The sequence below is a fragment of the Amblyomma mixtum genome, chromosome 2, assembly GCF_055824585.1.
Source record: "Amblyomma mixtum isolate Tamu chromosome 2, ASM5582458v1, whole genome shotgun sequence".
Classification (NCBI taxonomy): domain Eukaryota; kingdom Metazoa; phylum Arthropoda; class Arachnida; order Ixodida; family Ixodidae; genus Amblyomma; species Amblyomma mixtum.
This window is the reverse complement of record NC_143013.1, coordinates 235,436,357-235,580,535: the sequence shown is the minus strand read 5'-3', so window position 1 is coordinate 235,580,535 and position 144,179 is coordinate 235,436,357. Positions and strand designations below refer to the sequence as shown.

Here is a 144,179-nt window from a genome sequence, read left to right as displayed (position 1 = left end):
AGGAAAGGGGAAAGCTGTAGACGACACACGTGCGGCAGTTGACAAACGGATCCGTGTGCGCGACACCGCAACCTTTTTTCTTTTTCGACACTTTCTTCCTTTCTATCGCAGCACACACTTGTTTAAGCTTGACAGGAGCAGACAGCAATGCATCGACGTTGAACCTTCTTCCTACATTTTTCAGTCCGTGGGAGACCTGGTGCAAATATGGCACAACTGAGGTGCTTTTCTTTTCTTTTTCCGGACTGTTGAGTGGTGCATTCAGGGCCATCTGTCGCTTGAAGCACTTAAGTAATCTTGAGCAAGCCTCGTTCACCATTGCATCTTGGTAGCCGGCATTCCTTATCCTCATGAGTTGTGATTGGAAACTGTCAGCAACACTGTGGTGGCAGGATTTTATCAATGCATACCTCAGGCAAGAACTTACAATGCAGTTCTTCACCAATTTTGAGTGCCCCGATTGAGAACTCAGCAACGGCTTTACAGACCTTGGGTTGTATTTCCAGCAGACATGCTCACGGGCGAACCGCAGTTGCAAATCTAAATACTGTAGTTCATCGCTTACGGGCAACTCGAAAGTGAAGAGCAATCCAGACCCGCACTCTTTAAACACTTTGACGATGTCAACCACACTCGCATCGAAGCGATCGCGTTCAGTGAAAACCAGATAATCGTCCACATACCTAACGGTGGTGTGATGCAGTCCTGTCAAGTTCTTTTCAAGGTCCCTGTCCACATACATCAGGAAAATTTCACTCAACACGGGAGCAACGCTGGACCCAATAGCTTTCTGCGAGTAGAACTTGCCCTCCCAGCCTACGAAGGTGGAACGTAGGTAAAACCGCAAAAGCTCAAGGAAACTTTCGACGTTCAGTCCTGTGTTGTTGCAGAAAACCATTTCGTCATTCTCTTCTGTGATGAACATCTTCACCCGCTTAAGCAGGGTGTCGTGAGGAAGGCTGTAGTAAAGGTCGGTGACGTCGATGCTGAAGGCAACACAGTTGCGGGGGTTGACGAAATGGTTTTCTGCAACACAGGACTGAACGTCGAAAGTTTCCTTGAGCTTTTGCGGTTTTACCTACGTTCCACCTTCGTAGGCTGGGAGGGCAAGTTCTACTCGCAGAAAGCTATTGGGTCCAGCGTTGCTCCCGTGTTGAGTGAAATTTTCCTGATGTATGTGGACAGGGACCTTGAAAAGAACTTGACAGGACTGCATCACACCACCGTTAGGTATGTGGACGATTATCTGGTTTTCACTGAACGTGATCGCTTCGATGCGAGTGTGGTTGACATCGTCAAAGTGTTTAAAGAGTGCGGGTCTGGATTGCTCTTCACTTTCGAGTTGCCCGTAAGCGATGAACTACAGTATTTAGATTTGCAACTGCGGTTCGCCCGTGAGCATGTCTGCTGGAAATACAACCCAAGGTCTGTAAAGCCGTTGCTGAGTTCTCAATCGGGGCACTCAAAATTGGTGGAGAACTGCATTGTAAGTTCTTGCCTGAGGTATGCATTGATAAAATCCTGCCACCACAGTGTTGCTGACAGTTTCCAATCACAACTCATGAGGATAAGGAATGCCGGCTACCAAGATGCAATGATGAACGAGGCTTGCTCAAGATTACTTAAGTGCTTCAAGCGACAGATGGCCCTGAATGCACCACTCAACAGTCCGGAAAAAGAAAAGAAAAGCACCTCAGTTGTGCCATATTTGCACCAGGTCTCCCACGGACTGAAAAATGTAGGAAGAAGGTTCAACGTCGATGTATTGCTGTCTGCTCCTGTCAAGCTTAAACAAGTGTGTGCTGTGATAGAAAGGAAGAAAGTGTCGAAAAAGAAAAAAGGTTGCGGTGTCGCGCACACGGATCCGTTTGTCAACTGCCGCACGGGTGTCGTCTACAGCTTTCCCCTTTCCTGCGGAGCCCGCTGCATCGGACAGACCGGCCGTTGCTTGAATAAGCGTTTGCAAGAACACAACAACAATTTAGATAAAGGCAATGACCAATCTTATCTTGTTACCCACTGTAAGGGGTGCGCAGTGATGAAAAGCAAGAAGAAAAAGTGCACTGCTTTGTTAAGCCAAGCAAAGGTGTTGTATTCTCACAGAGATCAAACCACGCGGGAAGTAGCAGAAGCATACTTCATCGCAACGGAGCAACGGGGCTGCGTTAGCAAACCTTCGGTTGCTTTAAGTGATAACGAGATCACGTTTCTTGGCAGATTGTGGGCTTCGGGCGCACACTAGTTTTATCATTGTCATAGTTTTGTTTGTTCAATTTTGTTTTCATGATTATGCCTTCCTTATATACCCAGGTTTTCGCAATAAAGCCTTAGTTGTGAGATCAGCGCTTGTCCTGTCGTCGCCTTTACTCTTGTGTCTAGTTTTTTGTGCGCTGTTTTTCAACCATGAACCTATACCAACTCGCCCAACTTAACGTTCTACTACCTCACGTGTAGGTCTTGGGTCGGTCGGGTCTCGGGTCTTGGGTCGTCGGGTCTTGTGGTCCGGGCGGGGGACGGGGCTGGGGTGAGCGGCGAGGTCGGTTCAGGTCGGGCGGGCTGGGGCATGGCCTGGCGGCGCGGACCAGGCACTCACGGCCGACGCCCACGGCAGGCGCAGGACACCGAAGCTCCGGGACCAGCACACTGTAGGTCAGTGGCTCTTTGCGTGGTCAACTATCCGAGAAAATGTCCTGTTATATCCGTTAGTCAGAGATAAATCTCTGTCAGTATTTTGTGTGGTGGTTGGTAAGATAATTTTCTACATTTATCTTTAATCAGTTATGAGTTGATGTTCATACATCCTTGTGTTGCATGCTAACTTTATTTTCGGGCTCCACTATGCAATTTATTTAGGATTGGACAGCGCATACACGGTAAAAAAAACGAAGCGATGCATCTTGAGAGCACGCAGGCCCTCTCTTACTTTAAAAGGTGAGCAGTGCCATGAATTCTACCATCATGCACGTGCAAGAAGGACAGATGTCCGTCCTGTACAGCATGCTCTAGTTCCGGGAAAGGTAGTTTTGAAACCTACATGATGTGACGCACGGTATCTAGACCTCATTCTAGAAAGCAGAAAATAATAAAAAAAATGCATCAAAAATTTTATTTAGGCTTGATATGAGCGATGTCCAAAATTTATTTTCACTCATACTGGATGCGTTCACGTCTGATATGCTCATGACAAACGTAAATTGGGATGTCATTCAAGCAGCGTGTATTGTCTTCGTGGCCTCCGAAAACGACATGATCGTCTATGATTCTCTGCATGTCATGGTACGCGGCTGATGTACTGCGCCGTTACTATTGAGGCATTACTGCTACATTCATCTCGTTCCCTTCTTGTGCGCTTGTTAACATTAGGCTCCACAGCCCATTTTGTGAGATAGGTTTATAACCTTAGATCCATCTCACACTCTGTCGATGTGAGAATGCATTTAAGAATCATTCACTTTCGTGCTTTGTAACACATCGAAGCTGAAACTGGGACTCTACGTAATGACAAAAATACTGAAATATCTGGGCGACACGTGCCGTTCCTGTCGAAGCATATAAGCTGAGCAGTATCCTACCTCCTAGCATTACTGTCTGCGAGCAAAGGCAGGCTTTTCTCTTGTACTGCGTCATCGAGAACTGGGAAGAGTGAGTATTCATCAAAGTTTCGTAAAATTAATTCTTGAGAGGCCTGGCGGCAATACCGCGAGAGCTAATGTTCTAATCTAATACCATACCAATCTAGTCCTTTACTTCAAAATAACAAGCGCCTCAACTGTTCTTATATTGTCTAAAATATGGGGACACGACGTTCCATTCTACTCTATTTCATAGGCTAGATGAACTACTAAACTCTGTAAATAACATGGCCAAGTAATTTTAAGTAATACTAATAGTATCGGTTGGGCTTTCTCTTTCGCTCACACCATACATTAAAGTTATGTCTTCATGCAGTGCATTTATTTTGTTGCTGCAAACTTCGAGCAATCTTAAAGAAATGCGCGGATAAAATACACTCTACTTTCGAGACTGCTGTGAGAATGACAGTGGTGTTATAAAAAGTGTTAAGTTTTTTTATAGAAAGGGTGTCGTCCACTTTGCATGTGAGAGACGATTGCGAATTCGAATCTCATGCGATAAAATTTACGGAAATAACATTCACTTATGACGGTATCTTCCACAGGGGCTACTCCATAGAAAATAAAGTTAACAACGAAGAGAGTTAAGTTTTTGCCCACACGTTAATATGACGTATATTTTGGCTGTGCCCTTCAATGCCTCTCCTCGAGTTGAAGAAAACCTTCGTACAGACATCAGATTTCGGTCACTCGCATCTCTTGGAACTCGCGAAAGACGTATCTTACCATCTATATTTTTATGGAAGTTGATACAGACCTAACTAGTTACAGCTTTTAAGTTAAGTCTTTTGATTATGAAGGCAGCTTTAGCGGGAATGCGGATATAAGCGAGAAAATACTGTTCTTCATAAAATCCTGTTTGAAAGAGATATCGTGCCGCTCTGTTGAACTTGTAGGTGCCATTGTGTGCAACGAGAGAAATACACGTTTCGTAAATCATACCGGCCCACGACAAGCCAGTTTCATTCTCTCCTCTTTTTTTCAGGTAATTTTCAAGAGAGCTATGAATAAAAAGACTCTTCTCATAAGTTTGGCCATTTTTGGCTTGGTATTGTCAGGTAAGTCATCGGAATATTAAGAAAATATTCTCTGCTCAATATTTGCCGCCATTTGTCTTTTCTGCGTTCTTTAATATGGCACGATCGTTTCGGATGAATGTTGACTTCCCACTAATCTACGCTGGTTTGAAGACAGCAGCTATACATACTCGTTTGGTACCAACGCCTCAACATCTGCAGCATAGTGCGACATTCATCAAAATAAAATGCACACTTATTTGACACCGTATATTATCAAAGAGAATGAACTCCGAGGCTAACTGATATTATAAAACAAAACACATGAAGGCATCTTGTCAAGTGCGTTTTAAGGGAAGCAAAATCCACGCCGGATTGAAGGCGAGAAATTGGTGAAGAATTAAAAAGCGTCCACTCCCGAATGTGGTGCCTTAATACCAAAAAGGAAAGGTGAATCTCGAAGGCGCTGCGTGGGCTTTGTGAGAGAAATAAAAAGCATACCTTTTAGCTTCGTTTTGTTGATATGCGGCACTATGAAAGCATCTCCGAGTGTACTTTTTACGCGTTCTTTAATCGCCTCAACCAACTTACTGATCATAGCAAGTGAGAGAGATTTCATTGAATTACAGAAAGATCACAAGAAGGCAAAATTAGGCGACCATATAGCCGTGAAAACATGAGGAAAACTTGTATATATGTTTTACTTTGTGGTTTGTTGTTCGTTTTTCCTTGGGACGTTTTAGAGGCCCTCCCCACCTCTGCTGAAGCAAGGCCGGAAGCAAGGGCCGCAGCGGAAGAAGCCGGACGCGTTGCTGAAGGACCCGCAGAGGCGGAAGAAAGAATTGGCTCAAACTGCGTTGCCACACTGTGCGGTGGAACCATGGGTTAGCGGTTCAGGACCATTCCAGGAAGACTGAAAGTCGCACCCAGATTTACCTGGCATTGTGAACATACGGGCGACAGCTAATTCAGAAACAGTGATCTTTCTCTCTACATTCATCTTCGGTGTTAAAAAACATTTGATGATGCGCACTTAAATAAACACGACTGAAAAAGGCGCCACGGTGTGCTTGGTGTAAATTCTTCGGTTAATTCTCGCACCTACCAGTGCTGACGAGGCTCAAAGGAGTGAAACACCTCAAATGCTTCAGCATCGAACATCGAAGTGGAAGTTTATGCCCACACAGAGCGCTATTGCAATGAATTCGATGGCAAAATCTTGGGAACCGATGCTAACGAATCAGTTACAACATTGTTATGGGGCATAATGCACACTGCGTTCTTGAGAAGGCATCTGATTATATAGTTTAATTAAAACTGCGCATTTGCGATATTGCTTCTTGTAACGCGTATATGAGGTGCGCCATTTTGCTTCGTGATGTGAGCCGCCTGCTAAGAAGCAAGAATTCAAGATAACGTTCTTTGGACGGCTGTTACGGCCTAATATAAAAAATTGCGGCCCAACACTGACAACGACCTAAAACTGAAAATATTTACTCCTGACGACTTCTGGGGATCAACATAATGCATATTTACGCGAACGGAGAAAAATTCAGTGCCGTCTGTTTTATATTCCCCCTGCTCTCTGTTGCTGTTTCGAAACCTGTGGCCAAAGAATAACTAATTAGCAGCATAAGCGCCAACACCGTGCTTCTTGGTTTTGAGGCTCTATTTTCTTGTTTCCTAAGCCAAAACGCATGTTAGGGGCATAAGAAGAGACTCAAAGTCTGGCTCTTCGCCTTCAAGAGAAATCTTGTGAGACGTTTTCGAGCTGTGGTCGAAAAACAAGAAAAGAAATATTCCGACAGCAAGATTCAAGCAGTAAAATATGCGAACAGTTTTCCCTTGAGTTTTGTAGTTAAGTCATGTCAGAAGAAAGTATCGACCGGTAATCACCATATTATAAGAGGAGAGGAGGCTCTTCACTGGATTTTTAGAGCACTAGTGGATTTTATTTATTTAAATAAATAAATAAATCTGTACTCGCTGCGCTGGGCACGGAAACCAGTATTATCCTGCACTTCCAGTGCACTGTAACAAAAGACAAATTTTCAATAGCTGGCTCGAGCTCCAGGTGAATATCCGGCTAGAATGTCATGCACTTGTATTTTAAGGAAAGAGAAACGAAAGGCACTCTGTGCAGATTGTCGTGGCTTTACTGCGTTGATGGCATAGTCGCACTTAAGTCAGGCAGTGCCGTTTAGTCACATATTATATACAAGTACCTCAAGTTCCATTGAATGTTTCGTAATCCTAGCAATAGTGTGCTGCACGATTTGTTACAACTGTGCAAAGAAAACTTCTCTGGCCTCTGTACGGAACATATCCTTTTCGATGACAAATAAGGTGCTTCTTCATGAGGACAGCGATTTCGTGCTCTACAGTTGAGGCGAGAATATTACAGAACATACTCTAGCCATAAAACACATCTCGCTCATAGCTTAGCGGTAATTAGGAAGTGGAGAATACCCAAGCTATCAAATACCGTTCTTGCGCTCACTGATAAACTCAAGATATATTAATATTTTTTATACAGATCACATGAAAAAAGTGATAACACCAAAGCGCACTCAACATTATTTGTCGTTTGTATGTCTTCATCAAGAGAGTTCAGGATTGCTATGTTAGTACAGATTTTAATCTTCATGACGCACAGTATCTGACAGCAACTGATTTATTCGTTCCTCGCTTTCCCTTATACGCCAGCAAAGGAATAATTAGGTCATAAAAAGGCAAACCATGTTCCGAGCCAACTTACAGCAGACAAGACGTCGGAATAAAAAGTTACGCACGAGTATTTAGAAATCTACAATTATCGTTTCTTTTGCACGTATTTCGTATTCGCGGTTCTTTATCCTGGGGAGGTCGGATTGAAGTGTGTCGAAATACAACCCGTATGGCATAGCATGGCTATCTCTACTTTTTTCGACGCTGCCAGCACCTGTCTTGTTTTCCAGCAGCGTAGTTTATTTACACTGAACACACGCTGCTTCTATGACGCCCATTTGGAATGCGTACAGGTAATAATAAGAGGGATTTATTCATCACAACGATGAAAAGGGCCGAGGAAAAAAGCCAGCAAGGCTTGACGAGCCCTCGGCCCCTTCATATACAAAGGCATCAGGGGAACAAAGAATACATATTGTGCAACAGTACCACAATAACAAAAATAGTACTACAAACTTTTGATGCAAACATTGAAGGAAAAATGAAAAGATTATAAACCAGACTAATTTTTGAAACACAGGAAATGTTTACAAAGGTCACGGATCGGCGTACTAATTATGTCAATATTTTTATGATGTAACGTGTTTAGGTGTTTAGGCAGCTGGAAGGCAATCATTTGGAATCCGTAGTTTGTTCTTGGAGTTTTAGTCTGCCACGGGGAGTGTTGTCTAATGTTATACAGCTTCTCGCTCGGTGTTAGGCAGGCCAGTGTCCCCAAATAATCAATATGACGAAGTAGCTCCTTCTTATACCTAGAAAGCAGTTGAAAACTATAGATATCAAAAATTTTCATAATACATGCATCTTCAAAGTACTGGCTTGTATGCTGGTTGAAACTAAGCTGGAATATGCACCTTATCGCTTTCTTTTGAAGTAGATAAATTTTGTCAAGATTATTCAGAGTGGTCATGCCCCAGACAAGGTGACAATAATTCAAATGGGACAAAAACAAAGATTTGTATATGAGCTCCTTAATCCTCGCAGGAAGCATTGTTTTCAGGCGATATAGGTGTCCTACGACTCTAGCGAGTTTAGGCAAGATAGTATCTACATGATGGTCCCATGACATTGTTTCGTGAAAGACGACTGCAAGTGTTTTAAATTTTTCTACTATCTCAATCTCCTCTGAATTAAGTAGTAGCTTTTTATTTGTATACAGAAGTTTATTCTTTGGTCGGAAGATAACAGCCTTGCTTTTATTCACATTTATTTTTAACCCATTTAGTTCTGTCCAGGTGTTTAGTTGGCATAAAATATTGTTTCCTTTGTCTATCAGGGAATCGCAGTCATTCGTTGAGAGGAAAATACTTGTGTCGTCTGCATAAATAAAAAACGATGCTTGGTCGGTGATGTTTACTATGTCGTTAATAAATAAGTTGAAGAGCAAAGGCCCCAATATGCTACCCTGTGGCACTCCACATTTTATATTCTTTAAAGAAGACTCAATACCATTAATGCTTGTATATTGTGCACGATTAGAAAGATAAGAGTTTAAAAGTTGCAGAGGAAGACCTCTAATTCCATACATTTCAAGCTTTCTAATCAGCAGTTCGTGATTTAGAGAATCAAATGCTTTTTTGAAATCTACGAAGATAGCTAGCACGATATGTTTCTTTTCAAAACTGTTTAGGATATATTCTTTCTCGTGAAGAAGGTACTCCTGGTTAACGAAAGTAAAGAGAGATATGGTCTGGGCATCTCCGAGAAGCATGCCAGATGAATGTTCACCTTAAAAATGTCAACACTGGGCAAAGAAATGCTCAGAAGTACACGATTAGCCAGTGCAGCGAGAGCCTGCGGCCGTTCAGAGCAGCGGCCGCCAGGTGCTCTAGTCATGCGCGGAGAAGTAAATAGATGGCTTTACTTGAACATAGCGGCGCACGTGAAAAAAAAATACATAGACAGTATTTGCAGAGTTGGGAATTGGGATGAGATCAATATTCTGGATTACTACTGAAATTATTTTTTTTTTACATTGTCATTGACGCTGACGCTGAACGAAGTTCCGACTTCAGGTTCAGTGAACTTCAGTAAGGCATACGAAAGATGGCTTATTTCGTCTGTAGCGTCCTGAAGAAAAGAACCTCAACCAATTGTTCACGTGTCAATCATAAAATGAGACAGGTGCGCTTTAGAAGCGCTCACATCCCTGGATGAGACATTGCAGCTTAGATGGGCCTTAGCAGCCGCAATCCCCCAGAAAAGTGCTTCAGGCATTATTTTATGGGGATGATTCTTTTTCACTAAAACCAAATGCCTATCATTTTGGTGCATACTGAAAAAAGAAAGAGTTCCACAGTACTAAAAAAGACGCGTGCCCGTCCTGTTCTTTTTCCCCTTTTCTGACGGATGTTTTTCTGCTGCACTAACCGCTGACCGCGTCACTCTTTATGCTTCACCATCGATGAAAACTCTTCACAAGCTGACGAAACCGGCCCTAGGTTTCAAATTAGCTTGTGATGCTTCCTGACGACTGCTCCCTGCTTTTCGAACCAACATCCTTTGCCCTTCTCAACACTCGTACGTGTTGTAATCTCGCTTTGTGTGCGATGACGTTGCTGATGCCTGCAAATCGCAGAGAAAGAACATGCTGGGTGCGCACGAGTTGATCAAGAAAATGTCCCCCCCCCCTCCCCCCCCCCCCCCCCCCGCGAACCAAATTTCTGAGCTCCCTATCTGTGCTGGACAAGTAAAACTCGCAAAGCGAAACTGTCTGGTTACATCTTAGCACATTTTCATCACGTTACTAGAAGTCAGTCCAGAGTCTGGGGGCATGGAGGATAAAGAGGCGGGGCGGGGGGGGGGGGGCGGAGAGAATGTAGCACACGCTTTTCCGTCCCGAAGGGTTTCCAACCAATATATTGCCGTTAGATCAGCGTTTTTAGATAAAAAGAAAAGTTCCTCTAAACTGTCAAAATCTCATCGCAGCAAGCAATATAGAGTCTCTTCAAAAATGACAACGAAGAAATTTCAGTCACTCTTAAGTGACTCACTCTTGATGACACTAAATATCAGCAACAATTTCTTTACTCGTTCGGGTAAAGGACTCTCGATCGTATTCCGTCGGCATCATGAGAAGCTTCTCGTGTAATCGATTTCAAAGAATCACAAGAAGGTATTCGGCTCTCTGGTAAAATTAAGAAGACCTTGAGTCGGCATGGTACCCGAAGCGCGAAATGCAGGACGTTCCCTTTCCTGCTCAGGATTTATTCCTTTGTCTTCATCTGACACATATATCGTGTATATTTAGACTATATGCAGTGGGATTTGAGATGTTTTCGTGACCGGGCAGGCCAGAGTCCTTTATACAGTATAATATTGTTACGCGGCGGCCAGCCGAAGAATGAGACGTGGTGAACCATGGCTATGAGATGATTTAATGGCCGCTGGCCTAGCGCGGGCGCTCCGTCCCGCGCCACTGCCAGCTTCGTCTTCGTCACACTACCCGGGGCCTCCGAGCGATCGTCCCGATCGGTGACGAACAGACGGCGAAATGGCGATGGTCTTTAGTGAAGGATCGAACAATATGTAGAAGATGGTGCAGTGCTGGCCGCCACGATAAGAAAGATGAGAGAATGAGTCCTGTTCGACGAAGCATCCGGGCCGTAGGGTGCCAGGAGCTGACGGCCGTGGTCTCTGGACGCACCGAACGGCAGAGGCAGGGGGACGGTGTCTTCACGTTTGGGTCAGTGGGGTCTTGGGTCGGCGGGGTCTTGGGTCGGTGGGGTCTTGGGTCGGTGGGGTCTTGGTTCCGTCGGGTCTTGGGTCCGTCGGGTCTTGGGTCGTCGTGTAGTATGGTCCGGGCGGGGGACGGGGCTGGGGTGAGCGTCGAGGTCGGTTCAGGTCGGGCGGGATGGGGCACGGCCGTGCGGCGCGGACCAGGTACTCACGGCCGACGTCCACGGCAGGCCCAGGACGCCGAAGCTCCGTGACCAGGCTGGCGATGAAGGGACCCCAGCACCTCACACCAAATGTTACGCGGCGGCCAGCCGAAGAATGAGCCGTGGTGAACCATGGCTATGAGATGATTTAATGGCCGCTGGCCTAGCGCGGGCGCTCCGTCCCGCGCCACTGCCAGCTTCGTCTTCGTCACAATATAGCGTCCGCACCAGTGACAGACGCATACATTAGTGCGCATGTAAAACAAGCGTAAAAACGCTGCAGAATTTTAACCTCCTTCGTCCGCTGTCGCTTTTAACAGAAAAAATGTCGGGGTGACAGAAGACAGGTGATGTTAAATTTGTACATCTGCTTTCTATGGTCCTTTTACATGCACACTAATATGTGCGTGTCACACAAGTGCGCCCGTTATAAGAAAGCGGGAAAGAGCACTGAACTATCCGTCCACTAAAGCAGCTGCCAGCATTCAGCTAACAGTCCACAAATACTATAGCGCAGACATAGTGGTTTCAGCTCCACCTCATAAGAGGCGGGGTTCGATCAGCCGCGGCACCGGGCACAAGCAGGTTTGAGCAAGGTACATGATTTCTCCTGGCTCCTAGTTTTCTGTAGAGTGAAATGCTTAAAAAAAAAGGGCTTCATCAAGTGTAGAAAAAAAAAGATATCTTGGTCGATTGCTCTCTTTTGCCAGTGATATTTTGAGCCATTGTAAGTGTTTGTTAAATGTGTACGCGAACTTAGCCAAGCTACAGGCAGCGGTGTTAATTGGTCGAAGTGCCTCGGGCTTTGGCATAGAAGGTGGCTATCTACACCTGAACGGTCTTACAGACAAAAGCTGCAAGAGCGCTTGCGCCTTAACATTTATATGCTCGCGAATAAATCCCAGCTCGATCGCAAATAACTTAAACTTCACAGAAGTGTATCCAGTAGTCCTGGCACACCTTTGGAGTTTATAGCGCGGCCTATTCTTCATTACTGCACAGCAGGCAGCAATGCGCTCAGAAAACAGGAACACTTGTCTGCGTCGTAATAAATTTGTGTCTCTCTCTCGCTATAACAATAACAAAATACTACTACAATTATGAAAATACAGATGTCCAGGTACAAGATTTCAGAAGGAACAAATGCAGCTAAATGCAGCAACCCTGGTAAGCAGCAAAATTATATTAATTATACCACTCTAGGTATAGGTGCCAACTTTGTCATGTAGCCTATCTTTCTTGACTTCAAATGAATATCACAAATCAGTCTTGCTTACCTAGCAGCGCGATAAATGACAATCTGTGCGGAATTGACGCCCCTTTTGTGACCGCACAACAAGAATAAAATAATGTTTAGGTTCGCTAGTGATCGCAAGAAAAGTGCCGCTGTAGGCGCAAGTGGTTCAAGCAGCAGCTTCGACAATGTTCGCTTACCTCGAACTATTTGTTACTAATGAATTCTTACAATCAGCCAGATTTTTTTGTTATTGTGCGGATTGCGCGCCATCTATCATATCGCACACAACGAATAGTGTTTTTTTTTTCAGTTTAGCGCTTCCAGGCAGCGACATGACATGCAATGTTCTATGCCGCTCACTACTCAGAGGATTATGCGTTGGACACCTTAGCAAAGAATCAAAGGATGTAATAGGAGCCGTAGCGGCAGAGTACAAGCAGTGCTCAGCATAAAAGCGCCCAGTGTTGGCTTCCTGAAAATGTTTTTTTATTGCGTAGAAAGGGGCGGCGGTCCGCGTGCAGCAGAGAGATGTTGGTACCATCGGAAAACACCAGAACCGTGTGTACGACCGTTCCACTGGTTCGCATTTTTTTAAGTGCTTATTGCCGCTTGGCTAAGGTGAGTTGGTATATTATTTTCTTCCTTTAACCCACGCATAATTTGCTATAATAGCTGCCTCAGCTAGGGATATATGCTTACGGTGTGGACATTCCTATGGTACCATCGCAGGAAATTGCCGTAGAGCGATATTAATAAACAGGTGCATTTTTAATTGGACCGAAGAAATAAAAATGTATTTTGAAGGCATAACTATGCTTGCGGCCCAGTTGAACAGGACATTTATTGATATCTGAAAGATCCGTCAAGGAAACCTACAGACTACTCCACAGAAAAAACTTCACAACGCTTATGGTTGTAGTGTGTTTGAATGCAGAACTTACCTTTTTCTTACAAATGCGATCGTCCTCCTTTTCAAAGGAGCCTTAGCGGAATTTCTCATTTTTAGAGACTCGTTTCCAGCTGAAATCATAACAGAAAGAACTTTATACCAGAAGGAAAGCTGACTGTGCGAATTAAATAGTGACAGGAGGACCGTCTGTTTTGTATTCACTACTCTTCGTTCCAGGTACTTTTCATGACAGCGATGAATTTCTTTGCTGTTCTATTTGTCGTGGTCTGATTGAGCTTTCTACTGCCAGGAAAGCCATGTAAATAGAACAGAAATGCTTATCTTTGCAAAGACCCTCCCTGCTTTACCTCGGATATGACGTTTACAAGTAACAGGGCAATTTAAATTCCAGCGACGCCTTCTACCCTCTCGGAGGAAGTAGCACGAGTTCTGCCTGAAGGAACGTAGTTCGCGCGGAATTTGCCATGCTTCACTGTAAATTGCTCCCCTGCAATACACACCATGTTGCGGACACATCATGTCGCATCATCAATATCGGCAGAACAGGCCAGACTGCTCCACGGGGATCATGGAGTGTTCCACAAATTATTGCTCATAATCTGCCAATGGAAGAAGCGATCCGAATGCCGATCGGTCATAAATATACTTCATTCGCGAGCATCCGAAGAAATTGTTCCGGAAGGGCACATAGCCTTTTATAGAGATTCAACAAAGGTAATGTTCGGAGGACCCTTGGAGACAGACGTACCTTAACGCGGACTGGTTTAGAGAGACCCTCCCAAGACACACGTCCGGGTGCAAGATGTTTCACGTGGGATCTTCGCATTCTGCATGTACAGAGATGACTTACATCTGCCTTGTCCCTGGGCTTGATCAACAGCGGAGGGTGTGGCTACTTGGCGGAAAGCTAGTATTTGCGCGCGTGAACAGGTACTTAGCTAGTATAAGTGAGCGTTGCGTGCAATTCCTTCCGTCTTACTGCACCATGTGGCGCTCAAGATTCTCGTTTCCGGTTCATAACCAACTTCTCAGGTTTATTTTCTTCGCGCGCTGATATCAATGTAAGTGAAACACTCACCGGAATAAAAAGCGCACGCAGCAAGAGCTAGCCAGCGGAGCTCCGACGTCCTGTTCATAGTCCTTTTATCCTTTAGCAAGCACTACAAACGTATGAGCAAACATTAATTGCTTGTACCTTCGTATAGAGAGTTCGTAGCTCTCATGTGTACCGCAGGAAAGGTGTAGCGATTTACGGCGTAGTCTATAGATGGTGATGCTGTGGATGCTGGATACGCCACCGCATTTGCCTCCATCTGTGCTTAGAAAAGGAAGTGTTTATGGTGCATCTTTCGCGCCTTGACGAGGCGCCTCAATCATCCTCTTTTCTTCACTGGACAGTGCACTCGGTCTCCTTTGTTGCGCTTGGTGCGTTACGTGCCAGAAAATTCGGTCATTTCTCTTTTTCTGGCTGGGTTCTGCGTTCAGCGTCCCTCAGTGTAGTGAACAGGGCATAGCACTCGTCCACTCTTCGAACTTAGTGAGGCGTTTGGCTGTTTTTACCATCCTCACTGTACGGCTAGACCAGTGGAATGCAAGTGCGGAGAGTGGTTGCGATGGGGGTGGGCACCGAAAACCCCGAGAGAATGAATAACTGGAGCGTAGCTGTTATGATAACTTTCAGAATGATGGTTTTCGTGGAAAGAGGATGATATAGTGACAGTCGAGGGATGCGCAACTGGCAGCTGCTTAATGTAGAAGATGGAGAGTTTAGGAAGAAGAGAGGAGTGGGGAACCAGAAGGTTGCTGACATGGGAGCTATGGGGAGGGCGGTTAACGTGGAAGAAAGAGGATGGTTATCACAAAATGAGAGTATGGCGAGAGCGAAAGCCTGCGCAGCCAAAAAGTGGTTCTTCTGAGAAACATCTGCTTGTTGCTTACCGATCAATGAAGTTGGTTTTCGCGAGAGCGGAAGAGTGTCCAAAGGATTTGTGATTACCACGGAGTGAGCCCGGAGGTCACCTATCGTGGAAGCAAGATGCTGAGTGTTTCGATAGCAGAGGAAATAGTGAACGCTACTTCTGCGGCGACTGATGCGAAACACAACGTCCAAGAAGAGCCCCAGTGCCATTGGCGCCGCACGCGGGTAGCGACAGGCTACATGGAAGCGTTGGTCTAAGTTGGCTATGAGTTCAGAAATAAAAGGGGTGCTCAAGAACTTTTCAAGTATGCACGAAGCACTCTCTTTTCATGCCTCAACGTGGTTGTGGTTTATGGGGTTTAACGTCCCAAAGCGACTAAGGCTATGAGGGACGCCGTAGTGAAGGGCTCCGGAAATTTCGACCACCTGGGGTTCTTTAACGTGCACTGACATCGCACAGTACACGGGCCTCTAGAATTTCTCCTCCAAAGAAATTCTAGCCGCCGCGGCCGGGATCGAACCCGCGTCTTTCGGGTCGGCAGCCGAGCACCATAACCGCTGAGCCACCGCGGCGGCTCATGCCTCAACGTAATGTAAAGTGAAAACGCTTCGGAATCTGAAGCGGAATCTCGTGTTACACAGTTATAAACATAGATTTAAACAGTGGACTTTTTCAGCTCGACACTATTGGGACGGCAAATTACGAATCTTTTAGGAGGTTTTCCTGTCTGTTCGCTGATGTTTCCTAGTGATGTGCTAAGTATATTCCCGAAAATAGGAGCTAAAGAATTTCTGTGCTAATTCTTAAGAAAATCGTCCCCGTTCATATAAAGCGAGCGCGATGTTTAAACAAAACAAACGGTATATATTTATGCAAAATTATAGGCGAATTGGTTGGCACGATTGTACTCGTACGTACATCAGTCACATTGTAAATTCATCCTTTGGTCTCCAAAGATATACCAATAATACTCGTATATAAAAATAAACTGCAGTCCGGTGCTTTCACGAAGCAGTGACTGTTCCGCGAATTGTATAGACTTTTTTTTATTGAGCTGCGATTGATATTTTTCGCATTTTCGGTTGGTGTGATTAAAGTGCTGCGCTGCCAATCATTGAACCGCACGAGCCTTCTGTGCAGCTTAGATGCCATCCACCATGACTTTCTTTCGCAAGAATAACTGCCGTACGAGATATGCTGGAAGGTAGAAACTGATTTTCCTAATTTTTTCACAGGCATCTGACAGCGGCCGATAAAAAATCAAGAATAGCTGAAGGGATGGCATACCAGACTACTGACGCGAGTACTCATGTGCGGAGCTCTTCACTATGGCGTCTCTCATAGCCTCAGTCGCTTTGGGACGTTAAAGGGAAGCTGAAGAGATTTTTGAATTCATTAAGATGCTCACGTATGGATGTGGGAACCTTAAAAATCATGCGGGTGAAATTTTTTTCCAGATTAATCACTTAGGAGCGACGTAATCGCCGTTTAAAATTGCGCGGTAGCTCCGCCCCCCGCTGTCCGCCGAGCGCTGCTGATGACACTGACGATGCGAGCCGAAACCGGAAACCGTGGGGTGGTGACGTAAACATTGGTGTTCCGTCGCCTCGCCGCCTCCGCGGCCGTGCTTGTTTCTGCGTGCGTGCCATCGTAAGCTGCTTCGATCTGCCGTGTGTTTCTTTATTTCTGCGTTTTTATGTTTGTGGTGACGTACAGAAACGTGTGCAGCATCGAGTGAAGCGGTGGACCACCATGCCGGCGTTCTGCGCAGCCTTCGGCTGCACTAACACCAGCGGCCGCGACGATGTGGACTTTCATTATTTCCCGCAAAATAAGGAGCTTTCCGCGAGGTGGGTCGCTGCTGTGAAGCGAAGGGATTTCAAGCCCTCAAAGACTACAGTGCTATGCTCTGACCATTTTCGTGATGAAGACTATAACCAGAGCCTGTCGATAATGCGTTCATTGATCCTGTCAACAAAGTCAGCTCGACTGAAACCCGGCGCAATACCGCCTGTCTTCGCGCACAAGAGCTCGTCACCACCACCGAGGCCAGCTTTCGCGAAGAGGAGGAAGCTCGAGGCAAGAATTTGTGTATTAACACTATAAGAATTTGACTGCGCGAACCGGTGTTCTGTGTAGTGTATGGCGCGTAATTTCGTGGATGCAAGACTTTCGGTAGTAGTGAGATGAACGGCGCTGGAATGAGAACGTCAGGACGGCAGCAAAATGTAGCTTACGAAATAAGTGCTTTGCAGTTATGCTTGCAGGAATGCATCATGCATCTCGTACAGCATTACTCATATCAGAGCTCGGCCCTAAATTTTTTGGCTGTATAAAAATCTTAAACTGCTACTAATACTGCAAGAGGTGGAGCGACGCGAAGTGCGCTTCACAACCGGAGACAGCGCGCCGCGCGTGAGCAGAGAACTTCGTTATATGAAAAGACGTTATATGTAGCCTCTTTACTCAATTATGTTGGAGTTCAGATATTCTAGGATTCATGCGTAGCCCTCAGTGGCGAGAACATAGGGAGTAGTACACGGCACATTTTTCTTCGGGCTCGGAGCGCCGAGAAAACTCTTTGCTGATGTTTCTGGTATACGGGCGCGCGGCGTTTCGTCTTCAGTTTGGTTTCGCCTGGGGCCTGGCTGATAGCCGCCTCGTCAGCGCCCAATGTGCGCAGTCATGGCGCTTGCAGTCCGGCCCCAAAGCGTACACTTTTTTTTTAGCGATCTACGTCGGACGCGTCCGCTGGCGCTGTGTTAGCACGTGAAGTTGCCTGTCAGGGGGTAAGTTTTTAAAGATATCTTTTTGCTTGGCTACAGTATTTGCAGGAGGTGCTCCAAATCTGCAAATAAAACATAATATGAAAATAAAAATTTAACTAAGATATGCAGTTTAGTGAGCTAATGGAAACCTTCTGCCTATTACTGGTGTATGCCATATCCCTCAATATAGCCCTAGGGATAAAATTAATACAAGGTCAGTTACCCATTTTTAAAAATAAATTTTGGACCTTCTAAAGAAACATTTGGTATATAATAAATGATCTTACTTTCCACAGAGCTCGCCAATCAACAAAATAGGTTACGAAATAAACCAGAAGATTTTACTCATACTGAAGCAAACTTTTGTTCTGTTTGCAACAATAACATCATATGGCTTATGCCTTTCAGGTTCTTGCCGAACTGCTGCAAGATCAAGACTGCATACCAGACGATAGCGCAAATCAAGAGTGCATGGAAAATGACATCACACCTGGAGGCTGCACACCAGACACTCAAGAATGCACACCAAACAGCCGTACAAATCAGGACTGTGCAACAAGTCGAATGCCACTGGCACATGCTGCTGAGGACCCTGCATCAAACTTTTCTAAAAGTGATGACAAGGCTGACAAGTCTGTTCAAGTTCTAATGCAGCCAATACCAGTAAAGTGTTCTGCCAGGAATACATTTATGATAACACATGTAGTCGTAAAAAATTGACGAGTGCAGCATGGCTTCATACATTAATAATAATATTATATAATTGTATGCCCCATGTGCTACAGCCAGCCTTGCGATTCGGCCTGCTCGGTTGCAGCACGGGGCCATCGAGTTAGTGGAAAAAATCACTGGTCGCTTGATCTGAGAACAGCACGATAAAGGCGGGCGCAAACGGATGAAAGTAATCTTACAAGGAATTGTAGCATGAACCAACTCGCCTAAACAAGGATTTCAATTTACTGCCAGATTCCATCTTGGCACGCAGAACGGGAGGCACACGTTTGTCACCTCGGCAAGTTCTGCCGCAAAGCGCCGCGAACTTCTGTTTTACGCGTGCGTTATGAACCGATCCGGCACGCATCGACCATGAAGCGATGCCAGCATAAAATTTACGTGCAAAAAGAGCCTGATAACTTCTTGTGCATGTCAATGGTCTGTGTGGATTACAAGCAGATTTGCGGCAGCACCGACAAGCGGCAAGACAACAATGCCGACGATTGCATCCCGCTTATATTGCATTAGGAAAATTTCGTGGAGCAGTGCTATACTACATTTGCTCGCTTCAAAATTAATTTATTGTATCTCTGAATGAAGTTTGGCTAGAAAAGTGTGCTTTATAAAAGACATTTCCAACACGTGGAGATGCTGACACTTCGCTTTCATTCAAGCCAAAAGCACCGCTTGCGCCAGCATCGTTGCTTCCTTGGAGCGGTTTGCTCTTTGCGATTGGTTCGTACATGTAGGGGATGACGCCAAGATCCTCCTGGTAATCTTCGATGTGTTCCATCGTGATATAAGCATAAAACCAACAGCCCGAACCACCGCGCGCCGCGCTTCTTGTACTACATCGGCGGTGACCGAGCCGGGCTCACCGAGCCAACGCCAGTGTTCACGTCACGAGGCGCCCAACCAATCACAGGCGGCAACGAGGCGCGCGAGCTGGCCCGAGGCTGCTGCTGCACTTTTCGCCAAAATAAGATAGGTTTGCGCTTTCCTTTGCCTAATTTCGATGAGAAATTCGAATTCCGAGGGTGGAAAACTGTAAAGTGCATCTCTTCACTCAATTTTTTTGGGAAACCTTTCAGCATCCCTTTAAACCCGAATAAACCAAACCAACCAAAAGTGCCCATGTATAAACAACCATAATTGGCTTGAGACAAATTAAACTGATATTTCAACAACACTTTTGTTGACATGCCTGCCACCTAAGATTCATATTCTTTAAAAAAGAATAGTGAGAACTTGCCGAAGGATAATTCGCCGCTTCAGATACAACGCTGAGAAATACTTGGTTTTAGTCCCTGTCGTGTTTAATGTACCAAAGCGACTCATGCTGTCAGGGACACCTTATTAATACGGACCCTCATAATTTCGATCATCTGCTGCTCTTTAACATACAGTGACATCGCACAGTACACTAGCCTCTAGCATTCCTTCTCCATCAAAATGCGACCGCAGCGGCCCACATCCAACCCGCGTCTTTCGTGGCGACAGCCGTGCACCACAACCATTGAGCCACCACGGCGGCCCCATGCTGTATAACTCCTCGTGCAATATATACGCAGTGAGCTATGGAAAGGAAAATGATAGGTGTAAAGTTAAGAGATCGGAAGAGGGCGGAGTGGGTGAGGGAACAAACGAGGGTTAATGACGTCTTAGTTGAAATCAAGAAGAAGAAATGGGCTTGGGCATGGCATGTAATGCGAAGGCAGGATAACCGCTGGTCCTTAAGGGTAACAGAGTGGATTCAAGGAGAAAGCAAGCGTAGCAGGGGACGGCAGAAAGTTAGGTGGGCGGATGAGATCAAGAAGTTTACGGGGATACAGTAGCGGCAACTGACCAAGGACAGGGTTAATTGGAGAGACATTGGAGAGGCCTTTGCCCTGCAGTGGGTGTAGTCAGGCTGGTGATGATTTACACAGTGTGTAATATCACTTATATGAAGTACTTCTACTTCTCTGAAGAGACCTCTTCGTAAGCGGGCTTAAATTTGTAGGCATTTTTCCAGATGTCTTTCTGTTCTGACCTTGTAGCTACTGTTGATTTCTAGCGGTGGTGAGGCCTGGGAAGCAGAATATATTTCGTTTTTTTTTCCTCGCCGCCCTAATTTTAAGTGTACTCAAACTGAAATAAGGGCGTATTGACTGGTATACGTAACATTTAGTACCTAAGCAAAGCTGTATGCAGTCGTTCAGGATAAAGAGATCATGTCAGTTTCATAATAGCAATATGCCATTTCGCTCTTATATTTTGATAAAGTGAGGCTAGGAGAAGCAGTGCCGAAAATATCGCACTAATCGCTTCTTAAATAAACAGCTTTAGTGTTCATGAAAATAGGCATATTGAAGTCCTTCTCTGAGTCGTATGCACCTCTTATTGTACAGCACAAATGTATAATATCAAAAACAGCGGCTTCCTAGAAAAAGTAGGCAGGCTGCCAGTATACTACTGGTCACTTTCAAATAAAAACCATCATAGCATTTAAAGGGCGCATCAAATGTTGCTCGTCTGTGTAGTCTGCTTTAAGAAATGTGTTCTTGCACTTAAGACGTTTGATAATCTAACGAGGTTCTCAGAGGTGAGAATACTACTTCTTCTACTCCTTAAAAACATTTTGAGCGACGGGAGTTTCGTACATGTCCAACTAAACTAATCAAAACCGGCACTGCAGCCCACGAACATTTTATCTACTGTGTACGCAATAGTAGTCCGCATGCTACCGTGATAGTCACCTTTTTTCTTGCGCAGAGCTCAACCCGTTCCCCCACACCCTCCCCCCCCCCCCCACCTCCCCCCCCCCCAAAAAAAAAAAAACTGCACACCAGGCCCGGTCTTCTGCTTGTCCTGTGTTTAAACGTCCGCCACGGATCGTTGAACCTGTAACCAATACTTATGCTGCCGTTGTGCTCGCGTTGTCTCGTTTCGGAAATCTGTGATACGAGCATGTATGCATAAATAGGTGCGCTAGTCACAATGGGACTCCCAGTTGTCACTGTGACTTCGGTTGCACCGAACTGCTGCTAGAATGAAGGCGCACTGCTGACATAAATTAAAGAACCTGCAGGAAATTGCACGCGACACGTGCAGTCAACTGTATAGGATAAAAAGGGCCCGACTCCATCGCCTGTAGATAGAGGTACTACAACCAGCTCCGCTCCCTCACCAACTCAACAAAGAAATTCTGGAGGGTGTCCGTTGTTGGGCCGGAGGATATCTCTTCAAGGTAGGCCTTTGCTGCAAAGTGTTGTCACAACTTATAGCATTACTTCGTTGCAAAATAATATTGTTGTTTTCGTAATGAACTCCCATGCTGAAAATGTGAAAATTCATGCGAAAATATTTGCGGCTGACCAGCCAGCTCGCGTTGTCAAGTTCTTAGGGAAATGGGAGGATTGAACACGCCAGCGGCGCAAATACCTTTATAGTACACAAGCATCTCGACTGTCGGATATACCGCGAAGATATCAACACAGCTCAATAAAATCAACTTCGAAAGGAAATTAAGCGCAACACCTGTAGCTCCGCAGCAGTATAAGGCATGCAACTTTGTGTTTTGTTCATTGTTATTAGTTCAGTACCAATTATCATTACATTTTTCTTATCCTTCCTTCGCACCTCTCTGTTGAAGATAGGAGTATTGACACTACAGAAGTTAGCAGAAGTCCAACATTGTCGGAAATAAATTTTGAAAATGTGAAAATTTTAAGATACTGGTATGAAAATATAGAAGGCAGTGGTGCATTTTGTAATATTTAGCGATATCTTTCTTATAAAGAGTTTCCGTCGATCGCGTCGAGAAGTTAAGACTTCCATAGAAAACCGATAACCCTTTTTACATTAGCAAAAACAGTTTCCTGCTCCAAAATGCTTTTGTCCAGAATTATTGGGTATGATATATGAGAGGTGTTTTGGTGCAGCGCATACAGCTTCACACAAGATGAGGAGAATGATCATGATGCTACTCCTCTATAGCTCATCTCAACTTCATCCTTGAGACACAGCGTCGACTGTTAAAGCAAGATCAACGGAGATGGCACTGCGGATGACTTTTAACCTTCCATTGAGAGCATATCGTTTTATAAAGCATGCGTGATAATTACTAACGATTTAGAGGTAAAATATGCTTGATGTGATTTTTTTTTCAGTTTAAAGCATTAGGTTTAAAAAAATATGCGCTGCACAGCTACAAAAAGCGCCTTTTTTGAATACAGCCACTCAGAGCGTTTGCAAGACTGCTCATCTAGTCTCCGTCCTCATAAAAAATTTACTTCATTACTGCAAATGAGTGCTAAACAATAAAGAAATTTGCTGCGTGGCTTGCAGCATTTTGAAATTTTGTATCTTTAGAAGTCGTCACCAATGTCGTGTTCTTATTTTGGAAACATTTTTCAGCCACGACGCATTGATTTTCGCCACCGCGTGCATTTCAGGGCTATGAACCATCGTAGTAGCTCCTGCCCAAAATATAACGCAGATTTTCTTATGAAAGTGCTTCAAATATATAGCGGAGGCTCGGATTTTAATTTTTCTGATTTGAATTGTTTGCAGCAAAGCTGCTTCTTGTCAAAGCATCTGCTCAATACTAAATATTTTAGAAAATAATCCCGACACGGCAGTTCAACCTGGCGAGCACTTGTAACCCAATCCGCTCGATAAAAATGGTTCCATGCCGAATTTGCTATAAACTGAATGGCATAGTTTTGCACGAGAAATTTTTCTGGTATTTAGCGCAGTGGTGCCTAACCTGTTGACGCGCTGTGTACACACGGGTTCAAAGCGAGCTCGCAGATTTTTTAGAGGGGACTCCTGCGATTCCAATCTTTAATGTGTAATTCGCAAGTTGAATCCCGCATATAAACTTCTTTTATGCCGCATAGTGAATCGCGCATAAAAACTTTTTTGATGCCACGTAGCGAATCTCACATATTAACTTTTATATGCGTCATAATGAATGCTAAAACATTATATTTTGAAACCTTAACAGCGGTAGCAGGGCGTTAACCTGTTTTGCGCCAACACATTTCTTTACCAGTAAATACAATTTTTTCCCCGTAATTTAAGCCCTAAAGTGCACCTTTCGCAAACGACGTATTTCCACAATCATGTGTATCTTTACAGGATGAATGGCTGTTTTTTCTTATCTGCTTTTCTCATCAATTATGATGCTGTGTGATTGCAAATCCCTGCCTTAAATCATTCCCCAGTATTTCGCGCTGGAAGTTCAACAAATCCTCTTTTTGAATGCCTGATAATGATAGTGAGGTAGAAAATTATCTCATCTTCATGGAAATAAAAAATTATATCTAAAAAGCTAAACATAGTGGAGAATAGGAAAGTTGATTTGCGTTGGCCTAGAAATAAGGTTCCCAGGGTTGAAAACAAACCAACCATTCCCTTGAAGCCTTTCTATTTGCAGATACCCTTCGTGGAGACCTATGTTGCCCACCGTGGTATTGAGGTGTCTGGCAGTCTATACGCTTGTGCTCTCAGGTAAGCCACGCGTCTCCAACGAGAGATTTCAATCGTCGTATGCACCACTTTTAGCGACTTTTTTTGTGATCACTTTTGTTAATTTCCGCGGTATGAAAAACTTTACAGCTGAATACCACTATTTTCTTGTGAAAAAGATCGTGGCTTTCGCAAACCTTTAGCTGCAACTGGCAAAAAAGCCCGTTGTCAGCTCAGAACCTTCAATAACGTTAGGTTTACTATCAAGTCAGCCATATCTCTTACTGCCTAGTCAACATCAATGTGATGCTATGCAAACATGCGTGCCTTGCTGTTTACATCGCCCTATTCACAATTTCTTATCTGCACTGGTTCAGTTCTTTCTAGATAAGAGGTAAACAAATCGCCATAGCTATGCTAGATTTAGAGCTGGCTACTTCTTTGTTAGCACGATGTATACTAAAAATAGAGACTGAGAGAAAAAGAACACAATACTGGAAGACCAACAAAAATTTGATTCACACCTTACGGTATCAATCGTGCGGTGTCTGTTTTTGTGTTTTTTGTCGTCAGCCTTCATCGTCTTCTTGCGTCTGCACAAGACAATGGATAGTGTTTGCTATTAAAAGTTCAGAAACACATCTGCAACTGAGTCTCTGCTTCATATATATTCCTCCCACATATGGGAGGAGTTAAGATGTTTATGCAATACGTTCTTATCTCATCTTGAGCGTGTAGTGAGGAATGTACTCTAGAGGTGGGTCTCAAGCATACTTCTTTCTCACTCAAAGATCCACGTGATTTCGCAACCATGTACAGGCCGTAAATCTATTTTCAAGGGCAGACCCTGCTCGAAACACACACTCTTCAACAAATGTGCCTTCAGGATTACTTTTAGTGGAAAATATTTAGTAATTTGGCTTTCAGTCTATTGTGCCTGGATGTGAGCGGTGTCGCCAATTTAGCTATTAAATTAATTCCCTTGTTCCGCAATATTGCCTTAATTCACAGACTAATATGTGTGAGATTACTACGCCTGTTGCCGTCCCCTCTCAAACTTCACGAGCCTGGTCGAAATAGGTGGCGACAAAGGCCGCATATTCTTTCTGCGTATTGATCACAACTGAAGTGTAATCAGCGTAATTATTTTTGAGAATGTCTAAATGCTACTAGTGCCACTAAGAGCTAATTCCAGTAAAATTTTCCATCGGAAATTAGCAATCTGTTTTGAACTCTAGCTGTGGAACGTATGAAAGAATTTCGTTAGAGATAATATGTATTCTGCTCGGAAACCTCAGACGGACGATAAATATCAAATATTGCCAACAATTCAAAAATTAATATGTGCACAAATTTTTTAACATTTTGTTCTGCGAAAAACGGTCCTTCCGCGAGTATCCTTAAGGAAGATTCTGTGCCATATTTTTTTTCGTGATCTTCCGCACATTTTCATGATTGCGTCACCACCCTTCCTTGATTTTTCACTTCTTTTATTTATATCTTCTGAAAAAAATGAAGCAAGGAAACTTAAAATTTCTGTTCAATTAGGGGCCATCGAATGAGATTGACTATTGTCGGACCTATTCACATGCGATGAACGTCAAGCTGGCCACCTTTAGTACCTGTTCTTTAAACGATATCCATGAATCAGTGTGGCTATTCATTGCTAAGAGAACTTTAACACACTAATGCAGTGCAATAATTTACAGTACAGTAATTTCTTTTTCAGAGGCCATGACAGCCGCTGTGGAGTCTGTGGATGTAGCAAGAACTGAAGCCAATTCAGTTAACCGTGCAATTAAATATCCCCTTCAAGACAACGCAGCCCAACCTCAACCAAAGGCTGAAGCCGGGACCTTTGAACATTCTGCTAAACTACCTGCAGGAGGGCGGGCTGGAGCCGACACTGTCGAACGTTTTATGAAAAAGGATTTCCCCGAAGTATATAAGAGTGTGTATGATAGCAGTCAGTCCATTGCGCTAATGCATAACAAACGCTTCTACAGAAAAGTATAGCAGCTATATAGGCCTTCAACGCAAAAATCTATGAAGCTAATGTGGCGCGGTTGGTAGAGTAGGAAGACTGCCTCAGTATTACCAGCTTCTCGCTTCCATTTTCAGGTGATAAAGCTAGCAGTAAAGTTGTAAGCAGGACAGGTGCAGCCACTAGTGGAGCGACTACAATTTTTGTAGCTACAATGTGCCGCAGACACATAAAAACCATCTCATTGTGGATTTGTAACTGTCTCTATTCATTTTGACTGCTTCCGAGGCTCTCCAGGCCTTATTGCAACCTAGGTAAGACAATAATACAAAATTAAAATTTTATTACACCCATTTTCATGAAAACTAAGTAGCGAAGGTAGGAGAGCGATCGTTTAGCGACTGTATGTGCGTGCGTGAAGAGAGGGCGGAATTTCTAACGCACTGATTGTAGCACATTGCAAACAAGATGCTTACGAACAACATTAGCCAGTTATTGTAAGATACGAATCCCCAAGTTCCAAAAGATGGCGAACGAAAGACCTGCAGCTGGTCTTCCGCCTTCATGCTCTCAAGCTTGAACAATCGTGAAGCTGACAAATAAGAAATGTTAGAGGCGAAAAAAAAAAACATGCAGCTGAAAACTTCATAAGAAAACTGAACTGTGTCTATGCTTTTTCGAAAAGCGCGCAACACTCCTGTGCAGCCGGAGGTGAATGAACATTTGTTTGAACATCGTATGTCGCGTCGTATGCACTGTGGACCGCTGTGATAGTATTCTTATTTTTTTCGCAGCACTGGACACAAATCAAACTGCGCAGTAGCCCATATTGTTTTCGTACTATGTTTAATTATACGCCGTGGATCGTTGAACCGATTACCAATATTTTTGCCGGCATATCACTCCCTTTGCACATTAAATAAATTCATGGTAAGAGCATGTTACCCAAAATAGCTGCGCTAGCCAATACCACGCTGGTCACTCATACTTTAGTTGCGTAGTGCAGCTGCGAGAATGAAGGGAATTTTTTTTCATAAATTAAAGATACAGCAGCAATATGCATTAGGCACGTGCAGCCTGCCGCATACCATGAAAGGGAAGCGCGACCACCTATTAGCTACACAGGCACTACAGCAAGTCCCGCTTCTTCATCTACTGAACTAGCACTGTGTGAAGAGTGAGTATCTACGGACGGGTAGAGTATCATTTCGAAGAATCCGCCTCACACGTTATCTAATTCACTGAATGTGACAAAAGCGTCGCGATGTTTCAAGGAATTCCCCCATAAACTTTGGCGCTTAGATGCATCACAGTTGCTTTGCAGACGTATAAATTGAAGTGGAAGCTTTTACGGTGGACCTGTCGGATTCTGACGTTAAACACATAGACAAACGGGAGCACCGAAAACTACAAACACGCAAAAAAACCTATCTTATATGAACTGCGGCAAATGCCGAATATACACCCAAGACAGTCAGCATCGCTTTGCGAAGGAACATTTCTAAGAAAACCAATCTGTGAAGCGGTGCAACAGGAGCTGCTAAGAGGAGTAAGGCATGCAGCTTTGTGGTTTTCTTTGTTTTAGAGTTCACTAGCTATATCTCAAGATATTCCCTAACCCTCTTTATGCACTTCTCTGTTTAAGGTAGGTCTACTAGGACTTCACAAAGGAGCAATAATATGAGGAGAGGTCTTTTGCTAGAGTAGACAACTTGCTGACGATGACGACTACCATAATTTTGATACGTTTGTCAAGCTTATCTGAACTCGATCGAAGAAACGCTGTGTGTGCTGTTAGAGCAAGAATAACGGCTATGACACTGGGGATGGATAAATCTTTCCTTTCCCATATGCGTGGCAAGTATGCGTCTTCATACTTGGCGCTGAACAAGAGTTCTTTTTTTTCTAGAGAAAGAACAAACCTTTGTCAATCAAGTATAGATGATAAGCTGGTACAGGAGTGCCGGCATCTTCTTGGTCCACGTCCCTCGTACGCGATGCCGCAAGATCCCGCCGTCTCGCGAGCCCGTCGTGCGAGGGCCTCTTGCGCTGTCGCATTCGAGAACTCGAGAAGGAAGGTGTGCGAAGCCTATTAGTAGGGGTCGGGTCGGGATGGAAGCGGGGACTGCGTGGACAGTGCGAGGCACCTAGCGGGGCATCTTTTTTTTTTTCAGATGAATTTCGCATCCTTAAATTCGCAAACAGACAGTTTCTTATGCCTTAGCATTCAAGCCTCCGTTGTCAAAAAAATCGGTGTCGGCGTTGCAGGCGTCTGCTTTGTGAGCGAACACTCACAAGCAAGGCTCTGGCAAGTGGCGATCAGAGAGCATCCAGGAGGCAGGTGGGCCACCTAGGTCACGTGACCTTTCAGCACCATTACAATTACGTGGCCAGCGGATAGTGAGCAAACTGCCCACAGTGGCAGTTTGGTTCCGAGCGACCAGCTAATGATTGGTCGCCAGGAAAGGGTAACCTGGGCCGCACAAGGGCCCACCGCTGGGAGCCCCTGCCATCGCAGGGCAGTGGCATATCGCTCAAACGCGGCACCACCGATTAGAACACCAAGGGATACATGAATGTAAAGAAGGAAAGGACATGCATATATGGGAATTAACCCGCTACGCTATCGTTTTGTACCCGTTAGCAGGAGCTTAAGTGCCCTCTCCGACTTTTTTTCCTTGAGAACTCTGCTAACAGCTTTCCTTTGAAATTCCTACAGCCTATGCCAAAGTCTTCTACCGTCTGGTCTCAGGTCTGCGCCTTGCCTATCATTGCATTAAAGGCGCCAACCGTACAGTGTGTGCGTTCAATGCCGATACAAGTTTTTCATAGAAGCTTTCAACGGTCTGATTATGTTGGCTGGATGTGTATAGGCGCGTAGGCCTGCCGCATTTTAATCTTGTACCTCTTATTAAGTCGAATTACAATAGCTGCCGGCCTCATGTTAGTACTAAACATTAACTCTCTTTGTTGCCAGCTAAATCCTGATTGACAAGGAATCCCACACGAAATTCTAGTCTATCCACTAATCCTCAATATCGCAGTACGTTCACGTCCCTTAGTCCAATATACGCCTTATCTGTCCTCCTAACCTCACTAAGCCCTATGACACTTTTGTACAAAATGACACCGTGTACGAATATTCTATATCCCTCCACAAAATCAATCGTAAGTATTTTGCGTTTAAGAACTAACAAACTCTCTTTTTCAATGCATGGATAGCGTTTTAGCCAGGGGAATGCGTAATTTCGATGGGCGCCAAAAAACGGCGACTAAAGGTAAAACGACGTGTAGAATAGAAACGAATTTGGGGTGTAGAAATAAGGCGGTCGGGATTAAAAACAAATCCGCATTTGTCTTCATGCCTTTGATTTGCAGATATCCTTCGTTGAGAGCTATGAAGTACACCGTTATTTTTGGGTGCTTGACTATTTTCCTTCTTCTTTCAGGTAAGAAACTCCATTCTAGCCAGATGTTTCAATTATCACACGCACCGTTATACGCAATCGTTTTCCACTAGCTTCTATAAGTTACTGAGATCAGAATAAGGTTACTGCTGAAAACTGCATTTTTTAGAAGAATCCAGCTTTGACAAACCTCCAGCTTTACAGTAAAAACAAGTTGGTTGAGAGTCCACAACCTACAAAAATGTTTGAAGTAGGGTCATGGAAGCCATCGCATTCGGTACAGGCAGCACCATTCCGTTGACGCAAGTAGGCCTGCGTTGCGTTTGCGCTGCCGCTATTTGCACTTTCCAGCCAGCATTGCTCCGCTAAAGTTGCATTGTTTACTCTAGATTAGAGGTGAACACTTCACCCTTAGCTATGCTTAGAATTTGTGCTGGCTACTTCTTTGTGAACATGAAATATAGTTCGCACAGAGGTGGAGAGAAATAGGTAGTAGTAGAAAAAGACAAACAATTTTATGTTGCAACTTACAGCTTATGTTTGAGCCCGGACTGTTTCTGTGTTTTCTGTCGTCCGTCATGGTGGTCTTCATGTGTCCGCACCAGACAACTGATACAGCTCGATACTACAACTTCAGAAACACATCTGTAACGGGACCAGGCATGCGTTCTGTTAACATGGTTTTTCATCCCAGAAATATGAGAAATTCAGACGGTGATGGAACGTGTTCTTCACCTTACTTTGCGCGTGCAGTCAGAAAAATATTCTAGGATTGGGTTTCCAACACCTCCCTGATATTTTCAACTGCCTCATTAAATTGTAGCAATCCTACGCCGGCATTATATTTGTATTAAATAGGAAACCCTACTGCAAATAAACATGCATCTCCTCCACCATTGTGCCTTCAGAGTTAACATCACTGGCGAGCACTTAATTGTTTGGCTTTCATTCCATTTACGTTGTATGCGGCCTGTGTAAGTCCTGTCCAAAATATATCCTGTCCATAGTACAGCAACAAAGCTTCATTTCTTCAACAGACTGATATGTGCGCGATAACTGGGCCTTTTGACCCATCCTTACAAATCGTCGCCAGCCTCGTCAAAATGTTTGACTAGTAAGGCGACAAATTCTGCCTGGTTATCCATCCTAATTCAAGTGTCACGCGACTGTGGAGAATGTCTAACTTGACACAGCGCTAATAGTTTCATTATTCATTAGTTTCATTATCCTTTTTCCACTTAAATTAGCGGCCTCATTGGAACCCTAGGAGGCAAACGCCTGTAAGTGCTGGTTTTACAGTTAAGTGTTTTACTTGCAAGATTAATAAGGGTGACAAACGTCAAATACCGTTCATAATTGAAGACGTAGGATGTATACAAAATTTCAAAACTGCGTTCTTCCACAAATTCATCCATCTGAATTTTCAGCTCTTTACTAGTATCAGTGCCTTCATTTTTTAGTTTTTTGTTACTGTTTGGTGATAAATAATTTACAAGGATTCTTAGAAATATGCGTTCAGTCAGCGGTCACCGTCATCACATTGAGTGTTGCGGGACCTACTCCCATCAAGATTAACGTCAGACTGGCTCTTCTCAGTGCCTCTTCTTTAAACAATGCCCATTAATCTGCCTGGCTACTTAGTTCTGGGAACAAACGCAAAAACATTTGGAACGCTGGCATTTACAGTAAGGTAATTTATCTTTCAGAGGCTATGACAACTGGTGCGGAGGCTGTGCCTGAAGGAAGGGCTAAGGAGCTAAGGAGTTCAGCTAAGGAGTTTGAGCGGTCTGCTAAACTACCGTCAATAGGACGGGATGAAGACGGCAGTGTCGAACGCAACATCAGAAGATAGATCGGTGATACGGAGGCACGTGTTGGTGGAGATTGCTTCACGTCGCTGTGCGGCTAGACAGTGTGAGCAGGATCATCCGGAAGCAATCTGCGAGCTGTGCCAACATAACTGCTACTTAGATGCGCATTAAATTAATACTTAACCTGTAATGGGACATTCACAGCCACCAGATGCTGCTCTTCCAATAAAACAAGCCTGCCTACAGACTATAACCAAGTATGCACTTCTTTGATTACCTGCCTGAAATCAAAAGACACCATTGCTCGTTCACTTCGCTCACATTTCACATAAATTCTGTACCATAACACAGTGCGCTAGTGAATAACACGCTTTTGCAGAAAGGTAGAACAAGTGCATAGGGCTTCTATGTGCTGGAGCTCTGAGGCAACATCGCCTCATGTGGTGACGTAAAGAAATTGGAAGTGTAATACTAGTTTCTATGTCCCTCTTTCAAATGGTCAAGTTTACAAGAAAGATTTATGTAAGATACAGGCGGCATCTAGGTGAGTCACTATGAATGAGGGGGCTATGATTGGCGCAGCAACATACGGGCTAAGTTTCTGCGCACTTGTAGATGCCAGCATGCTTTTGTGAGTGCTTTCGTGACGTATATTGCCTAGGTAGAGCACGAATAGAGAATTAAAGATTTTATTTCACCTGTTTTCAGAAGAGAAAAGTTCTGGAGAGCCGCGGAACCCGATGTTTGTGGCTTTCTGTGTGTGGCTTTGGGGTGGTGGAGCTGGCGGGTGCAGGGACGTCCTCACGAATGATTCCTGCACTTTGGAAACAAGATGCCCCCGACATAAGAGCTCGCTCTTCAACGACACGTTTCAACATTTGTGGGGTTTAACGTCCCAAGGAAACTGAGGCTAAGGGACGCCGTAGTGAAGGGCTATGCAAATTTCGACCACCTGGGATTCATTATTGTGCACTGACATCGTACAGTATACAGACCTCTAGAATTTCGCCTCCATCGAAATTCAACCACAGTGGCCTGGATCGAACCCCCGTCTTTCGTGTCATCAGCTGAGCGCCATAACCACTGTGCCACCGCGGCGGGACTACAAACTGCAGAAAGACCTGGCTTTGAAAGAAGATTATAAAGGTTACAAGATGTACACAGATCGCTCATAAACAACAACGCACTTCAGAAGTGCATTAATACAGGGGATTTTAAAAAGTAAGATTACTGAGTCATTTATCAGCCTTTACTGCTGGTGTTATGCAGTATAAAAATTTATTTTTTTTTGTCGTAAATAATGCTGATTCCTTGGCCTACCCTTTCTAAGTATAAACTGTGCATCACTAAAGATGTACTTTTTATTCAATAACTTCGTTTGGCGGAAAAGAATGCCATTTTCAAGCCCTTTCGAAAAGACGTGTAGCTGTTAAATTGGCGGACATTTAATCATCCGTGCTTTGTAAGCGATTTTCTAAATTGCTAATGACCTGACTCCTTTCATACCATATGTAGATATTATGCAATCGCCAAGTTGAATATTTTTGTAATTGCTTATTCGGAACATTCCTTTAAACAGAATTCCGTCTTGGATAAGAGGGCAAAAGCACAACCCCGCCGCTGTGGCTTAGTGGCTATAGTGCTCGGCTGCTGACCCGAAAGACGCGGGTTCGATCCCGGCCGCGGCGGCTGAATTTCTTGAAGGCGAAATTCTAGAGGCCCGTGTGCTGTGCGATGTCAGTGCACGTTAAAGAACCCCAGGTGGTCGAAATTTCCGGAGCCCTTCACTACGGCGTCTCTCATAGCCTCAGTCACTTTGGGACGTTAAACCCCAATAAACCAAACTAAACCAGCAAAAGCACATGTTCTTTGCCTGGCCAGTGCCCTGCAAATCATACACTGGGCGGCAAATACAAGTGCGGGAATACATTATTGTACAAGCTCTAATAAATATCAACCGCAATAAACACACCAACTACAGTATCTCGCAAGTTTTCCAACAGGTTTAGGTTTTTGGCTTGAAGGAAAGCAGAAAACACTCATGGCATTGAATAAGAGCATGTAAATATTGAAAGCCTTCTTAAACCTGCCAGGAGATCGACACTGCTGCAAAATATGAAGAAAAGTTTGGCACGGGCTCCGAAAGTTGCGAAGAAAGTTGCGAAGAAATGCATCCACCTCGCGGTACAATAACTCGTTCTTAAGGCGAGTAGTTTGAAGAAGCTATGTCTCATTTTACACTGTGTATTACTCGGCAAGTGCAAGTCGGAAAGTTTAGATAAATCTCGTATAATTTCCTTTCTACTATGTGTGGTAATATTTAGGTCATATACCTGGTTAAGTTTCAGCACGTCATGTCTTTGAAACACCGAGGTCGTGCGTTCCAGCCGCTCCGATGAACGAGCTACAGCTGCATGCCACATTTTTATTCCTCATGTATCTGCTTGACTAAGTGTTGTGCAACACATTTTTGTCACATTTTTTTCCGGTCTCCTATTTCAAAATATCTGCCCGAATGCATCTGCCCTAAATCATCAACACATGTATGTAACTACTCCTGCTACTGAGGGCTCTAGCAGGTGTCACCCCAATCCAAAATACTGTCTAGCTACCACTTGAGAGAAGAACAACCCTGATATGTTTTAAGCAGTTTTTTTTTAACGCCGCTATGAAAAGCAGGACAAGGCGATGGTGAGACATTTACGTTGATAAACTTCTCCACATTGGCAACCTGCACTAAAGAATACTTTTGGAATAGCTATTATAAATGAAAGAGTACTCAGTCCTCTGTCCACTGTATGACAAACAGCTTTTTTGAGAAATGTGCCACTGACCGCACAAATTTCCCTTCTGTCTTCTTGAACAGTGAACCTCCCAAGAAGTGTTGTTGCAGCGTTAACTCCTCACGAGAATTTCCTCGGTAAAAACACGTTTGTCTTCCTCGTCGAATAGTGTAGTCAAAAACATGGTGCAGTCGAGTATAACCGCAAAGACTGGCGGGAAGGGAGAAAGACAGCACTCCATACGGGGCTTCACACCACAGGGGCGCCATCATGTGACCACACCGTACCCATAGCCTGTGCCTTGCACCTTGCGCCAGCTTTTCGTAAATAGGTGCAGCAGAGTTACCTAAAAAAAAAACAAGGCATGTTTGTGTTTACAGTCACTTTATGTCACTGCAGCGAGAGATGCATGATTGAAGAAAAAGACCAGTGTCCTCGCAGGGGCGACATCTACCGGTATGTGGTTATCTTAATTCGGCTTGCATTGATTCTTGCTCTGCTATTTGTATTATTCCCATACATTTTTTTTAGAACCAGGTACGCCAACCGAGTTTTACTTGTGGTCGAATGAACACAACGAGGATAAAGCCTGGTCTTTCACTTTTTCTGCTGAGAGGATTTAATGGGAACCTACCTTGAGTCGTCGTGCGCATGGAGCCCGTTCTGGTTGTTGTTGTGATAGTTACGGTTGTTTGGCTTCGCTTGCATTGGACTTGAGTGCAGGTGGTTCGGGGCCAAGACCATCTGATCCGAAGTTGGGCATATCTTAGAAAGGCTCCTAACCACTTCGGCGCCAAGCCACGGCTGGAAAAAGCAACAGCCAAGCGAAGCCAATGCAAGGGTGAAAGAAAAAGGGAAGAATGAGTAAGAGAACGAATGTAAAAGAATAAAATTCGAAGAAGAGTAAGAGAAGGGAAAAAGTCGGGGCAGAAAATGGAGGGAGGCCTTCGTGGAAATAGAAGATGAAAAAAAATTAAGTTGGAAAAAAGAACGAGGAACTGTGATCAGTAAAGAGATACTAGGAAGGAAAGAAGAGCAACGAAGAAGAGAAAGAAAAGAAGAAAAAAAAAGGTTAGAAAGAAGGGAATCAAGCAAAGATAATTTAAGGTGTATCCGCTACACACCCTGGCCGATTCTGCGCCGTGGATATGTGCCATTAAGTCGGAGGACATCATCATCGTCATAATTTAAAGACGGCGGCTTTCGACAAAAGGATGAACAAATCTGTTTCCCGCCTTATGTAGTTTTTCCTTGAAGTTCACCTCATCAAACTTTGCGACAGTGCGGATCGCTTCCTCACGAGAAAGGGTAAGAGGGCCTGTCTAGGCTCTCAGGCTAAAGTGAATGCAGCGCAATCTCAAAGCAGCTCTGTCAGAAGGAAGATTGACCGTAGCAGAAATCTTATGCCAGAGACGCGCCACATTACTCCTCTTCAACGAATCTGGCGATCACGTATCCAATGGCCAGATTTTCGCTCCTCTATATTGTTTTTAAATCACTGAACAAGCACCAGAAAATGGAACCTTCTTTATTTAGGTCCCTGTCCATTCTAGAGAAGCGCATTAATAAAGGTTAGAAAAGCGATCAGTTTTCCCGAGAGGTAGCTAGACAAAATGTCGTCTCTTCAGTAGCAGCGCACGTAAAATATTGACTGTTATGTTCGCATTTTCTTTATGATTTAAGGCCGGGAAGATTACGCGTAAAATTGGCGGAGCAGATTGGCTCTGCTGAGTAGTCTGAGAGTCTTAATAACAGTTTTTATTGGTGCTGTCGAAGCACTGTATGCAGGCGGATACGGTTCTACACGATGTCGCTAAATATTGCTATTATAAAAACGCCATTGCGCGTATATATGTGTGCTATGCTCTATTTACTTGGAAGAAAGGGACGCAAAGGCGTTGCTTTTTTGAAATAATCGTTTTTTAACAGATATTCCTGTAATAATTACTGGAAAAAAACAACGCTGCACTATGATTGTCGCAATGACTCTTCCTTGTAAATTGGATGAAAGGAGCTACTCGTCTTTAAGAAACCAAAGGGCTGATTCCTGAGCTCACCATCGATGTTAAAACATCAAACCATATGAGCTTTAAAATCTATGTCACATTGATAGGAAGTCTGAGCGGCCATCCGTGGTTTAGAACCTGTCATGGTAGTAAATCACTACCGCTATAAAAATGTCCCTTCGTTGGTAAATGGATGTCTTGCCGCTAATAAGCTACGCCAACCTCATATAGCATACGTGCGAACGGCCGCGCAGTAACTCGCACCATATGAAAAGTTAAATCATATACAACTTTTTATGCCATATCTTTTTCTTTGTTATTTCTCTACAAAAAAAATGACTACGCTCGCATTTCCCTTCCTCTCTAAGTGGCAAAGCTGGACGATTTTTCAAAGCGAATTTCATTGGAACTCGGCGAGTAATAGCACAACTCCCTCCCAGTTGTGCGTCTCCTACCAATCATAATCTGTATCATCATCAGGACTACGTCCACAGCACGTCAAAGGCCTCCCCCATTGATGTCGGCATAACTTCGTGTTGAGAGAGCTAAACAACGAATCTACTCAGCCAGACCGCTGCATCCCCCTATGTTTATCTATACTTTAAACCCACTCCAATAAAATAAAAAAACAATTAGTACTCGCGAAATGATTGAGCGTTCTCTTTTATGGAAGTGAATCGTAACTGCTGCATCCCATACAAAATCAGCTCTCGACATCATCTCCATGGGGTGGCTGATTATACACGTTCCCTCTTTCTAACCGATTTCATGAACACTGGCAATTAGGTTGGCATTACTGGAGACCCTTTATTTGCCAACTATAGATGCACATATACGGTTTCCCAGGCCAGTCATTTGGGAGACCAGAACTGTTGCCTCAAATACAACTTTTTGAACAAAGCCTTAAGGCCCGAAGTTTTCTGGCCTCCGCTGGATTAGGAGCGGCTGTGACGTTGCGGATAACCCTATAAATAGAGCCAGGTCCTGTTTACACAAAGGCGTGTTAACAAAAATATATTGGTTCAAAATAGGCCGTGGTTTAGGAGAGGTGGTAACTCATGTGGATGCGATGTTAAAAAAAAAAATTGATTGCAAAGGCGAACGACAAGAACAAACACCAACAAAACTGCAAGGGCTATAAGAGCCCGTGTTGTTTCCGCGTGCCATGTTTGCCGTTTTCCATTTGCGTTTACATTGCCAACAACAAAGGGCACTGCTTGTATGGCGTGTGGAGTTCTCCAATCGACTGTCTCGCGCATGGTTTCTTGCTACGCTAGCAGAAAAGCATGTTTCAATGGCCGATTTGGATTCGAATCTTTGGTAGCACTCGCAGATCAGGGATGCTGCTCTGGAGCACAATGCGCCACAGGTCCAGTGACGCAGAACGCGTCTTGTGTTCCTATTAGTTACGCATATTTTCTGACACCCCGACGAATTGCTATCTCGTTCAGGGGTTTGGAATATGGTCGGCATCGAAGATTTGAATGCGACATAATTCGAAAGCCTGACTTCTGTACTACCACTGCAAGCTTGCCCTTCGGAGCCCATTAGTGGCCCCGAATTTCGGCGCAGAAATTTCATTGTTTAAACAACTGGGGCCGCATTTTGTGGGTCTAAATTTGTTTGCCTTTTTCAGTGTCTAGTTCTTTCGCTTCGCTATGATTAGACGCGCCAAAAATGCCTTCTTTCTGGTCATTTCTGGAATATACACTACATCCCGTATGCCTGCATACAGGCCCCTTAAGCCCAGTCCGCGCTGGCGGACCGACGCAGAATCCGCAAACAGAGGAGCACTACGCGTTAGACATGGCTGATGAGCCTTCTCATCAATAGTTCGCCTCAAGAAGAAAATAAAAGTGCGCTTCGGTAGTGGCACGAATGGACGGAGGACGGTCCCTGTGAGACGGCCAGGATGGGTGTGGCGGCGATATGGCATCGCGTTGACGGTTGGTGCCTGTTATTCGTCGTTTTGTTACTCAACTGAAGCTTCTCTCGTCATTGAGGACGTCACAAATGAACGAAAGAGGAACGAATGGAAGGGTTACGAAATATACATCCCCTCCTTCCAGTTCCCCGCCTACTCTTTCCCGCCACCCCGACCGTGGTCCATCTGACTTGCCTCCCGGGACCTGAACCTGCAACGCACCGTCGTCACCTTGGCCCAAGACCCATCGAACGCCTAACATAAGGGCTGTTAATAAAAAGTGTCACACCACCACAACCATACATTTCCCTCTTTTCGCGCCCTGTATGTACCCGCCAGCTAAATTTTCTCATTCCTGCGGCGTTTAGCAGCTTTTTCTTTGTAGTCTGTAGCCGGATAACTGCCAAGAACGTGCGCCAGTCGCACCTCAAAAACGGCTGCTTTTCTTAAACGCAGGAATGCATTTAACGGCCACAAGCTCAGCTTTCTTTGTTCCAGAGTTTTTGTCGATGCCACTGTCCGCACCACTAGGACAATCGTAAAAAATTCGGAGGACACTTAAGCTTAACCTTCAGCTTCATGCGTTTTCTAACTTGTAGAGCGCCGTTAACGCCGTCGCGTTAAAATAACACAGGTGGAAATCTATAGGTTCGAGTGGAATTCGAAGCCGCGTCTTTAAGCGCTAGCATAAGTGCTGCAACCCGGAGCGCTGCGGAAGTTTTTGGCGATATGTGGTCAGTCTTTCACCTCGCAATGCCGCTCCTCTTCGCTGCCCTGATCCAGAGGTCCGGCGACAAGGCACGACGGAACTTGCATAAGCCTGCCGCGGGAGGCGACGAGAGCCTGCGGCTAAATTTGCATTTTGCAATTAAATGAAAGCCGCCCACAGACTTAACACGAATGACGGAACGCATGACCTGGTCTGTGGTCAGCGCCACGAAGCGATAGTCATCGGGTGCGAGATTATGCTTTCGGTATGTTGACGGTGGCTGACGATAGCTGGTGCGAGCCGCGGCCGCTTAGAGCACAATTTCTGGTCCCCGCTATAAAAGAACTGCAAAGAGCGTTGCAGGGGCCGTAGAGGCCGCATCGGCGAGCAAAAAGCACAGAATCGTCCCCTGATCAACGCGCTGTCCACGCGGTAATCATGCCGAAGCGAAAAAGCAGTAAAAGCGAACTGCCCACCAGCTATCGTCAGCCATCGCAAACGTATCGACAGCATTATCTCGCACCCGATGACTATCGCTTCGTTGCGCTGACGGCAGCCCTGGCCATGCGTTCTGTCATTTTATTGCGAAAGCAATACTACTTGCACTTTCACGCCTTTGCGTGCCGCGGCCGGTGGCCACCATCGTGCCGCGGCGGTGACCACCATTGACCTTCATTTTACCTTGATTGCATTACATTGGATTAGATTGGCTGAGATTAGATTGGATTGGACTGGATTGGACTGGACTGGACTGTATTGGATTGTTTTGGATTGGATTAGATGAAGTTAGATCAGATTAGATTACCTTACATTACACTGGATTGCATTGGTTTGGATTGTATCGCAGTTGATTGGATTGCATTGGATTGGAGTGGATTGGATCGCGTTGGATTGCATTGGATTGTATTGGATTTAATTGGATTGGTTTGGATTACATTACATTGGATTGGATTGGAGTGGATTGCATTGGATTGGATTGGATATGATTGGATTGCATTGGATTGGATTGATTCGGATTATATTGCATTGGATTGGATTTGATTGGATTGGAGTGGATTGGATTGGATTGTATTGGACTGCATTACATTGTAGTGGAGTGGATTGCATTGGATTGGATTTGATTGGATTGGATTGGATTGCACTTGATTGTATAACCGATGCACCACCCGAAGTCTAACCACAAGCACCACCACCAGCTACACTACCAGCTGTACCATGTCGTAGGTACGGATATTGCTTTCGCAATTACCGGGCATAACCAAGCTAAGCCACAGCGAATTTTTTTTTTGCTGAGTCTGGGGGCGGCTGTGTTGGGGACATCGCTTGGAGGCGATTATTAACGCCGTAAACAATTCGCAGACCTGTACTTCTGGACGTAGCGCTGCTCAGCATTATAAATCAACCTGTCCGTATGTATTTGCTGGAATGACTGTTCAAATGAGCGCCACCAATAAAAAAAAAATTACCGAAGACGCTTTGAGTCGTCGCGCCGCGGCGGCCGGTAGCCACGCGTGACCTGTAGACGCGGCGCACTGCGTTCCAAGACGCTTTCAGTCGTCGCGCAGCGGCGGCCTGTAGCCACGCGTGACCTGTACACGCGACGCACTGCGTTCCTTCGGTTGAGGCGCTGCGCTTTTGCTTTTGCAACCTACCAGGCTTAACCAAGGCAATTTTATTGCGAAAGCAATACTACTTGCACTTTCACGCCTTTGCCGTGCCGCGGCCGTGACCACCATTGACCTTCATTTGACCTTGATTGCATTAGATTGGATTAGATCGGATTGGATTAGATTAGATTGGATTGCAGTAGATTGGACTGGGCTGGACTGCACTGGATTGGATTGGATTAGATTAGATTACGTTGGATTGGACTGGATTAGATTAGATTACATTGGATTGGATTGGATGGGATGGGATTGGTTTGGATTTGATTGGATCGCATTGGATTGAATTGGATTGGATTGGAATGGATTCGATGGGATTGGAGTGTATTGGATTGGAGTGGAGTGGATTGGGTTGGATTGGAGTGGAATGGAATGGATTGGGTTGAATGGGATTGGATTGGATTGTATAACCGATGTACCACCACAAGTCTAACCACAAGCACCACCACCAGCTACACTACCAGCTGAACCATGGCGTAGGTACGGATATTGCTTTCGCAATTACCGGGCTTAACCAAGCTAAGCCACAGCGAATTTTTTATTGCGAAAGCAATACTAGTTGCACTTTCAGCCCGTCGCGTAGCGAGGCCGGTAGCTACCATATTAGCACATTGGATTGGATTGGATTGTATAACCGATGCATCACCACAAGTCTAACCACAAGCACCACCACCAGCTACACTACCAGCTGAACCATGGCGTAGGTACGGATATTGCTTTCGCAATTACCGGGCTTAACCAAGCTAAGCCACAGCGAATTTTTTATTGCGAAAGCAATACTAGTTGCACTTTCAGCCCGCCGCGTAGCGAGGCCGGTAGCTACCATATTAGCATATTGGATTGGATTGGATAACCGATGCAACACCACAAGTACCACCACCAGCTGAACCATGGCGTAGCTACAGACATTGCTTTCGCAATTACCGGGCTTAACCAAGCCATTTTTTACGTAGCTGATACGCAACGTTCGATGGTTATGATATGCCCTCCCCCCGCAATACCGCCGATGTCATTAATGGTTGACATCAATGCGGTGGCAGCTTTCCCGAAGACATTAAACAAAATTATGAGCAACTGCTCGTCGAAGAGCATTCCGAAAGGTGCGATAGCATTTCTCTATGCACATAGCATACATGTTTCAGTCAAGTTTGGGGCTAGACTGCGCCAGGGGTTCGGGCTAATGACATATGCACCTTCAATTACTTGCTTTCTGGGGCTACATTTTCTTTTGCCTTCGGTGAGGGAATCGCATGCTTTTCGCTTATTTAGGGAGGGGGGTGGGGAGAGGGACGTTGTTGAATCCACATGCATGTCCACTCCGGCAAGGGTAGGGTTATTGCCGCCACCGGTCGCAGGCCGTGACCCAGTTTGCGTTTGTTGTTTTAGGGCAGCATGTTCTTTAGGTCTTCGACCTCCCGAAGTAATTTTCCTACCAGCACTTACAGGTCTGCTAGCTCAGAGGGGTTGTAGTTAAATTTCTGAGAGGCTTTATCTGTCCAGCCCATCTTTTGGGTGCCGACGGCTTCCTGGCTAGAACCGGGGTTCTGTGGCTGGTGTGTAGCACGCCTGGGTTTGGATTCGGACCTGCCTCTCTGTTCTAGTCGTGGAAAGGAGCTGGATCGATGTCTGTAGTTCGTCCTCTCTGTGGTTAGTGCACTCGGCTACTGAGTGCCTGGGTTCGATCACAACCGCGGCGGCCGCGTTTCGTTGGAGGCGGAACGCAAAACGCACCCGTGTGCTGTGCGATGTCAGTGCACGTTAAAGGACCCCAGGTGGTCGAAATTTCCGGAGCCGTCCACTACTTCTTCCTTTCTCTCCTTCTTCTTTCACTCCCATCTTCTTCCCTTCCCTTATGGCACGATTACGCCTGTCCACTGGGATATGTGAGGCAATTAGTGCTCCATTTCCTTTCCTTAAGAACCAAATTTCATTTTAAAATTTCCACCACCCGCTTTTGGAGCGGCTGCGCCGCTCATTAGGCGGTGGTGTCTCTCGGCTATGCTGTCAAACAAACCTCTGCCTCTCCCGTAACCGAGAGTAGAGTAAGCACGAAATGTTTACGGGCATAACACGAAGCGTACGGGGACACGACGAGACGAAGGTCTGACAAGAATGTATATGCTGCGCGTACGAAACTGTCTAAAGCCTCTAAAGTGCGCAGAGGCGAAAGCGTTTTCCGCACCACTTTGCCTATGTGACACTGGTGACGTCACCACTGGATTACACCACACGTAATTGATGACGAAGTAATCACAAATTGCTAATTAGTGATTAATTACTCATTAATGACTAAATACTATTTAACTGCTAGTTAATGACGCTTAAGCTTCGCCTTTAGGAGTGGAACGCGACAGCGTGTTGTAGCGCTGCCAGGCCGTCCACTGAACGCCACCACCCGTTCGGCGCGATGCCTTGCCCTTTGAACGCGACGCTTTCTGAGGAAAGGAAATTACGCAGTAATTCTCTATCATCTCGGTGGACACCCGAATCGCACCGTACAGGAAGGGAGGAACGCCACCACCCGTTCGGCGCGATGCCTTGCCCTTTGAACGCAAGGCTTTTTGAGGAAAGGAAATGGCGCAGTAATTCTCTGTCATCTCGGTGGACACCCGAACCGTACCGTAAAGGAAGGGAGGAAAGCGACCACCCGTTCGGCGCGATGCCCTGCCCTTTGAACGCAACGCTTTATGAGGAAAAGGAAATGGCGCAGTAATTCTTAGTCATCTCGGCGGACGCCCGAACCGCACCGTACACGAAGGGAGGAACGCCACCATCCGTTTGCGCGAAGCTACCGGCGTTTGTATGCCGGTCCTGTAGGAGGGCTCAGAGAGTCTCGTTAAATCTCGTACGGTGCCCGGATGTTCTCGTCTCAGTGCCCGGATGTTGGCTCTCGGTGACGTTCCACATCAGCTGACCATGTGCGGCATACAGAGCCTTGTTCCGATTCCGGGCAGACCACCTCTGTGTCTACGTTGCAACCGCGTTGGAAACATTTGTCGGCACTTTCGTACGCCGCGGTGTGATGACTGCCGGCGTTTCGGCCACGCAACAGAGGAGTGCGTCGTGACGTATGCCGACAAGCTGCGAAAACGCGTTCGGCCCCCTGAGGACGCTCTACAGGAGCACATCATGGACGCCACAGAAGTGCTCGACGCGACTGGGGACTTGCCAGTCGCCGCTGTAGCTGTGCTTTCGAGTGTCAGTGCGCCGGTTGTTCCCCAAAATGCTGCCGCGGAGTGTAAAGAACCGGCGGATGACCATGCAGCGCCGACTCGGTGTGAGGCGCCGAGTTCTGCTGCTGGTAGAGAACCAGTCGCCGTCCTTGAAGCCCCTACGGATGCCACAGCGGACACTTCGCCTCCTCCTGTCATTACTGGCCAGCAACTTCCGGATCAGGGCCTTCTTCCAGCGGATGATGAACCTCGTTCCGCAGACGAGCCGCTTCAGAAGCGTCGTGCGTCCTGCGTTTCCGAAACGAGTAACGAAGAGGACCCGGTGCGCAGCACGCATCGCCGTCGGCGTCGAGCGTCGAGGCACAAGGGGGAGTGTCGACGTTCGCGGCCCAGGAGGCCTGGCGGTGGTTCCAGGGCGGCTTTGCCGTCTACCGACAGGCACATGCAACTGTAGGCATTATTTTTTACAGTCATCATGGCTGCTTTTGCAGAGTTAGCATTCGGAACACTGAATGTACGTGGCTTTAGGCCTCGCCAGAGGCAGGTTCAACACTCCGCCGACTCTTCTGCAGCAGGCTCCATGATCTTATCGCCGTCCAGGAGACGAAAGTTGAAAGTGAGGAGGATACCGAGGTGGCCCTGCAGCCCTTTTTATCAGAATATAATGTCCTCGTGACGCATGCTGGGAGCTTGTCGGCGGGTTGCTGTTTGCTTCTCCGCAAGACACTTCCCTGTTCGGGCTAACCCTATAATGTTGATAATGAGGGCTGTGCGATTTTCTGTTGTATGGAAAGCCATGGCGACTAATCAACTAATTAATGTCTATGCCTTTAGCACTGTACCAAAGCGCATGAGTCTTTATGAAGGCATAGCCAACTTACTGGATTCTTACTGGAGCTTACTGCACTCTGACCGGCACGTTGTGCTAATGGTTGACTTTAGTTTTGTGTGCGACCCAGTTGACCGTGCCGGTCCTGATACACCCAGGGATAGGAGCGGTGAATTTTTGTCACTTGTTACGGAAGATGCAGGGCTCATTGATACCGGAAATACATGTCCTGGTTCCCGCTTATCACACGTATTCAGGACCATTATCACGCTCGCCTAGATTGAATTTATGCATCTTTCGCACTTGTCTCCCGAGGATTGGTCTGTGACACTGTACCAGTTTCGTTCTGTCACCACTGTATGGCGGTTGCTCGCCTTGGGGGCAGTGATTGTTCAAAATTTAGGCCGAAATGGACGCTTTGGAAGCTGAACTCCTCAGAAATTAATGATGAAGAGTTTGTCATTCGTGTCCGCTCGCAACTGGAATCCTATTCTCGAGCAAGGTGCCGCTGTTCGCCGTTTGGGAAATGTTTAAGCAGGACGTGCGTGCTACAGCTACAGAAATTGGTTCCGTGAGGTCCTTTTACAGGAAACATCAGGAGCATACACTCAGGAAAAATTTGTACAACCTGTATGAAATCGAATGCGAATCACCTGGCTGATATACGGATGAATTTGCTAGTATCAAAAGTGAGTTGCAAAGATTTGATGCAGAACGCTACAGGGGTGCTCGTGTTCGATCTCGTACCAAGCGTCATCTGCAATGTGAGCACCCGAAACGACAGGCTTTGCTTGATGAGCGCCGTCATGCGACTGCAAAGCTCATTTCGGGGATGATTTCCAATGGCAAACTAGTGGCCAGCACAAATGAGGTGACGGCCGTATTTGTCGATTATTACAGACTTGTTTAGTGCTCTACCTGATGCATATAATTCGGAAATTTTGGCGCATTTCAGCACCTCAGTGAACCCTTTATCAGAAGACTATTCTTCTGTTATTAGCGGCTTTTTCACGCAGGAAGAGGTGGAACATGCAATTCATCAGCTACCTCTCTCAAAAACGCCTGGTCCCGATGGAATTTTAGGCGAATTTCACAAGGTTTTTAAATCTATTCTCACTCCTGTCCTGCTGCGGGTCTTCACGGTGGGGCTCGATATAGGAGCCCTTCCTCAGTCTTTCACAAAAAGCCACACTGTGCTAATTCCGAAAACTACCGACGAAGGAAAGCTGCGCTCCGTAGTACGTTACAGGCCGATTACATTGGCAAATGTCGATTGCAAAATTTTTGCTAAAGTCTTGTCAAATCACCTGCGATTCGCAATGTCGGTACTCACTGGATCTCACCAGACGTGCGGTTGAGAGGCCGCTCCATTCAAAGTAATGCTCACACTGCGCATACAATTCTTGAATATTCCTCCAGCTGTCATGAGCAGCTTTCCATTCTTCAGATCGGCCTTGCGAAAGCATTTGACCGCGTTCGCCATTCATTTATGCTTTCCCTTCTAGAGCGAGAAAACGTGGGTTCTACTGCACTTAAGGGGGTGCAACTTTGCTACAGCAATTGCTCAACACGATTAATCATTAATGGCCAGCTCATCAACCCTGTGCCAATCCGCTCTTCTGTGAAGCAAGGCTGTCCGATGTCGCCTCTGCTTTTTGTTCTTTACCTGGAACCGCTTTGCTTGAGTGTGTTGCGTAACAGTAACATCCATGGTCTCCCTGTTTTGGGTAATGAAGTGAAATTGCTAGCATAAGCTGAAGATCTTGCACTTTTCTGCATTGACAAATCCAGCATAGATGATGGGTTGTCCACTATATAACGATTTGGCGCCGTTTCAGGTGCTCAAATGAATCGCTCCAAAAGTTCTGGGTATGGTTTGGTTCATGGGCTCAACTCCGCCCCTGCTCCTGGAATAGAATGGTCTTGTGTGCCTCGCAAATATCTTGGTCCACTTCATGCCTACAAATCAAGTGCGCATTACCGGAGAGAGCGAGTTGCGGCCGTTGAGCGTTATGCTCAAACGTTTGTACCGCATCGGCTTTCAATTTTTGGTCGAGCCCAGGCTTGCAATACCTTTCTAGCAACAAGAATTTATTACGTACTCCAGGTCCTTCACTGCGCCAGACATTACATACAGCATTTCGTCGTATATTTGCGACTTTCACCTGGTCTTCTAAATTTGAGCCCATGCGGCGTGATAACCTTTTCAGGCCAGTTTGTGCAGGAGGACAGGGCCTAGAGCACCTGTATGTGAGGCAGTCGGTCGCCCGTTTCTTCTTTTTTCTTGATTGTTACCATCCGATTATTAGAGAATTCTTGCAGAAAACTTCATGACTCTAATTTCGAACTTAGTAATATCTTCCAATTTTACCGAACGCCCCTGTTTACTAGGCTTTAAGCAGGAAGTATATGCCTCCGTGCGTTTTTTGACAGTTCGGTTTTCAAATGAGTGCTTATATTCTGTTTCGCGCAAAAATCTGTACAGGGATTTGATATCGAACCTCTTCCCGTCCCCACTCTATCGTTCTGTCTACTTTGGTCTCATGGGTCATGGCGTTTCAAAGCGAGTGCGTAAAATGCCAATTTCTCCTTGCACCAAAACATTTTTCTCTGAATTACACACCGAAACTCTACCTGTCAACACGTGGCTTGATAGGAGAAACATATTTGTGTCTTCTGTAAACTGTCGCTTGTACAATGTACCTGAAACAATTGAGCATTGTTTTATAGACTGCAAAGGCGCGATTTTGTTTTGGGATGTGTTGCAGAGGACACTACAGAAAGATTTTCTCGGAAATTCCTGCAGTGTGCGCAACCTTGTTGTTTCCGAACCTGACTCGACACGCTGTGATATGATTCTTCTCATTGGACTTCATAGCCTTCGGAAAACGCGCATGCAAGTCCGCAACGTTGAGCCTGTTGTTTCATCGAGAATTCATTTTAGCCGAATGTTGCTGCCGGTAACGGACATTTACGAAGAATTGGACTTTTTGCCGGATTGGTTTGCTGTCCTGATGCGCTATATACTCTTACCGGCCTTTTAGTTATAAAATGTTTACTATCATGTTTGTGCCACGTATCGCCTACATAGGTGCTCTGTAAATAGCTTTTTGTGTTTGTGTAAGTATACACGCACCCCTATGTGTGTGTGTGTGTGCGCGCGTGCGTGCGTGCGTGCGTGTGCGTGCGTGCGTGCGTGCGTGTGCGTGCGTGCATGCGCGTGCGTGCGTGCGTGCGTGCGTGCGTGCGTGCGTGTGTGTGTGTGTGTGTGTGTGTGTGTGTGTGTGTGTGTGTGTGTGTGTGTGTGTGTGTGTGTGTGTGTGTGTGTGTGTGTGTGTGTGTGTGTGTGTGTGTGTACAAAACCATGTAAATAAATACCATGAAAGAAAGAAAAGAAGGCGATAGCTCAGTGTCGCTGAGCTGCCCTTAAAGGAGATCTATTCGAAAAGTCGGGGGTTCGACTCCAGTCATGGATATTTATTCAGTTGCTTTTAATTTTTCTCTTTCTCATGGTTCGTCCTCTGACTCAGCTTGAAGTCAAAACTAGGCACCCGGCGATTTAAGAACGATGTCCCGTAGTGAAGCTTTCGCTTCAGAAGTGAACATTGCGCCGAGACGCCGATAACAGGCGACGATTATATGCTCCAGAATGATGCGGAGTATCGGTTGATGAAGCAGCCGTCGTCGCCGTCGTCATTTCGGCAGGGGCAGTTCTTCTGACACTCGTCTTCTCTTTTAGTATTTAACCTCACATCTCTTTCTACTCCCCTTTGTCGGGACGTGTCACTTATGTGGCTCAACAGGTGCCAGTAAGCCGGTTCCTGCACTTTCAGCTTCTTTCTTCCTTCAATCGCAACGCTAAAACCAGTATATATGTTGTGCCCGCTGCGACGTTGCTGCTCGCAGGTGGTTGCCTACAGGTGACGTAGCTGGTAGTGCCTGAAGGTTTCTTTTGTGACAACGCTCCTTGTGTTCTCTCTTGTCTGTGCGTAACGTAAAAAAAATTGCACAGCAAACACGCATTGCTGTGGAGGGTGTAACCTAGATGCAGCGCGGATTTTATTTGTAACAACATTCCTTATGTTGTCGCTTGTATATGCGTGAGATCAAAAATTGCAGCGGCTCAACTCTGCCTAATCGAGTTTCACGCAGCAAAGGCCACGTAAGAATAATTAAACATAGTTTATCTTTGGTACATCTTTTATTGTTTCTTGATTCCCCCTACCACTTCACAGCCGCTTATTCGTCTTCAGTGATTGGCTTGATCGAGACAAAGACTGATCGATGCTGAGGCCCATGCCTAAGATCTTGCCACCGGTACCAGAGCCTGACGAAGGGAGCGTGGATGGCTGCACATGCAGAAGGATTTTTAAGCGCGCTCTTCTTCCGCCATAGCGTAAGCCAAATTCAAGCGCACAGCTCTGGATATATATACCCCATTCCTCACGTCACAACTGCGAAATGAATCACGTGACACAACGTGATTACACGTGTATTTCTTAGTGCCTCTGCCGACGACTTGCAAGGTCAAAACCCAATGTCAAAGTTCAAGATCAAAGCTCGGGATCAAATGACAAAGCCGAAGGTCAAAGTTCACGGTCAAAGGTGGCCTGTTAAGTTAACCACACATAGTTAGGCATATGTGCATAGCAACACTAGCCAAGATGTACTTCAAGTTTGTTTCATGGTGATTCGAAGACTCACGGTGAAATGCGTCCCCGATGTAGCAGTGTAGCTTTCGCTACAAATATCGGACAGCATGAATGCATTGCTGCTGAGGGTGTAAACTAGGTGTATCATGGATTAGACCCCAGTTTGCTTCTGTATATATTCGCGCCTGGCTGAGGAATACAATCACTTGAAGGTCACTTTTTTTGAGACGTCCACTTTCTAGTCACGTTTTCTTGCGTTGTTATTTATTTTGTAATGACATTGTACCTGTTAGTTCCAAATTCCTTGATTTTCGGTCCTATCGAAGACGATCACCGCGGCTCCCCTCTTACAGTTCTCTGCGAATTAGCTGCAGTCTCCTGAGACGTCACTATGTCTTTCCATCGACCGGTGCTCTGGGACTCTCTCCACCCTTCTCCGTCTTGCTCTCCTAATGTGAAATACTCGCGCTCTAATTACTGCAATTTACGAGGTCAATCAACCAAGGAATAGAGCTTGGCAGCTCCTCTACACAAAGGTCCTTCTACTAAAAAAAACCTATTAGGCCCATCGCCAATGCACGCGCTACATAAACGAGCCGTCATCACGCTGAAATATTTCTTCGCACTGCGTCATCCTAGAAAATTACTAAAAGGTAGTGGATTTGCTGAGGGTAAGTCTGACCTGCTCCTATCATGCTTTAATGTGTTCTGCTTGCTGTGCTAGCATTCCTAGTTCATGGCGACATTGGTTCTCTGACAATCACTTTTTCTTTTAAGCTTTATGAGTCATGTTTATGATTCCACAAACTTTTCTTAATGTATCTCTTTTTATCACTTTATTGTCGTGATCGTATGTCCTCTATTATTTGCCTTTCATCCTTTAGTGTGGTTATTACTTATTTTCTATCAACAGAAAGTAAGACTACTCGTTAGCGCTTATTTCATATTTTCTGTTCTTCTCTGTCTAGCAAGTGCATTGTCTTATACACTTGTGTGCTGCGTGTTTAGATGTATTCTGTTGTGCATTACGTAGTTGCTTCTATGCTTATTTGTTCTTTTCTGTGTAAAGGCTGAGACCGTGCCGCTATTCAGCACCAACGTCTCTGCATGTGCCCTCGAAAAACGGCTCTCGAGTTGCAGTGCTGCATGAAGGTCTAAAATGTGGTCCCGTTTTGCACAGAATATGGAGATGAAAAGGTTGTTGTGTCTCTACGCTACTTAAATTCTCACAAAGCTCCAAACGCTGTAATTACACTAGATCGACAAGGTTTCAGCACGCAACTTTGCAGGAGACTATCGTATACCTCAAACACCTCGACTAGAAATGCGCTATCATTATTCTTTCCATAGCTCACTGCGCTGTCCTTAAGGTGAACCATTCTCGTTAGGACAGCCTTATACTTCAATCAACCAAACAATCACACAGTCTTTCATAGAGGGTACTCAATAATGGACCATATCCACACAATATCCACATATCCAGAGAAATGTGCAGAGTATAGCCAATCCCTTTATATAGGCTTTTGAGATCCAGTCGAAACTTCAGGAGTCATGCAGGCATTGAACAATCTTGATGCAGAAGAGCCTTATGTAAAAATACTGCAAGATATCTACAGGGGTGCACAGCTACCATAGTCCTCGATAAAATCAGCAATAAAATTCCAATAAGAAAATGTATCAGACAGGGAGCCGCAGTCTCGCCAGTGCTATTCATTGCCTGTTTAAGGCAGGTATTAAGAGGCCTATAATGGGAACAGTTGGGGAGTTAATGGCAAATGCCTCGATCAGTGCCATTTGGCACAGATGGAACTAACGATCTGAAAATTTCTGCTGTCAGTGTAGAAGCCAAGCGATTCCTCTTGCGTTCTGTCCCTGAAGCAGACGTCAAAGATCCTGCGTGTAATGTGTAAAGAGCTATTTTTTCCACAAGCCACACATGCCCTCACCTGTTGCGGCGCACGAACACGGATGAAAAGCTGTATCTAAAAAAGCAATATGCTGTGCCTTTGGAGCCTGCACAATCCCCGTGTGCTTCTTTCAATACCTGGCGTCAGGAAGAAGAACGATTTATCTCCGATAGAACTAACACAAGTCACTCCAATATTACATGGAGCACCATGCAAACTGGGTGCACGTCTACACCGACGGCTCAATGAACCCGAACAGTTCTTCGGGCTCCGTGGTCATCCCCGCAAGAACTACAGAAATTAGAGCTTGGATAGCTCACCAGACTTCTTCGGCTGGTGCAGAACTCACCGCTCTTCGTGTTGCCGTTGAACACATCAATCAGCGGAGCCTTCTGCAGTGGTCTCTTTTCACCGAATCCAAAGCTGCCCTCCAAAGCTTGCAAGCTGCTCTTCGCCATGTAGCCCAGGAACAATTGGTCGCGGAAATCTGGTAACTCCATCACTCTGCCATCAGTGCAGGACATGACATTATCTGCCAGTGGCTACCGGGGCCCAGTGGCTTAGCAGGGAATCACCGCGCGGATGAAGTCGCGCGAACTGCTCACCAGGACGGAGCTTTTTTGACGATCCCCCTTTCGAGACCAGACGCAGCGGGAAGGCTTTGCGCACTTGCGCGGGACATCACGATTGCCCCGTAGAATTCCAGCCAATTTTCCAATTCACGTTTAAAATCCATGAACCCAGATCTGAAGCTCCGGCTTGCATCCGGCCTACCACGATGTGAAGAAACTTTACTGTGCCGCCTGTGCTTGGTGTAGCTTTCACCAACGATTACTCTTTCTTGATCGGTATGGCTGATAGCCCTGCATGTGCCATCTGCGGGAATGGCGAGACTATATCCCACATTCTTTGTGACTGCCCTGCCTACAGCGTCTAAAGGCAGTCTCTCAGCCGTGCGCTGGAGCGTCTAGGTCCATGCCCACTGACGGGAATGAAGATTCTCGGCCACTGGCCGCGGCGATCGTCGGCGGTGGAGGCCTCAAAGGCACTGTTCCGCTTCTTGCGGACTTCTGGCCTGCATGATAGGCTGTGACTTCACGAATGCTAATTTTCATGCGACTTCAATTTTGTGGTACTCTCCTTTCTCTTTCATTTTTTTTATCAACTCACCCCCTTCCCCCATGTAGGGTAGCAAACTGATTATTCTTCCGGTTAACCTCCCTGCCCTTCCTGTTATTCCTCCTCCTCCTCCTGTGAAGAACTTTTGAAAGTATCAGGATCTGACACACAGCCTGTTGTTTTTGGCTGTAAATAATGACGACCCTCTTTGGCCAAATGCCTGAATGCCTCTTCTGTGCCTCCTGCAGGCGCTTCTCTAAAGCCTGCCCAGGCCTCCCTCTGAGTGGCAGCGAGAACGCGGCTGAGATGCGCCCAATTCGTCTAGTAAGAAGCTCCTGTTCTCCCCGTCTCGTCTTCGGTACCCGTGCGTAGCGAGCGGACATAGCCATGTTAAAAGCCACTCCGCCCGCCCACCCGCCCACTCGCCAGGCAGCCTTGCCTTGTCCTTGCCTTGCCCTTGCCTTGCCCTGGTCTTAACCTTGCCCTTGCCCTTGCCCTTGCTCTTGCCTTGCCTTGTCTTGCTTTGCCTTGCTTTGGCCTTGGCCTTGCCTTGGCCTTGCCTTCCTTTGCCATGCCAGCCTCCCTGCCTGCCTCCCTGCCTGCCTCCCTGCCTGTCTTCATACTGTTTTCATGCGGGTTATTCCTTGGTGTGTTGTTGCGCGAGTAGCAGAGTGGCTTTTATCCTGAGTGCGTTGTCCCAGGCGCGGTATAAACCAAATATTGTGTGCGTAACTTTTATGCAAAGTAGTATAACGCAAGTTTGTTATTCTTGCGAAGCTCATTCGGCTTGCAAAGCGGCATTTTTTTTTTAAACCACTCTGGTGTCATGGTAGACAAAAGCGCATGCAGGGTAGACAAAAGAAGCAATATAGTGATTTGACAACGTCTCTTGAGTCTTGTCGTTCAGAAAGGAAGATGGTGGGTTGATACAATGCTCACAAAATAATATACCGAGTTTTAAAGGGATTTCGATGTTTGAAACGTTCTCCTGTTCAATAAACATGGTTGCCTAGACTTCATGCGTACATAAGAGGGGCCTTGCAATACATATTATACCAAGAGCTCGGGAATCATTTTTAAGGAGGATTATCCCACGAAACAAACCATGATGCTACATATTTTAAAATGAAGCCCACGTGTCTGTAAGGACAACCCAAGGCAGTCAATGGCCTGTAATTTTGTTAGGAAAACAACAAAAGCTGCGAAGAAATTTTGCGGAGCCTTTTTTTTTGTGCAAAGCCACACATGCAAGTAACGCAAAAATGATCCATAAAAATGATTTAACAATGTACAAATGATAAATTATGCAAATTTTCGCAAAAACAAACGCACAACAAAATGAACAACAGCAACGGAATGTCTTAGACAAAGGCAAAACACGAAATATTATGGAAAATTAAGCGCTGTATTCGACATCAGTTCTACACATTGTCAGTTTTACATAAAAGAAAGTTGAAAACAAACATAAGAAGCATTACTAATCTCTTGTGATGAGTTCTAGCTGTGAAGCAAATGGAGATAATGAATTTGTATTTGTTATTGAGGAGTTTAGTTTATTCCATTCTCTGATTACCCGAGAAGAAAATCCGTAGGTGAATGGGCCATTAGAAAAGGGATACTCGGTTAGTGTATGTTCGTGTTGGTGCTATATACAGAGTATTTCACCAAAGACTATAAAAAAATCTTTTTGATTTCGAAGACTGCTCTATCGGCATAGCATTGTCCGCAGTGCCGTACATCGGAATACGACTAAGACACGCTAACTTCCAGGCTGGTTAACTATTACTTAGTAGTTAAATTTTTAATTATTTCTGTTAGCCTTTTTATTTATTGACAGGCATGTAGCCCACCATACGTAATATTAATATTTATAGCATTTCGAAAATGCGGTTGCTGTTTGCGCTGTGGCCCAACAAATTTTGGGCACATCACGCCAAAATATATGCACTTTCTAGGAGCTTGCAGGCAAAGCAACCTCTCCATTGTACGTAACTCGTCGAAACACCCAAAACTTTTTGGGCCACAGCGCCAAAGGTAATCTGACTTTCGAAAGTTTAAAAACTGATATGGACGTTTCTTACTGTGGGCTACACGCCTGTCACTTATTAGGAGCCTAACAGTGATAGTTAAAAAGTGAACTATCTAATCTTGAAGGAATCATATTCTTAGCGGTAAGAAACAGACACAACACCAAGATACACACACACAGGACACCCGCTAGACTTCAACTATCTTTACTGGACACTTGTACGACATAAATATGTATCACTGAGCACACGCAGGTGCCTCGTCATCCGCATCAGGTCTAACTACACCCTTCCCTCTCCTCCAAGGCATACGGTTGCGCAGATAAACAATCTCTTTTTCTGCCAACGCCAGGGAGGGAGTGCTTACACACATGTCGCCCGCCTCTTGAATACGAAAGGCTTCGATAATTTCCCTTTCTTTTTTGTCGGCTCCCACATGTGTGTAAGCACTCCCTCCCTGGCGTTGGCAGAAAAAGAGATTGTTTATCTGCGCAACCGTATGCCTTGCAGGAGAGGGGAGGGCTTAGTTAGACCTGATGCGGATGACGAGGCACCTGCGTGTGCTCAGTGATACATATTTATGTCGTACAAGTGTCCAGTAAAGATAGTTAAAGTCTAGCGGGTGTCCTGTGTGTGTGTATCTTGGTGTTGTGTCTGTTTCTTACCGCTAAGAATATGATTCCTTCAAGCCGTTACCAACTAGCCCAACTTAATGTTTTAACGAAGTATCTAATCTTATTTAACCAGCGTGCTAGTTAGTAGGCCTTAGCTGTATTCTGATGTTCTACGCCACTGGCAATGCCCTGCCGAAAAAAGTACTCTTCTATCCCAAAAAAGTCTATTTTTAGAAATTGTATAGTCTTAGGTGAAACACCGTGTTCATTGTTTAACATTTCGAATACGAAATGTACGGCGTTATATTTCTCGCGGTTTTATCTTTACAGCCTTTATTGCTTCCTGTAAAATGAACCGCATTATAAGCATTCCTGCAGAGGTATTCTACGCGCCATCTTCCAGGCAATAATCGCTACGAGTTTAGTGGAAAAAAAAGGGCCCAACTTTCCTTTTCATGCTTGGGTATTTCATGACATTGATGAGCAACAAACTTTGCATACAAATGCAGATTTTCACATTACTCAGTATTGACAACATTTGCGATTTTATGCTAGGTCAACTCGAGCTTACTAATTGAAACTATTGCGCTGTCAGGTTCGGCTTTTTGCGGGCTGAACTTCATGTTGTGGTTGTACTGACACGAGGGGTTTCTTACACCTTTCCGGCTTACAATATTTCCGCGGTTAGGAATTTCGCTAAGATACCTTTAATCGCAGGAAGAGCACATTCGTTTGAACATCACAGGAAGCAGACATAGGTGCGCGATACTCCGAATACCATGGAACCAAATCTAAGAGGCCCCGATTGCGGCGTACCTTTTAGCGTGTGCTGTTACACAGCTTCGTCATGTTACCGCAAGAAAAAAAAAGAGCTGGATTTCTCAGCAACCTGAAACGTGATGACAATAGTACGTTCATAGGGATATTTGGAGCTCAGGGGGAGCGGAGTGATAAGGAAGCGTGGTAATTGCTTGTGGCTTGGACATGTGCTGCTGAATCGTCTCGCGTGGGAGGCTCTCATAAGGCCACAATAGCTCGCAAATACTTAGCCACGATACAAAATATAATTGAAGTATAGTAGAACATTTAAGTACCAAGCCAATCATCGCATGTGGAGAGTCGTAGGGAGTTGGAAACTGCAGCGGAATTGTCTCTCACCAGGTCTTTCTCCTCACACGATGGAAAGCTTCAGATAAGTAGACGCACCTGTGCGGCACACACATAATTTTGTAGCCGCTGTGACCGGTTTAAACAGTCTACGTGGATTTACTGCCATACGGGGGCGGATCTGCGCAGCAGCGTTTCGCGCCCCGCGATGTGTTTTGCCCTGCACCACCTGGATATCCAGAATCGCGAGCTACGCCAGCACGAATCATTAACTTCCCAAGCCGTCACATCCGCTAAGAATTTTTTTTCCAACTTTTACGGAACGGAAGCGCCAATTGATTGCCACACTGCTCTATTCACAACTGAGGGTAGCACGATATCGAGCTCTTCCGACTTTCGAGAGTGAAGTCTACTTCCGAGGCGTGCAACGAGGAGGACGTTACAAGCACTTTTTGAAACCGGGCCGAGGTTTTGAATGCTAGAGAAGACATAAAAATTTCATCAAAAGACGGCTTACGCAGGCGAAATAGATATCGCCTTCAACATACCGAAAACAAAGAGCCCACCATCGTGACTTGGACCTTTCCGAGGCCCACATTATAAACTTCGTCTTATTACCAGCATCAGCCATCTGCACTGCAGAGTCGTGTAGGGGCCCGATGTCACCGTCGATGAGTCTGGACGCCGCTGACTGCGCTGTTTTTGCCGTTCTCACAGCGCTGGGATACATTGTTGGATTGTACTTTTCGTTTTCCCTCCGGCGCAAGAATGTAAGTTTTGAGCAGCATTATTATAGTTGCTGCTTGCTTGCTTTGTGAAGCTTTTTATCGATACAATATGATGGTTTGTGTTTTTGTGAGGATTTAACATCCCAAAGCGAATCAGGCTATGAGGGACACCGTAGTGAAGGGATCCGGAAATTTCGACCACCTGGGGTTCTTTAACGTGCACTGACATCGCACAGTACACGGGCCTCTAGAATTTCGCCTCCATCGAAACTCAGCCGCCGCGGCCGGGATAAAACCAATATGAAATTATAAAATGGAAGGCAAAGAGAATAACGTGGTGTACACTAAAGAAGGCTGCTACTCACAGCTTGGGGTGTTAAAGGTGCAATGAAGAGAATTCTGAACATGTCTTTTTGCCGCGGGATCTCGATCTACACGTTCCTAGCATTCTTAGAAACTGCGACTTATTGCCCTCTGTGGCCGATTTCCCTAATTAAATCGAATTAACGTCCGGCTCCCGCCTTTATTTTTTGAATTGTCCGCGTACGGTGGGCGGAGTCGACCAACGCTTGAAGTACCTTTCAGCCAGCTCCGTGGAGCCTTTGCTTTCGCTTTATTTTGTTTTTTAGGTTTCCATGAATAAATAGTTTCATTCGCAGATAATATAGCCGCAAAATAAGCCCGCAGAAATAAAAATACGCGCGGACTATTTGCTGCTACGGACTACTACGTATTACTCCGCCGATGGCAGAGCGGCAAGCCGCCACGGGACTGGGTGAAAGGCGCACCACGCGTTGGTCGACTCCGCCCACCGTACGCGGGAGAATTAAAAAAAAAATGGCGGGAGGCGGATGGTAATTCCATTTAATTACGGAAATCGGCCACACAGGGCAATAAACCGAAGTTTCTTAAGAAAGCTCGGAACGTGCAAATCGAGTTTCCACAGCAAAAAGACAAGTTCTGATTCCTATTCAGTGCACCTTCAATAAGAGCGCAGAGGTGGTAAGGAATCTATAATGTGCGGAAATAACAGTTCGCAGAAGTGTGCGGCTAACCAAAGTTGATGACTGGAAAGTCCTATTCAAAGCCCCTATACACATTCCGTGGCGTCTAATAAGAGAAGTATGGCATCGATTTATGAGTTAGTAACCCTGACACAGTTCCGCAAGCTCACCGTTTGTAACCAGTGGCCGCAGATCTAGGAAAGGTACAGCAGTGGCTACAATCCTACATTTGCGCATTTCTTATGTCGTAGGTTGCATTCGCGTGACTAGGCCATCGTTCACAAAAAAAAACAGTAGAAAAATTTGGTTTGGTTTTGTTTAGTGGGGTTTAACGTCCCGAAGCAACTCAGGCTACTTAGGGACGCCGTACTGAAGGGCTCCGGAAATTTCGATCGCCTGGGGTTAATTAACGTGCACTGACATCGCATAGCACACAGGCTTCTAGAATTTCGCCTTCATCGAAATTGAGCCGCCGCGGTCCGGATCGAACCCCCGTTTTTCGGGTCAGCAGCCGAGCGCCGTAACCGCTGAGCCACCGCGGCGCGGTATAGAAAAATTTGCCCTCCCTTTAAAGAGTTATTAGCCGCCACCCTAGATATCCTCCGAATAACAGAAATAGCAGCGCGTGCTTCTGCACGGATTTTCATTGCCAACTGAAGTGCTCGCATTCAGAGTATCTTACCGTTGTCGTAGGTAATATGTATGCATGAAATGAATTTTGCAGACGGCAGAAATGAATTTTGTGACCACATCTTCGCCTCTCTGTGCCCACATGTTTGTCCTTCAGTCGGACCTTCTTCATCCCTACAAACATTTGAAAATGTAAAATGTACCACAATTGATAAATCTCAGCGAGGTGTAAACAATGGCTCATTTGGGCGCAACTGAAGAGATTTTTTCCCGACATCTTAAGAAACTTCACTCTCATCCGCCGCACAGATGTTAATGTTTCTTGTAGGTATTGAACTATAACAAGCTCATTTGCCCAGCTCAGTGTGAGTGGTGAGCAGGGTGGCCGTAGCAAAAGCTGCCTCGTGCAGAGGTGACTTTACAACGGGAACCCGACCGCTAACAATGGCAGCAATTTAGTATGCACATGCTCATGACAGGCTTTTCATGCTAGGAAAGTGCACTGATTTAGGCATGTCCGTTAAGTAATAATTAAACAAAACAATTTTTTTCATAATAACAATACAGTTCGGCCGACAAGAAACATTCAGTTTCTTTCACGTGATCTGTTTTAGGACATTACTATTTAAATCAAGGGCATTTAGCAGACGTAGGAACTAAATTTTGCGGTGCTTGCCAGCCGTATATGTATTATTATGTCTTAATTTCCCATCGATGTATCCTGCGCGGTGGCCCTTTAGGCTTTTTCCAATTTTTGCCATTTCGTAAACAATGTAAGTCGCGTGTTTTCCACCACGACAAAAGCGAGAATTGTGCATTTCGGTAATCCAATGTTTTATAAAGTATGCAAAATCTGCTTGAATGGGGTAGCTTCAAGGAACACTTCACTTATTCTTAAGCATTTTTCAGGCACATGTGCAGCGTTTTTTATGCGTTGTTCCCATCAAAAACTGAATTCCACTCTCTTATGCGGAAAGTTAAGATCGATTCATACTATCCAGCGTAATTCTGCGTGGCAACGATTGACGACATTGTAACGATGGTGCTCGCACCTGGTTTGAAAACCGAGAGGACGTTTTAATATGAATGAAGTAAAACTTTCGGAATAATTTGCTGGTGAGGAAGAGACAAGACGTGCCAGCACAGTGTATTAGTAAATAGGACGTCCAGTGTCTCATATATAAGCATTATATCTGCTCTAAAACTGATGAGGCAAATGTATTTTGTTTTTTTTTTTATGTGACTAATATTTGCTTAAAAACTGCACTCATTTTCGCGGAGTCAGTCTCTAAAATGTCTGCCTGTTTGCATAAAATTCAGAGCGCCGAATGCACTGAGCGTGCTAAATAATTTGAGTTGGTTCCTGAAAAAAATTCTCATATTGTCAGCATACATTATGTAGTTTACCGGCGTAAATATGCATCATATATTGCAGATAAACACAATAAAAATCGTCCTGCGCTGCTATGAGTCGCACTGCAGTAAGCCGGATCGACTCCCTATGACCACGCTATTATTCTTATTGAGAATTATTAAAGCAATACAGCCCGTGCCAACTTTCTTGGCATCGGAAACAGCAACAATCAAGATTTCAGATTAACTGTCCAAGATTCCGCACATTTAGAGTTTTTGTTAATAAAGTGGAGACGCAGATTGCTATTTTGTTTCGGTTATATCGCGTTGTTTTTTTTCTTTTCTTGAGCTTTTTATTGCCAACTCTTTTTTTTTATAATAGCGTATCATCTATATTCGTAGTTAAGGACGGTAAATATTGTATTAAATTTTTAAGTGATTTTTTAACCTGAGCGAAGCTGGTTCATTACTGAACTCCTATGAAATAGATTTCCTTAACGTCTTAACGTACGTACACCTACTGACGCAACTGATTCCTCCGTATCTGAAATATGCGCTCAATATCTGAGCATATGAAGGCCGAGTATGATCCGGCGCCTAAGACTTGAGAAGCTGTTACCTACACAGTATCATGTAGCATGTCTGATTTTAAATTCATATGGGCATGCCAATGTTTTGCGCGTTAGAAAAAGCGCCTAGGGTTCGCTGTTGCTCCGCTGTACTTTTATGAGAATAAAATTTTTAAACAGCATTCTCATTAAAGCGAAAAGGCGTTAAGCGTAAGCTCTGAGAAAGTTTTAGTCCAGCATCTATATGTGTGTGGTCATTTACCCATACAAAATACGTAAATACAAAAGACTTCAAATCGCAACATCTGCATTAAATGACACAAACTTTGCGACAGCAATTAAAACTAATATTACAGTTCCAAATGAATTTTAGTTGTTGCATATACTTTTCTGTTTTTTTTTTGCTTCTCCTCCTAACGTCTTAACACAAATAGTTTTCCTTGTCTGCAGGCTGCAAAGTAAACCTCAACATTTTCACTTTTTTTGCACCTTTTCCGCAGTGTTTCTAGCTGATTGGGTCTTGGGTCTCTTGGGCCTCATTCCTTTTATTGCGAAACTCTCATGTAGTACAAAGAAAAACAAATAAAAAATGTGCGAGGAAGCCCGAACCAAACCAGAGTTCATCGCAGGCGAACCAATTGAAAAGAAAAGTAAAAGGGGCAACGCCTAAGAGCAAGTTGAAGAGAAAACAATTAGAAGAAAAACTGTTTTTGCTGTGGTTTCTTTGTTTACATCCTTGTACACTGTATGACCGAGTCATTTGTGCGCATCTAAAGAAATCATTAAAATATCACAGGTTACTATACAGCATCTATGACTACCTCAATAATTGCAATTTACTCTCAAACTTTTCGAAACACTGATTTAGTGATAGTTCATTTGGTTTACAAAACAGACATTGCGCATAAGTGGGTGTGCGTATTCCTAGGTCATGCTTTCACTTTTTTTCAATATTAGACAGACACCTGCGAACTTCAACAGAAAAGAAAAGGTAGCATCAGCAAATCATCGGAGTAGAATACCAATCTGCACAAAGTTGGAAGTCAGATGTCAAGGATAAGCTTAATATGATTTATTTCCAATGCGGCGAAGTCTATTCATGAATCATTAATTACCCTTTAGTGTTTATATTCTCAGCACTTCATTTCCTTCAGTGGGGTCGGCCGCAGTGCTTTAAGTGATGAAAATTCTATTTATAACGTTGTTCTAGACACATGTCGGGATTGAAATCTGAATAAAATGCCCGTTGAATGTATTTACTAGGTGATCCAATATTTAAAGCCCTCACTGGCTGATATCGTTTATTTTAATACACCTGTTCTGTAATGCAGCTGCTAAATTACATTGTTACATTGAACGTTCAAAAGCATCGGTTTCATGATACAAGGTCATGTCTAAGATGCAAGAAAGGGACGCGACGAACTTTCACTCCAAGCTGACGTGCATAATGGACAAAGAGTACGTGTGCTATACAAACCACTAGCGGTCCAGCACCGAACCGTTTGGAGCGCCTAAAATAGCTTGCAGTGAGGTATTAACACTGGAAACCATTCCGACTTAACTCAGCAAAGAGTCCGCCCATATAAAAAAAACTCACACCTTTGGAGGAAAAGTGGCGCCTAAATAGCTTTGATTGTGGGGAGATCTTGCAGGAACGAGACAAGTATCTCCGGCTGCATGGGGATACTGCCGACGGCCGCGAGATGTGAAAGCCAACAAAGCGACGGTGTAGATGAGACAAATGTGTACAGGCATATTGCTGCTATCATTCAGTTTTGTTATCAAACTTTTGACGCCGTCAATTTGTACATCTCAAATTATGGTTTCTTCTAAGTTCGGCTAACATCTTCCATACACAGCGCTTCGCGTCAATGTACACGACCCTCTTGTCTGTGTTTTGTTTTTTCTACGCGGTTAATAATGCTGCGGATGAATAAGTTGCCCAAAGTGTGTCATGTGAAAGAATGTGTCCGCTTCCACCAGGAGGCGCAGGCCACATTTCGGGCGCCGTCTCTTGAGGTTTGTATCACCAGTGGTCACCGCATGTCGACATCACTACGGATCGTCAAGCGGCGTTCTGTCACTCGTACGCATTGGCTATGTAAATCGGCAACATTAATTCATCATCATCAGCTTGACTACACCCACTGCGGGGCAAAGGCCTCTCCCATGTCTCTCCAATTAACCCTGTCCTTTGTCAGTTGCCGCCACTGTATTCCCGCAAACTTGTTAAGCTCATCCGCCCACCTAACTTTCTGCCGTCCCCTGCTACGTTTGCTTTCTCTTGGAATCCACTCCGTTACCCTTAAGGACCAGCGGTTATCTTGCCTTCGCATTAGATGCCCTGCCCAAGCCCATTTCTTCCTCTTGATTTCAACTAAGATGTCATAAACCCGCGTTTGTTCCCTCAACCACTCCGCCCTTTTCCGATCTCTTAACGTTACACCTATCATTTTCCTTTCCATAGCTCCCTGCGTTGTTCTTAACTTAAGCTGAACCCTCTTTGTTAGCCTCCACGTTTCTGCCCCATAGGTGAGTACCGGTAGTACACAGCTGTTGTATACTTTTCTCTTCAGCGATATTGGTAAGCTACCATTCATGATCTGAGAGAAGCTGCCATATGCGCTCCACCCCATTCTTATTCTTCTAGTTATTTCCCTCTCATGATCCGGATCTGCGGTCACTACCTGCCCTAAGTAGACATATTCTAATTGGCGAAGCTTAATTACTGCGATGCTCTACATGCGCTTAGGCCTGCGCTGTTGTGCGAGACACTCATACAGAGCCTCCTTTTATTGCACTCAACGTGAGTTCCTCCGTGGTAGAGCACAGCCCTCTCGCCTCACGACATAAGGGTTAGTGACCGAGTCCTGATTCGACCTTTTTTTTTTCTCAGTGCAGTTGCTTTTCTTTCTTCAGAGGACATGTGGCTATGACGTCATGGCCCTCTCGACTATGGGACTATCGTCAGCTCGCCGGACTCCGGGTTTTCGCCTCAACAGGAGTCTAACACTCTGGCGTTAAATGTCTGCATTTCTTTCCTTCCTGAAATACACTGCCCGTAGCAAGCGCCGTCGTAGTCTGTGTTTTTCGTTGCGTCGTACTGTGCGCTCTTCGAAATGTAATCCGAGTACAACGCTATTGTTCCTGGGGGCTTCAAACTGGTCCTATTCAAATGCACGGCTCACTGTGCAGCTGCCTCTTATCGCCTGGGAAGAAGTGAAGCACAACATTTCCGCCCCTTTCTAAACACAAATGCGTAGGCCTCGTGCTGAAACGAGCGACATGAAAAAAAAACGGCGTCACGGCTAATACCCTTCAAGGTTCCGCTGCAGACACCGAAAAGCGGGCACACCTGGTGGGATCTGCAACACTGACTTCACGTGGCAGAATAATGTCCTCTGTTAGTGTTCTCAGTTCCGTTATAACTGGGTGACTACAACGCTTTGTATACGAGTAAAAGACAGTTTACGCGGGTGGATTTCGAAACCCCTACTTAGGAAAATTGAGTTCTTTTGGAGCTCACTAATGCAAGCAGCTTTCTTTTAAGTATTACAGGATACTTTTAGCCTTGTTTTCAGCAGCGCTGATGTCTGTATGCCACTGCCATGCCGCCTCTCAGCGGCGGAAGGAAACGGATTGGCAAGAATTAGGCTGAACCAGAGCTCCCGGAACACCGAACAAAGTTTATTCTCGGTCAGTGCACAAGAATACAGACAGTATAGAAAACTGCGTATGCAAGACATAACACACCGCGATACAATTCCAGCCCATGGGTACTTCACATGGGTGTCCGTGCCAGAACAGGCGCCTTAGCAAAAAACACATCACGAGCTCACATGTCAGATTAGACCGCATGACACACGTGCGCCTAACGCGTCATAGCCGGCGCGGCCTGATCCCGCCGCGGCATTCTTGTCTCCTTGGGGTGGATAACGATACAGCTGTTTCTTGACGCCAGTCGACCGCCGAAATTCAGAAACGCCGTTAGCTCCCTAACAGGTCGTATTCAGACATGGCACACACACACCTGAATTTCATAAATGCAGTATTCAGAAAAGACGATGACATATAATACGGCACAAAACCTTAGTTTCATTAGGTGTTCAGAAACTGGTCAGCCGACCGGAAAAATTTCTGAGCAGGGTATGACGCAACATGAAAACTTGTCACATAATACCTGCTTTTTATTACTTTCGGTATTCTATAATCCGAATCAGTTACAGGTTTTAAAAATGATGGTAGGCTTGTAAAGAACTAAGTGCATTGTTATTATAAATATTTTGCTTACAGAAACGAATTCGAGAGGTGCTGGCATTGCTACCCTAATCTCCAACAAACGTTACAAGGACTCTAATCGGTGTAGGCTCTGTAATCAGCAAACTTCGCGAGAACATGCCTAGCGTTTGTTCTGCAGCGCGGCTGCTCACTTCGAAGTCTTCATAGCCTCCTTTAAATGCAAAGAAGTGTTTTGGCTACTCTAATGTGCTACATGTCTTGAGATTATGTGCCTTTATGCATCCACGAACGAAGGAAAAAACACTACTGCGCAGGTGGCGTCTGGCTGAAGCGCTAAAGAAGCCGTTGAGATGGATGCGTTCTTGGGCGGCCGCAGCCTTCCTCCCATGTCCATGGCTGTCTCCATACTTGCGTCCGCAGTCAACGGGATGCACATAGTGCCAACAGTGGGATACTTCTACGCCTATGGATTTGCATTCTTCTTCATGAATGCATGGAATGTAGGGGCGGCAATATTTTCTACATTCACGTTGGTGCCTCTTTTCTACCGCCTGCGCATTTCGACCATCTTCCAGGTATAAAATAAGTAGCGAAGATACGAGCGTGTATATCGAAGCTGATCTTTGAGACACTCCTCTTGAGTGCTTATTCGTGATTATATGACAGTAATTATTTTTTGTATCCCCAAAATCGCTTCGCCACTTTCACTAGCAGAGCTAAAGACTTTAGAAAGACATGTCCACGGTGACTCACAGGTTACCTCTTATGTGTGGGAGTTTCGTGCGTAGAAAAATATTTATTTAGGTGGTGACGAAGTCAACAGTAGAGTTTTTCAAAATAATCTGGTTTCTAGTTTAAATGGAGTCATACTGCGTGCAAGAAAAGCTAACAAAATAGGGACTTCATGTAATCTTGGCAGCGAAGAAAGCTGCATTACAGTCAGCACAATCTTCATAATCAATATGAATTTTTAGGAACTGTAGGAATAGCTTTAAGTATCTTGCACGGACAATATACGCATATCTGAAGCATAGATTGGTGGCACACATTTGAGCGGCCTCTTCTGGGACCAGACGCCCGCAATGGGTAGCAGGAGCTAACGTATCTAGCTGAAGCACGTATCAGGTGCGCAAACAAACTACCTTCGGCTGAAATCAGGACATGAAAAAATGCCATCTTGGGAGAGCATAATGTAGAGAACGTGCTTATACTAAAATTACGGAGTGCACTAAGATTATGTACGTGTACGTGGTTTGAATGCGAAACATTTCCTCATAGTGAGTTCTGTTTCGAAGTTTATTAAACATTCCTTCCTTCCAAATAACACCCCTACTTGTTAAGGCAAAGCCGTAAGGTGACTCATACACTAGGATTACTTCTGTTCGCCATGAGGCACACTGCTTATGGTTATAGCTTATTGCTTATGCTCGCATCGTAATCTGAAGGTCCTTCCTTGAATTCCCTGCAACTTCGGAATAAATGTTATATTTATTTGCTGTAGACGTCATTATCTCATGGTCTACTGCTGAAGACATGCGAGAAGGTGGTAACGTCACTGTCAGGAAGGGGGGGGGGGGGGGGGTTGGAGTACTGCTGCAGGTCAACGCCGTCCGATTTCGTTTCCGATCAGCCATGTATAGCTTTGTGATTGATAATATGTTGGGATCAAGAGTGAAAACACTGCTATGGTGATAGTTCAGTTGTGCACAGTGGCTCTTCGTCTCGGAGAACAGCACATCGCAAAGCATGGAGCAGCTCCTTAAAAATTTCGGGATTTTAAGAAAAGAGTAAATCTTGCTAATTTAGCATGCTTGTCGGCAAAATCACTTTCCGTAAATCTACATTTGCAACGCATATATACTAGTGCACCGCATGGTGAGGACCTCCTAGAGTTGCAAGGTGTAAGCCTGCACTTTGGAGAATAAAGTAAAATAGCACAGTTGATTGCACGTCAATTAAAAAGTTCTATTTTGATTCGTGCAGGAGATTCAAAGCACACTTTGGGATAAATGTAAGGGCCAATTTAGTTTCGCTTCCCCGTCTGTGGAAACCAGTGCACTCACACCATGCGTGTTATTTTGCTAAAACCAGATCACTGTCAGCCACTTAGAGCCAAGGAAATAATTTTGCAATATTACTGGGTATTTAACGTGTAGCAGAGGTGCGGAATTTTCCTCTTCATAACTTAATCGTCAGAATAGAGCACGCAATTGACATTGTTCAGAGCCGCTCTTTCATCACGACTAGCATTCCCAGTAGCATTTAAATATATTTCAGGGGAACTAATTTGGTGAGTTCATAACTAAGAGGTCTTGCGGAAACAGGTGCCTATGGAAAGCTAATTTGAGCCCCTAAATGAAATGGCTACATAGCACGAAACTGTCACAAGACAGATCACATTTGTCACTTTTTCCATTGCGGGGACGTGCATTTACTATTCACGGCTGAGCTGTATGGTCGTGGTCCATAGCCAACGCTTTTCTTTTCGTTTACCAACATTGCAGAATGTTTGTACAGTGCTCACTCACCTGTGCTGTACTAAATCCGGCCGACTGTGTTGTCCGCTGCAACAGCTGGAAGGTTCATACAGCATGTTGTTTCAGCACATGATCCTGTCATGTTGCGTCCTGTTGGCCGGAATGTGTTTTTACGTGCGTCCTCTAGTGTGATTTTGTTGACAATGCGAGAAACAAGGCCGTACTCGGCAATACAGCTCAACACAGAAAGCAGCTTTCGAATAGTATTTTGTTCATATGTATTCCGGTTATTTTCAGTACCTCCGTCTCCGTTTTGACAACAAGGTCGGCTTTACAGCTTGCGTCATATATTTTATCCTCACGGTAAGTTTTCAGAATTTTTGAGGGGGTGGAGGACTACCGTCTTTTAATCACGCTCGCCACAACCTTCTGCTGAGGTGTGATTGCTTCGAACTTACTTTAATGCAAGCACAACTTATTCTGTCGCTTTGCACTACACGCTAGAAGCTGATGATCACCAGCACAATAATGCTTGCGCATTTTCAAAGAAGACTTAGAAGGCTCCGCAAAAATGAGCCCAACAAGTGCTAAAAAGTGCACAAAAAGTGCGTGAAAATGGGCACTTCGACAGCACAATGGTTCCCTCAGAGAGGTTGAGGCAACAAACGGGGTAAAATAACATCCTAGTCGAAATTAAGAGGAAGAAATGGGCATGAACAGGGCATGTGGTGCGAAGGCAGTATAACTACCGGTCCTTAAAGGTAACGTGGGTTCCAAGAAAAGCAAGCGTAGCAGAGGGTGGCAGAAAGGTAGGTGGGCGGATGAGGTTAAGAAATTTGGGTCGATATGGCAGCGGCAGCTAGCAATGGACAGGGTTAATTGGAGAGACATGGGAGAGGCCTTTTCCCTGCAGCGGGCGTAGTCAGGCTGATGGTGATGGTGGTGATGAACGTCCCAAGGCGACTCAGGCTACCAGGGACGCCGCAGTAAAGAGCTCCGGAAATTCAGGCCATCTGGGGTTCTTTCACCTGTACGGACATTGAACAGTACACGGACCTCTAGGATTTCGCCTCCACTGAAATGCGTGCGCCAAGGCCGGGATTGAACTCACGTCTTTTGGGTCAGCAGCCGAACTCTATAACCACTGAGCCACCGCGGCGGCCTATTTACTTGCCTCTCGACTATCCGCTTTGTGCTGCTTTGTGTTTGCACCCCTTCCTTTCCGAGGATACTGGCCATGCCTTTGCTGACGCCGTTTACATATGGAATGTAAAAGGCGTCAGTGAAAACTTGGCCCGTATTCTCGGAAATAGGAGCAAGCCAACACCTCCTCCCCTGCCCAAAAAGCCATCATCAGTATAAAAAAGTTTGCAGTGGTTTAGCTGTGGTTAAACCTGGAGCTCTACAAAGCAGATGTCAGAAAAATAAACAATGATCGAAGCGTAGTGGCGAATACTGTGAGGCATATGGCGACCCGCGCCCGCGCAGGAGATTCTTGAGTTATTCCACATTGAATAGGCGCGAAGGAATGTTAACCTTTCCTTCAGAACCCTTCACCCTCTTGCATCCATGGTTTACGTTCAGTGACCAGATGGCTGACTACACGTGCGCTTAAAATCCAAACTGCAACCCACCCGCAGTCGCACCTGTTAATGGAAACGAGTAGGTTCCGAAGTGATGTGTTACCTGCATTTGGGTCAGCGTTCTTTTCTGACTCCAAAATAAGTTCTGTTCCCAACAAGGCAAACTTGAGTTGAATATTTTCTTCTTGAGTCGTGCTCACATTGTAGCTAATTTGCTAATAAAGTACGCGATATTTGAAGTTCGTCAATCGATTCCAAAAGGGTTGTCATTTATTTGGTCCTAATGTCTTCCACTGTGTCCTTTTTTTATGAGCAGTTCGCTTTTGTGTTCATTCGTGTGGTCCAATCTACCTGCGTTGGCGTGCCAGCTAATGCATCGGCGTTGCCGTGGAGTCCTCGTTTTTCGTCGGAGGCCTGGCGTTGTCTCCGGTTTAATTAAGCATCGCCTGTTTGAAAAGCATCTCCAGTGACTGTTCCGTTAAATACTGATTAGAGTTTCGGGTGTGTTGAACATTACACGTTAAATCGCAGCATTAAGGGCCGTTGTACGATCGCTTTTTGGGCGGATCCGCCAGGCTGGCGGATGGCGGGCCGCCCGACCAGACAATTGGCAGCCGCCCTGTCCGGCGGGCGGAAGGAAAGATGGTCAACTTCAACTTTCGGGCGAATGAGCGGATCCGCCTGGCGACCGGATTGCAGCGATTGGCTGCTTTTACGTGACCTCTCAGGCCCGCCGCGCCTCCGCTTGTGCCGGAGCAAGACGGCCCTCCGTCGACTGAACTGGGGAGCGAGGCATAGGTGGTGGAAGTTATGCCGCGAAGCATATTATATTGGCCACATGTTGATATCACAAGTGTTCAGTGCGACTGCGAACTTCTCCACGTGCAGCAGCGGCGAGCGACGGTTTCCTAAGTTGAATTCTGTAATCGTCAACGCTGATGGAGTTGACAGAGCCCCTCTTGAAACCGACGCAAGATCTACGCGTTGGCGGTGTCACGAAGTGTTTATATGGAGCTGTTTGTGGTTGTTGCAAGTGTTCTTAATTCCTGCGAGGATCGTAACGCACAGCGGCGAGTAACAGCTGCTCACGGTGAACTTCTGTGCGTGCATGAGCTGCCTAACACTCTGACTAGTGTTCGCGTAGTGAAAGTGATTGCAATCGGAGCGAGTGCTTTTACGTCAAGGCAGTGAAATGTACACCTGCGAGCGCTCACTACGCACGCCATTCTTTCCGAATGCTGAAATGAACGTGGCGTTATGCAGTTAGTCGCATTCGTTGCGATGGTTGCAGTGATCTCGAGCGAAGCGTGCACATGACTGTTTCTGCTACTCATTCATTACCATTTCGATCGCGATTCGTGATGACACTGTGCTTCAGAATTGTCGTATGTGCGACGTGACGCGAGCTTGGCTGCAGCGATGTCACCATCCTTCTGCGCCTTGGCGTTCCATTCAATACATTTTGTGATGATGGGTGCTCGGGTTACGACTCGCCGGAGGAACTTTGTAACCTGTGTGAAAACATCGGTGCAGTGCAAATGTATCTTCGGGAGCGTCATTTTTTTTATTTCCTGCCGGCTGTGCGCACATTTGCCTGCGATAAATACATCGGCGTGATGAATGAGTGACTGAACACTTCTTCAAGCCATATCGGTTTAGGTTGTAACAACATGGTATTACGCGATTACAAACAAGAGTCATTGCCGCTTTTAAATCACGGCTGATTGACAGTGTACAAATCTCTAATGTGTGCCAACTCATAAGTCTCTTTCTCGTGAGCATTTCAATTGATGTAGCGCAGAACAAAAAGTGTGGCAGCAGCTTATGCAATCAAAACTGTCCACAGAGGAAGTTGGGCGTAACGCGTCTTGATAAAAAAACAACAAATAAAATGAGAAAACATTGGCCTTTGCTCTTTTTTCTCTTTTTGCTTAGCTGTGTTAAGTCAATATTGACAAATGCTTGGCAATATTAAGTTGAAGTGGGATGTTGGTTCCCACTGCAGTCAGAAAAATGCAGCGCTCTTGAAGCGCCTCATGGCCAATGACAGTGTTTGTTGTTGATTTGCTCACGGTTCCTTTCGATTCAGAGATCAGCGGTACGAAGCTGGATGTGTTCACAATGCTATTGTTGCAGAGCTGCTCGCGAAATGGGCTTTATTGGTGTTAAGCAGTTGTTCAGCAGCGCTTCCTGGGTCAGCCACAGCAGTTTGTTTAACAAGACATTCTTGAAGCCTTGAGAAGATGTCGTCGATGCACTTGCACATGTCTATCTGCTACCTTCATTTGCCTGTCTCTGCTTGCTACAAATGCGATTACTTGCAGACAGCAAAATAAGCCCTGTGGAGCTGGCAAAGCTACGCTAGAAACAAAGACGACGGTAACAGCACCACTGCACAGGGTAGCAATTCTTTCTCAGTCGTCGTCCCTTAGCGCAGTTTCGACATGCCAACTTGCCACCAGTGCACCCCACACTACGCTGTGATCAAGTTCTGTGAAATTTACTGAAAGCAACAACGGGAGAGGAAGCAGGTTGTGTAGGCATATCTAGTGCATTCTGTGCAGATAGCTTCCTGCCTTATTATAGCCTGTCCCCTCTGTTTCTAACCCTTCATCACCCAGCACCTATTGCCCTATTTGTGTTAATGGCATATGCTGCAAATAACCAAACACACTTAATACTCTTGACCCTGCTAGATTATTTTGGCCCATTAAGTTGTTTCATCCAAATTGCCAAGCTTTTAGGAAACATTTCTGCAATAGCCAACTTTTTCTTGTTCTTCACGACATGCACCTTCACTACAACATCACCCTATGATGCTTTTTTCTTTGCTTTGAAAAAGCATACAATTCCCTTATTTATGTAAGGCTGGTTTTCTCGTGTTTTAACTTGCATCCAGTAGCTCTAAACCTGATCGAAGCTTAAACAGCCAGCCGTCGGCAGATTCCTCCTCCCAATTCTCATGCATCCTGCCTTTTCCTACTATCTCGGACGTCCCCCAAGGCATTCTCTTGGGCCTCAGGCTTTTATTACTTGCATTTTTACCTTCCCTTTAGTGTTTTGTCACATGCCTTGACTAACAGCTATATGGGGTCTGCCATTTTGCAATCAATACCGGCATTTCAGTACTCCAAAACAACATTTTACATGCTCTGGATTGGCTTGTTTGCTAATGTTACTAAGAATGCACTAATATTTTTTTATTGTCAGCATTACATTTTGCAAACTTATAAGGCCTTCCGATAAAGGTATATTCACTGTATACTGGTTACAATACTCACCTAATATTCCTCATACACCCACCCACAACCTATGATTATTACACCCGACGTGTCCTTAGTATCACCGTCTTCCAAGTTGCTTGCGTTCAAATCACCTATGTGGCTTCAGCTGGGGTATTCTAGTGGCACATGCCACAAAATATAACTTAACTAGAATGCTGGCATGAGTTCAGATCTGAGCCGCTTGTTTTATTCTTCCAGACTACTTTTCAAGCTCCAATGTAACAGCACTAAAGGTGAATCTTCAAATTTCTGCATGTCGTGCAGAAACTGCAGATTTTTCTAACTGTTTATCGTCATATAACCAACTAATCTTTTCGGACTCATCGTTCCTTCTGCACTAGTCGCACAAGCAGTGCTGTGCCTCAGTTAGCTCATGTAACTGCATTTCAAGATTCATTTTTGTTTTTGCCACAAAAGGCTGGAATGGCCTTCTAACTCACAGGGCTTACTAACGTCTTGTCCTTTGAGGTGGTCACTGCATAAATCCATGCAGTAAATGATGAAGTTCATCCAGTGAATTAGGCATATGCCCCAAGGTGAAGATTTGTGATAAGAGAGCAATTGCTCATTAGCATCAACTCAAGTTAAGCCATAAGGCTACAAAAAAAGCCTAGAACGCTTTCCTTTGTAATGGCATGGCTGTGCTTGGATGCTAGTGGTTAATTACTTCTTATTAGTAAATTACAAACTCATCAAGTTCCTACTTGGCGTATCATGTTAGCTCACCACTCAAGTATTGTCATTTAGTACTGTATAGGTATAATAAATATTAAAATAAGTTATTCTAATCAAGTGCTTAGCCGCTTGCCCAGCTCAGCAAATCAATACAATGCTATCTTATGCGTAAGAACTATCCTCACAATCTCTTTCAAGTAATATCGGGGCAGAGTTACACAACAGTTTTGTTGGACGGTATACAGTTGCATTTAGGCTAACTTGCACACAGCACAAACTAGGTCTAGCCAGCTAAACTCGTGTACTGAAAAGCTAAGCATGCATTACTGTGCCTATCTGTGTCAGACTTTCGTTGGCGCTTCTCTCTTATCGTTTCTTCAGCTAAGCAAGACATCGACTTATAACATAGCTCAGTGAGAAGGCTGCAAATGCATACTTATGCATGTGACTTTTATATATTCAGGATAGTGTTAACAGGACTGCTGGTTCACCTAAAACAAAAAAGCCGTCAACTTCAAGTTGCAGTATAGAGATGCCAGAAACGACAAAAGCCATCACTGCTTTTGTGTTTTTCTTTGGCATTCTTCGGCGTAACTTCATCTTGGCCTTTTGCAAATTTCTGTTGCCTGTCGAAGACTCAGTTAATTTCTTTCTTCGAAAGCAGACTGGCACTGATATAGGTATATTTTTCTGAGCATGTTGATAGTCAGCCACTAAGAGCACTCTAAAATTCAGCATATATTAAGTGGTATGAACATCAGTTAACAGCTAGCAATGTTCACTTTTGCTTGCTACTTTGGGAACTGGTCATCGTTACATTCAGCCATTCTACATTTTACTGATCAGTGAAAATAACTTTAGACATTGCCTTAAAGGCTGTATCAGAGAACATATGCATATATACCTGTCACGGCTTATTTGTAATTTCATTTTATTGCACGACATCATAGCTTTCTTACTGGAAATCTAAATTTACAAATTCTGCTTGAGATGTTAGTGTTTGCTCGAGATAACCAGATAATATGGCCATCGCACCGTGTTTCCCTCACTATAAAAGTATTTTTTCTCAGACTAAGCCGGGAGCCGTGGCCATGCAAACCCTTCAAATTCGTTTTGCATTTACTCTACCTGTAATCCTGTAATGGCATGTACAGACTTTTATGCAATACAAAGAAGGCACCCACTTCATTTTGTATTCACAGCGACATTTGAGAATATGTCCATTTAGAGCAGGTAGTGACAGCTGATCCAGATCATGAGAAGGAAATAACTAGAAGAATAATAATGTGGTGGAGCGCATATGGCAGGTTATCTCAGATCATGAATGGCAGTTTACCAATATCCCTCAAGAGAAAAGTATACAACAGGTGTATCTTACCGGTACTCACCTATGGGGCAGAAACGTGTAGGCTAACACAGAGGGTTCAGCTTAAGTTAAGGACAACGCAGCGAGCTATGGAAAGCAAAATGATAGGTGTAACGTTAAGAGATCGGAAGCGGGCGGAGTGGGTGAGAGAACAGACGCGCGTTAATGATATCCTAGTTGAAATCAAGAGGAAGAAGTGGACTTGGGCAGGGCATGTAATGCGAAGGCAAGATAACCGCTGGTCCTTAAGGGTAACTGAGCGGATTCCAAGAAAAGGCAAGCGTAGCAGGGGGCGGCAGAAAATTAGGTGGGCCGATGAGATTAAGAAATTTGGGGGAATATGGCGGCCGCGGCTGGTGAAGGGCAGGGTTAATTGGAGAGACATGGGAGAGTCCTTAGCCCTACAGTGGGCGTAGTCAGGCTGATGATGATGATGATGATGATGATGGAGTTGCACAGAGTATGTGCCAGCTTGTCTTGTACATGGCAACAATGACATGGCCTTCAGCAGAACTTTTCATACTTGTTTTCAACACTGTATTCTGTCTTGTGTAACTGCAATATGAGCTCAGGAAGGAATGCTAAACCACAACTTGATGGCCCGCTGTCACTGTGCAGAAAAAAGCCATGCACTTTTAGCCCAGTGGTGCACCTCTAAGCCCCTTTGCAGCCACATGGTGCTATTTCCATTTTGGCTTTAATAATGGCCTGAAAAACATAATAAAAATAAATCACTACTATTGCATTGTCACTGTTCTGTCAAATGCAGAACTGCTTTAATTACAACTGGTTTTGCCTGTTCCAATTAGCTGGAAACATAACTTCTCATGTCCATTAGCACTTGAGTTTGACAGCAGTGTTGTGCTAAATTGTGAATGTGTGAGCGCGCGCGCACGAAACAAACACACACACAGGCTGTATCAGAGAACACACACACCTTATATATTGATTGGTTTATTGGGGTTTAACGACACAAAGCTACACAGGCTATGAGGGACGCCGTAGTGAAGGGCTCCGGAAATTTCGACCACCTGGGGTTCTCTAACGTGCACTGACATCGGACAGTACACGGGCCTCTAGAATTTCGCCGTCATCGAATTTCAGCCGCCGCGGCCGGGATCCAACCCGCGTCTTTCCGGTCAGCAGCCGAGCGCCGTAACCACTGAGCCACCGCGGCGGGGCCCTTATATATTGAATATGTAAGCATGTGTTTGGCAGTAACAGTATAGGGAGCCAAGGAGAAGGCCGTTTGCATATCACAGTGACTGTGCAAAACGATTGGAAAAGGCTGCAAGTGCAATTACTTTTTTTTTTCTCGGCCAGCAATGCAAAAACACTGGAGTGTGCTATTTTGAATAACTGACTAAAATTTTAAGTATGTGCTCTTAACTATTTTAAAAAATGTGATTATACCGATTGAAATTACGGATGGTTGTTAGCAGCCTGTACTGCATCCTTGCCCGATCGAGAATTCGCACTAAGAATCGCGTCGTCGTTGTGAAATTCGTCGGGGCAGCGTAACTTTCAAAGCAGGCAGCATTCTGTTATTTTGGGGCAGAAATCACGGGCCGTTGTGAGAACGTATCGTCGAACGAGAAGGAGTACCTACTCGATTGCGATGTGACGCGTTTTTCAGTCTCTTGGGTAGAAATGGTCCAAACACGTATCGTTTCCGACGAAATCGCTTCAGATGAGCAGACTCGCCTTCGATCTTGAGTAGTTTTGTCGCGAATTGGTTCTTGGCCGTCGGGGCCATCTGAATTGAGATTCGTGCCGTCCCAGCCCTAATCACAGCCGACCACCATTTTACCTTCGACGAAAATTCCGCAGAAAAATAAACGTTGATGCAAGGATATTGTCTTGAACACGCCGCAATTAACACGGGTAATTTCTACCGCAAGATATCTGCGTGTTTCGCAACAAGCACATGCCTGTACGGCCGCACACGATTATACGGGCGTCACTGCCGCAGGTGCCAATCGGAACGTTCGAACCATCCGTCTCGTCCGCCAGCAGCAAAGTGATTGTACAACACCATTCCTCCCCACGTCCGGGCGGAGGCTAAAAGTGAGCGGTCCGCTCGCTGGTGAATCCGCCCCCCCCCCCCCCCCCCCCAAAAAAAAAATAACGATCGCACAACGGCCTTAAGGGCTGTTTAGGGCATCCAGCGTTTGGTATCCATCTAGAGAGCGATGCAAAAAATGCTTCTAATGCAGGGTACAATATTGAGTTTTTCTTCTCTCTGTGGTGAGTTGCAACGTTATATATTTTACTACAGATCTTTCGGAAGCCTGACACGCCGCATTCTCTTCCACTCTGAGATCGCCTCCATTTCGGTGTCGAATTTTTTGAAGCGAAAAGTTTCACTAGGCTAGTCAACATCGGGTCTGGCGTTCGCCGTGAACAATTTTAGCCACAACGGCGCATGCGCGAGCCCGCCGCGCGACGTCACTGGAGAGGCGCACGTGGTCGTGTTTACAGAGTCTGCATCGGTGCGCGCTCGGCTTCCTCGTATGACGCTACCTGCAGCCGCGTTTTTGCCACAGTTACTGCGCATTCGGCAGGAGGGCTATCAACGCGCTTGCATATACCGTTGTCGTGGTGCTCTCCGTGCATTGTGCGCGAACAGCGACAGCCATGACGTCAAACGAAGCACAACTCCAGCTTTTCGCTTCTATATCCAGGCTCAACCAGAGCTAAGCCACTGCCAATTTTTTTCGCTTCGGTAATGAAATCCTCAGCAAAGGTATGCGAGGCAACATTTCTCGCTACACGGGTTGCCAGTACTTTCCTCTCCTCGCCGCAAGCACTGCCGCGCCAGGCGGTGTTTTTCATGATAAAATTTCAAGAAGTGATGACACCAACCCTTAGGCAATATTGCGTTCCTGTTGTCCTCTTTTTTTTGCATTTGAAGCTAACTTTCGCCACTTGATGTTCTTAGAGTGCTTGTCGCTCGTTCTAGTGGTTCTTGTTTATTTGGTCACACTAGTACATGATTCGGATGCATACTGCGTTCCTTTTCTCACATGTTGAGTGTTGGTGTCTAACCTGAATCCCGTTTTTCATTTTAGATGTTCTCCATGAAATATATAGCATTATTTCGCTACATTTTCAGGTTCCCGTGCAGAGCGTATGCTGCTTCTGCAATTCATTGTATTTATTGGATTTTTGTAATAATGATAGTACTTCCATATCATACTTGCTGTTGTTCAATATTTTTATGTTGTTTTTTTTTCAGCAAACTCTTGGGGCTGTGGGAATCTACAGCGCTGCTGTTGCAGTTTCAACAAGTATGTGTCCGTGACGACGTGCCCAGTTCGTATTTCAGGTTTACAACTCGAAGCGCAATTTTTTTGTATGATTAAGACGAAGGACTCGGAGCAATTTTTTTCTTCAGAATCTGCGCGTTTAATGGCGCCAAAGACATGCAAAAATACTATCTTGAACGTGTGGTGCAGATAACTGTGCCTAACATGTAACAGTCTCCGATCACACATCTCATTTATGAATTAGCACATTTTGTCAGTTAGGACGAACTACAGCGCAGCGACATGGGACAAAGAAGGCAGCACTGGTGCTGTGTTCTTCGTTATGCCTTGCAGCTGCGGTTCTTATTATCCATCAAAATGAAGGCAATAGTTCACTTTTTGTTTCACTACCTTTTATATCTCTGAGTGCCATCAAAGCCACTCGCCTGTGGAATCGGTTGGGCCCGCTCAGAGATTCAAAGTCGTGATGCAACAGTACACACACACAGTGCTTCACGAGGCGCAGTTCCGTTTTTTTTGGAGATAGATTCCCAATGACGGGAGTAGTTTAAACTATACGCGTAATACAGCTCTGAATTATTCCATCTCACTATATCTTATGCGAATTTTTTCCTTTCCTCCACCAACCGCGATGGCAATCCATGCCCTTATTTTTCTCAATAATTGGGTATATAGAGAGAAAAATTTCCAGAAAATTAATGTTTCTGAGCTGTCGCATCACTCAATCACTTTCCATATTGGCTTGTAACCATGCTGGTGAAACTTTTTATTCTACTCTACCAGTTAGCATCGCAGAAAGAGGACTTCTCACAGCGCAGGCCGCCACTGCTTTCAATACTCGTAGGCAACAGGATATTACAAAGGGGACCAAAGCTTGTCTTCTACTGCCTGCAAAAACTTTTAAGAGTGTTTTGAACAGCTGACGACAACGCCATCTCATAACGTGAAAAGAAGGTGTTCCTTGGCGACCGCGCACGTCCTTTTACGAAGCCTACTTGTGCTCATTTTTTCTCCGGCTATATATAGCGAAAATCTCTAGTGCTTCATAAGTAAGCGGTCACAGCTGTTCCTACGAAATCTACAATGAAGATAGCATCTGCTGCAAGCCAGCTTGGAGTATATTGAATACTCTTTGTTATATCTAATACTCTAATCTAGTGCTGTTATCGTTTTAGCAGAGGGAAACTAAATCTTTCTTTTTTGGGTTATTCTTGATACCTTGTAAAAGCGGTCATAAGTTTAAATTTGCATATATACTGAAAAGTGACAGCCCTTACAAGCCATTATTTTTTCTATACAATCCTTGAGGAGAAGTGAAAACATACACTAGAAGCTTTGGCATGGACCAAAGTCAAGCCACAAATTTAAATCACCAGACTTTGCAATCTTCAGCTATGCACATTCTGGTAGGATAAAATGGCAAAAATATTACTGGGAAAACGTCCTCTCTTCTAACTGAATGCGCTCCCGCAGCTCTCTATAATCTCTTAGGCAGGAACTATGAAAAAGTGTAATCTCCTACATGCGCACTGCTATCACAATGCAATCAATGCGCTTTCAATTTCGAGATGCCCTTCCTGTTACCACTGAAGTCTATGTAAACAATTCTTTGAAATACTACTAAGAAAGAGCAGTAAAAAAGTGCAAGGGTTCTAACATAGCTACACAGAGTATACATGGGACAGCATGTGTTCAGCCCAGCTGGTTCATAGTTTTGCTTTTCTGCGTCGTCGGCACGTCTTGCGACGATATTAGACTCAGGTTAAGCTGTGATCGAGGTTATTCTGATCTCACCTTTTGGAGCAGCTGATGGAAGTTTATGATGATGACAATGTGTAATGTATAGGACGAGAAATGTGTTGCAGCTTAACACGAGGGGTGATCGGCTGCGGCACTGTACTAAGTATCATGTTGAAAAAGAAAGCGGCGACAGCATAGTGCCCTCGTGCAGCGGCGAGCGAAACATCTGTTCGCTCCGCCGGGAGTTGGAAACTCCGTTACCGCGATATTTGTTTTATTTCTGCACGGGCTGTTGCTCACCTAGGTTTTTCCAAGCTAACCTCAAAGCTTCACACAAGCTCAGTGTGCTGATCAGACCTTGTGAAGTAGTTCTTTCTTACCGAAATATCTAGATCTGTGGAGGCTCGCCCATATGCATGCAGACGCTTCCGTTCCAGAGGAGATGCTTGCTCGAGCAGTTTAGCTGAACGTGACCTCCGGAGTTGAACTTTTTTACAGCACAAATATTCACTCTTTTCACCGTAAAAAAAAAAACCAAATATATTTTCAGTGCTTTCTCTGCCCCTGGTATACACGAACATTGTCATCGGCCTTGCTGGCACGACGTACACTGCTATGGTGAGTGTTTTACCACATGCTAAATATTTTCGTCAGACACGGGCGTTCGGAACAAAATATAAGAAAATGTGCTGTAATTTCACTTCATGCGAAGTGACTTGCACTGACCGTCGCCAAATTTTCTCCTGCAAATATTACTGCGAGAATGCTAACTTTGCATTTTTTTAGAAACTACCCCTGTGTGCCAGACACTCCTAAGCTGCTCGACTAGCTCATTTATTTATTTATTTATTTTGCCCTCAGGGCTTACAGAAGCATTGTAGAGGGAAGGGGCAGAAATACAAAGGACACTCTGCAATCTGGTTAAGAAAAGGAAAAAAAAATAATAATGAATTAGAAAATAAAGGCCACAACGACGAAAAAAGAACCAAAACTGCACGTATTCAAAGCACACGGGTAGGTTACAAATACGCAATAGTTTGATTGAAACAGAATGCAGCAGAGTACAGCGTCAACGTATTAAAAAAAGAAAAAAAATGAAGCAACAGTCATACAGAACATGATAAACGCCAAATGCAAGTTGTAAAAAAAATAAAAAAGGACTTCAAAATATGTTAGTAGAGGAAGTACGAAAGCGGTGGTTGTCGGTGATAGCGACCAGGGCGGCAGGTGGATGGTTTCAGTCACGGGATGTTTTTGGTTTTCGGTAGGAATGTACATACGTCATGGTGTTTTGGCGAGGTATGGTGACTTTGTAGCAATGATCGACACGAGCAGAAGCATGAGCAGCATCTGTGATCAGGCGCGTTCTGAGTTGATGGTAACGATGTTAAATTTTATGGAACAGGCAAATACGGGAAATCTTACGACGAACCGTTAGAGGGGGCAAATTTAGACTTTGTCTCATGTTAGTGACGCTTGCTGTGCGGTGGTAATTATTGGGGATAAAACGAGCAGAGATGGTGACATTTAACAAATATTTTGTAATCCCGTACCTTAACTATCTTTTCTTCGCACGTTATTTCATGTGACGCTAGTTTCTGAACATCTACCGCTTTTTAAAATGAAACTCGCAATTAAGTGTGTTTGCTTGTATTCCAAAGGCATTACATCTTATGCATGGTGGATTTGGCAGTCTTGGCGTTTATGCAAGAACAGCAGCGGGGTAGTTTGGACATCACCGTCGAGACAACTGAATGTACTTCCTCGATCAAAAGAAGATTTTCGTGTGGGAACAGTGTAAACTTGCTCCGAACGAAGTAGACTCAAGAAGGCTCCATTGATTATAGAATTTGAAGCTTAGCAATAACTGAATAGTGGGTGTATCCATGCTATTAAGGAACTTAAGTCGGGCTAATCGGTGATTAGTAACATAAAGACAAGGACATGCGTACTAATTAGTCCTGTTATTACACGACGTTTTGTATCGTGTTCTCATACACGGTAGTTACGATGAGACACATTGCAGCAAAAATCACATTGATGCACAAAGAAAATCAACATATCTTATGTAAGACACCTTTACACAATCTCGATCCGAGCATTCGGGAAATCCGGACTTTAATGTCATAATTTTTTCCCTATGAAGCTCTGGAGTGTCCTTCAGATTGGTTATATTGTGACGAAGACGAAGCTGGCAGTGGCGCGGGGCGGAGCGCCCGCGCTATAGGCCAGCGGCCATTAAATCACCTCATAGCCATGGTTCACCACGTCTCATTCTTCGGCTGGCCGCCGCGTAACATTTGGTGTGAGGTGCTGGGGTCCCTTCATCGCCATCCTGGTCACGGAGCTTCGGCGTCCTGGGCCTGCCGTGGACGTCGGCCGTGAGTACCTGGTCAGCGCCGCACGGCCGTGCCCCAGCCCGCCCGACCTGACCCGACCTCGACGCTCACCCCAGCCCCGTCCCCCGCCCGGACCACACTACACGACGACCCAAGACCCGACGGACCCAAGACCCGACGGACCCAAGACCCCACCGACCCAAGACCCCACCGACCCAAGACCCCACTGACCCAAACGTGAAGACACCGTCCCCCTGCCTCTGCCGTTCGGTGCGTCCAGAGACCTCGGCCGTCAGCTCCTGGCCCCCTACGGCCCGGATGCTTCGTGGACCGGGACTCATTCTCTCATCTTTCTCATCGTGGCGGCCAGCACTGCACCATCTTCTACATATTGTTCGATCCTTCACTCAAGACCATCGCCATTTCGCCGTCTGTTCGTCACCGATCGGGACGATCGCTCGGAGGCCCCGGGTAGTGTGACGAAGACGAAGCTGGCAGTGGCGCGGGACGGAGCGCCCGCGCTAGGCCAGCGGCCATTAAATCACCTCATAGCCATGGTTCACCACGTCTCATTCTTCGGCTGGCCGCCGCGTAACAATATTGTAAACTTTCGCAGTGAAATTGCCCTATTTCGGTGCAGCAAACTTCACGTTCTAAACTTTTATCCTTTCTTATTTGTGCTGTTGTAATAACATTTTATCTTTTTTTTTTAAAGGGAGGACTCCGAAGCGTGGTGTGGGCGGACTGCATTCAAGCAGTCGTGATGCTTGCGTCCCCCGTCACTATCATAGCGAAGGTTCTGTACGACTCGAGCCGGGTGACGCCGCCCCTTCGAGCTATGAGTGATTTCAATGCCACCCAGCATTTTATCGGGTAAGCACCGGGAATGGACTACATTTTCTTGAAGCATCACCAAAACGAAACCATTTGAACATCAGGAAATGCTAATCCAATGCCTTTCACCATCTCTTTTGTATGCCTTTTTCACATCCAAAGATACATCGGAATCACGCTGCATAAAACTCTGCTTTCGGTACCGTCGAAATAATTCCCAGTGGCTAAAAACTAAAGCAGTGATATTACGCCTAAGGAAGGTTACGCAAAAAATTTTATAATTAATCAGTCGGGACTGGGCAATTTTCGCCATTTTCTTCGCGCTATACCCCCTGAACATTTTACTTAATTTCATTTATTGAAGCCTTAAGGGCCTATGGGCTTAGATATAGCAGAGGAAAGTAAAGTAAGCAGCAACATTTCGATACAAGTGCAGTAATAATGAAAACAACGGAAAGCAAATAAACGAAACAAAGCAAACAATATTATAAGAGAAGGTACAGTAGCACAGTATCAGATTATTTGGTAGGGCAAAAAACAAGATGTAAAACACAGGTGAACCACTAGTTTAGTGCGAAAAACTGCTCGATCGGTGCACAAAGCAATATTATCCGGCAGGGCAATCCATCCGGTTATTGCATCTGGAAACAATGAACCATTCATCGCTGACATGCGGCCTTTCATGAGAGCTATTGGATGACTGTGGTTTAGGCGAGGGGATATTCTTTATGTGGGCTGTAGCAGAGCGTACCTTTGAAAGTGTGGTGCAAAAAGGAATGAAAGAGGCAGAGGCGTGGTGCCATGCGACGAGATTGAAAACTTTGGAGCGAGGGGTCTCTTTTTAGTGCGGCGACGCTAATATCATGCGAGTACCCTGACATGATAAACTGCGCAGCTCAGTCTTAAAAGGCTTCTAATTCATTGGTAAGTTATGCTTGGGAAGGGTGCCAGATAGATAAAGAATATTCGAGCCTCGGGAGTAAACGTTTCTGATAAGCCAGTTGCCCGATTTCAGGTGAGGCTGAGATTAGATTTCGTCGTAAATAACTAAGAGTGGGCGAGGACCGGGAGCAGATTGAATTAATATGAGCAACCCTTGATAATGATGATGTGAATTAAATACCGAGGTATTTGTGAGAGGATGTTCGGGCCATGGGAGTTAAATTAACAAGCTATGTGCTGTTAATAGAGGTTTGTTAATCAGAGAAGGAGATGAGTTGGCATTTTCTTAGGTTTAGCGGCATGTACCATTTTTTACACCATGACACAGTTGCCTCTTAATTATTATGAGGTTAATGGTGTCTTCAGAGGGATGCATACTGTCATGAACGACGCAGTCATACGCAAAAATTCGATGTTTGGTTCTTGAGTTGTTTGGGAGATCATTTATGTAGATTAAGATTATAACAGCGGTGGTAAACCGGCGCCCTGAGCGCCACCTGATGTGTCGTCAGTATTTATCCTTTTTGTCTACAGCTTTCTGAAATTGACTACACCTTTCTCTTGAGAGAACAGGGGATGTTATTTAATCCTGTGTGCCGTAAAGTACGGCGTCAGTAGTACTTTTCGGTAGCCGCATTCATACTCGCATGCCACTAAGTACATTTCACTGTCTTCTGGACCACTTTCTCATGAGCTGAACATTGTCTGACGAAAAGCGAGATCAGTTTTGATTGTAATCAGCAGATAGGCTTGTGGAAATTGATCGCAATTAAACATCTTATTTGTGCCTTTGGAGTTAACTTTTCCAAGTCTCGAATTTTTCATATCTGGATTGCTGGCATATGAGCCCTAAAGTTGCTACTTTAAGCAAGAAAGCTACTCTTCCTAGCAGCTGATACAGTAGCCGCATTCACGCAATTGTCAGTGGTTCTCTAGCAATAGGTCTGGAGTAGCAACCGAAATGATCGCCTAATGAAACACGTTGCGGGGCTAGCTGGTGATCAATTTTCTTTTCTTGAAAATGAAACAGCGCTACGTTTATAGGCGAATACAGAGATAGAAATGACAGGACACAGTGCCGGTCCTGTCATGTCGATCTGTGCATTCGTCTACAAATGTAGCGCTGTTTAAATGTGAGGAACCAAAATGAGTATTTAACTACACTAGCAAGAGCTGAACTGCCCCCGACATTAGCTAATACCCACTGATATCGTCTCTCAATGCTCTAAAGAAAGGAAAACTTCCACGGAGACAAATGTGTGATTATTTTTTTTATATGGCGTTACTAAAAGCCAGCACCAAATTGGGGCGACACTATCAGCGCTCAATCAACACAAAAGCAGCAGTTTCGCCGAATGTTGAAAGCGAAGCTATTTTACTAGTCCGCAAAATTTTCCTCCTTTTGGCCTGATGGTTCTGTGATAACGTAAAAATATTAAACACGAAGTCGTTTTGCAAATGACTGAGTAAAACCCGTCATGTTACACCGTGCCGGATGGAATACCATGGTGCGGGGCAGTTTTGAAAAAAAATATGTCTGAGCACTGATTTGACGAGGCCAACACATAAAGGTGAATGAACATTCTGCGTTCCTTTTTAAAATTCGGATGGCGGCACGAACCTGTCGCATCTACTAAGCAGTTCCCATTAGTCTAATGGTAATAGTCGAAGGTTATATTCTTAAGATTCAAGAAATGACGGTGACGAACAGGCCAGTCAATAAAGTTGTAAATTATCTTGCTACATGGCAGGCGCAAGCATCCGAGGACTTCGGAACACAAAAAAGTAGCAGAATGCATATCCTTATTATTTAGCACACGTGCAGTCAGTGCATCTTGTTAAAGACCATATAATCGAATATCTACATACTGCTGTCATCATGCTGTTCTTATGGCGAAGGTCCATGCTTCCAAAGCAAAAAGGCGATTTTGGGACAAAGAACGTACTCTGGCGTCTGCAATTTTGGCACACCTCTTCCTCCTTGGGTTTTACAGGGGCGGCTTCGATGTGACCAATGATGAAAACGCTTGGACAGTCTTGGCAACCAACGCTCCCTACGCTCTTGTACGTATGGCCTGTGACCAGATGGCAGTGCAGAGGTTCATGGCTGCTAGGACACTGAACGAAGCAAAATGGTTAGTCTCCGTTGCATACGCTCGCATTTGGTTCAGCGCAATAACATACTCTAAAGACTCCTCTGTTCTGCTCAGGCGGCAGCGTTTCGATGGAGGCGAAACGCAAGAGGCGCCCGTGTGCTGTGCGATGTCAGTGCACGTTAGAGATCCCCAGGTGGTCGAAATTTATCCGGGGGCACCTCTTTCTCTCTGCTTCCTCCCTTCCCTTACGGCGCGGTTCAGGTGTCCCCTGAGATATGTGAGACAGATACTGCGCCATTTCTTTTCCTCAAAAACCAATTCACCAATTTACCAATTTTTCTGCTCAGGATTCCGATCGCTGGCGCTCTCTTCCTTTTCGTCTTCTTCGCGTTGGTTGCCGGTGCCGCCCTTACAATCATCTACTGGTACAGAGACTGTGACCCACTCCTCCATGGTGCCATCACGAGCTACGACGAGGTAAATCACTTTTTGTCATTGGCTTAGTCTTGGCTCCTAGAAATGGTTCACTGGCAAGCAACAGCTCATAGCAAAAAAAAACATTTTCGCTAAACTAAACGAAATGTAAATGCCATAGCAGATTTCACTGGGTCGAAATGCTTGCATAAGTGGAAAGCTACTCACTGATACTTTAAATGTGCAACGAGAATTCCTTCTGAAGGCGCATAAAGGTGTGGCGGCACCTCGTCGCCGCGCAGTATGAAGTGAACTTGTTTTATTCGGACAGCGTTCACTTAAATCATTTTATAAAAAAAAACTTATTTAAGAACCTTCCAGCTGCCGATGCGTGTTAGCCGTTCACTAGCAGTGGGTACGCGCTATTTATTCCATTAGGACAACGACAACAACCAAAGCTTGCATGCAGCGCTTGTGGAAGGCGCATCTTTCACATTGGTGACCTGGAACATGGAAATAAATGATTGTCCCCAAGACGTTTCTGCGGCTCCATCGTCTTGCGCCCCCACCGCGCTTACATCGTTCAGTTATCTTTGCACGTGCAGCATTGGGACGTATCTTTCTTTAGAACTCCAAGGCCGTTACCGGGTGGCCAGCATTAGCTCCCAAGCATCCAGGATCGACAACCGTCGCTAGGCTTCGCTGCTTGCCGCGGTCTCGGTCGAAGTCCGCGAAATCCAGGAAACTAAATCGGCAGTCGAATCGTATGGCAAGCTGAAAGCAACTTTTCTGAACCGCACATTGTCATCCGAAACCAAGCGACTTCAGCAGCTTCTTTCGCAAAAGCTCGACCACCGGTGTTCATAGCAAACTCTTCGCCACGTGCCGGTCCCTCCTCGGCGACCGGTCAGCCACCTTGCACACTCAGGTTCTAAGCAGGGACTTTCACCTACTACACATATGCTTCTGGCAATGGCCTCTGAGATGCCTCTTTCGAGCTTGGCTGACCACGAGTAACAAATAGCGGATATCGCCAATCAACACCAGATTCCGATAACTGTGTCATCTGCTTGGTGTTCAACCAAGCCACTGTGTCGGCATATATTTTAACGCAATCCACGACACCCTCAAAGATTTTCACAACTGCGCCAAGATGTGCGCCACCTCCGAGAACTACTCGTTAGCGCCCCGCGGTTTTTTAGGTAGCGCGATTCTTGTACACCCTACAAAGGTGAGCGGCCCTCACATCCCGCTCCAGTTACCGCTGCGACCCATCGCTCGTCGCCACGGATAACCGTTACGGTATGCCGCATTTTTTTTTACCACCAGAGCTCTGTGGCTGCCGCAGAGCTTGAACGCGACCCTGTGGTTGGTAAGGAAATAAACCAGGGATCTCTAATGGCGACGAGTGGCCCCCAGGACGGTCAAGGCCGCCTTTTCTACGTCTTCTACTTCGCCAGCTGCCTGCTATTTCTGGTCACGCAAGTACCGGGGTCATTGCACAACGGTTTAGCGCTATCACTCGTACACTTCAGCGACTGCGTCATCTCCAAAATGTGGACAGTTCACTGAATCCTGCCTGCCGCAATTATTGCTCCTCGTGAACCTCGGTTTGGAGCGGTAATTTCTTTGGATTTTCTTGCAGCACGAGGTCAGGCATGCTAACCTGGGGGCGGAGCCTCCCTTTCATTTTTACCTATACAAGTTTATGGTCACTGACAATATCAGGGTTACAATTCCATGTTGCCGCACCCGTACAGGCTCCTTGTTCGCTGAGGTCGCCAAGTATGGGTAGTGCGTAAGGAACCTTGAACTTTTCAGTGTCATGCATAACCAGAACAAATTTCGTCGAGCCGTAGACTACCCCTATTTCCCTCAGGTAGACACAGTCTGCCAGAAATTCTTTGATACAACCATCTGACCCATTGCGTTCGGCAAGCCTTCCCCTTTCTCGTTTTCACCTTCACGATCTGCAATTCTGTTCCATCGCCTTACGGGGACCTTACCCGGGAGTTTCTGACCTTGAACGCTGCCTCTCCTTTTACAAAACCTGTAAGGCACGCTGCCGTGCAACGCATTATTATCGGTGACCAATCAACGCACGCCACTGCCCCACTAGGAGGTCGAACAGGTGACTGAGAGTTGCATCGCTCGTCCATCCTCCAGCTGTTGATTGGCAGCTTTGCCTATGGTCACCAGTAGTAGTAAGCACTCTTCGCCAGTTTGACTCGTCTTTTAGGCGTAACCCACAACAAAACTACAAAATATCATCCACATGCGAACGGTTTTGCGGAGCGGCTGCCCCGCTAGATGTTGGCATCACCCATGTCATGCGATTTACATGACCAATGTGTCCCTTCCTTGCCAATCTTCTTTTCACGCCACCGTACTGCCATACAGACAACGAATCTTCCTCCTCTTCCTTCGTCTACGATGCATCGGGAACATCTGTGTGCTAAAACTGGCCTTGTTTAAGCTAAAAAAACACGAGAGAAAGTAAACTAAAGCGGACGCTATCACCGACCGATTTCGCAAGTATAACCACACCCCGTCCTTTTCGAAAAGGCCACGAGGGATTTTAATCGAATTACCAGAGGAATTTTAAATGCCATTACTCGCCGATGCATGCGTATTTTTTGGCTGGATAAATGTCAACATAGAGAGAGTAAGAGATTTAATTGTTACTCAATAAAATAATCCAGTGAAGTGGCCCTCAGAGTCCGCTTAAGGAAGCTGTACGTCTTTCAGAAATAGTCGTCCCATGAAGAAGAAAAGCATGTGGATGAAAGGTGGTGAATCAGAAGGAATAAATCTTTCTTAACTGCAGAATTAACGTGAAATAAATCGTATGATATTCTGCAACTTTGCGCTAATCACAAACAGTTTTATGTCAGCCTTGTCCGTCATTTTCTCCATCTTTTCTCGTGTATTTCACCCTTCTCCGTCCAAAGTGATCAGCCAAGTGGCGCAGCTACTTTCTTTGTTGCCCCTAAAAATATGAGCAAGTCAAGAATATCACTTGTCAGTAACACTTCTCACACTGCGCCATTACTCCTCCAATGAAATGCCGTGTTCAGGATTAATGAAACAAATTCTTGCATTCATGCAAGCAACAGCATCCGCTGTAGTAACATTCATTACAGCGCCAGGGGGTGGACCTGCTAACACAAATCTCAAATTTAATTTAAAAAAACACTCAGCATCGAACACAATATCACGACTATTGAATTAGCCGCAAAGTTTAAAGTGGCTTCATTACTCTGCTTTATCCTTTGTTAAACTACAGATTAAAAGGTCTTCTGAATGAATTATTAAAGAGACCCTTCTGCGTACTGTCGGTCTTGCATACTTTTTTATGCCCCTTCCTTTTTAGAAAACATCAAATATACTTGTTGCGCCACTGCAAGTACGCACCATTAAAGCGGTTTTATTAATACAGTCGCATGTAACTCATGATTTCCATTCCTTCTGCCAAATTTAACTCAAATTTATATTTGAGTAAGTTTCTCCGTTTAGAAGTACTTGTATTTGGGCGTGTTGGTTCATAACTTTTCTGGGGGACACAGGGGCGCAATAAAAGACACGGACAAAGAAGTAGACAGGGACTACTTCTTTGTCCGTGTCTTTTATTGCGCCCCTGTGTCCCCCAGAAAAATCTCCGTTTAGAGTAGTTTTGGACGGAAAGAGGCGCTGATGCAAATGGCCAAGAGAGGGTTTTATAAGCGCACTAACCTGAGGCACACGCACAATTATTAAGGAATAGCCACTGAGGGGAGGAAATTGTTGCAATTATAACCGCAAAATTCAAAATCGTCGCAAAAAAATTAGTCTAAACACTCAATGTAAGTCCATTTTAATATGAAAAGTCTCCTTGACAGCTTTAGCTTGAGTGTGGCGTCAGCTTAATGTCTAGGTGCTTTCGTTTCCATGAGTTACTTTATTTAAATTCGGAGTAAAAGGTAAAGCCCCATCTTTTTAGTTCGAAGTGGAGTACAAAACGTGATTGTGAGAAACAAAACCGGTCAAGAAAGAAATTTTAGCGCAATGTACTCCTATTGTGGTAACGAATTATGAGGATCGGCTGGCATGAAAGGCAAAGAGAAGATAGGCGTAGATTTTTTGTAAACGTTTTCTAAAGTTAACAGTCAGATCATTTATCACTGCCGCAGTAACCATACCTTCCCGAGTGCAAACCACACTGATATCATGTACTTCCGCGCTGCTGGTTGGCCTGCCTATTTTTGCGCGGACGGTTCAAGAAAACAAAACTCAGCCGCGTTCTTTAGAATAGCGGAAACATAGTTGGAGCCGACAAGCGTTATCACGCGCATAGCTTGAAATCTGATGTAATGCATAACGATCGGAGCCGAGTTCTCACGGTTAACTTATAAAAGTTAGGTTTTGATCCTGTTCTGGAGTAATCAGCATAAAAATGTACGTCCCGCAGATCCCAAAGCAGCTGCGACCAGGAAAGCAAAAAATGAAGATGAAATCATTCTAAGATTTTAGCTGAAGATGCTTACAACCAGACTAATTCTAATCAATTTTTATTGCTAGATATCACGTTTTCAGACCTAGACACGCCCAGAACGTGTACTAGACAAACGTTTTGCCCTCTGTACCTCACAATATGTCCCTAGAATCGACTCACAATACTTATTTCGTTGAGGTGTGTACACTTTTTGCATTGAAAATGCGTCATAAAACGCCGATTTTGTAAAGCTGTGTTTACTTATGTTTGCGTGAAACCTAATGGCTTATCAAAAATATAATATAATTCACTTTTAATCTATTACGAAGGGCTACAAAATGAGCTTTGCGTTAACGTTTCTAGATCCTTCCTTATTATCTGAAGGAGAGTCTCTCTGACGTCACCATGCTGAGGGGTCTCTTCTTAGCCGGACTTGTCGGTGCTTCCACAAGGTACGATGCTACCAAATATCTCTAGAGAGTGCATCTTAGAACCGCGTCTGTGAACGATGGCTCGCTTTCATGCTAGAATGTGCGCTTCTGTGATAAGAGTAGATCTGAATGAAAACTACTCAGAATTTGAGTGACTCAACATTGTGCGATTTCCAAGAACAACATCGTTTTTTTTTACAAGTACTAGTGACTGTCCAAGCTATAGATAATAAAACGAAGCGGATGTGTGCCTTCGATGAAACGTATTTATGGATATATGTAAAGTGCTCTACCTACCTGCATTGGGAAAAAATAGATATCTTGTAACAGAATTTTAATAATGTCATTTCTTCTTGATATGCCTGCAGCACGGTTTCGTCTGTCGTAAATTCGCAAGCAGCGACAATTTACACGGATATTGTCGCACCTTTTGTGAATATCAGCGAGCGCAAAGCAGCTGTTCTCATCCGCCTTCTAGGTAAGAAATACGCTCAGTTCCAAATGCGAATATTGCTTTGTCTGTAATTAAGCACGGTTTTAGCGCAAGGAGAACTAAACTGCTCGTTCTAGACAGCAGTAAAGACATTCCGAGCCACCTTCTTTCTCGGCGCTATTATTTTATGTGTCGGTTCTTGATTTGCATATTTTAGTCAAGCAGCATTTTCCATACCATACTACATGCCTGAAGGATAGCGCGTTATACGTACTCGAAAAATTACTGCACATACAAGGTCATCATGACGGTTGTGGAGGGGGCAAAGAACCTGAGAGAAAAGCTGGAGTTGTTTCAAAACACCAGCGACTAACCTTTTACTCACGAGAATGCTCCACTGCTGACGAGAAGAACCATAAAACCTCTGCGAAAAATCTGAGGAAGAGAAAGAATGTAGGCAAAGGACGCCATGTCATTGCTATGACCATGCTTTTCTTTATATGCAATAAACATTTCAGAAACATCTTCATCAACGAATAGAAGTTCGTTGCAGATGAGATATATTAAAAAGTACCTTCTACAACTCGGTTCGTAACGCCCAGATATGATTGGCTGGACTAGCCTCAAGTCCTGCTTTTCTTGTTTTTCACGATTGACGGGAGCAACTATGATGCAACTCACATTCGTTACTCACTACTGTAGCCTACCTTAAGTCAGAGCACTTGAATACTGCTTTCGAAACCCAGGTCTTTAGGTCCAGTTCTGGTAGATGTGTCTAGATGGGGACAGGTTGATACATCACACTAATTCTCTTCTTGTTTCAGCTTTTGCGAGCGGTACCCTAATGACGATATTTGCAATATTTGTGCCATTACTTGGCAGCGCCACACGGGTATGCATGCACTGTTGTGGACTCTTCTATGTCCCTTACATTCCACCTATGTCCCCTATCTGTGTCGTAATCAGCTTTAATATGGCGCAGCTGTTTGTTTCCCTGTACTCCTCGGGTTCCGGTCCATTTGCGGGGCTCGTCGTGCTCGCCATTTCGTCGCCGTGGGTGAATGCAAAGGTTGGTCTTCCAATTATGAAATGCCTATCCCCACGAGTGTTGACTGTCTCACCATAATCAGCTCTAAAAAAACTCGAGGCACAGGTTTCGAGGTGTTTGGATTAAGAAAATTCATCACAGCTTTAAAGTCACTTAGCGCAAGCTCGATCAATATTTTGGACTGAGCTTTAATCAAGTGATAGAGCGCGGGTGCAGTGAAAAACACGATAGAGGTGACGACCGTTCTTGGTGTTTTCAGAGTGAATCAGTGTATTCACTTGGCGTACAGGATACGGCCACTGTGCGTAGCCGTTATTTTTACAACAGTATTAAATCTTTGCTTCTTCAGCAACTTCGTAGCACTGCGTTACAAGTTGCAGTTCTCCCTACATCGACGGCTAAACTTTTATCCGTGGAGTTCGCTTAACCAACGTTCATCTATTGTGTGCTTTCAGGGTGGTTCTCCCAAGGGTCGTTGCAGCAGTTGTCCATTGTTGTTGTACATGGGCAAGTTGTAGCAAGTATCCATACTGTACATTTGACAGCTTCGTAACAATTAGCTGCGCTCAAATTTTTAATTTCGGGCTATCGCAATTGCCTGTGAGATTTTCTCTCTCCTGCAGCCCCCGCGGTTGTTCAGTTGTTGTGGCATCCGGCTGCTGACCGGAAAGACGCGGGTTCGATCCCGGCCATGATGGTCGAGTTTCGATGGACGCGATATTGTAGAGGTCCGTGTGCTGAGCGATGTCAGTGCGCGTGAAATAACCGCAGGTGGTCAAAGTTTCCGGAGCCCATCTCTACGGCGCCCCTCCTAGCCTGAGTCACTTCTGGACGTTCAGCCCCCCTAAACCTAAACCTTTTTCTCTCGAAATTTCCGGAGCCCTTCACTACGGCGTCTCTCATAACTTCAGTCGCTTTGGGACGTTAAACTCCATAAACCGAACCAAACCAAACCTTTTCCTCTCCATTTTCTTTCTGTTTTTCTTTTACTTCTTTTCCTTCTTCGTTTTTTTTTCTCTCTTTATTGGCTTATGTTTTCTCTCAAATCGGTGTCCCATGCATTGGCGCTAATCCGCATGGGGGCAGCTTAAAACGAAAACCACAACAGGCATCAGTTAGACGAGAACTGAAGGTGGGCATTAGCGGCTGTCTCCGTCGAACAGCGTCCGAATTAAACGGGAAGTTCACGCATTTTTTTTTTTACTTGCGGAAAGTACTGTAGTGTGCCTTAGGTAATTTTAACTGCTAAACACTAGTCATGATGCCATTCTTTACCCTTGTGATCATCGCAGGGCTCATGTTGAACAAATCGTTGATACGGTGGACTGCTTCTGGTAAAATTTAACGACCACAGGTTATGAAATATGTACCTTTTTGTCAAGCGTGAAACAAAGCGAAAGTTTCTGTCCCAGCGGCTTCCAAGCTCCTTGCTTGTGCGCGCAACACTAACTTACGTACCCAGAGAGCAAGTGTTGTAAGGAAACGCGTGAGTGTAGAAAGGCGGAAGGAACATGTGCGCCACAGATGACGCTTCTTCTACATTTCAACGCGAAACGAATGCCATGAATTTAGCTGTAAATAGGCAGAAAGTATTTTCCGCCAAAAGTACGTTTTTCTGCTTGTTGAACTCACCTAAACCATGTAAAATTGTCATACAAACGGCCATCGCAACAAAAGTTGATAATAAAGCTTTTACGTTTTTACGTAGACATGCAAAGTGTAAGAAGTTCTATCAACGTATCTGTCTTTATGAATCCAAAAGTACTCGCAACTGCTTCCTTTAGCTTGCCAAATGATGCCGCTAAAGAGCACAGCTGTAGCTTGTTTTCAGCGTCCCTTTATTCGGCTTCTTTGTATATCTCATATAACGCAAAATATCACTCCTCACTTTACACCAGTGCTGTTTCCTTTCATATTTACTAAGGTAGCTTTCATTGATTTCTTAAATCTTATTCGTTTAACCTTGAGTGAAAGGAGCTGTGAGCCCTCGGTTAATGTGATCATTCGTGCATTGGTGAAAGAGAGTGCTAAAAGCCGAAGTTCTCAACAGGTGCAACTTTGAGTGCCCCTTTTCTAATGCGGCTGTTTTTACTGCAGGGTGCAGCCTGGGCCGGATTGCTGGTGTGTGTGCTCCAAGTGTGGCACGCTCTGGGCAGAAGCCTCTCTGGCTTTGCGTCGTCGCCAATGCTTCATGGAACCCTGGTCCGCTGTCCCACTTTAAATCCACATAATAGCACCAACATTTCTGCTTTTATCCTCCCATCACCGTCCGAAAGGTTTGTGTCCTGTTTGATCAAGAAAATCTAGAAGAGAGTAATCACTAACACCATATTGGATCAAATACATTCGGCGCAATTACAAAGCTTTTCGTGTTCAGCTTTCTTTCGAAAGCGTAAGAACGAATTGGCGACATTTTGTACGACGGTGACATTTTGATTTTATTTAATTTGATTTATTTTCCATTTAAATAAAATGATGGAAACTGAGGCAAAAGCTGCATAAAGCAGCTTGAAAGGCCCTCAGCCCCAATAAAAGGGCAGCAGCAGAGGAAACACATGCACAGTTGCTTATAACACTGGTAACGGGTAAAATGAGCCAGCTTAATAAGATAAACAACCTGATAAGTTTAGCAAAAACTTGATAAATTTAAACAACAATTGATCGCACACAATTGATCGCACACGCGGGCATGTCGGAAATCCGCCCGCAGTACTTCTCTATTTGTCTATGAGACCATCAGTACACTTCGAGCGCTCTATAAGCTGATACCTAAAGTGCTGAAACTTAGAATGCATGCTTCGGAGGAAAACTGTCTATGCATTTTACGTGTGAGCTGTAAACAAAAATTTAAGGAAGCCATTTTGTAAGTGCGATGCAATTTCTTTTTTCATTGGGAACGAACGCTATTTATTCGTGCTCAAAATAAAGCTTTCTTAAATTCGCGCAGCTGAGGAGCGGCACAGCAAAATCACCTAGATGCTATTTTTATAGAGTGCTCTTCCGGAAATATCCGGAAATTTTTACAAGGACCTCAATTAACGCTACTTCTTAGACGTACAAACAAGGACAAAGAATTCTCGCGCACTGCATTAACTGAGCTTTGAGTGCAGTGGTTTAGGTATGTTTTTATTTTTGGATTAGGCAAATAATTTTGAGTGCTGGCAACAGAGTCAGAAACACCAAGGAGAGTCGAAGCAAAACATTTTTGCTATGCATTCCTACTGAAATAATGTTTTCAGGTTTCCTACAAAACTGGGTATTACATATTCGATATTTTTCACTTTTTCTTGCCCCATGTCAGGAAAAACCGTCTCTAGACAGTGTTGGCTCCAGTCGATCAGCGCATGGGGAAAAATTCCGATCTGTATTTTTTTGCACAAAATGACACAGCTCTTTTCTTCAGTGCTCACAGATATAACAATAGATGGCGACAAGCTCCTGTGGTAGAAAAAATGCTTTCCGCAAGCTTGCTGCCAATATATAATGAATGGGTAGGAATTATACTTCCTGCCACCTGTTAACGAGCGTGGCACAAAAACTCCATTTTTGAATCATTTTTTTTTCGTATGATATATCACAACTGCAATTTTTTTTTTGAAGTTTCACAGGGTGACAATTTAAAAGTGCTTCGCCCGAGCTTTGTACCAAATTTGTTTATGGCTTATGGGAGTTTAACAAACCGAAGTGACTCAGGCAATAAGCGACGCCGTAGTGAAGAGCCCAAGAAATTTCGACCACCTGGGGTTCTTTAACGTGCACTGACGTTGCACAGTAATGAATGGAGCGAGTGCGAATTATACAACTCCCGCTCATAAAAAGATAAGCTGAACCTGCTCTTAATTTTGTCTCTAAGTACTTTACCCAGATCAAGCGTGTTCCTGCTCTACCAGCTGTCTTTCTTTTGGATGTGCTTTCTTGGTGCTGTGCTCACTATCCTGCTGGGCAATCTTTGGAGCTTCGCAACCGGCAAGTGCCTTATGGTTCTGCTTTCTTTAGCTATCTCTTTGGATCAAAAGTGCACAACATTGTTGTCAATCAAGGAGTAACAAACAAATGACAATCAAGCAATATTCTGTACACGCGAGATCTATCACGCAAAGACGTGCAGAACCTCAAATGAAATGTGGAACATTTGCGGCAGTCTAGAATAAGCTTTTGAAAAAGCAAAGAATCTCTTCCCTTCGAAAGTTCTTATATAATGAGTGTCGCAAAAATACAAAAAAATGCTCTCTAAACAGAAAAGCAGGAACCTTATGAAATACTACATTGCTTCTTGAAGTCGCTACTGTATTGAAGAAGCCTGCAACTTTGAGGACTCCTAAGGGTGTTTTTACTATCATTGAGGGATGCGAAAAAATGACAACTTGTGAAAATGAACGCGTGTTTGTAAATTAATGCAGTGTTTAGGCAGTGAAAATGTTTGGAAATAGAACGATTTGGGCGTTAATTGTCAGGTTAAATAGCATGTGGAAATGTTCGCTGTTTACGAGGGGGTACCCAAAAGAAACCGGACTAAATTTTTTGGTCGGCAAAGCTTCTGTGGTACCGCGTTTTGCCACTAGGAGCGCATAGAACGAACATTCCAGAGTCAGTAAGCCGAGTGCCGTCGCTGAAGAAGGTCAGACTAGTTTAGGCAGAGTTTTAGAGTGACGACTGTTTTGTGTGAATGTCGTTTTTGCAATGGCTGATTTTCGTTAACAGCGTGCGCTGGTGAAATTGTCATTTTTGCTCGGAAAAAGTTGAATGGAAACTCTTGAAATATTAAGAAAGACGTACAAGGACTATGCTATGGGGACAACTCAAGTGTTCCTGAATTGAATCCTGAATCAAAGCAACAATCATGCCAATGGAAAACATCAAATTCACCTCGCCTCAAGAAAGCTCGTCAAATGAAACCAAACCTCAAAACAATGCTGATCTGTTTTTTCGACGTGAGAGGAGTCGTCCATTGAGAATTTGTTCCGCAGGGTCAGAAATTTAGCCAGGCTTTCGACTTGGATGTTTTGAAAAGATTGGGCAACAGGGTGCGGTAGAAGCGGCCAGATTTTTGGCGGTCGGGTGACTGGTTTTTCCATCATGGCAATGCCCCTGCTCACACAGCCCTGTCTCTACGACAATTTTGGACCAAAAATGGCATGACCCCTATTCCTCAACCCTCATACTCTCCTGACCTTGCCCCGTGCTACTTTCTTTGTTTCCTAGAATGAAAAAATAGGTGAATGGAAAGCGTTTCGCTGATGTTGCTGAGGTGAAGAAAAAAACGACGGAGGCACGGTCAAGCATCACAAAAGATGAATTTAAACAATGTTTTGAAAAATGGAATGAAAGATTCGACAGCGTATCTTTGCAAGTGTGGAATACTTTGAAGGAGATTGAAGGTCTGTGCTTAAAATGTGCACAAATAAGTTCACACAAAAATAAGTCCGGTTTCTTTTGGGTACCCCCTCGTACGTCCTGGTACCATTGTAAAATTTTCGTTTTTGCTCCTCATGCACAGTTCAACGTCGGAATTTGGAATGAAGCAAGTTAACTTTAAAGACCCAGTTTTTGTTTTCACACGCCTTTTTCACGTGCACATTTATAAGTGGCCATTCCAGCTTGTGTAATGGGCCTCATAAAGCAATTTTTGTAGCGGGAGCTACATTACCCGCAGTCTCGCCATTTTGCTGTGGGCCTTCGGCGCCACTTGTGCGCATGCGCGAGGAGGCGAATGACGTCACAGCCGCGCAGCTGGTGCACCGCGCGCCGCGCCGCTCGCCTCCAACCGAGAGATGATGGTGATGCGGAGGTGGAAAAATAGCACGTGCTGCCTTTACCACGTGTCTCGTCTTTAATGCTTAACACGTAGCCATGACGATAAGCAAAAACAACTTGACGTAACCGAAGATGTACCTACGTCACGCTACGTATATCCTGGCATAGCTGAGCTAAACCACTGCCAATTTTTTACAACTGCGAGATGGCCACGGTAACGTCCCGCCATTTATCTTTGGTTGCGCGAAGCATACTAAGCAAGCCCGCATTGTGATGCTGCACTGCCCCCCCCCCCCCCCCCTAAAAAAAAAGCCAACCGTTCAAAAAGCGACTACTTGGCCGTTCACTGTGCGGAAATACTTACATATTTGCAAAATTTCTCAGCTAAGTCATCTGTGGAATTGGTAGATTTTAAGCCGAAGTTGTATGAGGATATTTGGAAACTGCTACACAGACGCCCCATAGCGCAGTAAATGCAATGCAGTGCTGTTAACAAGCATGCGTTGAGATCACACAGTTATCCTGGAACCGGGTACCAGATGTGTTACTGTCTGTAAAATGTCGTTGGGGTGCACCGAACATTTTGCTCAACTCTGCTTGCTGGCAAATGAGAAAATTACGTTTGCATTCACTTGTCATAACGCCCATTATTTTAATGAACGGAATCGTGCTTCGCGCATCTTACGCAGGAGGTGCCAAGACATCAAGAAAAAATTTGTATCTAAGCAGTACCGTATTTCTGCGCGTTTGGAAAAGCAAAGAATTTCTTCACAAACTTCAGGTAGGTTTTCAATTCTTTCTTACCGAGCATTTACGGAACTCGACTCGTGAAACAGCAAGGACAAAGACGGGTTAGGGGGGGGGGGGGGGGGGGGGGCTGCGGGTGCCCTTTCTGTTACAAATGTCGTTTCATTAGTGCATGGTCAGAATCATGAACAACTAAGTGGCCTTTGTCGCGGCACTGCAAAGTTTGAAGGCCCCCAATTGCCTTCAGATTGTCAGGACTTGAAATCTCAGGTGAATTCATGAATCCATAACCGTGCATAATGTGTCGCTTTTCGACACTAGCATTATAGTCACTTAGCCGATTCTGAGGCATGCTTAGGTCTAGATAGCTAAGAATTCTTTCTTCTAGTAGCGCGGAATATTAAGCTGCCATCTGAGGAGCCTGGCGGTAGAAATAAGCTCCCAGTATTCGCTCAAAAGATGGCGGGGGTGACGTAAGACAATTGAAGACAGGTATAGAGTTCCCGTATGCGTGTAGTGTTTGTTTCGTGCCTCATTAAACCTGGCCAGCGATATGCGTGGTTAGTTTGCATATTTTGCCACTGATTGTCGTTCGGGCGTGATTAGCGACCACTTCTTATACCTGTTTTGCTGTTCAGCCTATAACGACGCTCTGCATCTCCTAAAATAATGAGTTTTACCACTTGAGGGTTTTCGTTAAGCATTTTTCGCCCCGCCATATTACTTTAAAATATAACAGGAACGGCTTTCAAGGAAGTAGGCAAACAAACGTTTGCCGCTAGCTCTGCATAAATTGCGTGGGAACCCGTCTGTTCGCCAACTTATCCGTATGACTTCCCCCTTACCAGCGGCGTTTCTAAACAATAGCAGTACTTTCTTGCTGACGAGACCTAAAATACAAAGACTTCGTGATTCACCTTTTCGCTATCTTGAAAATCTTGTATGATAAGTGTGTTTAACAAGTTTTGCTGCGTGGATTATCTTGCAGTGCTGAATTTGCAAGCCGTACATTCAAAGAGAACTTCAGAATCAGCAACGCATCATATCCCGGTTTATGGTTTATGGGATTTAACGTCCCAAAATGACTCAGGCTAGAAGGGACGCCGTAGTGAAGGCATCCTGAAATTTCGACCACCTGGGGTTCATTAACGTGCACTGACATCGGGCAGAAAACGCGGCTCTAGAATTTTGCCTCCATCGAAATTCCACCACCGCGGCTGGGATTGAATCCACGTCTTTCGGGTCAGCAGGCGAGCGCTATAACCACTGAGCCAACGCGGCGGCTACATACATCACATTTCGGTACAGTCTTCCCCAGCAGGGATATACTTCTACAAGCGGTCTGCAAGCCATTGCGAAAGGTTGAGGGAAGGGGGAGGGGAGGAGTTAGTGGCACTAACAGCGCACAGCTTTTGACGCTAGACCACCCTAAAGATCTAGAAATGTTCAATGGCACAAGGTTGCAAAAGAAATCTGGCTGGCTTACGCGAAACAGCAATATCCGTTCCTCTAGAAATGTATGCACATATTAATGCGGCACTGACCGGGTGAATCATCGCTGATTATACATGTGAGAAAGATGGCCACCTATACTTTTATTTCAAGCCTCAAAACACACCTTTAAATCATTTCACTAGATGCAGAAGTTACAGAACAGAAAGGTAAACATAGGGCACAAGGCTTATCTACCATACTTAGAAAAGGAAAGGGTAATTCGCTCGACAGCCATGTTGTTTTTGCCAATCAGACCACGTGTTGGAATTGCGAAACTGAAGTATTTTGTTGTTCTACTTCCACAGCTTCAAGAAACAACTTGCAAAACCTTCACCATCAATGCTCCGGAAGAAGATGATGACGAACATAGTTTCTTTGGCAGCGACCTCAGCCCGAACCTCAATGCGCACGACAAAGAGGAGTATCTTGCTGAGTGATATCGAGGTATCTGACATTCAGAAGACCGGTCTTTTCGCAAAAATAAAAGGTTTATAAAAGCGGACGCCATTCAAGCCTCATCGTTGTAAGCAGGAGTTGTCGACAGAAATGTCACGCTTTTCAATCGGTCGAAATGGGAGTGACGTCACAGTGCGAGAAATTCAAATGGGGCCAATTGTACTTTGGCTATTAACCGTCCAACCAATTAAAGGGATGGTATAGTGATGCTCCATGTAAGTGGGACTGAGTTTAGCTAATTAGTTAATTAACAAATTAGCCTATTTAACCTCTCTAGTCGGAGCAGGAATATAAATAAAACCGAGTAGGAAATTGTTCGAGTTGGGGAATCCAACCAGGGTCTCCGTAGTGCGAGACGACCACGCTATCCGCTCCGCCATGCCAGCTCGATGGTATAATGCTTTGGATATTAATTAGGAATGCGGCCCATGCAGGGGCAAGAAGATTAAGGCAAAGAGGTAAATTTTTTTAGCCTACGGGGTTTGTTTTTATTTATCATGTCTGGATTCTGTTTTCTAAAGTTTCAAAAACTATTAAACTACATGCTGCGCATATGTGGTGATGATATTAGCAGTAGATGTTTAGAATATGAAGTTTCTCCCAAAAACATCAGCGCTAAGTGTTGTTGGTTGGCCAAAAACGTTATTTCCAACACGCAACGCAGTTCAAACAGGAATACGGAAGTTTTTTTCCGCCTTCCTGGCCGTTAGGGCAATCTCAAGACTACAACAGAAACGTATTAAATAAGTATCAAAAACAGTGCAATCATGGCCTTGGAAGGTGTAATTATTAAAAACGAGCCTACAAAATCTGGACAAAAGCTACAGAATTTCATCGCTGCCACTACGTGCAGCTTGTTAAAATCATGGCTGAAACTATGAATTTTCGCTGCATCCCATTGATTTTCGTTCCCGACGAAACATTTTGTGGTGGCGCAGGAAACATTTTACATGTCACACGTATAAGCAAAGAGGACAATTCCGCAGTGATAATGACCACGTTCGCGCAGAGTATCGTGAGGTTCTTTGTATTTTCTGCGAATAACAAGAATATAAAGTAGAAAGAGAGATAAAGAGGAAGCGAGAAGGCAGGGATGTAAACTAGAAGGGTGTTCTGGTTAGGTGCACTCCACAGGGAAAGAGGGATGAGGGGACTGAAAAGGGGAAAGAAAGAGGGATGCGAAGGGCACTGTCCCAACTGGTCCCTGCAGACAGTTGCTCTCAGGAAGCTGAGCAGAGCCTTACAGGCCTTGAGGGCAGTCGATTTTTGTGGCCACGGCCCCTGGATCTTATCCTCTGTCAAAGGGCGAAGATGGAGTCGGTCCAAGGCACAACGCAGTGCACGTCTGTCGGTCGCCAGAGCGGGAGACTAACACAGGAGATGTGAAATTGGCATTGCACACGGCACGCTTTTTTGGGCACCGCTCGCTCGCCGTCCGCGCAGTTGGCTGGCACATGCGCGCGCTTTTAAGTTCGCGCTTTTCCACGCTCTGTTATTGAATAAAAACACGAGAAAGACATGCGACACGCTCCACTGCCACGGGCCACATAAATTAGCGTCTCGTACGCGCAATGATAGTGCCAATTATGAGGCATTGCGGCGCGAACAAAACCACTTGCTGCATCCATCTCACGTTCCTTTTGACTTTTCAATACCGTCAGTCTCAACATGGCATCAATATGAAGCATTATGTTTACAATATATTTCAGCATTCCTGAATATTTTCAGCATACCAATGTTTAGTTAAATGTACATTCACTTCAAACTAATTATCGCAGAAGTACAGTTTTTGAAGTTGTTCACGAGTGGAGTTTCAGAAGTGGGATGAATGTGGGAACAAGCTGGGGCATGTGCTTTGTTGGCCGTCCTAAAATTTTTCATCAAGGGTCAGTCTGAGTTTGGCACCGCGCAGTGCACATCCAACGGCTTAATCGTTTTTGTAGTTGAGAATTTTCGCGGCGGCTTGAAAACGAATATGAACTTTTTTCTATTAAGCATGAAGCGACATTAGCTCCCGCTGTCGGCGACCTTGAGGTGATGTCGAGCTGAAACCGGGAGCCAAAGATCCGCGCACCGATTTCCCGTCATCCAAGGAAAGTGTCCGCACCCCAAAATTTGGCCCTCTCGACCACCGAAATTTGACCTCGTCCGAATTTCATCAAAATTGGAGTCAAGCCTAATTTTAGTATGAACAATTCAATAGTGACCTCCAAAATTAGGTGGGCTATCGCCAAAATATGTCTTTCTGGAGCCCATAAATTTGACGTCGTCCATATTTGACCAACATTGGGGTCCAACCTAATTTGACTATGCGAAACTCAGTGTTGGCTTCCAAATTTAGGTAGACCACCCCCAAAGTTTGGTACACATAGGCATTTTCCGCCCACATTCTATTCCTTTTTTAAATCCCCTTAACGAGATGTTGTTACGAAAGAAAGAAACTAATAGCAACGACCGTGACAAAACCCAAGAGAAAGTTATAGGGTCTTAGCAATTTGGTCAGCCACAGTCAAGGCTACCCTAAAGCAAGTGCCTGACTAATATCAGTCTTGAGTATAAATGCAGTCACAATATGACACAGACAGACAATTTTTCAGATGCAATGTTTATTATAGATGAGTCGTGTAGTTTTACACCGAAAATATACATAAAAACCACGAAGAAGCCAGCTGTGGACATCTATCACTGGTTGGGGGCAGTACTCAAAACAAAACACAGAAAAAAACATACTTAGGGAAATGAAATAGCTCAGATGTAGACCTATAGGTTTTGAGCGGATGATGTAGTCAACAAAAGGCCACGCGACCATGCTCAACTAAAGGAAATGATCACAAACTGTAGAAATGAATATACAAAAATGGCATGCATTGCATATTTACAACACTTGAGTACATTCAGGCAACACTGGAAAGCACTGAAGTGATTAAAAAATGAACGATTTATGTGAATGCAATATGAGGTATTTTCCGAGAATGTGGCATTGATACATCTCACTTGGTAGAAGTGTAACGGTTCAGCAAAACAACAAATAAGCGTGGATCGTTAGAGAAGTTGCATTTATAAAAAAAATCTAGGTTAAAACTCACTCGCGACATGCGCCAGAAATAAAGCGGGTATTGTATGCGAATCTATGCGCATTGTATGCATTAGAACCGCTATTATAGCACGTTCAGCGGAACCATGAAGTGAAAACAATAACGCGCATAACGACGCAAAATGATCAGTGCATTAAGTGAGATTGTCAGCTTTTTGATGCGCTTTCAATCAGTTTCAGTATACACAGTCGCTTGGAAGAAACGCACAGTACCTCGCAGAGGTGGGCAGTCTTCGTCGGGGTAAAGTTCTTGCGGCCGATGTTGTGCAGCCACTTTTTTCTTCTAATGCTGTTTTTCTTGCCGCTCGGAATCGCGAAAAGAACAAAGCTTTTTTCCCGCCGGCTCGTGCACTGAAATGCGCAGCAACTCGGCATAGTGCTGCACTAAAAGAGCGCGAATAACGCGAAGTGCAAACGCGCAATGCTAGGGAGCTCGGTCGTTGCAGCGGCGGCTGCCTAAAAAATGGCGCCGACGAAAAAACACAAAAAGAGCGAACTTTTCGCGCGCTTTTCCCGGAGGCCGCCCGCGGAGCCAATCATCGTTGAGAAAGCGCCCATGAGAGAGGTGAGAGAGGAGGATCGGCGAGGGTACGCGGCGTGGCGGCATAGTTCACAGAGAGACGTTACTTTCATATTATCGAGGGACTTTAGGTTACAACGGACAACGGCGACGGCAACGGTGACGCCGCGAAACGAAGAAACAGGCGCCGAAGAGCTGCGCTCTACAAAACACTTTCATGGAGGAATGTTAGTACTCAATAAAGAGCATCAGAAATTTTAAACTTGCAGCCCTCACAACGAATTTCCTTGTAAATGTTCCTTGCACAGCACGGTATGGATTCGGACCTACTCAGAAACCAGGAAATGGGCTGTTTCGTCGGGCTTCGGCTGGGCCAGGCTTTGAAGTTGCAGGCCTGGATGGGCTCTGGGGTGTACACAGCCCTTTCCGGGATTTTGATTCCACGTGGCCGGGTGAAGTACACTGGTTGAGGCGTTCTTGCCAGAAAGCGTCCGCAAGCGTCCATAATGAAACGGGGTTCAAGATTTGGGCCTCAAGATTCGGACTCCTCTTCGCCTGGGCCCGAGTGTTTAGGCTATTTTTGGAATTGAAGATGCGAGTTTACGGAGTGGTTTCGCCAAGCGAACCTGTCGCGATCGTGACGGCTGTCCGAGAGCCGCGCACTGTGAGCGTGCGACGCATACCTCGCCCTTTTCTTGTGGTCTCACACGCCGTACCAAGCTGTAATTACGTAAGCATGCCAATAACCCACGCCGCACCACTCATAGTCAATTGGTAAGCTACTTGCCACAAGTGCTGACTACACTTCACAAGAAATTCCTACACGCCAAAGCGATGTAGGGCGCAGAACTCTCAATAACCGGCAACCTTTCGAAGCGCTACATGCGGCGAGAGTTTCCGACCGAACCGGAATTCTGAAACAAAGCAACATTTAAATGAAGTAGCGTTAGGTCTGTCACCCCACCATAACGCCGCCGATGTGCAGTGCCATGAAATTCGCTGATTTTGAGAGAATACGTCACCGTACTGCGTTATCAAATCCTGCAGACCGTTCCACTGAAGAAGGTGGCAATTAAATATAAATCGATGATTGGCCAAGAAAGGTACCGTGAATTTTTCCACAAATGCAAACGGCCCAATGGATTGTGAGCAAACTAGTCTCTAGAAAGCAACCTAGACAGAGAATTGATATCAAAGGTCTGAAAAAGGCGATATTCGCTTATGCCGGCACTGTCACAAGACAGCGGATATGTGCTACTGCAGCTAGCAGTCCGATAAGAGCAATGGGCACACATTTGCAAAGAAACGAATGCATAAACATATTGAAGTTGCAGCAGAAGCTTGCGATGAATGTGAAGTATCACTTTTCACTCTTAAGGTTACTTAAGTGTCCCCATAGTTGTTGTTTTTTTTCTGCATGACGCGATTTGTAAGGGGCCGTGTTTCGCCACTGCTGCTGGCCGCTTCTCCAGCGCCAGCTCGCCGACATCTGCCGATAACGATTTGGTTTGGTTTAGGGGGTTTAACGTCCCAAAGCGACTAAGGCTATGAGAGACGCCGTAGTGGAGGGCTCCGGAAATTTCGACCACCTGGGGTTCTTTAACGTGCACTGACATCGCACAGTACACTGGCCTCTAGAATTTCTCCTCCAAAGAAATTCTAGCCGCCGCGGCCGGGATCGAACCCGCGTCTTTTGGGTCAGCAGCCGAGCACCATAACCGCTGAGCCACCGCGGCGGCGCCGATAACGGGGCACGCAGTACTACAGTACAGCGCCGGGCACTTTTCGAAACATCAGGCATGTGAAACATACACCTACACACAGCGTTGTTTTCTGTAGTCCGTATGAACATTGTTTTTACCGACCGTTTCGCTCCTTCGGCGTCTCCACGAATGACCTTGAGCCGTCGCTTAGCAACCGCAGCAGCTGCCTCCGCCGCCTCTGGCGCTCGCTTCGCCAGCCTCACCACAAGCGAATCCTAAGCGTATCCAGGCAACCGTTGCTTTCTCAACACAACCAGGTTTAACCAGAGCTAAACCACTGCCATTTTTTAGCTGTCTTCCAGGTGTCGTTCTTTCAACCGCCACACCACTGTGCGCTGTCGAGCAATGTGTTTAGTCAGTATGCGGGGGTGATCAATGGAAGCGCACGGTTACCCGCTATATGACCTCGGAGCTGTTGCAAATGTGAAATGTTCGGCGTGGCCAGACGGCCCTTGGAAAAAACGGGGCGCAAGGGCTGCACGCAGCATAGTCGCACGTACGCTATAAAGAAAGCATAGACAGCGGCTAACCCCAACCGTATGTGAAGCAGAACACGAAGCCCCCAGATTTCGTCATGAAACTCAGCTCCGGCGTAAGACAAAGTCTGCTCGCAAACGCTATATGAAGAACCCTCAATGCAGCCGAGGCTTGCGAATAGATGGACAGTGGGAACCGCTTTTCGTTGTCGATAATTTTTTTCTCTAACGAACACGTTGCATTATGGCGCAACTTTTCGTTCAGTGCCAAACTATTTCGCTCCCATTCACCATATCGCAGTTTGTTCACCCACTAATTCGACCAGGCTATAACCAATTTATACCTTTCACCATGCCGGCTCCACGCTCTGATACAGCTGCATATATACACGATAAGCAATAGTATAATCGCAGTGTGATGTTCGAATTAACCGTGCGAGATGATGTGGTTGTGACGTCACGACTGTTGATTCGGCCTTTGACGCCGAAACCTGTTCTTCTGCGACACGAGGCCTTTAACACTCACGTGTTAAAAAAGATACGCAGGGCTGGAGCATATTTCAGAGCGGTGGCTTGACGCTATGCGGCCCTAGGATTGCCCCTACAGCGGCACTGAACCGCACCCAAAGCGACTTCCCTTCACCCTGGCACATTTTTTGACGGCCTAGATGCACGCGCCGTGTGCTTCCCGCAGCGCGCGTAAATAAGCGTGAGCATGCAGCGCCTTTCTTCGTAGAGAGTGTCAGCACCGACGCAGAGGAAGCACGTGAAATTTGGCATTGGCTTTAAGCGGCCGCCCTAGAGTGAAGGCTTAGTCTGCAGCACGGAGTAAGATGGACAGGAGCGCCGATTCCGGTGAGCCGCACTTCATTCGAATTGAAGAAATTGGTTTTTCAGAAAAGGAAATGGAGAAGTATCTCTCTTCCATCTCGATGGACACGTGAACCACTCTGTAAGGGAAGGGATAAAGGAGGGGAAGAAAGAGGAAAGGAAGACGTGCTGTAATGGAGGGCTCCGGGGCAATTTCGACCACCCGGGGATCATTGACGTGCCCTGACTGTATAGTACAGCCACGGCCGCTCAATGGAGAGCGCACTGGGTGCGGCCCGTCGCGTCGTTCTCATCGCCACCGCTGCGGCGCCACCGCTCCGGGACGGGTCCGGGCGGAGAGGTGTGCACAGCGGCCGATGCAGTGCTTTCGTTTAGGCGTCCGCGCGGTAGGCGCTTTATAATTTTAGCATTTACAAGCTGCGTTTCACACATTATGGCGATGCCACGTGCAAGTTTGCTATTGATAGCGTGATAGCGGCATGTCACCATCACTGCGCGTTTCCAAATCGCACGTGCGTTTACGCCGAGAATCGCGGCAGAAGTGCGCTTCGCCGAGCAGTCATCCATTCGGTTACGGGCGTTTCAACCACTGTAATAACTTATTGCATATTACATTCTTGAACTCGGGACAAGGTTTCGGGCCACTTATTCAACGTGCACATTTTGTAAATTTACGTTTGTGGTCGTAACGTTCAGCACTATAGTTCAGCCACTTGCTCCGTTTTCGCTGGAAATAGTTTCAAGTGGGTACCACCACGTGCGAGGGTCATCCCAAAATTAGGGTCTGCAGTTCTTTTATAGATCGAAAGACATGTTTATTTTAAGCAAATTACAAATCACTTAAAAGGGAGACCATTCACTTAAAAGGGAAACCATTTGTCTACTTTCCCACATAATCGCCGTTGCGGTCTATGATTTTTTACAGACGCTGGGGCAGTTTTTGAGTGCCCATGTCATACCAGCTCGCCGCTGTGCCGTTGAGGAAGCGTTTGACCGCATCTTTCACTTCGTCATCATCAGTGAAGCGCTTCACAGCGTGGGGTTCTTTTAGCTTTGGAAACAAGTGGCAGTCACTTGGTGCCAAGTCCGGACTGTAAGGTGAGTGGCTTATGACGTCCCATACAAACTGTTCTAGGAGAGCGATGGTTTGACAGGCATCGTGGGGGCGAGCGCTGTTCATCTTCTGCGATTTTGAATCGCCCGTCTGAGTTTCTTATTAAGGGTCTCACAATATCTGTCCGCGTTTACTGTGGGGCCAGGAGCCAAGAAGTCCACCAACAATATGCATGTTCGATCCCAAAACACAGTTGCCATGACTTTGCCGGCAGACTGAGTTAGCTTGAATTTTCGCGGCTTGGGCGAAGAGGAGTGCCGCCACTCACGTGATTCTTGTTTGGTCTGAGGCGTGAAGTGGAATGTTTTTTTCCATCACCCGTAACAATAGAATACAAAAATGTCTCCGTTTCGTCTACAGAACGCGGAAGAAATTCGCGGGAGTAGTAAACGCATTGTTGTTGATGGTCATCTGTGAGCAATCGCGCAACCCGTCTTGCGCACACCTTCCGATATTTCAACTTTCCAGTCAAACTCCTATGAATAGTGCTTCTAGAAACGCCAGGAACCAAAATGCAGAGTTCGTCGAGTGTGATCCTCCGATATTCCCGCATCATTGCTTCGACCATTTGCGTGAACTTCGCTCCTGGCGGTAGCGACAAACGGGAGCTCCATTTCAAATGGTTTCCGGGCCAAGACTGACAGTCCCTTTCCCGCTGAGTCATGGCTTGTTTGGAAGACGGGGAACAATGAACACAGCAGTATGGCGAGCAGCCACGCATATAGTTTCCCTGCGGCCGCAGCCCTTTGGAGACGTTACTTTTGGGATTACCCTCGTAAATATACTGCTGACACAAACAGTTGCAAAAGGAAAAAACACAAGACAGCCGGGTCAACTAGACACCAGCAGGCTCAGCCAATGATTTTCGTTTCATTTTGAAGCCACGCGATGCACCGAAGGAATTCAAGCCTATTTTACAAGCGAAGAACAATTCTCGAAAACGGTTTATGAGCAAGTATGATTTTTTGCACCGTAAGATTGATGTTTTCTGCCCAATTGGTCAGCAGTGGTCGAATTAATTAGTTTGGTTAGAAAGGCTTTGCAGAGGTCCTCGGTGCGACTGCTGTCTTCTCTCTCCCAAATAAACTCCGGACATTGCTCATAATAGGGAAGAAGGGCTGAAACCACCATGTTGCATAGCTTGCTGCTTCTGCGGGAACTCATGGTAACCGATCTTCGGTTCTTTTCTTGCGTTTGTGGTGCACAGCGGCATTCAGCAGTTGCGTGGCATGGTGTCGCATGCGCTTAGGACGCTGTCGACACAGGCACCCATGACAAGCACGCAGAACTAGCAGAACCAAGCGGTCATGCAGAGCAGTTAAAACGAAAACACACGCCAACACAGCCAGCGCAGTCCTTCCGCGTAGTCTGGCCGTCCGTGCCGGCGGCGGCTTGTCACGGAGTAGTGGCGCCCCCGCGGAGAATAACGGCGGAAACTTGAACTTCTCCCAATACGCGCTTCCCCAGCCATTGAGGCGCGACGCGGCAGGCCGCACCAAGTGCGCCTCCATTGAGCGGCCGTGGTACAGCACATCGGCACCTTCAGCTTTTAGCCTCCATCGAAACGCGGGTGTGTTCGAACCCGGGTACTCCGGCTCGTCAGCTCGATTCTGCTGCACGAACTCCCACCGCTTCACTTCATTTGTCGGCATGGCTTTGCACGTTTCCTCCTCACCGTGTCCCTATTGTAGAAATAGCTTTATCAACACGCAATCTGTCGACGTTGCCTCGAAACTAAATGCTGTGCCGAGTAGCCACCCGCCGCGGTGGCTCTGTGGTTAAGGCGCTCGTCTACCGAGCCGGAGTACCCGGCTTCTAACCTGACCGCGACGGCCGCGTTTCGATAGAGACGGAACACAAAAGGCGCCCGTGTGCTGGGCGATGTGAGTGCACGTTAAAGATCCCCAGGTGGTCTAAATTATTCTGGAGACCTCTACAACGGCACCTCTTTCTTCTTTCACTCTTGCCTTCCTCCCTTACGGTGTAGTTCAAGTGTCCACCAAGACATCTGAGACGGATAGTGCGCCATTTTCTTTCCTCAAAAACCCATTTACCAATTTTACCGACCAGCTAGCGAAGAGCAGACAGAATACGGCCTCTGCGCGACGTCCGCTAGCTGGGAAACCCAGGAGTGGAATATTGCTTACTTTTTAGCGTACGGAAAGCTGTTTCGTTTCTAAGATTACTCTTTTCCTTTGATGGATCGGACCATGCACCATCAGCCAAAAAAACTAAACTTGAAAAAAAAATGAAAAAACAGAGAAATTGCAAACCTGACGAGCAAAAGGAGATCAGTAGTAGCGCCTGTAAAGTTCACTTCGAAGACGTGAACTCTGCTGTTTGGAAGTGATAAACAACTGTGCTTTTGTTCTCATCCGGAGGTTATGTGTGCTTGTGTTCGCGTTTCGTTTGTTACTGATATTGCGTACATCACAGCCGGCTTCAAAAAACACAGACGTTCAATAAAGAAAGCAGCTCGCTAACTTCGCTCCGTTTTGGTTGTCACCTGTGTGTACTCGTGCGCTTCATTTGACAGGGGCCAATGCCGCCAAGCATACGGCAGCTCACGAACGCCAGAACCGCCGACGAGGCAGCGGCGCGGCAGGAGGGCCAGCGCTAGTGTTCTTGCATGTTCACGCGCAGGGAGCAGAGTTGCGAGTCTGTTTGCCCTCGATGCTCCAAACGCCATTCGCCGAGAGGCGATCACATGATTTTCGTGATATCAAGTGTTCAACACTACGCGGAGAAGATGACTTCACAGGCACAGTGCCGAGCCAACCCTTGTCAGCTCGACACCTCATGTGAGCCCGGGCTGTCGGCTACATTTCGTGCAATCTCTTTTTGTTCTTAAGACGAGCACGCAGGAAGGTTGGGCTTATGTGGATTTAATGTCCCGAAGCGACTCAGGCCATGAGAGACGCCGCGGGGGCTGCGGAAATTTCGACCACCTGCGGATCTTTAACGTGCACTGACATCGCATAGTACACGGGCCTCTAGAATTTCGCCTCCAACAAATTCACCGCCGCGATCAGGATCGAACCCGCATCTTTCGGGTCAGCAGTCGAGCGCCATGAGCCACCGCGGCAGCTTGTGTACGCAGGAAGACAGGACGGGACAGACGCTGTCTCATCCGGAGCGGGACTGCTTGTTCATCTGAAATTATTTTTTCCAGAAGGAAAAAAAAGACTCGCAGGCCATTTCCAGTGTTTTTTCTTCTGTTTGTCATGATTATGATTTGCTGTTAACCTTTGACGATTTTTTTATGCTCTTTGCACACCCTCGGTAAATCACAGATTAGTTTTCAACGTTACGTTTAGAAACTTGCATCGAGTGAAATTTGTACGCAATTAAACGAAAAACCCAAGCGCTCTACACAGCCAGCTCATGAACGCAGCACCTGTACGCACGAGAAGTGGCTTTCCCGCACTGCTTGGAACATGTTGGCGGGCCTTCGCGCAACTCTGCTCCCTGCGGGAGGATATACAGGAACAGTAGGCAAACGCCAGTTTCGAGCGCCACCTATCAGACACTCTATAAAGTTATCTCTGACGTAGCAAAACAGAACATCTCGATTTAGTAGAGTCGACGCTCCTGTCCATCATACTCCGTGGTCTGGAGTCACTCGTTGCCGCTTAACAATGCGCTGACGAAAGAAATACCAGCGTTCCAATTCGCCCCCGCAGACGTGGGAGCCTTGGATTTTTGTAAGCGACTATACATTATTTCTATTGCTTTGCAAAATTTCATACCAAAGAACCACAACGATTTTTTTTTCAAAAATGTATTTCACATAAAGGGCAAAGTACAAAAAACAAATCACGCTCTAATGATTTTCAGCCTCTTCTCAGTTATACAGAGCGCAACAAAAAACTTGGATGTAAAAAACATCCGAAGAAAGAAAAAGGTGAACACCGAGCACATTGACACCTGCATCTCCATTGGGACATTATTCATAATACAGTACGCTTTAATGCAGTAACTTCAAATAGGTCAAATGAATATTCTTTTTTACCCCACACTTTAGAGATATGAAATAAAGTTCGATGGTTCTCACGTACAATGCCGACTGATCAATCTAATATAGAACTGCCTACCGACATTAGTTTCATTGTTGGATTCAAATGCTGTGTTACCCACCCCTGCTAACTCTTTAAGAAAACATACGGCAGTATTTCTGGATATATAAAAGGCAAATTAGCTACGGTCGGATCTCCAACTCGGCTCTCCAGCTCCACTCTCAGTTCTCCAGGAAGGCTTGTTCCCATTCAGGAATCGGACAGCAGCGCTGAAATGCAGGCTTCATGAGATATACAGCCTAGGCCCACGGCTTTTCCCGGACGAAGCTCCGCTAGATCTTGATTGTCCGTCCGCCAGCTGTGTCCAGCTTCGGTCGCCGAGGATCGGAGGCATCACCACAGGTCCCCACACCTGAGGGTCCGGCCCCCTCGCTGTAACTTTCGTTGCGCTTGCAAAGCTCGGAGGCCCGGTTTTCAGCTGTCAAGATGAAGAGGCGAGCGGTAAGTACCATAGAGCTGTTTGCTGCGCAACTCAACAACACAAGATAACATTTGCTCGGAACGATCGAAAAATGAGACGAGTCCTACAACCTGTATTAGTTTTCGGCGTCCCTGCTTTGTCTTCTAGTAGCTTAAATGGCATGCAAACCTAGACTGCGCAGAAGGCGACGCCAATGGATACCAGGTGGTTGGTGGAGTGAGATTAGATCGCACATATATTTTATCACGCCCTCGTTGCAAATACAGTAACCGATAAAGAGCGCCACATATGATTCACTGTGATTAGCTTGCGCACGTGGATGCTGGCACTCGCATGTGCCAGAGACTTGGGCGGAAGAGGGCGTTACTAGCTTTTGGAGCTAAAGCGGATAAAAACCACAGACACGACGACACGGAACCATAAGCGCGAAAATCTGACCAACTGACAACATGATAATTCCAATCATTCCACGCAACCGCCAACGCACAAATAAACAACGGGTTTGGTTTTTGTTTAAATTATCGTATTTAGAGCCACGACGATGTTCTAGAGTGGAGCAAAACCCGTTTATTAAAAAAAGCTGGATTAAAATAGGAACAGGCAAGAAGCCCTGGCATGTTACCGCCAGGTTAGAATTATATTGAAAACAAAAAATAGCGCGCACGGACCAATACCTGTATGTACCTATATATGCATTCTTCCTTTTACATTGCACCTTTGCGAGACAGCGCTTTTTCTCCCTGCCGTTCTCCTTAGGCAGTGTGCGCGGGTTTTTGCTTTCAACACGGAGTACATCCAACTAGCCAATATCATTATTCAGAGAGGTTGAACTGGCCAGAAGAGCTCAGCTTAAAATAGCAATGTGTAAGCAACAAACGTGCCACTAATCCCCGCTCTCTTTATCACTGCGTCGTCGTAGCCTCATAACTGCAAACCGGGCCATGCAATATTAAGCGGTATTGGGCGAACTACATTGTTTGGACCCCAAACTGCAAAGACAAAATCTACACAGCTTAGTAAAACTGCATGTATCGTACCCACACGGAGAAGTAAATTCAAAGCAACGAATTAAAAAAAAAACCTACGAGCAGCACAAGAAGTTTTTAATGGCTCTTCTTTAAACAATTCGAAAGCACCTGCACAGCCCGGTGCGCGCAGAAACGCACTTATTCTTAATCCGCCCGGGAACAAATCATTATCTAAAACAAATTGATGTTCTGGGAGCAAACTAAATTGTGAACAATTCGAAAATGCCGGTACTGCTCGCTGCCGGCAGAAATGCGTTCACTCTTAAACCGCATCGGATTGGAATATTGCATGAAACAAATTGACGCACGAGGTGCAAATGAAATTCTGATTGAAGTTACAAAGCATAATCTGCTATCTCTACACTACGTTATCTTACTGGAACTACTAAATTGTATTCAAGTGCACAGAAGGCAACAACCTACCTTCTTTTTCCTGTCGAAATTGTTTGGAACCCTTTCCGCTTCCAGTTGTTGGTTCGCGGCACGCTGACTTGCCGGCCATTCCATTGCCACCACAGTGCCTGTATCTGAGCGACAAACACTTTTGATGAAGAAGCCGTAGCATCAGGCGCTTGCGAATGTCGTGATCTGGCTGTTTTTCTAAATTTATTCTATTTTCTTCATGGATAAAGCTAGAAGGCCATCCAGGTCAATCTTCATAATGAGAGTTACAGGACTACGCTCGGAAATGTCGCCATCAAGAACGCAGTGCGCAGCAAATGCGACAAAGGACGCTCAGGTACGACAACCCAGGTCACAAATTCCAGTCTTGGATCTCATCACGTGTGCGAGAAAGGGTCGCTGGTAACGAGAGTGATTCGGGGCTGCACCAATAGGCTTCACCTTCTGTGCTCAAGGGTGAGAGTGTTCGCGCTGGCAAGCCAGAGATATAATGGCACAATGGGTGTAGTTTCCTAGTGATACTTGGAACCAGAAACCAGAGGGATTATAGAGACCAGAACCTTCGTCTCTCTGGCTGGTTCCTTTCCCACATCCTTAACAATGGAATTGGCTTTTGGGTATTGAAATATGATTCACCAGGGCGGAAATTTGGGCAGGTCGGTATTGATCCATATCCATAACATAAGAGTAGCACAAAACCAGGACGACGGACAAAAGGGGAGAGAACACACACCAACAACACAGGCACTACCAACACCAACAACATAGCGCCTGTGTTGTTGGTGTGTGTTCTCGCCCCTTTTGCCCACCGTCCTGGTTTTGCGCTACTCTTATGTTAAGGGTATTGAAAGAGGGGGAGGTGGAGGAGATACCACCTGGGCAACAAGGTGTGATAAGAACTGCGGTTGGAACTTGGAAGCAAGTTGATGAGTCAAACTGGCGCTTCAGGGATCATATCTTAGGCACTCTTGTGGCGCCACATCGCTTGCGTGTGGAGAACTAAAAGCGACAAATGTTTTATGTGTGCGACCCTGTTCTCCAGATATTCCATTTTGTAAGAATGGGCGAAATTGATATATTTGTTAGCATCTCTGCTTTCGGTCTCTTATTAGACGGTAATCAAACTAGTGTCGCGCATCACCAATCCTTGTACAAAATTAGAAAACTCTGCAGATGCTCCATAAGAAAACGGCAAGCTAAGGAGAGCAAGGACTCTTGACTCTGTAAACTACGTCCAGAAAGATGCGATGGCGTTATCTATTGTAACAACAGCATGTATGTGTGTTGGATACGGAAACTGCTGGTGTTCGACAGGCCACTTCCGGCCTCCTGGTTGTAATTCATGTTTGTTGATATGTCCCATTTTTTCAATGAATTTGACTCATCCACAGTGCAGCTTTAAAACTGATTCTAATTGAATTTCTTTGACAGGTTTTATTCGTCTTAACAGCTTTGGCTCAACCCTAGTGCGGCCTCAAGCATCTACCCGAGCAGAACAGGCAATCACGCCAATATTGGAAACGTATTGGCAATAGCCGGTCCTGCGTAGGACCAGGGTAAAATTATCCAATGGCAACATTGGGCCCATTACCCGTGCCGCTTTGGTACCGCCTCTGACGGCGAAAATGTATAGTTTAATCCCAGAAATGGGAAATGTCACGCTACCATGAGGTCTCATAGAGCCGCATACGGTATTTTCTCGGAGCGTCTTTGTCCCGTACGTGTCATGCTGAGTTGTCACAATTCTATCAAGATGCCCTTGTTCGCCGGCGGGCGCGGTGAGCAAATACGTACTCTATCACAGGATTTGCAACTGCGCCTATTCTGTGAAAGGTTCTTTGAAAGGGAGGACAAAGTTTTTTCAGCTTCGAAACGAGGACCTGTGCGCGAGAGACGTTGTAATATGTGGGCTATGAAAGGAAAAAGCTTTCACAAAAAAACATATTTCTGGACGATATTTCCCCGAAGCAAGGTCAAGGAAAAAAGTTCCTCTGAGGAAAGGCCTCTATCTTGGCTTACTACTCAAGAACGCTGCTGCTTTTCTCTTTCAAAGCAAATCCATCCATTGATGTCGGCCGATTCTCATGAACCTGCTGGGGTGACAACCCAGGGAATGGCGCCAGAAAGGAAAGATGGGTCTGTCCGGGACAATGTAGTGAAGTGATTTATCCCGTTCTCTACAACTCCCTGCTTTCTCCTCTCTTTTATTACGCTGCGTGGGAACTTTCTGACATGAACGACTAATTCTTTGCCTTGCATGTAACGTAACTTCAGGTATACATTCCGCGGGCTGTGCAATGCTCAAATATGAAATTTCTCTCGTTGTGCGCCAGTTATATGGGCGGACTGTACAGCATCTTAAAATATTGCTGGATATGGCATCGAAATTCCCCGCGCTTATTGTATTACAAGTTTATACTTCCGCTGTGCGGGCAGATACATTTTTATGCGCCGGTCGCACATGTTGTTCCTAGGGCTATATACACCTGGCGTGGATAAACTATTGACCAAAAATTTTCTCAGAAGAGACCGAGCCCGGCTGACAGGTGCAGACTGCATATGGTAAGTTACAGAATTACCCACGTCCAGCATAAATGTACTGCTTGCGCCTCGCCCTATCGTCAAAACTCATGATCATGATAACAAGCTTAAAGTACAGAACGTTTCATAAAACATTGCTGATCACAGGGGTCCGCTACATTTAAATATATCATGAGCACCATGATCAAAGCATCTTGAACTACTCACATTCAAACCGCACGTGTAAAACATATATCTAGAAACTGCGTAACCGGCTTGTGCCTTACTTTTTTTTTGCTTTCTTGACGCCATGTCGAGAGAGTGTGCGGTTATCTATAGCGACGAGACGGTGCCGGCCTTCAAAATTGGCCTCAAAAGGTTCAGATGCTCAATTGATTTCATAGAACTTCGGACCGAGGAGCGCCGTAACCATTCACACTCTCGCGTCTAACCCTACCGGGATAACGCAAGAAGAAATCTTCTTTCAAGCCTTCTCAGTCTATACGACCACTCCGTTCTAATCAGTTACTTTATTCTCGATCCTCAGCACCAAGCTCCAAAGTGGTTTCAATTTTTTTACTGAGGGGAACCATGCAGGCTCAGGCTGACACTCCACGATTTTTGTACAGGGGCATTACACAAGCGATTGCTTTCCACTTTTCGCTGCGGCGCATCCATTGCCCGAATGGTAGCTTGCTGTACTGTGACTGCAGCGAACGCCGGTAGACCGCTTCGAAAAAAAAAACCCCGTGGGGGCGCCACGGTTGCTGAATAGCGCGAATACAGAAGCACACATGCCTACCGCCGCCATGATATTTCTTTGGACGCTTTGCATCCGTTTTTTTGTAGCCGCGACCTCTTGAGAAATTCCTCTCATTTCATGTCGCCATTTTTTTTTCCTACGTGTGCACTTTTCCTTCCCGTTTAGCACCGCGAAGCCTTACGTGCCACTCGGGATGCCGTAGGACACTCCCAGCAAATACACTTAACTTGTGCGCTTCACGGGGGTAGTAAGTTTCGTGGTAATTTTTATATTCCAAAAAATTTTGTGGGCTCCTGTGCATAAAGCCTTCAAGGCAAAGCTTCATTCCTCCTGTGCTCGCCCTGTTAATATGAATTCTGAAAATATATACCGCAGCGTTTAAATCAATAGTGGGACCTGTACACAGCTTTTAGCTCTCTGCATGCCGTTACACCACGTCTGCTAACCCGTACACTTACTTTGCAAGCGCTGGTGGAAGCGCGAAGCTGCTGTCTCCAAGAGCAATGCATAGGCGCTGAACATACCAACTTCAAAGTATTGCATGGGCTCATGTGATAGCACGGTGATATTGTACAGGATGTGCGCAGTTCTTGTATCATTAATCTATGGATAGAGGGTGTCTAGCAAAAATGTTTCGGCTATCATGTCAGGTGTTTTCTTTATGATCCGTTACATATAAGATATATATTTTGTACAGCTGCTTTCTGAAGTCTATGATTTTCTGCTTGTATTTAGCTTGGTTCCAATATGTATGCCAAGGGGCCCTTCTCGACTTGTATTGTGTTGCAAATCTTCCGAGCCTTAAGCGATAAACCACTGCCATACTTGCGTTGACCATACCGTTGCGTTTACGGGTCAGTGATTCTTTCCACCGCCGAGCAACTTTGATCCGCTTCATGCGCGGCGGCCGAATGCTGAAATCACTGTGGGTTATGAGACAGTTATGAGATTTTTCCATAATTTCAAATGGGGACGTTTTTTTCCGGAACCAGGTTACGTGATCAGGCGGCACAAGGTAAAAAATGCCTACTCTCTCATCCACCTGAATACCTTAAAAACTAAATGCTTTAACCATACAGCTATCTTGCATACTTGTAACGAAAACAATTCATAGGCTGCGAAATTTTATGAAATGGCCTTGGCCCACGCGTGTTTTTAACCACTTTTAACCATAATAAAACAAAAAATCTCTAGAGATTTTTCGCTCAAGCGGTAATTAACATGGTCAGCTCGTCCTCCTCGCAGCAAACTCTGACCTATAGGATTCTCCCGTGCTCGAAGCACTTCTTCCGACGACCGCAGAAAATTATAGGATGTACCAGACATCCCACATTCCCGCGGTAATTTTGTTCTGCGCCGCTGGGAACGTCCTGACGGTCGCGCACACCAGAAATGTTCCTCCGCTTTTTGAAGGCTTGGGCATGAAAGATGGTTGCGATCGTCTTTAAGCTCCGCCCTAATGTGAAGAATCTGTCGCGCTTGGAATTTCATCGCTTTCGTTAGATGAAAGCGAAGCCGCTGTCCCTCACTTCTACAGGTGAGCGGTGTACACCAAAGCAGCTTCATAGCAACACATCAGTGACAATTAGCTACGCCTTAAGTGCGTACTCACCACTAATCAGTTCTAGAAACAAAATGATTTTCGAATTTCGCCGCGTGAGAGGTTTAGAAGCTCTCGGACGCTCGTGTCCTTGAAAGATTCCCAGAAAAATAGTAGTCCAGGAATTTAATCACCGGTTGGTCTCTTCGGCACACACAAGCTGCCTCCAGCAGCTTTTTTCGAAGAGGTCCTACCATGCATATGGTGAAATAAACGATATTGAATAGCGCATTACCAATGTAGTTATACACGCCAACGTCACGAAATAAGCAGTGTTTTGTAACTCATTTAATTCTATTGCGGTTATAAACACTAATTATCCTTTTTTGGATGTCCGGCTGGCCGCCAAGAATACGTGGGATGACGACTGTGCTATCGGCACATCTGTCGTGTTTAGGAAATGCCTGAGAGCCATATTTCAAGCACCAAGACAGCGCTGATTTCGAGTAAATCTTCGGCGCGCTTTTACGCGTATGTGTGACTCCATACACTCGCCTGCAACTGTAAGTACGGCACGTAGGCCGAGCTAAGCGTGCAGGCATGGTAAAAAGAACACAGGTCTACCGTGCCGTTGGACTCAGACGTCGGCCAGAACCGCATCTACGACCATCGGTTTCGAGGATGGACGCAGGAAGATGCGCTTCCTACTCCCTGGGTCTTTAATAGGAAACCTACGACGGTGATCCATCGGCTTTCATGTCGTGCGCTAGAAGCTCTGCTGTGTAAGGGAGCTTGAATAACACTTCTCTTGGGCCTGGTTAGAGCATGATAATAAGGAAGCCTCGCCCGAAGAAGAAGCATTTTGTCGATGTCTGCAGTTGAATGAAACTGTAGGCAACTTCTGTTGCTTTTGTTTTAAAAAAGTATGAAGTCCCTAACAGAAAATATCTAGATTACGTTTTTATGGCAAGAGGTGTGTCGACATCACCACGATGAGGAACAGGCCTTCCTACATCATATGAATACAAACAAAACCCCAGCGCTCGTATGGCATCGTTTGTTAAGGCATACATGGATGCTGTCCACATTTCCTACTCCCTTTTTCAAGGACGAAAGTGTCAGGCGCCTATCCCAAGTCATCTGCCTCTCCGGACTCTGTTACCGTCATGCACACCTGCTGAGTGGATTTCGCGCAGTAATCATGCAGCAAGAGAGAGAGATTTATTTTTCGCTGCTGATTCGCGCCCAGTTTTTTCGCCTTTATTGCGACATTTATTTTGCATGCTTTCCGTGGATGTGTTGTAACTAATAAGTTTAACCTGAGGTGGACAGGAAACGATTGAAAGTAACGCAATATGGAATGAAACGTTATTCAGCAAATTCGACAAAGCATAGCATACAACAATGAGCAAGGGATTTGTCAGGAATAAACGCGAAAGGTGCTCATGACTCAGCCAGAGAGATGCCAGGATTTCATTATTAGTTTGCTAGTATTTGTCCACGCGCATAAATAGTACGAATCGACAACGTGCAAGCGATGAGGAAATAGTTTGCGATGCTTTCGTGCTGCGGACGCCATTATCGCGCACCATAATTTGAGTCAAACGCCACTTAACCTCCATTAATTGGTTAGTTTATTTGCACATTTTCAGTGAGAAATGTCACCGGAAAAAGGAGCCTCGAATTTTTTGTATACTCGAATTCGCTCCTATGGGCAAGGAGAGAATGTTCCTTCTTCTGGTGAAGACTGGAAATCCGCAAGGGCTGGACAATCAGATAGGCATTCCTAATCCGCAAATTTAAAACCTTACGACCAGCAAGGATCAGCATATCCGAAGGAAACTAAGAGTATCTCACTTACATTCCGGTGCTGGCGTAATTCCTTAACTCTTTCGCTACCGCGCCATAGACCACCGTTCGCATATTATCGATTCAAATCGCCCGCGCAAAAAGCTCATTTTGCAGCGTCGTGGACGTGCTACGCCATCTAGTTAACGAGCTCAACAACTGCTCTTTCGATTGCAGCCTTGGTTTCAGGGAGCGCCGTGAAAAATAAAACTTTGAACGGCCGCAGCAGCGTCAGCCGAAGAAAATGGCGTCCGCGTCGCCGCGCGCTCCTCGAAAGCGAAAGCTGACACCGAGGACGTCGGCCGGTTTCGGTTTCGTTTTTTGCGACAAAAGCAGCTGTTATTAGTCAGGCAACAATGTACAAACGTCGGATTTCGGTTTCGACAGCCAGACTTCGCCTCGGAAGCCTGGAACGTCAGCGCGTACTTGCATGTAAGTTCTGTTTTCGTTCGCTGTGTGTTTTCTGCGGTGCATACGGTTTGTAATTGATGACAGTGGTTTATTTTTGTGCTTCAGGGTCATGACAACGTATAGCAAAGACAGTTTGCCAAATGCTCAAGGTCGCGTCACGTTTTTCAACCAAAACGACAGCTAGGTGTCCATATCGACACATCGCTGCGGAGCGGCGCTCGGAGATTCGCTCGACTTCTCGACTTTTTTTTGATGCTCTTCACGGCGGAAATGATGAAGACCGTGTGCGGAAACGCTAATAAGCATGCATGGATGAAGATTTTCAGCAAATTTGGCGTGACGGCTCATGGGAAGACGTGGAACTGTTGGATATTCTGATGTTCATTGGAATCATCATATACATTGGAATTTTTGACCTGCCACGATTGTATCTCTACTGAAATGCCAGAATAATCTATTCTGGCCCTCTGCAATCAAAAATCACTTCTCAAAATTGGTTTTTCGCTTTTTTTCTTTTTTTTTTGCACGTAACGGACCCGGATGATTCAGTGGCGGCAGCTTCTACTGGCAAGACTTGGAAAGTGTCCTGCCTTTTGAACCTCATCGATAAAACTTATTTCATCGATCCTGATGTTTTAGAGCTTGCCAAAAATGCCAAATTTTATCAGCTGGCTTTCAGGGAGCAGCTCATTCAAGAAATATTTGGGTATGATGAGGGAAAAGAAGTCCACGCCCCGAATCCTTTCATAGAATCCATTCAACACCAACCGAAAGGAATGAAAAAAAAAAAGAAACTGCAAGCTCGGCTATCAGAGAACAAGGGGGGAACAAAGATAAAACCTTATGTGAAGCACTTGTCAGTCTACCTCTGCTTCATATCTTCACCCCTGATTGCTCTTCACAGTGGCACCACAGTCATGACCCCTGGCTTGACAAGCCATGGAAAGTGCAGTAAATTTTTCTCATAGCTGAAACTGTGAATAATGACAGCTATAAACATGTGCAACAGTTTGTATATTCCAGTTTTCCTCTAATCAAGTTCGGGCTTAGTGCAGCCGGTAATTTTTGTTTTTGCTATATACTTTTTTGTGTTTTTAGCAAATTTCACAAATAAATATTCACTTCCTTTTTCACACACAACTCTTCTGTTTATTTCATTCAGAAGTACAACTAATAAGCTACAATTTCATGCATTGCAATATGTGCTGGGTGTATTAGTTCTTGTGAAAAAAATTTTTCTTTCAGTACACTCCAAATCGTGCATTTTTCCGCGGTAGCGAAAGAGTTAAACAAGTATTTCAAATGGTCAGCGCGTTTCTTAGCACTTCATACCGCGGCTTTACCCTTTCTTCCACTCTACCCTTCCACTTTCGTGCTTACCGTAAATGTGCCGCAGCTGTTAGCACCCTTACACAGGTTGATGGCTTTGCCATCGTCGGTGCAACTGAGGAAAACCATAAATGAAGGAGCGGAAAAAGTTGTCAGCAGTCCATTTTACTCGCGGCCATGAAGCAAAATTGTCTGTGTACTCCTTGCTACCCATAGAATATCTCACAGCAGGAATGCATGCGTGCTGCCCCCTGTTTCCGCTTCCTAAGTATTCCTTACTCTTGCTCCACCTCTGTGGTCAATTATCTCCCCGGCACTTCCTTCGGCAAACATATTGCTGGGCTTCTTCTGTGGTGGAGGTCTCAGTAGTCACTTCCAAAGACGATCGCGTTCTGTGCGGTTGGCTGCGGTAATATGTGAAAGGTCCCGCCGATGACGATGCTGTTAAATTAGGGCATATGAACATAGTTTGTGAAATTCTCAGAGGCGAGCAGGCGTGTGCCAAATTTGCCGACACGTACCGTCATCTGAGCCCAGAACGCCACTTTTGGGCAGAAGGCAGTGTAAAGCGAAGGTCTTAGCAGCGCACGGCCTGTGCACACGCGCTGGCAGCTCCAACGAAGTGCCGCTGCCTGGTCTTATAATTTTCTTTCGGATGCCGCGATTGCTTGCGTTTGCGTCGCCAGCGTAGATGGTGATTTAAATGCCCTGCGTAGTTGGCGCACTTGAAATCGGCGATGTTGAAAACAACTCAGGAAACCGGGAACGAGATTTTTTTATAGCGAAGCTCTTAAGCGCCCGTTCGGTGGTCGAGCAGCGTCGCCGTCTGCGTAATCGAGTGTGCGAGAGCAGCGCCGCTCGCTCATAGGTGGCGGCGCGGGCAGATGCGGAAGGTGGACACAAAAGGAAGAAAGCGAACTATAAAACTGAGAATTAAATATTTGGACAGCAGTTGGGGGGCGAAATCAGCAATTACCGGTGTAGAAAAAGACTAAAAAAACACAGACGGCTCTGTGGAAAAGAAGGATACTGACGGAATTGGCACTGGGAACATGAAGAATGTTTGAGCAAGTCAGGTACCACGAGATGGGCCCGTTCTGCGGGTTTCATAAAAGGTCTGCACTCTACAGTTGAAAGTATCGGGCGTGATCTATTCAAAGCTATTGGGTTTAAGGACAGTGAAGGAAAAATAGATTTTAGGCAAGTAGAAGCACCCAAGCGAAGGTTATCTGGTTGGTGGTTAAAACGAGGACAAGAGTTAAATTTCACGAGCCATGGGAAGGTGGCTTCAGACACCACCCGGGGTGGCATTAAGCACTGCTCTAAAGATTTTACTTGAAAAATGTAGCCAAAAGGAAAAAGTTGAGCACGAGTAAAATGATAAAGGCGTATCCAGTTAGATAGTTGTCAGGGGAAACCGGATTACTTGAGAAAAAAAAGTCACCTATGACCTTCAAAACACCCTCGGCTGACACTATCTGGGAAGCAGCATCAGCAGAAAACTGTTAGAAAGCATCACAGCGTTGCCTGCATTTTGTTCTTATTCCCTTTACTTTGCAAGTATTTATACTCTTCTGTTGACGTCAGTTACGTGAATGAAAGGAACCGGGACATTCGATTACGCAGGAGCTCCTTTATTGAGATCCAAACAAAAAGCATGCCTACGAATAATACATCACAGCATCATGGCATCACATGTTTGTGAGCTTAATGTACTGCACCTAGACAAGCGCGCTTCGGGAAAGCGGGGTACAATGAAATAGATGAAGAGCGAGGTTATACATATGAATGTTATACATGAGGTTATACATATGACATGTGTCCGTTGGGACACATGTCATGCAACACTGCTTGAGTGGAAATGGCGGCCATGGGTAGGCCTCCGATGATTGGCGCTGAGATGAAAGCATGGAATTTACTTCCGTCTAGGCCCCCTTTCACTGCTCCAGGAACGAAAGATCCGGGTCTGGAATTTGGGCGTCCTCCGGCAAATCGTAGGAATCTTCGTACAGCCAGCTCCAGTCCACGGGCTCCTCTTCGGCGGCACAGCGCTGCATCTCTTGCTTTCCATTTTTCGGGAGAGCCTTTGTCAGCGTCAGGGCGAGGGGGTTGGCTGCTGCAGCGCAGGTCCACCTTGAAGATGGGCCTGCCACAGGCTCCTCTCCACCAGTCGGGTTTGGCTTTAGCTTCTTGAAGGCCCTGTGTTCATCTACGAATATGAATAGACGAACAGTTAGAAACAAGTGATGGTTAAGTGTAGAATCGAGCTATGAAAATATTCATTTCTTTAAAATAAAAGGAAGAAAAAAAAATTCCGACATCCAGCGCCTCTAGTCTGTTTTTACCGCCTTTAGGGCAGAGAGTTCAGCTCACGACGCCAATGATTACTATCGGGATGCAGAACTGAGGATAGAATGCGGATAAAAGCGTTTTAACTGGCCGCGCTTCAAATACGGGATCTGAAAGCGCCCCATACACGAATCGCTGTGGTTCGCATACGAGCAGCGTTCCATCTCTACCATCCGTTACCACCATGGACGCAGCCGTTAGTCACTCAGTACTCAGAGCTCAACTGTGCTAATACATATGCGTTAAAGCCAGATAAGAATAACAAGAAAGTGGCTGCGTGGGAGCACGAGAATTTAGATAAGGCCAAGCCAGTGTATTAGAGAAAAAACCAAACTTTGCGTAGCACGTGAGGCCATAGTTATTTGAAAATCACATACTCAGGCAGCCCCACGGACAACTGCCCGAGTGCGGTCAAAGCCGTTCCGCTGAACTGAATTCGAACAAATTGATAACAGGTCAGCAACATATTTCTGTTAACCATAAACTCTTAGATTCAATTAATACCTTTTCTGAAAGGCAATTTTCGTTAATTTGCGCTAAAGATAACTCTGCGCAGCGGCAAATGCCGCCATGCAGCGTGGGGCGGCGAGAGTCGGATGACAGCCTTAAATCTTGAACACGTAAGACAAGCATAGAGACCGCTCAGATTTATTGCAGATAACGTATGTACACAGCGAACTCAGCTTAATATATTGCGTACCGAAAACAACATCCGCTAGAAACGCAAGAGGTTCGTGAGGGGTATTGTTGAAACAACACAAAGATACCCGTGCCGCGAGGCACCCGGTGCGTCATGCATCAACACACCCTCAAATTACGCGTGAACAGAACATTTTTGACACATCGCTGTGTGAATGCACTGTGACGAAATTATTAGACAACGTTAACAAACATATAGTGTGGTCCCTACGCTATGTTGTTCCGCCCGAAGTAGTCACTGGAAATCAGGAGTTTCGATGGTTAGTACTTATTTTCAGGTTCGTTTCGCAGTCCATTGACAACCTTGCTGTTCTCTTTGTTCGCATTGCGAATCGCGGATTTCTTGGCGGTACCATTGCAGCGGCCACTTTTTTCGGCTTTTCCGTCTCCGTCGTCTTCTGAGTCGCTAGAGTTGATCCACGACCACTGTTGAAGCAGGAGACAAAGCATCAGTCGCTTGCCGATGCGAGGTCCTTGCGGCTCTTCCGAATCTTTTGTAACTTCTCCCTGGCTCTGGCCAAAATGCGCTGCACGTTCATCCCCATATTCAAATACACAGGATTGCGCTCGCAAAAGTTACACAGCCTTGATCAACAGGTACCAAGATGGAGCGCCTTCATCACTGCAAGTGATACCTTAAAATTTTGGAGTTCTCCACGTGATTGGGAGAGGGTGGCTTTGACGAGAGTAAAACATGGCTTCACCAATCGTCTTTACCTTCAGCGCACAAAGGGGAACTTGGTAGTGCCGCCAGAGGGAGAGAAGCAAAAAAAGAATGTGGTTTCCTAGAAACCACTGGAAGCAGATACCAGAGGGATGACCTCATGTTGACCTCAAATGTTGACCTCATTTTTCAAACCACCCCTTCTTCCTAGTAGGCTTTTCTGTTGTTATCCAACAAAGCAGGCTTTTGGGTGTTGGAAAGGGGTGAGGAAGGGGAGGAGATTTTTCTTCCTCGAAAGTGCTGAGTCATTTTGGCGCTTCAGAGACAACCTCGTGAACATTATAATGGTTACGCTGCGGTCATGGCGAAAACTAACGCAGACATGTGTTTTATTGTCGTTGCCCACAGTTCCGGACTTTTGTTTTTGCAGATTTCCGAAAATGGTAATCCGCTGGTTACATCTTCGCTTCGTGTCCATTTTGCGTAACAAATAAAAAGTGTCGTGCAAGGAAAAAGAATGTGGTAATGAAGAATGCTATGTCGATGCCCAGTAAAAGTGCTATGCGCTAAGTGCCAAAGGCAGTTTTTTCTCAGTAAATTAGACCTAAACAGATGCAGTGGCCTTAACGATCGTCGCAGCATGTACGAATTTCGAGCACAAAACCAGCGCAGTTTTTGAGAAAATCTGCGGCATATTTTTCCGCGTATGTGTGATTCCACGCACTCGCCTGCAACTGTGAGACTGGCACGTTGGCTCTTCCGTACGCCGATCTGCGCGATACTTTTCTTGTATTTCTTGTTTCTTCTTTCAAGTACAGTTATGGTAAAAAGAAAACAGACATCCGTGCCGTTCAACTCTGACGTCGGGAAGACAGCATCTACGGCCATCGGTATCTAGCATAGACGCTGCAAAGATGCTCATACTACTCCCTGTGTTTTTAATAGGAAACCTACGACGGTGATGCATCGGCCTTCATCTCGTGCGCTAGCAGCTGCTGTATAGGGGAGCTTGAATAACACGGCAGAGTTTCGTGAGACGTACCCGGAGTCTGCCATCCCAGTGTTGCCATACTATAGTGTCGCCAGACTGCGCGAATCTCCCAGTGTGTACAGATTGTGAACTGAAACCCAGTGTGGCCAGACTATTTATGCCCCTCCCCCTTTTACATTCTCCTCCGCCTGCCGCTATGCTGTGGAGCCGTAACCGCCCAGCTCGTTAGAGCAGCCCTGCCCGGAGTGGCCGTCGCCGTTTCTCCGTTCTGAACTTCGTTTTTAGTGACCGGAGTCTCGCGCAGACGGGTACCACAGACGAAATCTGCCGCTGCGTGGCCCCAGCGAGCGTATTAAGACGAGAGAAACGAGTGATTTTCTTGAAATAACTCTGCCAATAACACTTCGGTTGGGCCTGGTTTGAGCATGATAATGGAAGCTTCGCCCGAAGAAGAAGCATTTTGTCGATGTCTGCATTGAATGAAACTATAGGCAACTTCTGTTGCTTTTGTTTTATAAAAGTATGAAGTCCCTAACAGAAAATATCTAGATTACGTTTTTATGGCAAGAGGTGTATCGACATCACCACGACGAGGGACATGCCTTCCTAAATCAAATCAATACATAGAAAACCCCAGCGCTCGCATTGCATCGTTTGTTAAGATATACAGGCATGCTTTCCACATTTCCTACACCCTTTTTCAAGGTCAATAGTCTCAGGCGCATATCCTGTCGCATCTGCCTGTCCGGACTCTGTGACCGTCATGCACACCTGCTGAGTGGATTTCGCGCAGTAACGATGCAGCAAGAGAGAGACATTTATTTTTCGAGGCTACTTCGCACTCAGTTTTTCCCTTTTATGGCGGCATTTATTTCGGATGCTTTCCATGGATCTATAACAACTAATATATTTAACCTCAGGCCGACAGGAACCCCTAGAAAATAACGCTGTATAGAATGAAATATTTATTTTCCAAATTCCACACCGCATAGCTTACAACAATGAGCAAGGGATTTGTCATGTATAAACGCGGAAGGCGCTCACGACTCAGCCAGTGAGGTTCCACAATTTCTTTGTTAGTTTCGATATATTTTTCCGCGCGCATTAATAGCACGAATCGACACCGTGCGAGCGATTAGGAATTATTTTGCGATGCTTTCGAGCTGCGCCCGCCATTACCACACACCATAATTCGCATCAAACGCCACATAACCTCCATTATTGTTTAGATAATTTGTTCATTTTCGGTGAGAAATATCTCCGGGAAGAGGAACCGCGAATTTTTTCTATACTCTAATTCGCTCCTATGAACAACGAGAGAATGTTCCTTCTTGTAGTCAAGCCTGAAAATCCACAAGAGATGGACAATACAGACAGACATTTCTAATCTACCAATTGAAAACCTTACGACCAGCAAGGAACAACATATAAAGAGGAATCTTCTAATCACTCACATTCCGGTACTGGCGTAATTCTTTAAGCAAGTCTTGCACATGGTCAGAGCATTTCTTAGTACTTCATACCGTGGCTTTATCCTTTCTTCCACGCTACCCTTCCACTACGACCGGATCTTTTTCGCTGCAACGACATTTTTTTCTCTGGCTCTCTGTTCACGTAACTTCTTGCTGTCATTTCTCACGAATCCTTAGCTTCGAGATTCCTTCCCCGCACCTCTTCCTCTGATGCTTTCTCTGAACTCGCCCCACTCATTTCTCTTTTTCCTATATTTTTTTCGTGATGTATTTCTTCAGTATTTTGCTTGATCACGCTGACTAATTCTTTATCTGAGTTATTGAGGTCGGCGCCCAAAGTCGCACAAAGCCGCCTGTCCAAGCTGGACATGCAGCCTTTCAAGCCGCACCCTATCTGTCCAGGCTACGCGCCTTCGGATTCCTTTCAGCTGAACTGGCTTCTTTCTTTTTCCACTTTTCTAGGTAAACTGGTTATCAACTTTAGCAGGCATCATGCCTGGACAAGATTCTCCCTCCGCATCCTAACAATTGCCTTCCTACTTCACACCATCCTCCTCCTCAATGGGCTTTCCTCCTCGAATGAAGACCCACTTTAAACTCCGCCAATCATAAAAGTTTTGCACAGTAGCGGGCAAGTCCTCCTGCCGAAACTTTAACAACCACCCTGAGGTTTTCCCTCTCTTGTACAGTTTGCGATTTATGCTTGATGGTATTTTTTCTATGGTAGTCTTCATGGCCCTAGTTTGAGGATATTTTCTCCTCATTCTTAAAGGACATTTTTTTGTCGCAGGTGCGTTTTTTTTTAAACCCTTAAAGCAGGGCGCAGTTTAAACTCGTGAACCTCTGACTTCAATATTAGTAGAAAACAACATTTATCTAAATAGTCTTGTGCGTATACCGTAAATGTGCTGAAGCTCCTGGCGCCCTGTCACAGGTTGACCACATCACCGCAGTCGGTGTAACCGAATGGAACCATAAATAAATAAAAGCATTGCCTAAATTGGGATTAGAAACCGCTGCGTAGTAAACTGATGTCCTTGCCCATTTTTCTCTCCCTATTTTTCAAGCGGAGAAGCGTCAGTCGCTTATTTCATCTCTGCTGCTCTCTGGACTCTGTTGCCGCCATGCACACTCCGAGCGGATTGCGCGGAGCGGCCGTGCTCTTAGGATGCACGGTTCTTTTCGAGTGCGGCTTTAAAATGTTTTTTTTTTCTTTATAACGGTGCAACATCCTTAGGACTGAGTCCGAGCGTTTCTAAAAAGGCACCCACGATGAGGAAATATTTTTAACTGTTTAGAGCTCAGCCACGCCATTGCCGAGCGCACCATTTTTGAGCATGTGTGGTTTCACTTCCATTAATTGCTCAGTTCGTTTGTATATTTTGCATCTTTGCAGCCAGAACGTTCACTGCAGTGTAAGAAGGAGCAGAAAAAGTCGTCTGCAGTCCTATTCACTCGAGGCCATGAAGCAAAACTGTCAAAGTAATCCTTGCTACGCCTAGAATATCTCAGAGCAGGAATGGATGCGTGCCGCCCCCTGTCTCCGCTTCATAATTATTCCTTACCCTTGCCCCACCTCTGTGGTCAAATATCTCCCAGGCACTTCCTTCGGCAAACATATTCCTGGGCTTCTTCCGTGGCAGAGGTCTCAGTAGTCGCTTCCGAAGACGATCGCGTTCTGTGCGGTTGGCTGCAGTAATATGTGAAAGCTCCCGCCGATGTCGATGCCATTAAGTTAGGGAATAGGAACATAGTTTGGGAAATTTTCAGAGGCGAGCAGGCGTGTGCCAAATTTGCCGGCACGTACCGTCATCTCAGCCCTGAACGCCACTTTTGGGCCGAAGGCAGCGTACAGCGAGGGTCCTGGCAGCGCACGTCCTGCGCACACGCACTGGCAGCTACAACGATGTGCCGCGCCTTCATCTTATAATTTTCTTCCCGATGCCGTGATTGCCTGCCTTTGCGTCTCTCGCGCAGTTGATCATTTAAATGCACTCTGTATTTGGCTCATTTGAAATCGGCGATGTTGAAAACAACTCAGGAAACCGGGAACGAGATTTTTTTTATAGCGAAGCTCTTAAGCGCCCATTCGGTGGTCGAGCGGCGTGGCCGTCTGCAAAGACGAGTGTGCGAGAGCAGCGCCGCTCGCTTATAGATGGCGGCGCGGGCACATGAGCAATGCCGACACAAAATGGGGAGAGCGAACTAGAAATACTGACAAGTAAATATGTGGACAGCAGTCGGGGCTCAAATCAACAATTACCACTGTAGAAAAAGGCTAAATAAACAGAGATGGCTCTGAGAAAAAGAAGCATGCTGACGGAATCGGCACTGGAAACATGAGCATATTTGACCAGGTCAGGTACTACGAGAGGGACCCGTCCTGCGGGTTTCATTGAAGGGCTGCACCCTGCAGTTGAAAGGAGAGGGCAAAAAGATTTTAAGCAAGTAAAAGTAACCAAGCGACGGTTATTTGGATTGTGGAGAAAATAAAGACACTAATGAAATTTCACGAGTCATGGCTAGGCGGCTTGAGCCACCAACCATTCTAAAGGGTTCAGCCTGACCCATGCATCCAGTGTGAGCCTAGGGGATAAGAGACATTCAGACGAGGCTGCCAAATAATCTACATTCTTTCAGCAGACTTATTTATGATGCTATTATCCGAAGGATATTAGTGCAGTGCAGACAACGATGATGCAGCAAATACCTAATTTCAATTGTTTTGCAAATAATTAAGAAGAAAGAGCTTTAAAATATTTTCAAAGTGTTTATTTCGCATTGTTAACAATATATTGAAGAAACATATTCTGACGGTGTTAATGAGCGCTACTCTAAAGAATTAATTTGAAAAATGTACCCAAAAGGAAAAAGTTGAGCACGAGTAAAATGATAAAGGCGTATACAATTAGATATTTGTAAAGGGACACCAGATTACTTGAAAAAGAAAAGTCACCTATGACCTTCAAAACACCCTTCTAGGTTTGTATGATCCGAGCGCAATTAACAAGTTGCCGCCGTATTTTCTTGCAAATAATTCAGATGGAAACACCAAAAATTTATCTGAAACATGTATTTCACTTTTTACACGCCCACACAAACGAAACACTTCATCGGGACGGTGATAATGAAAGGGATTGGAATAGCATCTTCCGCAAGGCAGGAGGTTTGACATTTTTTTACTCACTTTCGCGAGAGCATTAGGTGAATTTGCGCTACTGTGGCACACTCCGGCTGTCGCCTCGAGAGACTGTGTATATATTTCGCAAGCTATACACGAAATTTTCGGCTTACACCAGCTGGGAAGGAGCATCAGCAGAAAACTGCAAAAAAATTATGACAGCGTTGCCTGCATTTTGTTCTTCTTACCTTTTTCGCAAATATTTATACTCTAGTGATGTCAGTTACCCGAATGAAAGGAACCGGGACATTAGATTACGCAAGAGCATATTTATTGAGATGCAAAAAAGCACGCCTACAAATGATACATCACAGTATCAAGGCATCACATCGTTTTGTGAGCTTAATGTACTGCACGTAGACAAGTGCGCTTGGGAAAAGGGGGGTACAATGAAAAAGATTAAGAGCGAGGTTATACATATGAATGTTATACATGAGGTTATACATATGACATGTGTCCGTTGGGACACATGTCATGCAACACTGCTTGAGTGGAAATGGCGGCCATGGGTAGGCCTCCGATGATTGGCGCTGAGATGAAAGTATGGAATTTACTTCTATCTAGGCCCGCTTTCACTGCTCGAGGAACGAAAGATCCGGGTCCGGAACTTGGGCGTCCTCTGGCAAGTCGAAGGAGTCTTCGTAGAGCCAGCTCCACTCCATGAGCTCCTCTTCGGCGGCACAGCGCTGCATCTCTTGCTTTTCATTTTTCGGGAGAGCCTTTGTCAGCGTCAGGGCGAGGGCGTTGGCTCCTGAAGCGCAGGTCCACCTTGAAGATGGGCCGGCCACAGGCTCCTCTCCACTAGTCGGATTTGGCTTTAGTTTCTTGAACGCCCGGTGTTCATCTACGAATATGAACAGACGAACATTTAGAAACAAGTGACGGTTATGTGCGGAATTGGGCTATGAAACAATGCATTTTCTGAAAATAAAACGAAGAAGAACAATTCCGACATCCAGCGCCTCAAGTCTGTTTTTACCGCCTGCACGGCGGAGAGTTCAGCTGACGACGCCAATGAATACCATGGGGATGCAGAACTGAGGATAGAATGCGGATAAAAGCGTTTGCACTGGCCGCGCTAAATATACGGGATCTGAAAGCGCCCCATACACGAATCGCTGTGGTTAGCATACGCGCCGCGTTCCATCTCTACCATCCGTTACCGGCATGGACACAGCCGTCATTCACTCACTACTCAGAGCTCAACTGTGCTAATACATTTGCGTTAAGGCCAGATAAGAATAACAAGAAAGTGGCTGCGTTGGAGCACGAGAATTTAGATAAGGCCAAGCCAGTGTATTAGAGAAAAAACCAAACTTTGTGTAGCACGTGAGACCATAGTTATTTGAAAATCACATACTGAGGCAGCCCCACGGACAACTGCCCGAGTGCGGTCAAAGCCGTTCCGCTGAACTGAACTCGAACAAATTGATAACAGGTCAGCAACATATTTCTCTGAACCACAAACTCTTAGTTTCAATTAATACCTTTTCTGAAACGAAATTTTTCTTAATTTGCGCTAAAGATAACTCAGCGCAGCGGCAAATGCCGCAGTGCAACGTGGGGTGGCGAGAGTCGGATGCAGCGTTAAAACTTGAACACGTTAGACAAGCATAGAGACTGCTCAGCTTTATTGCAGATAACGTATGTACACGGCGAACTCAGCTTAATATATTGCGTACCGAAAACAACATCCGCTAGAAACGCAAGAGGTTCGTGAGGGGTATTGTTGAAACAACACGAAGATACCCGTGCCGTGAGGCACCCGGTGCGTCATGCATGAACACACCCTCAAATTACGCGTGAAGAGAACATTTTTGACACATCGCTGTGTGAATGCACTGTAACCAAATTATTAGACAACGTTAACAAACATATAGTGAGGTCCCTACGCTATGTTGTTCCGCCCGAAGTAGTCACTGGAAATCAGGAGTTTAGATGGTTAGTACTTACTCTCAGGTTCGTTTCGCAGTCCATTGACAACCTTGCTGTTCTCTTTGGGCGCATTCTGAATCGCGGATTTCTTGGCGGTTCCATTGCAGCGGCCACTTTTTTCGGCTTTTCCGTCTCCGTCGTCTTCTGAGTCGCTTGAGTTGATCCACGCCCACTGTTGAAACAGGAGATTAAGCATCAGGCGTTCGTAGATGCCGAGATCTTTGCGGCTCTTCCGAATCGTTTGTAACTTCTCCCTGGCTCCGGCCAAAATGCGCTGCACGTTCATCCCCATATTCAAAAACACAGGATTGCGCTCGCAAAAGTTACACAGCCTTGATCAACAGGTACCAAGATGGAGCGCCTTCAACACTGCAAGTGATACGTTAAAATTTTGTACTTCTCCACGTGGATGGGAAAGGGTAGCTTTGACGAGAGTGAAACACGGCTCCACCGATGGGCTTTACCTTCAGCGCACAAAGGGGAACTTGGTAGTGGCGGCAGAGGGAGATAAGCAAAAAAAGTGTGCGGTTTCCTAGAAACCACTGGAAGCAGATACCAGAGGGATGACCTCATGTTGACCTCAAATGTTGACCTCATTTTTCAAACCACCCCTTATTCCGAGTAGGCTTTTTCTGTTGTTATCCAACAAAGCAGGCTTTTGGGTGTTGGAAAGGAGTGAGGAAGGGGAGGAGATTTTTCTTCCTCGAAAGTGCTGAGTCATTTTGGCGCTTCAGAGACAACCTCGTGAACATTACAATGGTTACGCTGCGGCCATGGCGAAAACTGACGCAGACACGGGTCTTAGGGTCGTTGCCCAGATTTCCGCACTTTTGTTTTTGCTGATTTCCGAAAATGGTAATCCGCTGTTTACATCTTCGCTTCGTGTCCATTTTGCGTAACAAATAAAAAGTGTCGTGCAAGGAAAAAGAATGTGGTAATGAAGAATGGTATGTCGATGCCCAGTAAAAGTGCTATGCGCTAAGTGCCAAAGGCAGTTTTTTCTCAGTAAACTAGACCTAAACAGATGCAGTGGCCTTAACGATCGTCGCAGCATGTATGAATTTCGAGCACCAAATCAGCGCTGTTTTTGAGAAAATCTGCGGCATGTTTTTGCGCGTATGTGTGATTCCACGTACTCGCCTGCAAGTGTGAGACTGGCACGTTGGCCCGTCCGTACGCCGAGCAAGGCGATATTTTTCTTGTATTTCTTGTTTCTTCTTTCAAGTACAGGTATGGTAAAAAGAACACAGGCCTCCGTGCCGTTGGACTCTGACGTCGAGAAGACAGCATGTACGGCCATCGGTATCGAGTATAGACGCTGCGAAGATGCACATCCCACTCCCTGTGTTTTTAATAGGAAAGCTACGACGGTGATGCATCGGCCTTCATCTCGTGCGCTAGCAGCTCTGCTGTATAAGGGAGCTTGAATAACACGGCAGAGTTTCGTGAGACGTACCCGGAGTCTGCTATCCCAGTGTTGCCATACTATAGTGTCGCCAGACTGTGCTAATCTCCCAGTGTGTCCAGATTGTGAACTAAAACCCAGTGTGGCCAGACTATTTATGCCCCTCTCCCTTTTACATTCTACTCCGCCTACCGCTATGCTGTGGAGCCGTACCCGCCCAGCTCGTTGGAGCAGCCCTGCCCGGAGTGGCCGTCGCCGTTTCTCCATTGTTTACTTCGTTTTTAGTGACCGGTGTCTCGCGCAGACGCGTACCACAGACGAAATCTGCCACTGCGTGGCCCCAGCGAGCGTATTAACACGACAGAAACGAGTGATTTTCTTGAAATAACTCTGCCAATAACACTTCGGTTGGGCCTGGATGCAGCATGATAATGGAAGCTTGGCCCGAAGAAGGAGCATTTTGTCGATATCTGCAGTTGAATGAAACTGTAGGCAAGTTCTGTTTCTTTTGTTTTATAAAAATATGAAGTCCCTAACAGCAAACTTCAAGATTACTATTACATGGCAAGAGGTGTATAGACGTCACCACGACGAGGAACATGCCTTCCTACATCAAATAAATACATAGAAAACCAAAGCGCTCGCATTGCATCGTTTGTTAAGACATACACGCATGCTGTCCACATTTTCTACACCCCTTTTCGAGGTCAAAAGTCTCAGGTGCATATCCTCTCGCATCTGCCTGTCCGGACTCTGTTACCGCCATGCACACCTGCTGAGTGGATTTCGCGCAGTAACGATGCAGCAAGAGAAATACATTTATTTTTCGAGGCTGCTTCGCGCTCCGTTTTTCCCTTTTATGGCGGCATTTATTTCGGATGCTTTCCATGGATCTATAACAACTAATATATTTAACCTGAGGCCGACTGGAACCGCTAGAAAATAATGCTGTATAGAATGAAACATTATTTTCCAAATTCGACACAGCATAGCTTACAACAATGAGCAAGGGATTTGTCTGGAATAAACGCGGAAGGCGCTCACGACTCAGCCAGTGAGGTTCCACGATTTCTTCGTTAGTTTCGATATATTTTTCCGTGCGCATTAATAGCACGAATCGACACCGTGCGAGCGATTAGGAAATATTTTGCGATGCTTTCGAGCTTTGCCCGCCATTACCGCACACCATAATTCGCATCAAACGCCACATAACCTCCATTAATTGGTTAGTTAATTTGTACATTTTCAGTGAGAAATATCACCGGGAAGAGGAACCGCGAATTTTTTTCTACTGTCTAATTCGATCCTATGGACAACGAGAGAATGTTCCTTCTTCTAGTCAAGCCTGAAAATCCACAAGAGATGGACAATACAGACAGGCATTTCTAATCTACAAATTTAAAACCTTACGACCAGCAAGGAACAACATATAAAGAGGAATCTCCTAATCACTCACTTTCCGGTACTGGCGTAATTCTTTAAGCAAGTATTGCACATGATCAAAGCATTTCTTAGTACTTCATACCGTGGCTTTATCCTTTCTTTCACCCTACCCTTCCACTACGACCCGACATTTCTCGCTGCAACGACATTTTTTGTCTCTCTCTTTGTTCACGTAACTTCTTGCTGTCATTTCTCACGAATCCTTAGCTTCGAGATTCCTTCCCCGGACCTCTTCCTTTGACGCTTTCTCTGAACTCGCCCCACTCTTTCTCTTTTTCCTATATTTTTTTTGCATGATGTATTTCTTCAGTATTTTGTTTGGTCATGCTGACTCATTCCTTATCTGAGTAATTGATGTCAATGCCGAAAGTCGCACAAAGCCGCCTGTCCCAGCTGGACATGCAGCCTTTCAAGCCGCACCCTATCTGTCCAGGCTACGCGCCTTCGGATTCCTTTCAGCTGAACTGGCTTCTTTCTTTTTCCACTTTTCTAGGTAAACTGGTTATCAACTTTAGCAGGCATCATGCCTGGACAAGATTCTCCCTCCGCATCCTAACAATTGCCTTCCTACTTCTCACCATCCTCCTCCTCAATGGGCTTTCCTCCTCGAATGAAGACCCAATTTAAACTCCGCCAATCATAAAAGTTTTGCACAGTAGCGGGCAAGTCCTCCTGCCGAAACTTTAACAACCACCCTGAGGTTTCCCCTCTCTTGTACAGTTTGCCATTTATGCTTGATGGTATTTTTGCTATGGTAGTCTTCATGGCCCTAGTTTGGGGATATTTTCTCCTAATTCTTAAAGGACTTTTTTTGTCGCAGGTGCGTTTTTTTAAACCCTTAAAGCAGCGCGCAGTTTAAACTCGTGAACCTCTGACTTCAATATTAGTAGAAAACAACATTTATCTATATAGCCTTGTGCCCATACCGTAAATGTGCTGAAGCTCCTGGCGCCCTGTCACAGGTTGACCACGTCACCGCAGTCGGTGTAACCGCATGGAACCATAAATAAATAAAAACATTGCCTAAATTGGGATTAGAAACTGCTGCGTAGTAAACAGATGTGCTTGCCTATTTCCCTCTCCCTATTTTTCAAGAGGAGAAGCGTCAGTCGCTTATTTCATCTCTGCTGCTCTCTGGACTCTGTTGCCGCCATGCACACTCCGAGCGGATTGCGCGGAGCGCCCGTGCTCTTAGGATGCACGGTTCTTTTCGAGTGCGGCTTTAAAATGTTTTTTTTTTCTTTATAACGGTGCAACATCCTTAGGACTGAGTCCGAGCGTTTCTAAAAATGCACCCACGATGAGGAAATATTTTTAACTGTTTAGAGCTCAGCCACGCCATTGCCGAGCGCACCATTTTTGAGCATGTGTGGTTTCACTTCCATTAATTGCTCAGTTCGTTTGTATATTTTGCATCTTTGCAGCCAGAAAGTTCACTGCAGTGTAAGAAGGAGCAGAAAAAGTCGTCTGCAGTCCATTTCACTCGCGGCCATGAAGAAAAACTGTCAAAGTAATCCTTGCTACGCCTAGAATATCTCAGAGCAGGAATGCATGCGTGCCGCCCCCTGTCTCCGCTTCATAATTATTCCTTTCCCTTGCTCCACCTCTGTGGTCAAATATCTCCCAGGCACTTCCTTCGGCAAACATATTCCTGGGCTTCTTCCGTGGCAGAGGTCTCAGTAGTCGCTTCCGAAGACGATCGCGTTCTGTGCGGTTGGCTGCAGTAATATGTGAAAGGTTCCGCCGATGTCGATGCCATTAAGTTAGGGAATAGGAACATAGTTTGGGAAATTTTCAGAGGCGAGCAGGCGTGTGCCAAATTTGGCGGCACGTACCGTCATCTCAGCCCTGAACGCCACTTTCAGGCCGAAGGCAGCTTACAGCGAGGGTCCTGGCAGCGCACGTCCTGCGCACACGCACTGCCAGCTCCAACGATGTGCCGCTGCTTGGTCTTATAATTTTCTTCCGGATGCCGTGATTGCCTGCCTTTGCGTCGCCAGAGTAGATCGTGATTTAAATGCCCTGCGTAGTTGGCGCACTTGAAATCGGCGATGTTGAAAACAACTCAGGAAACCGGGAACGAGATTTTTTTTTTATAGCGAAGCTCTTAAGCGCCCATTCGGTGGTCGAGCGGCGTCGCCGTCTGCAACGTCGAGTGTGCGAGAGCAGCGCCGCTCGCTTACAGATGGCGGCGCGGGCACATGAGCAATGACGGCACAAAATGGAGAAAGCGAACTAGAAATACTGACAAGTAAATATGTGGACAGCAGTTGGGGCTCAAATCAACAATTACCAGTGTAGAAAAAGGCTAAAGAAACAGAGATGGCTCTGAGAAAAAGAAGGATGCTGACGGAATCGGCACTGGAAACATGAGCATATTTGACCAGGTCAGGTACTACGAGAGGGACCCGTTCTGCGGGTTTCATTGAAGGGCTGCACCCAGCAGTTGAAAGGAGAGGGCAAAAAGATTTTAAGCAAGTAAAAGTAACCAAGCGACGGTTATTTGGATTGTGGATAAAAAAAAGACAGGAATGAAATTTCACGAGTCATGGCTAGGCGGCTTGAGCCACCAACCATTCTAAAGGGTTCAGCCTGACCCATGCATCTAGTGTGAGCCTAGGGGATCAGAGACGTTCAGACGAGGCTGCCAAATAATCTACATTCTTTCAGCAAACTTATTTAGGATGCTATTATCCGAAGGATATTAGTGCAGTGCAGACAACGATGATGCAGCAAATACCTAATTTCAATTGTTTTGCAAATAATTAAGAAAAAAGAGCTTTAAAATATTTTCAAAGTGTTTATTTCGCATTGTTAACAATATATTGAAGAAACATGATGAATGCGTATCCAATTAGATATTTGTAAAGGGGCACCAGATTACTTGAAAAAGAAAAGTCACCTATGACCTTCAAAACACCCTTCTAGGTTTGTATGATCCGAGCGCAATTAACAAGTTGCCGCCATATTTACTTGCAAATAATTCAGATGGAAACACCAAAAATTATCTCTGAAACATGTATTTCACTTTTTACACGCCCACACAAAGGAAACACTTCATCGGGACGGTGATAATGAAAGGGATTGGAATAGCATCTTCTGCAAGGCAGGAGGTTTGACATTTTTTTACTCACTTTCGCGAGAGCATTAGGTGAATTTGCGCTACTGTGGCACACTCCGGCTGTCGCCTCGAGAGACTGTGTATATATTTCGCAAGCTATACACGAAATTTTCGGCTTACAGCAGCTGGGAAGGAGCATCAGCAGAAAACTGCAAAAAAGTATGACAGCGTTGCCTGCATTTCGTTCTTCTTACCTTTGTTTGCAAATATTTATACTCTAGTGATGTCAGTTACCCGAATGAAAGGAACCGGGACATTAGATTATGCAAGAGCATATTTATTGAGATGCAAAAAAGCACGCCCACAAATGATACATCACAGTATCAAGGCATCACATCGTTTTGTGAGCTTAATGTACTGCACGTAGACAAGTGCGCTTGGGAAAAGGGGGGTACAATGAAAAAGATTAAGAGCGAGGTTATACATATGAATGTTATACATGAGGTTATACATATGACATGTGTCCGTTGGGACACATGTCATGCAACACTGCTTGAGTGGAAATAGCGGCCATGGGTAGGCCTCCGATGATTGGCGCTGAGATGAAAGTATGGAATTTACTTCTATCTAGGCCCGCTTTCACTGCTCGAGGAACGAAAGATCCGGGTCCGGAACTTGGGCGTCCTCTGGCAAGTCGAAGGAGTCTTCGTAGAGCCAGCTCCACTCCATGGGCTCCTCTTCGGCGGCACAGCGCTGCATCTCTTGCTTTTCATTTTTCGGGAGAGCCTTTGTCAGCGTCAGGGCGAGGGCGTTGGCTCCTGAAGCGCAGGTCCACCTTGAAGATGGGCCGGCCACAGGCTCCTCTCCACCAGTCGGATTTGGCTTTAGTTTCTTGAAGGCCCGGTGTTCATCTACGAATATGAACAGACGAACATTTAGAAACAAGTGACGGTTATGTGCGGAATTGGGCTATGAAACAATGCATTTTCTGAAAATAAAACGAAGAAGAACAATTCCGACATCCAGCGCCTCAGGACTGTTTTTACCGCCTGTACGGCGGAGAGTTCAGCTGACGACGCCAATGAATACCATGGGGATGCAGAACTGAGGATAGAATGCGGATAAAAGCGTTTGCACTGGCCGCGCTAAAAATACGGGATCTGAAAGCGCCCCATACACGAATCGCTGTGGTTAGCATACGCGCCGCGTTCCATCTCTACCATCCGTTACCGGCATGGACACAGCCGTCATTCACTCACTACTCAGAGCTCAACTGTGCTAATACATATGCGTTAAGGCCGGATAAGAATAACAAGAAAGTGGCCGCTTGGGAGCACGAGGATGTAGATAAGGCCAAGCCAGTGTATTAGAAAAAAAACCAAACTTTGTGTAGCACGTGAGACCATAGTTATTTGAAAATCACATACTGAGGCAGCCCCACGGACAACTGCCCGAGTGCGGTCAAAGCCGTTCCGCTGAACTGAACTCGAACAAATTGATAACAGGTCAGCAACATATTTCTCTGAACCACAAACTCTTAGTTTCAATTAATACCTTTTCTGAAACGAAATTTTTCTTAATTTGCGCTAAAGATAACTCAGCGCAGCGGCAAATGCCGCAGTGCAACGTGGGGCGGCGAGAGTCGGATGCAGCGTTAAAACTTGAACACGTTAGACAAGCATGGAGACTGCTCAGCTTTATTGCAGATAACGTATGTACACGGCGAATTCAGCTTAATATATTGCGTACCGAAACAACATCCGCTAGAAACGCAAGAGGTTCGTGAGGGGTATTGTTGAAACAACACGAAGATACCCGTGCCGTGAGGCACCCGGTGCGTCATGCATGAACACACCCTCAAATTACGCGTGAAGAGAACATTTTTGACACATCGCTGTGTGAATGCACTGTAACCAAATTATTAGACAACGTTAACAAACATATAGTGAGGTCCCTACGCTATGTTGTTCCGCCCGAAGTAGTCACTGGAAATCAGGAGTTTAGATGGTTAGTACTTACTTTCAGGTTCGTTTCGCAGTCCATTGACAACCTTGCTGTTCTCTTTGGGCGCATTCTGAATCGCGGATTTCTTGGCGGTTCCATTGCAGCGGCCACTTTTTTCGGCTTTTCCGTCTCCGTCGTCTTCTGAGTCGCTTGAGTTGATCCACGCCCACTGTTGAAACAGGAGATTAAGCATCAGGCGTTTGTAGATGCCGAGATCTTTGCGGCTCTTCCGAATCTTTTGTAACTTCTCCCTGGCTCCGGCCAAAATGCGCTGCACGTTCATCCCCATATTCAAAAACACAGGATTGCGCTCGCAAAAGTTACACAGCCTTGATCAACAGGTACCAAGATGGAGCGCCTTCAACACTGCAAGTGATACGTTAAAATTTTGTACTTCTCCACGTGGATGGGAAAGGGTAGCTTTGACGAGAGTGAAACACGGCTCCACCAATCGGCTTTACCTTCAGCGCACAAAGGGGAACTTGGTAGTGGCGGCAGAGGGAGATAAGCAAAAAAAGGGTGCGGTTTCCTAGAAACCACTGGAAGCAGATACCAGAGGGATGACCTCATGTTGACCTCAAATGTTGACCTCATTTTTCAAACCACCCCTTATTCTGAGTAGGCTATTTCTGTTGTTATCCAACAAAGCAGGCTTTTGGGTGTTGGAAAGGAGTGAGGAAGGGGAGGAGATTTTTCTTCCTCGAAAGTGCTGAGTCATTTTGGCGCTCCAGAGACAACCTCGTGAACATAGAATGGTTACGCTGCGGCCATGGCGAAAACTGACGCAGACACGGGTCTTAGGGTCGTTGCCCAGATTTCCGCACTTTTGTTTTTGCTGATTTCCGAAAATGGTAATCCGCTGTTTACATCTTCGCTTCGTGTCCATTTTGCGTAACAAATAAAAAGTGTCGCGCAAGGAAAAAGAATGTGGTATTGAAGAATGCTGCGTCGATGCCCTGTAAAAGTGCCAAAGGCCGTTTTTTCTCAGGAAACTAGACCTAAACAGATGCAGTGGCCTTAACGATCGTAGAAACATGTATGAATTTCGAGCACCAAACCAGCGCTGTTTTTTAGATATATACGGATGCTGTCCACATTTCCTACACCTTTTTTTGAAGGACGAAAGTCTCAGGCACATATCCTGTCCCATCTGCCTCTCCGGACTCTGTTGCCGTCATGCACATCTGCTGAGTGGATTTCGCGCAGTAACCATGCAGCAAGACAGAGACATTTATTTTTCGCTCCTGATTTGCGCTCAGTTTTTTCGCGTTTATTACGGTTTTTTTTTTGCGCGGGATCCGTAGATCCGTTGCAACTAATATGTTTAACCTGAGGTAGAAAGGAACCGGTAGAAAATAACGCTATATAGGATAAAACATTAATTGGCAAATTCGACACTGAATATCATACAACAGTGAGCAAAGGATTTATGTGGAATAAGAGAGAGCGGCGCTCATGACTGAGCAAGAGCATTTAGACGACTTCATTACTAGTTTCCAAATATTGTCCGCGCGCATAAATAGCACGAATCGACACCGTGCGAGCGATGAGGAATTATTTTGCGATGCTTTAAAGCTCCGCCCGCCGTTCTCTCACACCATATCTCTCGCCAAACGCCACTTAACCTCTGTTAATTGTTTAGTTTATTTGCACATTTTCAGTGAGTAACATCACTCGAAACAGGAACCTCGAATTTTTTCTATAGCCTAATTCGCTCCTCTGGACAACGAGAGAATGTTCCTTCTTCTGGTCAAGCCTGAAAATCCGCAAAGGATAGACAATACTGATAGGAAAATTTCCTTATCTACAAATTTAAAACCTTAAGTCCATTAAGGATAAACATATCCAGAGAAATCTTCGAATCACTCACATACCGGTACTGGCATAATTCGTTAATGAAGTCTTCCACATGGTCAGAGCATTTCTTAGTACTTCATACTGTTGCTTTAGTCTTTCTTTCAACCTACCCTTCCACTACGACTGGTCCTTTCCCGCTGCAACAACACTTTTTTTTTTCTCTTTACTTCCTCACTCCTTCCCACTACCTCTCCCGTTGACACTTTCGCTTGGCCATGGTGACTAATTCCTTATCTCAGTTTTTGAGGTCAAGGCCCCAAGTCGCACAAAGCAGCCCGTGGCAGTTGGACACACAGCCTTTCAAGCCGCACCCTATCTCTCCAGGCTCGGCACCCGGGATTCCTTTCTGCTGAACTGGCTTCTTTCTTTTCGCAGTTTTTCAGGTCAACTAGTTATCAACTTGGGCAGCCATCATGCCTGGAGAAGATTCTCTCTCCCGATCATAACAATTGCCGTCCCACTTCACACCATCCTCCTCCTCATTGGGCTTTCCTCCTCGAGTGATGACCCACTTTAAATTCCGCCAATCATAAACGTTTTGCACAGCAGCGGGCAAGTCCTCCTGTCGAAACCTAAATAACCACCCTGAGGTTTTCTCTTCCTTGTAGAGTTTGCGATTTACGCTTGATGGA

General features: G+C 45.4%; 2 protein-coding genes across 6 annotated transcripts; one reads left to right on the top strand and one right to left on the bottom strand.

The window, feature by feature from the left end:
- Positions 1 to 43,414: 43,414 nt before the first annotated feature.
- Positions 43,415 to 100,396, top strand: LOC149362998 (sodium/iodide cotransporter-like). Of its 5 annotated transcripts, none has more exons than XM_089573324.1 (9): positions 43,415 to 44,169; positions 77,121 to 77,172; positions 81,946 to 82,103; positions 85,001 to 85,141; positions 85,450 to 85,579; positions 93,997 to 94,175; positions 95,753 to 95,865; positions 98,343 to 98,434; positions 100,200 to 100,396. In XM_089573324.1, the coding sequence occupies exons 1-9, from the start codon at positions 43,427 to 43,429 to the stop codon at positions 100,329 to 100,331; spliced, it is 1,740 nt and encodes a 579-aa protein (XP_089429450.1). In that variant the 5' UTR covers positions 43,415 to 43,426; the 3' UTR covers positions 100,332 to 100,396. The 5 variants fall into 5 exon arrangements, 4 of the variants coding, with proteins under 4 accessions (XP_089429450.1, XP_089429451.1, XP_089429452.1 ...); XM_089573325.1 differs by lacking the exons at positions 98,343 to 98,434; positions 100,200 to 100,396 and adding exons at positions 90,351 to 90,439; positions 90,787 to 90,896 and having other exon boundaries at positions 95,753 to 95,863; XM_089573327.1 differs by lacking the exon at positions 77,121 to 77,172 and adding an exon at positions 79,442 to 79,509 and having other exon boundaries at positions 43,636 to 44,169.
- A 39,929-nt stretch (positions 100,397 to 140,325) lies between these two features.
- LOC149362997 (uncharacterized) lies at positions 140,326 to 142,009 on the bottom strand. The gene is made up of 2 exons (XM_089568410.1): positions 141,706 to 142,009; positions 140,326 to 140,597 (listed from the first exon to the last, which is right to left on the bottom strand). Exons 1-2 carry the CDS (start codon positions 141,977 to 141,979, stop codon positions 140,326 to 140,328), a joined length of 546 nt encoding a protein of 181 aa, XP_089424536.1. The 5' UTR covers positions 141,980 to 142,009.
- Between the last annotated feature and the right edge of the window lie 2,170 nt (positions 142,010 to 144,179).

Excerpts from the sequence above, each read along its gene's own strand:
- LOC149362998 (XM_089573324.1), top strand. The coding sequence starts at position 43,427 with ATGTTGGCTCTCGGTGACGTTCCACATCAGCTGACCATGTGCGGCATA. Across the intron at positions 44,170-77,120 it reads ACCGACAGGCACATGCAACT|CAAACTCTTGGGGCTGTGGG; the intron begins GTAGGCATTATT and ends TTTTTTTTTCAG. Across the intron at positions 95,866-98,342 it reads TCTTTGGAGCTTCGCAACCG|GAGGTGCCAAGACATCAAGA; the intron begins GCAAGTGCCTTA and ends CATCTTACGCAG.
- LOC149362997 (XM_089568410.1), bottom strand. The coding sequence starts at position 141,979 with ATGGGGATGAACGTGCAGCGCATTTTGGCCGGAGCCAGGGAGAAGTTA. Across the intron at positions 140,598-141,705 it reads ACTGCGAAACGAACCTGAAA|ATGAACACCGGGCCTTCAAG; the intron begins GTAAGTACTAAC and ends TCATATTCGTAG.